Source organism: Taurulus bubalis, assembly GCF_910589615.1.
Source record: "Taurulus bubalis genome assembly, chromosome: 4".
Classification (NCBI taxonomy): Eukaryota; Metazoa; Chordata; class Actinopteri; order Perciformes; family Cottidae; genus Taurulus; species Taurulus bubalis.
This window is the reverse complement of record NC_136592.1, coordinates 5,769,933-5,893,957: the sequence shown is the minus strand read 5'-3', so window position 1 is coordinate 5,893,957 and position 124,025 is coordinate 5,769,933. Positions and strand designations below refer to the sequence as shown.

Sequence of the window (124,025 nt, the reverse complement as noted above, 5' to 3'; positions counted from 1 at the left end):
GTTCGTTAGAGCTGCGCCTCGCCTGGAATCCAGACGAGAGTGGGAGGCGTTGACAATAACCTGCGATCAAGTCGGACAGTTTTCAGCTGCCTTCAAAGTAGACACAGGAAGTCACAGAAAAAAAAGTACTTCCTGTTAGTTCCGAACTTTTGTTTACTTGTAGTTTACAGATCACGTTTGGATTATTATATGTGTTTATAAATATATATATTTATGTAGAAATGACTGTGTAGCTGCATCCTTTGGTATTTTTATGTCTGCCTGTGAAATACATTACTACTGGTTTAGATATGTGTTATGAAAATACGATTTTGTATTGACAACCACACAAGATGTGTTTTTAGATTAAACATGAGACGAATAGTCAATAATCGAGGGTTAAGTATTACAACTACACATAAAATAAGGATTTTCTACAACACGTGGTGTTTGCTGTCAGATCTAAGAGCCAATCAGCTCTCTGATGTGGCGACAGCCAGGCGTTTCCCATCATGCACTGGGCCAAGCAGTCGTTTGAGAGCAACTGCGCGACTGACTCTGAAATCGACAGCCGGCTTGGTCTTGTGAGAGTATCGTTGACCACGTGTGCATGACGTCAGAGCAAGTCGGGACCAAGTCGGACACAAATCTAACCGGCATGCATTGCGCGCCGATCGATTCTGCGCAGAACTGGCTCATCATTAAAGGTGATTGGACGAGGGGGGGTCTGGAAAATGCGTCGGCGTCCCGGCGGCGGTGGCGTAGCCTCCGGCTCCGGGGCTTTGGCTGCGCCGGGCGCGGCGCGTCCTCTCAGGTGTCGGACAGTGAAAGTGAGGCTCCCGCTGCCATGGTGGCACAGTGTCATGAAGTGGAGCTTCTAATGAGGACAAGACACGTCTGGTATGAACGGACTCACTTTACTGGTGAACTGCAGTATTACAACTGTTAAAGCATTGAGAACGCGCTCTACTGGGCCTATCACAGGGCCACTGCGCCTCTTATGCGTCTTTACATACAACAAAAAAAAAAAGGTCAGCCACTGCCTGCCCATTACCCACCGGGAAAACTCCCGGTACTCCCGGTACTCCCTATGGCCAATCCACCACTGCACGCACACACACACACACATGCGCACGCACGCACGCGTCTACCTTCCAGAAGGAGGACCTGTGACGGCGCTAACAGAGTTGCAGACCAACAGAAGTTGAGAGCGGAAGTGAAAGTAAAACGCGTTTCCGGGTTCGATCAGACTGCGGAGGGTTTCGACCTGCGCGCCCGGAGCGACATGACCTCTTTCCAGTTCAACAGCGTGTTGCTGAACATCTCGAACCAGCTGGCCCCGAAGCAGCTGGACGACATGAAGTTCCTGTGCCGAGATCTGGTCGGGAAAAGGGAGCTGGAGACCATCACGTGCGGGACGCAGCTGTTCCAGCGGCTGACGGAGCGAGGCCAGCTGGGCCCCGACAAGACGGAGTGCCTGTCCGGGTTCCTCAGAGTCATCCACCGACAAGACCTCTCGGAGAAGTTGGACAACTTCGAGAGTGGCGCCGGAGTCAGCGACGGCCAGCCGGACGCGGCGGAGAGAGGTAGGCTGGACGTGTGGAGTTACTTCTGGTGCGCCATTACCAGCGCACAATACTGTCCATACGGCAGATACAACTGGACTACCGGGACATGCATTTCATTTGAGAGGCTGTGGGCTGGTCCTACGCGCGCACACAGACACACAAACAGACACACATACAGGCACAGACTCACACATACAGGCACAGACACACGCAGAGACATAGACACACAGACAGACACATACTCACACAGAGACAGACACATAGACACACACACAGACACACACTCACATAGTGACACAGACAGACACACGAGGGGTAGCGCAAGTAATGTGGATTTAATGACAGGGCTTCATGAAAAGAGAGGAGGATGATGATGATGATGTAGAAAATAAAAGAAATAGAAGGCGACGGGGTTTTATACAAGTTTTGGGGCACTATAGTAGTTTCTTATTTGGTATGAATCTTTATCTTGCACCTGGAACACACACACACACACACCTGTCAACATTTGTTTTAGCTTTAAGTTGACCTGCTGCAGTAAACTGGTAAAAGAGTGAACTTGACCTCTAAACTATGCTCACTCTGTGTGGCAGGGCCGTGCGTTATCCAGGGTGCACAAAAACACCGCGTCCACAGACCACCGGATATCTAACGGCAGTTAACTGTCTAGCCTTCATATTATGCACACCGATCGGTGTAAAACATTAGATATTACAGATCAATATAATGGCCGTCGTCGCCTCTCGTTGGCTTAGCATTACAGCGTGCAATTGGTTATAAGTTTAACAGAGGTGGAGGCAGCATCTGGGTTGGTTCAGAGGTGGTACCTCAGCACGCTTTGCTTCCTGGTACTTGACGTCATCTCTCCACCCTCTGTGTAACTGAGCGAGTTGTTTTTCTGTATCCAGGGGTACCTGGCACGGCCCCCATTTTGAGAAGAGCTATGAGCTCATCTTGATTTCACATTCCTGGCCTTCCTACAACATCTTGGCTCTGGGGCTTGGTGCACAAACAGCGGACAGTCCGCGGAGCAAGCCTCCAACCTCGCCGTTGCTGCGTCATTAAGTCCAAATCAACAACCAGTCACATTTAGTTATAACAAAACATTCAAACAAAACCGCTGCACTAAGACACTGCACACATGCCCCACTGACCAATCACAGCGCACGTTAATGGTCACGCCGGCCCTGTGGCCAACCACACGTTTCATAATGCTAGCAGGCCTCTCCATATAGTTGAACCAGCTCCTGATTGCATAGAGAAACAGAGGTGAAATGTGATTGGATGAGCAGTCTTAACAAGCAGCCGCGCCACACAGCAGGCTGGAGGCTAAAGGCTGAGCAACACAGGAAGACAGGAGCTGTACAATGAGAAAATAAGCTAATAGGGAAAAAATATTCTTATACATGTAGTGTATTTGTAAAAAACTATTAAATTATACAATAGCTATAACTTTTAATTATAACAACAAAAAATATATATATATAAAAAAAAAAAGATTATAATAAATTTAAATGTAACTCTGTTTAGGCCAGCAGAGCAGGCCCTGACGGCCCACCACTGCTGCATGGTGATGGTGCTTTTATTACACTTTTAATCATCCAGACCCGCATATAGATTTTTGATGCACTTGGTGGACAAAAACACCCCCAATAAAGTTGCGTGGGGGACTTCCACATGAAAGCATTACATTACATTTCATTTAGCTGACGCTTTTATCCAAAGCGACTTACAATAAGTGCATTCAACCATGCGTACAAACTCAGAACACCAATAATCAAGAAAGTACAATTTCTTCAATAAGTTACACTACAAAGTGCTATTTAAGTGCTACTAAAGTGCTACTACGGCGCTACTTTCTTCATTCAAGGTGTAGTCGAAAAGTATGTGTTTTTAGTTTGCGACTGAAGATGTAGAGACTTCCTGCTGCCCTGATGTCAATGGGGAGCTCATTCCACCATTGAGGAGCCGGGACAGCAAACAGTCGTGACTTTGAGTGTTTGCAGAGGTGTTTTTACTCTTTAGCATGGGTCAAGCTCCCCAAAAAAAAACCTGGAGCCTACGTTTCCCATAATGCAACTTAATTGTTTCACTTTGTTTGAACATGGCTGCGGTCGATAGTGGAGGGGAAATAAGAGGGTAGTTTCTGAACCACTCCTTGACCTCACTGGAAAACCCCATGAGGTAAAGGGGGGATGTGAAGGGGACTTCTTCAGGACGGATGTTTAAAAAAACAACAACATTTATTCATTTATTTTGAATACATAGAAAGTGAATTCATTGATAATCAGTGCTGTACAATTTAAATTAAGCATTCATGTCCAAAAAGGCCTTTATAGGGTGTGTGTTTTTTTAATTTTTTTTTTATTATTTCTGCAAATAGATGTATTTTTTTTTTAGAACTGTTGTTGTTGGACGTGCATCTTTTTATAAAGAAAATGTCGTAGTTTTATTCCAGAATGACGGTGATCTCTCGAAAAGATTTCGCAACGTGCATAAAGCCATAAACCAGTCTTGTTGTGCAGAACAGGCTGAGTCACGTCTGCGTTTAAGAAACAGGGACGACTAACTTGACTACTGCTTTCAACCTTTTGCAAAGGCAGCGCAGTCCGGATCTGCTCCTTTCCATCCTTAACTTTCACAATGAAAGCCAGAGACGCTTAACATTAGTTTTAAATAATTTGAATGTTGTACTCCTCATGTAAATTAACTTTGACCAATACCCCCGTCACACCTCGTCTGTCAGTTGTTTCCCTAAACTTGCAGTCCCACTTTGCTCTGACAGATCTCTTTTTAAAAATCCCGATACCGCTTTACGGTCTTTGTGACCTTGTGATGTATTCTTACAAGTTCACGTATGTTCCGGCTAAGCTCAGCCTGTGGTTACCATTGAGGGAAAACCAGTGACTCTGAACTTGCCGTGTCATGTGCACAGTGTGAGGACCTGGCAGTGCTAATGCCTCCACACGCAACATGGCTGGTATGCTTCCATGTCCTGACCTGTTGTGTGACTGGAACCATCCGGTTCAAGTGGGAACACACGGAGCAACAACAGAATGTGAATCGTCGAATGTACCATGTTAGTAGACTTTGCAAATGTAGTTACATCTTTTGACCAACTTCCATCCCAAGACCCAAGCTATATATATATATATATACATACATATACTTCGGAGGAAGAAAAATGTTCATATTGCGCCACCCCAACAAAATTGTAAAAATGCTTAATTTTTATTGAAATAACTTTTTGTGACTCCTCCATCTGCGCTTTTTCAAATAATAGAAGAAAGAAAATTGCAATCACTTTCAAGTAAACCAGATTGCTCCATCAGGCAAAAACTAATAAAATGTGCAATCACTTTCTTAGAACAATGCAGATAAAGTTCTCTTTTTTGCATGTGCAAAGAATAACTAATATTTGGCACACAAAAAAAGCTTATTGTGGCTGCATTTAACCTGTTTTGCACTGAATATCTTTTCAAGATAATAACAGTAACACAGTTTGATAACTACTGGCGTAAATCCTGGTTTGCCAGTGTGTATTTTGGCTACACAGTTTATCATGGACTTATTATAAGAGCTGGTTGAACTTTAAAAATCCCCACCCAAAAAATCTTTTAAAAATGTTTGCTATTTGCATTTACCCAGCCAAAGTGATCAAATAACTAAAAAGTCAGACATGTCCCTTGTGATGAATCAGTGTTAAACTTTTAAAACTAAAATGTTATATATTGATATTAACATATCACACCCGCCAGACATCCAGAAAATCTATTTTCTGTGGCCATGATATAATAGATATACAGCGGATACATACATTACATTTTAATTGTCACATTAACGAGGTTTTTGAGTTAATTGTTTCCCAAAATGTTAGATTTTTCTTTCTTCTTCTCTAAACCCTCGACGTCTTCTCTCCCTCCTCGTCAGCCAAACTGGAAGTCGCCACCGAGGTGATCGCAGAGAACCTGGGGCGGAGCTGGCGCAAGCTGGGCCGCAAGCTGGGTTTGACCGACGTCAAGCTGGAATCCGTCTCCAAGAAGCACACGGATCTGGAGGAGACGGCCAGGGAGCTGCTGAAGGAGTGGAGGAAGAGCCGGGGAGCCAAGGCCCGAGCGTCGGAGCTGGTGGAGGCCCTGAGGGCCTGCCAGCTCAACCTGACCGCCGACAAAGTGGAGGACAGGCTTCCAACATCCTGATGGCGACGGCACGTTTTACAGATGAGACTGACGTGAACTCTGAATGTGAATGAGAGCTGTGATTAAGCTTCAAAAAATTTTTTTTTTTAATAATCACCTTCTGATCAATAAATCGACATGAACGCAACGTGTTCGTAATTGTAATGCGTCACCAAATGATCATTCAACATGGGGACCTCTGCAGGTGATGGACGTCAGGCTTAGCAGCATAGCTATGAACAGTTTGAGGGGCAGGGGGTCCAAATTAAAGTGTAAAATGAATTGTGTGGAGACGTTTTTTCTTTTCAAATACAAATGGCAGCGTAGTGATCGGTCTAACATGACGTAAAACCATAGACTGGACGTAGTCATGGGGACGTCACCCGTTGGTTTGTGGACCCCCGTTGTGAAGCCTCGAGCTGGGCGATATCTGCGGCGACATCTTGAGTATTTTGCAACCGATTAACAGAAGTTACCGTGTTTGTAATGCAGAGGAGTGATGTAGAGACGCCGTATAAGGCTCTTGTGATTCTCTGCTTTATCGTCTGTTTGACTCTAAATGACCATAATTTATTGTATGCTGTATTAAATAAGACTTGAAACTAGAGATTGAGACATAAACTCATGTTTACAATGTTTACTGAGGGAATAAATCAAGAGAGAAGTAGAGTAATGTTCTCATAGACTTCTATACAACCTGATCTCCTTTTGCACCCGGAGGTGTCGCCCCCTGTTGGTCAGTAGAGATAATGCAGGTTTTAAGACACTTCCGCTTTGGTTTAATTCAGCAGAACTGCAGGTTGCGCCCTGAGGACAATGCAGGGATACCGACTTCAATATAGAAGAGCTTTTCTTGGGTAGGGCAATACCAGCTCTTAAAAGTCCGGTGAGTTTTATTAGCATCACGTCACGTGACGTGCCATATGATGAGTTATTTAACTTCTGTGAAATCCGCTTGTCCACTTCCCGACGGAGAGTCACTTTTGTTAAAGTGATCAAACGAACGAGGCACAGCGTGTTCATTCGCGAGCTTTAGAGGTGCTGGTAGGCGGAGCCAGGTTAGCTCTTTGTGCTAATCAGCTGCTGACCGGCGCTCCATATTTTACAAATGTGCTGCCCGAAAATGAAAATGAATTAGCACATTTTCGACTCAATACAAATCAAATGAAAGTTGCTTTATTTTCTGATCAGAAGACATCAAACTGTTGACAGTGATGTGACATGAGCATAATTTAAATACAAATTTAATTGAAGTGAAGCGTCTTATTAAGTTCTTTCCCATTCCATTATTAAACAGCGTTGGATGCTAAGGAAGTGTGCAGGTTTATTGTTGACCCAAAGCTGCCGTCCGCCCGAATCCCTCATCCGTGTCATCGGCGTACTCCGTGATGTCGTCGGGGAGGCGGGGCAAAGGTCACGTGCAGTTTCTGCGGAATAAAGATGGCGTGTCATTAAGATGGAGCCTGAAGCGGGATTGACAGTTGCTTACTGTGTGAATATTCCAAAGATGTCTCCTTGAACATATAGATTCACATGAAGTCTGCCTCTAAACAATATACTCATATGCCCATATGCACGCTGATAAAATATACACGTGTTTTTTTTTACAACATACTGCAGTTGCCTTTACAAAGTGTGTACTGTTTCATGCAGTATGCATTCAAATCGGCACGTACTACTTTGTCACAACATTGCACATTGAACTTTGACCCTCTTGCTCATATATCTGCTGCACTAAGGATTGTGGGTTAGATGGGGCAGCAACGCTTAGACAGTTTTCTAGCATGCAGTGCAGTATTTATGGCACTACATCGCTTCTTCAAATAATAAGGCCACTCCTTTCTTTATTTACCATAGGGGCATCCAAGACGGCAAAGGCCTCTTCCATTTTTTAGAGACTACAGCGAATTGCAGGGTACACTTGTATACTTACAGCACTTGTACAGACTGTTCAGCCTAGTGATGTCATTCCTGCTCATCTGGGTGGCCTGGCCGAAGGACACGTTGCTGTTGGGAATGGGCACCATGGTGGGCCGGTTGTTCTTGGAGAAGGCGTACCTGCAGAGTCACGGACACCACAGTGCAGAGCGGGTTAGGATTGGGTTTGATGGGAACATCCGGGGATTTCAGTTCTGTGATGTGGTCATGTTTAAAAGCCGATCCACGTTGGTTGTGTTACTCTCCCAAAGAACCTCTTGTTCAGGCCATTCGACTTCCCTAAAGTCAACCATTACGGAGCTTCCAGCTTGTCCTGCTAGTGGTAGCAGTAGCTCATATCGGAGAACATGCTGATTGAAGTGATAATATTGAGAAACATACAAAGAAACACTGGAAAGTCAGGATGTATTCAAAGAGACTGATAGCTCCTACTTCTATACAATTACAGGGGAAATGGAAATGTGTGAGATGAAGTAAAGGAGACAATCGTGACGTCGTCCATACTTCTCATACTGCATGACAGAGCCGTAGTCATAAGGAGTTCCCTGGTTCAGGGTGGCAATCTTGTTGAAGTTGTATGCCATGCCTGCGGAGACGAGAGAAAACTGTTAGTGCAAAATCACAAATCACAAAGACATTCATCGTTATAAAGTGAAGTAAGAATATCTGAATTTCAGTTTCGCAAACATGAGGGTGAAAAGCAGTTTTTCAGAATGCCAAATGTGAACTGTAATAATCAGCTCTTACCAATACTGGTATGCTTTAAACTGCAGTTCTTCTTGTGGCCACTAGATGGTGGCTCTTTAAAAACACAGACTTTCCCGAAACACTTTCAAAATCCACTTTTACGAGTCGGTAAATTATCTGCAAAATAACTTTATCACATTATCTATTGGTCTTTGGTCTAGTTATTTCCCTTTCTCCATTCAAAATCCAGTTAATGTGACTTAAATGGGCTGGGCTCAAGAGGCCGCTTTCCTCGAAGTGTGAGAAACCGGCAATAAGTATGTTCAAAGCCTTTGGGCAATGAAGGCAGGTGCCACAAACTTGATTCAGATTGCCTCGCTGCAATCTAATTGGCCATTTGTCAAACACCGTTGTCGGCATTTGCTCGTTAATCTAAGAGCAAAATGGGCTTTTTGCCCCAAACTATTTAACTCAAACAACGAGACTCTCTGCCTCTAAGGCTACTCTAAAGGCTAAAACAAACAATGCTAGGCTCGACGTGGACAACTGAAGCTGCCGAACCATCGATGATGTTCTCCCACTGCACCCGGATGTGGCTGTCCCTGTCGGAGCGGGTCTGCTCGTGGTTGAAGCCCAGGGCGTGGAGCAGCTCGTGCTGCACGGTGCCGTGGTACAGGCAGCCCTGGCGGCTCAGAGACACCGTCTGAGCGCCGCCCTGGCGACCCACGAAGGAGTAGCAGCTGTCGACGCACAAACAAGACAGAGTATTTTGAGAAATCGCACAGAATATCACCTCGCAAGGTTGTAAAGGGAAGGGCTGGCCTACAGTCTATAGAACAAAAACAGTTGGAGGAAAATGTTGGGGTAAGAACATAAAGGTTGGACCCTTACCCGTCCCTGGACTCGATGCTCAGCCACTCGTTATCTCCGTTCTGGTAGGGTCTGAAACGGATGCAGGACACCGAGGAGAAAGACTCCAGTCCACGAATGATGATGGACTGCTCTCGGGAGGCTGGCAGGGCAAATATGACAGGTTGAGAATATCTGTAGCAGCGGAGCTTTAACTTCACCTGAATGATTTATGTTGTGTCATTGAACGGCACAATGCACTGTGTCACTGACAGCCTCCGGTTTTTCATTATCTTACAGGGCCTTAACGGAGAAATAAAACCTTTTTGGTCCCCAAATTCATAGGGAAGTGGCCCCAAGGTCAAAAAGAATACATTTGAATAAAAGGATGGCTGCTCACAGTAGTGGTTGGCGATGTAGTAGGGGATGTAGACCTTCCCATCGGTCCACTTTCTCCACAGGCAGCCACGGGCGGTGCAGGGGTCGGCGTTCCTGTCAGCATCAGACTTGATGGCGATGTCGCCTTCGATCAGGACGGGCTCGTCCAAGTCGGGGTCTGCAGGACGTGGGGCGTTAGTCGGAAAAATACACAACAGGGGAAACGAGCCATCTGTTGTACCGCACAGATTGGCGCTTTGCAAATTGTCCTTTTTAGTCGTGTGTTCAAGTGTGCTTTCGGTGGAGCAACCCAATGCTTCCCAAACAAAATGTAGCGTCATGTGAAAGCAATATGTCCGACTGTGTGACCTCTACGGCGTGGTTACGGGTCGGGTCGGGAGAAGCTGTACTCACTGCGGTCTCTGTTGGCTCGCTCCAGCAGCTCTCCGACAGAAAGCTCCCTGGACATGTCCTCCTCAATGGCAGCAACATCTGCACAACATGTGGCACATTATCAACTGATTAGTGAGGTCAGAATCACTTTTACTTAAAATGCATTTGCACATATGCAGTATATGTATTGTATTTAATATGTATTGATAAAGAAGAGCTTTAATTTCGTTCTCACCTTCCTGCACTCGTCAACAGCGACATGGAAAAGAAGAAGAATCAGAAGTTATGGAGACAGAATACAGATCAGCTCGTTCCTATCATGCACGGCTCCTGCATGAGTGACATGTTGTAATATTTTGATAATGAAGGTTTTGATTGATGGGACAAGTATTTCTATGAATATTTTAAATTGTGGATGAATACAGGTGAAATTAATCATGTTTATGTATTATTTAAACTCAATTCATTGTTATAAAGAATGTAATAAACAAAACAATGTTATTCACTTTTCCTGTCGATGGCCATGTCAATATCATTATCATCCATATCATTAACATTTCATAACATGGACTTATTTATTATGATTTCTTATTTATATATTGAACACATTGATGCTCCATATCTTTCTGCCTACAGTAGCTGTTTGGATTTTTGGTTTTGTTTGCCTTTATGCGTCTGGATATTTCCACATATGTTTCCACATTTTCTTTGTCGCTTGATACTTGAACTTCAATCAATGTCATCGTCAGACTTTAATCTGTGCAAAGTAAACTAGAGCTTTTCATTTTCAAATAATTAATATAATATTAAAAATAACTAATATCCAAAATTCTCTATTTGTAGAGCAAACAAAACTGCATGTATAAATACATAAGTAATACGAATAAAATGTGATCAAATACAAAAAAGGATAAATGAACTATGAGGAGAACTATGTCTATATGTCTTTGGCTCCAACACTGTCTGTGTTGGTTTCCAATATTTACTTCTTAATTTCACCCTGGTTGTCTCTGGTAGTTGATGCAACATTACATATTTATCATTGCTCTCGATCTATTTCCCTCCTTCTGGATGATTTATTGTTTCCTCGGTGTAGCCTCAACCTGAAAACATTATATTTCAAATTAAACAAAGTGTCGTGACTGGGTTTTTGGGTGCCTCTCTTTCCATTTAAATGACATTCATTTCTGATTGGCCTGTTTGTTTCCTTCATGTCGGTGAATATTTTACCTCGGCCCAGGAGGAGGACACCAGCAGCAGGCTCACGAGAGACCAAGAGAAAACCAACATGGCTGCAACAGACCTACAGCAACCAGAGAGAGTGAAGAAGATGAATTAATAATAATAATGATATATATAATCCATCTGGGTTAATGACCGATACTATCCCTGATGGGGTTCCTACCTGAAAGCCTTAGCAGAGAATGAGTGTGGCTTTCACTCGAGGACGACCCTTTTTATACAGTCCAGGTAGTCCAAGAGCGAATACACAACATGACGTATCAGAGAGTGCAAACACAACGACACCTTTATCGCTGCAAATGGAACATGCTGAGTCTTTGCAAGCCCTGTGAAGCACTGCGGCTGTCCCAGGTGTGTCGATGGGTGGGTGCAGTACTGCCTTTTGTATCTGTGCAGCTGTGGAAATAGTTCTACATATCCAACAGTTCTGTATTAGTCTAATTGAAAAACAACATTTCTGAAGAAGTAGAATACAACAAAAGAAAAGACCAAGCATCTTAAATCTCTTGCAAAAGCAAACACTTATATAATATATAATAAACTCTTGTTTTTCATGCACTGGTCAATTTTAAGATTTGGGGCTATTTTGCTTTTTCTTTCAGACTAGTGGAAAGTGAACACCCACAATACATTTTTAGGTGTTTATTTTATTACTTGCCATATTTGCATCAAAATCTTAGACAATGCTTAATTTGCATATTCATATTTCAGATCAAATTTGTAATACAAAAAAAGAATCTCCTTAATGTAAGTACTCAACCGGGAAGTTTCATGGTGATACCTATTATTAAATATATGTTACCTTCTTCACCTGTGGTGTCTCCCCATAACTGGAGATGACATTAACATATTACTGCATTGTACCGTAAACCAAATACAGCATATTGTATGTAGAGTCCAAAATCAGCCTCCATTGTTGTGCAAAACAAATTGCACAATTATACCTATTCATAGTGTTCAAGCGCAGATTTTTAAGTGATCGAATTGGTTGCAGGTGTTTTCACAGGTGCATTCTGGGTGTAGTTGATTGACAATTAAGTGTGGAATTTAAATGGCACACAGGCTTTTAACTTTGAATGGTGTGTCTGTGGCTCAGCCTGGTCGAACAGACAGACGACACGAGTTATGTGAATAATTGTGCCACAACAACCAGTTTTTGTATCTTGGCAATTGCACAAAAAAAACACGTATGATTGTGAAAAGATGGTCGGGTCCGGCTTACGTCGTCATAGATCCACTTCCTCTCAAACATGTAGGATGGGGTCTCGATCAAGTCAACTTCTTCCACACCCAACCGTGACTGCCGACCCTCCTGGGCCCCTGATTGATTCTCTTCCTACAAAGAAACGCTGCACCGGCTGAATCTAAAACTCCATTGATTCCCTCAACCCCAATCCGAACATCCATCTTAAACAGGTTTGGGAGCAGGAAACTAGTGTGGCAACCTGACAACCGGTGGGACCGTATCCATATCGACTGAGTCCACTCTTCTTCTTTGTGCTTTAGGCACGGTCTATTACAGAGTACATTTGGCAGAAATCTTCCTGGATACCAAACATATTTGGTGCAAACTCACCTGCTCAGGTCCCATCCGACTTTGACAGATTCCTGGCGTCAAATATGAAACACACTTTGGACAGTATTTTGGCACGGGCCTTGACCTCCCACGGCCGTATTTGGAGTCCCAACACCCGCGGCCGCCAACTTTCCATTGATAAAAACGTCCTTTGCAACTCTATTAGTCAGACACCTCATTTCATCTGAGTGGAGACTCGCTCTTCCCCTGGAAACGCGTTATAGAATATCTGAATAAGGCCATCTTCTGTGTGTTACTGTTTATTTGTGCTTTACTAGTCAAATCAGAGTTCATTCAGACATCTTAGATATATATCTTAGTTTATCGTTCACAACACTGGCATACAATCAATCAAAAAGATTCTTCTTACCTGAATCTTAAAAGGGCCCACGAGAAACAGCCAGACGTGAATTAGTGTCCACATACCTTTGGCCATACTTTTCTTTTGGGACACTTTTTTTTTTAGCTTAATTGCTTATTCCATCTGAGAAAGAAATCTGGGCTTCGTCAACAGATGGAGTTTGTCCTAAATGGAGAATGTGTGTGTGTGTGTGTTTTGTGTGTGTGTGTGTGTGTGTGTGTGTGTGTGTGTGTGTGTGTGTGTGTGTGAAATGTAACCACTTTCGCAATTGATTTTCAGACATCTGGTTCCTGCTATCGTCCTGATTCACGCATAACGTCCTCATCGGCATTTTCACTGTATCGCCTTACGTGTTATGTTGGAGAGTCTGAGTTTGTAACATCTGTCACTTTGTCTGAGAGTAAAAACACACACACCCTCCTCTGCTCTTATCAGTGTGGGACATTCAACACACTGGTGTCACTATAACGCCCACAGCAGGAAACTGGAGGCCAGACAGACACATACTGTACGGAGCTAGTGGGGACGGTTCATTGCATCCACAGCTAATGCGGCCGATACATCAACATATATCCCAGATGCATTTGTAACTGCTAAAACACATTTTTCTGAAACACACGATAAAAAGTAAAATATGAAATACCTGACATCTCTTGCAAAAGCAAACGCTTCATTCAACACAATATGTAAACTCTTTTTAAAGCTGGTGTTTTTGCCTCGCAACTTCACACACAAAGAGCACACACTAGTTCTTCCCACACGTCGGCTGCACATTGATGTGCTGACTATAAAAGACTATTATCTAGAGCCTTTGGCCTTTTCATTTGGAGCACGCTGTAAATAAAGCCTATGAACACCAATGCAATGTGTTTATTCTCAGTACACTCATAGCCGTATCAGACACATTGACTGCACAGGATTGTTTGTACTTGCCAAGACACACAAACTGGTGTCTGTGGCACAAATATTTAAAAGGTATTGTTGCTCGACACTAAATTCTAAAACACACTTTTTTTGTGCAAATAATTACACACGATTATCTCCATAAGACACAACATTACAAACTAACAGGGTTCACCAAATCTCTTCATTGCGTCCCCGTTTCTCACGAGGAAGCCATGCGAGGAGAGAGGGAACGAGGGAACATGTTTTGAGAGAAATGAGACGTCCGATTCCTTTCAGCTGTGATCAGCTGTGATCAAATGGGAGGACAATAGACACTGGGATGCACACATATATTTGAACTGTCATGGAGGTTAGCAGACTATATGATCATGAAAAATTAAGCATATTATAAATATACTAGAATGTATTTTCACGTGTCCCTTTAATTTTCTCAAAAAGTCAGTCAAATATCTATCAAATACATGTTTAACTTATATCCATGTCACCTCTCTGGCTTCGTACTTTCTAAATATTGAGTTGACTTTATCATTTCCATTTTACAGAACCCTTTATCTTATTTCAGCGCTCCGTTGCTCTACTGCTTCACTCCAAACATTTGTTTGGTTTGAATTAACTTTGACTGGTTTTATATTCAGACACAAGGAGCTTCTGTTTTATGGAGGATCAGTGATTTGCTTCAATTTGGTGTTCACGCTCTTTCTGTCCACTAGGGGCCGCCAGAGACCCGCTGTACTTGTATGGAAAACAAGATATTGCTATATGAAATCATACTTTCGATGACATTGACACTTTTTGAAGAAAATAAATTAAATGAATACACGGTCATGGGTGTCAGTATCATCTCACTGTGTTTGAGGACCACAAGAAGACTTTTATCCACTTGTGAGGACGGCGTCATTGATCAGGTTCTACAGAGCCTCATCGGCTCTCAGACGGAGACAGAACTTCACTCAAAAGCAGGAGACTGAAACAAAGATTATCGGCTTCATCATTTCTTAATCCTGAACATGTTTTCTCTTTAGAAGTGAACTTTTTCAGGAAGCTACAGAGTATTTTAAAGTCACTAAGAGATGTGAATGAGCCGTGAGTGCCGCTGAAACAAAATAAAACCCACACTTGGAACAAAGAGCTTTGGATTAATAAAAAAGGAACATGTGTTGGATTCTCCGAATTTCATGTGGATGTGCATTGTGAGATATATATGCCAAGCCACGGGTACGTTTTGTTCCTTTGTTTTATTAGTATATGTATCAAGCTTACAAGCATTTAGATATGTGTACATTTGTGACGATGGACACTTGTATTTATCATAAGGACAGCACCAATTAATACCATCAAAGCCTCAATTAAAGCAAATGCACTAAGCACAAGCCACATTTCTGGTTTTCCTTGTAGATGCATCAGTTGCATCACGTTTTCTCATTTCCTCTTGATTTCCTGTTGGAAGAAAAAAAGGATTTGTTCAAACTCTTGAATGAATACATGTGCACACATGCACACAAACACATGGGCACCGAAAGATGCTTGAAGTCCTTAAAGGGACAGTTCATCCCAAAAATCATGTTTTCCTCTTGGCTGTACACTGAAAAAAATGACTTATTGCCTTGATTATATGTGTACATTCTACAATAAAGTCACCTTTTATTTAATGTGTTACTTTGTGTTTGTTAGTAATTATGAATCATCATCAAGTACATGTGATCATTCACACCAAGTAATATTAACTAAACTACTGGATTGACTGTACAACCTGACACAACAAAGTAACATTTACTTGGGGGATACAAGTGAACCTGGCAACTAGGGCTGGGCGGTATGGCCAAACATTCATATCACGGTATTTTGTAAGATTCTGGCGGTTTCACGGTATATCACGGTATTTAAAATAAAATAAAAACATTAATTCATTGATGCCGAAAAGGACCACCGGCCAACTGAAAAGCTGTTGCAAGTGGTGAACAGCTGATTTTACACTGGCACATTTGGTGTTAGGAAGCTAAACAAGGAGGGACTTAGGACCCAGGGAAACTCTGCCGCAGGAAGAGACAGACCGAAAGAGTCTGTCTCTTCCTGCGATGTGAAAGTGGGCGACTCTACCCAGCATGCAGTTTGGCAGTGTAATTTTATAAATGTACAATTATTAGTGTTACAAATTGTTGTGTCGTGATGTTTTACCTGTTAGTTGACCATTAGCTGTGGGTTATTAATTGTTCTTTTAAAGTTAGAAACCATGAATCAGTCTCAATACACGTAATACAACTAGCTCCAACCGGCCGCGCCCACAGCGGTGAGCTGTGAAAAATACATGCTGCTGCCTGCTGGAGAACGACAACTGTTGTTACGGTTATGCGCCGGTATGACGGTAAATGAAATCTTTATACATAAAGATTACTATCAAATGCTGAGTAAATGTTATGTCGCAGGAAGTAATTTTCAAGTAACATTGACTTGACCATTTTGGATGAAAAAACATTGTTATTAGTAAGTAAACTTAACTTAAAAATTGTCTGAGTAAAAATTACTTTCTGGGTGGAAAGTGTTACCGAGCTTTTTTTAAGTAAATGACACTCCAAATTTTGTTCAGTGTAGTGCTGTTTGATCAAACTAGTTGTTTAGTTGTATGTTTCCTAGTTATAGAGAAATCGGCTAAATACTTAAAAAAAACTATCTTCAATTATAGAATAAGCGATAAATAGAAGCTACTAAAAACGTAGAAAAAGAGCAAAACTTCCATCTGAAGACAGACTGTACAGCCAGGCTCATCTGAATGTCGTACTTAAGTTACATCGCGTTGACGAAAGCGCGCACACAGCAGACTTTCATCTCTACAGGAAATGCTTCCGTTGCTTGGGGTTCAGGTCGGGCCTGGAAGCAGTCGAATCTGACATGAATTCAAAGAGACAGCAAACTCTGTAAAAGCTGCTTGGTTTCCTCATGCTACTGCTACCATGCATGTACACATATACAGGTTTTCATCTTCCCCGGGCGTTCAATCCGACTCATGCCGTACCGGTGGGAGCCAGGTAACAAGACAGAGGTTTACTTGGGGAGGTTGCAGGCTGCTTGTTTAAAAAGATACGTACTGCAGCGATAGAGGCGGTTCACCCGAAGGATGTCAGTGGGACTCATCTGGGTGGCCCTGCCGATGGCGACGTTGCCGTTGGGAATGGGAACGATGGTCGGCCTCTGGTTCCTAGAGAAGGCGAACCTGCGGTGCAGAATACATAGCGATGAGGGGTTTGACCTGTCCACCTGGACTGTTTTAATGACTGAGCTGATGTATGGACAGGCTGCGATCTTAAAGCTGCATTAAGAAGCTGGAAGCTGAAAGTTTGACACAAAACCACATTATGAAGTCGTTACGACATGTTAGCAAACAAGAGAAACGTCATCATTAATCTGGAGCCGCGTTTGCGTCCTGATGAATATGACATATGTGGCCGGAAAAAAACATTTTAAAGGACAAGTTCACATTTTTTCAAGTCTGTCTCAAAACAATATTCACATGCTGATAACAACTTTGAAATGAAGACCTTTTAAAATCTTCAGCTGAGAATCAGAGAATGTTTTCACATATGTGAGACGCTACCTTCCATAGTGCATGACAGAGTTGTAGTCGTAGGGAGTGCCAAGGTTCCTTGTTTGGATCTTCCTGAAGTTGCTCTCCATTCCTGCAAAGGATCACACAGCTCAATCAGATGTGTCTCTACTACACGACTGCTACAATGATATGATAAATCAAATTATGATCATCATGCCCATTTTTAAGCTTCAAAATTGAATTTGGAGTTTCTACTTAAACATGTGTACATGCTTAAATGTAAAAAAAAAAAAACATTATTTTTCTCACACTGTCTGTCTGGATGTACTTATATTCACCCTCTGTCTGAAACACTCTGTTTTTGTGCCTGTCTCTTTAAGTCCCCCTCCTTTAAAAACCCAGTCTGTTCTGATTGGTCAGTCGTCTGCATCAGCGTCACTGCAGCCGGGTACTCACTGGGTGGGTCCACCCCACAGAGTTTAAGGTACTTCTACCAGTGACTGTATATTTGTGACATCACAACCTTACAGCTGACGGCTCCTTTCAAAGGCAGCGTCTCTGAATACAGGCTGTGTACATTTGTCCCTTGAATTGAGTGTTTTGATACGTTCACTATATCTATAGGACCTAGACCTGGTTTATGATGAATCTAACTTTCAACAACATGGCACCTGAAACCTTTTTAACTTGAGAGCTTAACATTACTTGAGGTCGGTTGTGTTATTTGTGGAGTCCCCATTGTAGTTGTGTCTATCAATTGCTAAATTCTTTACTAAAGTTCCATCTATATGCGTCATAATGAAAGCCTGTGACCCACCAGGCATAACGTTCTCCAGCAAGATGCGAACATTCTGGTCCCTGTCGGACCGGGTCTGCTCATGGTTGAAGCCCAGGGCGTGCAGCATCTCGTGTTGGATGATTTTCTGGAAAACACAACCGCGGCGACTCAAGGACACAACCTGACCTCGACCCCGACGCCCGATGAACGAGAAACACCTGAAAGAGAGTAAATGAAACCTCCAAACAGTAAATCAGAAGAAGCAGCACCGTTGGGAATAAGTTGCATTGCTTCCCCGGAGTGTAAAGAAGGGTCTTTAAGATCGTATTCATGCATATGTGGTCGTATGTTGTGGTCCGTACCCTGAGCGTGACTGAACGTCCACAAAGTCCTGCTGTTCGGTCAAGGGGGTGAAGCGGATGCAGGTGGAATCAGCAAATGAACGCAGACCTCGGATGATGGTATCCCTCTCTCTTTGGTCTTGACAGAAAAATAAAAACCACAAAAAACATTTATTATCCAGTTTAGTGGGTTTTATTGATATAACTCTTTGAGCCCTAGGGTTGGGGACCCTTTTATATCAGGTCACAAGGTACAAATCAAGAAAAAAGCATGGTATAAATCCCCCCCATAATCAAATTAAACATAAAAATTAGGGCTACAATAATATATAATCCCCATGTACAACCTCTAAACACAACTTAATCAATACATAGGATTAGGGGTTAGGGTGAGGGCTTAAAGGGCTACTCTATCACCTTCATAAAAATACATTTGTTGCACAATTACGTTTTTAGATAATAGCAAAAGTAATTTCCACCATTCTTTCTTGTGTAGGCAACATACTACACACAACTACTACTACTACTACTACTACTACTACTATACTGCCACTAGTACTACAACTAGCTCTACACGTGCTATTACTACAACTGTAACCTTTACTGCTATGACTAAGTCGGCCTACTACTAACATTACATTATTGCTCCTCACGGTGCAAGTTACTGATCCTACTAGCCTACTAGTACTGCTACTACTAAAAATACACAAGTGTGCATCTCCGTAGACGTTGCCATCAGTGGCTTTAGGCCACAGGCAACCTCGTTCTACGCAGGGATCAGCGTTCTGTAGACCTGTTGGCACCGCGATGTCACCGAACATCACCAGAGGGTCATCGAAGTTCTTCCCTGCAAAACGACGTGAGCATGATCGAGAACATGTTGTCATCTTTTTTATTAAGCTGCATTTAATTTTCTTGATTAAACTGCTGTTAATTCTGAGTTTGATACAAGCGCTCCTCTCACACAACACAGTGTCACGGCAGTACGGGAAATAGTCACACAATGTATTGATTGGTGTCGATGGACAAACATTTTCAAATTATTTTTTTTTATGCTCTGCACAACTTTCAAACTAATGTATTGGAAGTATCTTTCGTGGCTACACAATGTTATTTTCTGTCTATTGGGACAACATTACTGAACTAAACAGATGCTAGGTTTAGGCAACAAAACCATTTATTTAGGTTTAAGAATCCGTTACAAACATCCGCAAAATTGTATTTTTGTATTTTGTCTGCAACACCAGCATTATGTACTATTTCTAATGTTTGAAAAAGAAAAATAGTTTCAATATTCAGTCCTATCTTTAAAGTTAGATTGTTGTTATTGGGCATTTTCTTAAATGAAGAAAGAATAAAGCAGTTGCAGTGATGAACATACCAACATTAACATTGGCCTTCTCCAACAGCGTGGAGACGCTGAACTCGTCATCCTCAACGCGGCTTTTGTTTTCTCCTGTTTGTCCCCAGGCCATAACAAATTACATGTTTTATAAGAAGGTCGAATTGATCAATTTTTTTTTTTTTTCTTTGTTTGGGACTTTAACATGAAAAACATGTTTTTAGGGGAGACACAACAGGGAGAAACATTGTTTTTCATGAACTGGTCAGTTTTTAGATTTGGGGTTATTTAGCTTCCCTATTATGTCGCCTTTCAGACAAGATTTTATCCTAAATTCACCAAAAGTTAGCATTAGATAATGTCTCATTTGCATATTTAAACTTTTCAGAAAATGTGTAATACAAAAATGATTGTAGTCGATAAACTTAATCAGTTTCACGGTGATATATATTCCTTTTTTTTATGTGTCTTCAAAATGTATTGAATGTTAAAAAACATTCTTTAAAGGCTGTTTTAACTAAATGAGCCTGAATGTTCCACTTCACTAACATACACCAAACTATACAGGTAAAACTAGTGCTCTATGGCCTGCTTTTAATCTGTTTGTATTTATTTACTTTATTTATCGCTTTTAATGTGTGTTTTTTGGTGCTTTCTTACCTCTTGGAATGTTTTGGCCCCTAATTTTGGTCACTTTGTGTTAATTTTTTTTTTCTACTCTTATACAGTACTTTTTGTCTGTGAAAAGTGCAAAATAAATAAACTTTCCTTTCTTAATTACTATATTATGCAGGTTGTCACAGAGGTGTCCAAAATCCCCTCTGAAAAAACCTGTTGGCTCGAATTAATGAAATGTATGGAAATGAGCACATATTTAATAATATAACGCCTCATTTGCATATTTAAAAATACATTTTTAGAAAACTAGTTAGTTCATTAGTCAGTAGATAAATGACAACCGTCTCTGAGCAGGAACCTAGTGGGAGGAGTCATCGAGATTCAGCTGAAAACAGCTGTTTTATTGTTGAGGAGGGCAGACATTTTTTGTCCAAGGATATATAATCTATTAGAATATTTGTTTTCATTTCCAGTTTGAAAGGGTAGTGTCCTTGGGGATAATGAAAACTGAGTGGAGAATTCAACTCAAATCATGTGCTGATTCTTTAGTGACCCGTTTTACGCTGATCTGGGTACTCAGATCATAAAGCCGTAGAAGTGCTGTTTACACAACCCCTCTGTGTGGTTACAGGCTGTGCAGAGCTGCAAACACCTTTTTTGAGTTGACATGACTTCTCCAAAATGTGGGCACGGTTGCAAAGTGTTTGTGATTTACACACAGTCTTGTAACACCTTACAAAAAACAGGAACAACGACAATGAGAAAAAAAAAGAGTTATTTAAAGATTAAAAGATTTAGAGATTGTTTGAGAACAGCAGATATGAATAGTCCTCAAAAATCAGTGATGGAATGTAATTACATGTACTCAAGTATTCAAAAGGTACTTGTACTTTTCTATTTCATGCTACTTTATACTTCTACTTCACTACATTTTGGAAGCCAGATTTGTACTTTTTACTCCACTACATGTATTTGGCAGCAAAGGGAAATAAATCATCTAATAAATGATGGTGTTCTATAAAGATAATTATAATCAGCCCCACCTTTACCAGCTGCAACATTGTAGTGACGAACACATTAATGCATCAATAATTACAATCCAGGAGATACAATATCTATTATTCTGCAAAGGGCCATTCTGCATAGGGAGTACTTTTACTTTTGGTACGCTGAGTACATTTTGATGCCAATATTTACTTGTAACAGAATATTTTTACACTGTAGTATTGTTACAATATATCTGAGTACCTTTGTAAAAAAATATCATGAGATTATTTTCAGCTTTAATTTGATTGATCCCTCATTTTAATAACTTGACTTAACTTACTTAACTGCTAAGTACATACAAACCAGTAAAAGACATAGAATGAAGAATTGACTTCTCCTTGGCAGCGTAACGGTCCCACAGTTGTGACTTTCTGTAATCCAGCCTGCTGCAACAACTTGTCATCACAGCGAGACGTTTCCAAATAGAGCGTGTGGCTTTGTCTTGTGACACGTCTGTTAATGTCACCAGAAGATGGATTCATAAAGTGTGCAGGAGGCCCAACGTAATAATTACCATTTTCTTGTGTCCGTTTGTGCAGAATGTTTGTCAAGAACCGACCGCTGCTTGACGTTTATATTTACTCAACAATCTGGACAAAATGTCCAGTTCTCCACTTTGAGTTGTGTGTCAGAGTAAAACACAAACTGTCTCAGCAGCTGTCTGGCCAATGATTACATACATAAAGAACACCAAATGCAGCAGAATGTGATCTACTGCAGGACTGCCTCAACTATGCTCCTAAATGCTAACGGCTCCTCCATCCTAACAGCCCCTGCCTGCTAACAGCCCCTCCCTGCTAACATCCCCTCCATGCTAACAGCCCCTGCCTGCTAACAGCCCCTGCCTTCTAACAGCCCCTCCATGCTAACAGCCCCTCCAATAATCAATAATCAAGCAGACACAAAAACGCTGTTCATGTTGAGGAACAGGGACTAATTCTTGTCTTTTCTCCTCGTATGAATATTGCTGATTTGTTTTTTAGGCATATGTTGTGAATATTTAGTCCACCCAGAGTCCTGATGTGTCCAACAGACACATTGCAGGGGATTCGGGGGAGACGTGCTTGATTCCTCCATGGTGAGGGCAGAGCGACCAGGTCATGTTTGTGCGCTGCGGCACATTAAATAGCCTAGAGTTTTTTTTCAGCGTGAGAAATACGATGTGTGGCGGGAGGGCGTGACTTAAGACCGAAATGCGTGACAGTCACGCTCAATGCGTGACACTTGAGAGCCCTGTTGCATATGAACTGGCAACCTGGAGCTGCAGCATGAAGTTAATTTACCTTTCTGACTTCAGGTCCCTATCTCTATAGAGGATATTCCTGAGACTAATGTACTGACATGTTTTATTATCTTATTTTATCTTAAATAAGAAAACTGAACTAGGTTGGAAGTATTATCCATTTAGAAAAGATCAGCATATAATATTACACTTTACAATAATCCCATAATATTTGCAACCTGTCACGGTGTGGAAAATTGTAACGTCAGAGATACCATTGAATTCTGACAAGTGTCCAATTCCCACCCTATAGAGAAGTGTACAGTAGGCGTGACGTCTGTCAGACGCATGTGTTCGAAACCATATGAGACTGATAAGCCTGTGAAGATAGCTGATTCTTTCAAGATAGGTGAGCCCAAATAATCTATAGTATAATGATAAATGCAACATGTGTGCTTTTCCCACCCTGAGTGGTATTGACATGTTTCCGTCAGCCGCAAGTGTCCAAAACCAAATGTGACTGATAAACATGTGGATTTAGCTGATTCTTTTTTGTAACAAGATAATCCATATTTGGGTTTACCGACGTAGCCGAACGTGCATAAAAACCTGGAGTGAAACCTCAGCTGCACAAGTCCATACGTAGGATCCAAGGTGAGTTCAGCTGCAAACGTCTGCAGCTCAATATGCAATACAAAAGTGTGCCCTTTATTTCTGCTGTCTGTTTTATTTGTGGTTGGTTCAAACACTGTGTTTCTCCTCTGAGGCCGGCGCTGATTCCTGTCTGTGTCCTGCAGGTCTGCTAAGGATGGCTCGCATGTCTGTGTTCAGGTTCTCCGCTGTGGCTTTGCTGCTGCTGTCCGCCTGCTGTTGGGCCGACAATGAGGTAGATCTCAGTGAGAGAGGAGCAGTGACACTCCTACATGTTGTTATCACGAATGTTGAACATCCTCAGTCACAGTCACCAACATGAACGGCCTCCTGTCGCTCACATGAAGCCGCTCGTCTTCTCCACATCACAAAGATGTTGTTAGGAGGTTAAATAGAGCATTTATTTCCACCTCAGCAGAGTTTCCCTGTTGTTGAGTAGTGTTTAGTTAATTTCTCTCACATGATGATACAGTTAGGGTCATACGGTGCACTTCATCTACAAAGCTCCAGGCTCTATGATGCTGAACGTGTGTCTCATGATCTCTTTGTACTTCTGACCGTTTTAACGTGTTCCTGTCACTTTAAGAAACTGTGTCATGTTGACTTTGAGCTGTAACTTCAAGTCCTGGTTCTGTTTCTAATGGGTTTGTCTTTCCTCCCCTCATCCCACGCTGATCCTGCAGGCAGGTATGTGATCTATTCTGATGATCAGAGCTGTTGTACCGACATGCTCAGTACTGTGACCGGTGTATTTGTACACAAAGTGAAACTGCGTTGTTGTTCATGTCACTGTGCAGAGGACATTGCAGAGGAGGACTCTGAGCTTTCTGTCTCTGAGCTGCTGGAGAGAGCCAACAGGAATCTGGGTGAGTGAGCTGCTGCGGTCACCGTGTTGCTCCAGACAGCTGCTGCTGGTTCTACTCTCTTCTTCTGGTCGCAGCACTTCAACAGGTGTCTGAGTTGCTGCTGTGATGTGTTTCAGTCCGCTCCGCCGATGACCCCATCCTGATCGGAGGAGACATCGCCATCGGCAGCGAGGACGAGAGAAACGCCGACCCCTGCACCAGCCGAGGATGCAAGTGGGGCAAGTTCACTGACGGGAAGGTCTACATTCCTTATTACCTCACCAACCACTTCTGTAAGTATCACACAGAGGCCTGGGAGGCCCACACACACTGTCTATTTACTGGAGGCTTTCACTTCTAATGCAGCAACTTTGACAAATCAGTCAGATGTTTGGGGCCCGTATGGTCCTCTGTATTTCACGGGAAACAGCTGATTGTTGTGTGCTGTGGTCCTGCCAGCCTCCAGAGAGAAGGCCATCATCACCCGTGGACTGGAGTCCTTCTCTTCCTTCTCCTGCATCCGCTTCAGGCCCACTAGAAGCAGCGACCGCGACTGGCTGAGCATCGAGTCCCAGAACGGGTAAGAAAGGACCAGTCGTGGAGCCGTTTACAGTTGAGAGCTTTCCCTCAGACTTCGGTGTTGTTGAACTCGTCTCTGATCCCGTCCAGCTGCTACTCCTTCGTCGGCCGTCGTGGAGGGAAGCAGGTGGTGTCTCTGGCCCGTAGCGGATGCCTCTACCACGGCACAGTCCAGCACGAGCTGCTCCACGCTCTGGGCTTCAACCACGAGCAGACCCGCTCCGACAGGGACAACCACATCAGAGTCATGCTGCAGAACGTTCAGTCTGGTAATGCAGCTGTTTATATATCTGATATATCAGAGAGGAGAGCCATTTCACAGAAGAGACAATGATTTGTTCCCTCTTATAAATCATGCACATGTTGAATACTTCTGCTCATTAGCTCATGCCGCTCTTTAAGGGAGCTAACGGCTCCTTCACATCTCTTAGTGACTTTCAAACATTCTGTAGCTTCCTGAAAAAGTCCACTTCTAAAGAGAAAACATGTTCGTTCAAACGTCCTCACAAGTGGACAAAAGTCTTCTTGTGCTCCTCAAAGACAGTATGATGATACTGACAACCACGAACGTGTATTCATTTAATTCATTTTCCTAAAAATGTTATAAATGTAATAGAAACAATGACTATATGGCAATGAATAACATTTTAGATGTCATTTTAACATTATTTTTCATCTTCTGTTTTTTCCAGGAATGGAGCACAACTTCAGGAAGATCGCCACCCTCAACCAGGGCACTCCCTACGATTACGGCTCCGTCATGCAGTACCACAAGTGAGAACAAGGGGCTGTACTTGGGCCCTGCTGTGTGTCCTCCTATGTATGTGTGTGTGTGTGTGTGTGTGTGTGTGGTTCCCTCTAACTGCTCCGTGTTCTCCTGCAGGTACGCCTTCTCCAAGAACAACCAGCCCACCATGGTCCCCATCCCCAACTCCAACGTGAACTTCGGCAACGCCAAGGAGATGAGCCGCACCGACATCGCCAGGCTCAACACGCTCTACGGCTGCTGTGAGTGTCCACACGAGCACACTGACAACATCCATGTTCCACACGCTGCCGGTCTGCACTCTGTGTCCATCACTCACTGTTTGACCTGATCCCCCTCTTTGCTGTTCCCCGTTACAGAAGAAGCCCGCTCAGACGTCCTGACAGGACGCAGAGGGAAGATTGTCTCCTGCAGCTCTCTGAACAGCAGCAGCTGCAGACCTGAACTCATCACCTCAACAGTCAATGATGCCACTATAAAGAGACTTTGACTGAAACATGGCTCTCTCTTTGCATTCTTTCTTCACAACCGTGTGTGTTTCCTAAAATGTCATTCATGTATTTATTCAGAAGGTCCTGGTGTGGTGCCAAATGTGATGAGGAAATTCAAATGTCTCAAAGTTGAACTTAGAAGAACTTGAATTGAGGTAACAAGCCTGGATAACCAACCAGCTGCTCATCAAACACTTTTAAAGGCATCGGCCATCAATATAACAGCATCTCAGAAAGAGATTCTTCTCCTCAATGAATTCACTTACTGATGGGACGTCTCTTATGGTCCCAAGCCTCACAATGAATAATGTAATATTTTATGGATAGTTTTATCATGAATCAGTTTCAGATGGTAAACAGTGTCCTTCAAACACATTTTTCATGGAGACATTTCATCATCAAAATGAAGTAAAAAAGGTGATGGGCAGAAGCTATCATCATCATAATCTCCTTCTGAGATGCCATTATATTGATGGCCGATGCCTTTAAAGGGGTTTGAATAGCAGCTGGTTGGTTATCATGCTGTAATTAAACCTCTTCTTAAGAAGCCCACTCTCCATCCAGACGTGTTGGCTAACTACAGGCCTATCTCTACACTTCCCTTTCTCTCTAAGATACTGGAGAAGGTAGTCGCAAATCAGTTGTGTGACTTTCTACATAACTATATTTTATTCGAGGACTTTCTGGTGACATTAGTGACAATTACTAATGACCTTTGTTGCTTCAGATACAATTTGTCTCTGTTCTTGTCTTGTTAGACCTTACTGCTGCATTCGACACCATTGACTATGACATCTTATTACAGAGACTAGACCAGTCGATCGGCATTAAAGGTACAGCACTAAGCTGGTTTAAGTCCTATTTATCAGATCGACCTCAGTTTATATGTAAACGATGAGGCCTCAATTACCACCAGTGTTCGTCATGGAGTTCCACAAGGTTCTGTGCTCGGGCCAATTTTATTCATATGCTTCCTTTAGGCAATATTAACAGAAAACACTCCATAAACTTTCATTGTTATGCCGATGATACTCAGTTATATCTGTCGATCAAGCCAGATGAAACCAACCAGGTCGCTAAACTTCAAGCATGTCCTGATGACAAAACTAAAGTTATTTAGTATAGAACAGTGATTCTTAACCATAGGGCCGCGGCCCAATGGGGGGCCCCACCCTAACCCAATGGGGGGCCCCACCTAGAGGGCCGCCAAAAACTTTCCGTTTTCACCTGTGGGCCGCGAGGTCAGCGGGAACGCATAGGTAATGAATTTAAGACAGCCGAGATATCACTGTTATCCACGAGATGCTCGGTTACAATACAGCTTCCCACCACTTGGTGGCGGTAATGCGCTAGTCAGTTGTTTAACAGGCTCCAATATGCAGAAGAAGAAATTCAGCCAGCCGTTAGCCTGTAGCGAAAGTTATAGAGAAGTATTTAAAACAAAAACATGAAGACGAAAGTGCTGCTGAACACTCCCCCAAACGTCTAAATGTTTGTGCAAGTATAATCCTGACTTCACTACACACACTGAGCCCAGTGTGTGTAGTGAGGGCTAATGCTAGCTAACGCTAGCCTCGCTAGCTAACGCAGCACTGAAGGCTTCACAGCTAAAGCGATATCTAAAGACCAAACATCCAACGCTCGTTGGAAAGCTGGTGAGATTTTTCAAGAGAAAGGACAATATACAGATGCAGAAAAGGTCTGTCGTGTCACTGATTGCCAACTCCAAATGTGCTGTGAAAGCCAGCTGTCACAGATATGAAGAGCAACTTCTGGTTCTGCAAAAATGAAGACTGCTGAAGCATTTCATTCACATCATAAGGCTGTATTTTAATTTGTACTTTATTTAAATGTTATTTACAGTTTATTTAATTTTTGAAAATTATTATTTTGAATTGTGTGCACACTTGTCTGCACACTAATAGTTGCCCAATAATTGTGAACACAGAGATACTAATAAAGTAAAAACCTCACTTGTACTGTCTTAAATATTGAGGTTTATTAACATTTTGGATTAACCAAGAGCACTGTAGTTGTTCAATAATACAATTAATCCTAAAAAAACACACCACATATTATTTATCAAATTTCATTTTTTTTCTCCGTTTTTTTTTAGTTTTTTTAGTTATTTAGTTATAAGCTGATGTTCTGCCTGGATGTTGTAGTAGATCAACTGCTCAGCAGCTCAATCAAGGAAAGAGCAAAGCCTCATAATATTCTGTTAGCAGGCAGGGGCTGTTAGCATGGAGGCGCTGTTAGCATGGAGGGGCTGTTAGCATGGAGGGGCTGTTAGCAGGGAGGGGCTGGTAGCATGGAGGCGCTGTTAGCAGGCAGGGGTTGTTAGCATGAAGGGGCTGTTAGCATGGAGGAGTTGTTAGCATGAAGGGGCTGTTAGCATGGAGGAGTTGTTAGCATGAAGGGGCTGTTAGCATGGAGGAGTTGTTAGCATGAAGGGGCTGTTAGCATGGAGGAGCATAGTTGAGGCAGTCCTGCGGTAAATCACATTCTGCTGAATTTGGTGTTCTTTATGTATGTAATCATTGGCCAGACAGCTGCTGAGACAGTTTGTGTTTTATTCTGACACACAACTCAAAGTAGAGAACTGGACATTTTGTCCAGACGGACACAAGAAAATGGTAATTATTACGTTGGGCCTCCTGCACACTTTATGAATCCATCTTCTGGTGACATTAACAGACGTGTCACAAGACAAAGCCACACGCTCTATTTGGAAACGTCTCGCTGTGATGACAAGTTGTTGCAGCAGGCTGGATTACAGAAAGTCACAACTGTGGGACAGTTACGCTGCCAAGGAGAAGTCAATTCTTCATTCTATGTCTTTTACTGGTTTGTATGTACTTAGCAGTTAAGTAAGTTAAGTCAAGTTATTAAAATGAGGGATCAATCAAATTAAAGCTGAAAATAATCTCATGATATTTTTTGACAAAGGTACTCAGATATATTGTAACAATACTACAGTGTAAAAATATTTTTATATTATATTTTTTATTATATTTTTGAGGCCTATTCATATCTGCTGTTCTCAAACAATCTTTAAATCTTTTAATCTTTAAATAACTCTTTTTTTTTCTCATTGTCGTTGTTCCTGTTGTTTGTAAGGTGTTACAAGACTGTGTGTAAATCACACACACTTTGCAACCGTGCCCACATTTTGGAGAAGTCATGTCAACTCAAAAAAGGTGTTTGCAGCTCTGCACAGCCTCTTACAGCTCTTACACAACCACACAGAGGGGTTGTGTAAACAGCACTTCTACGGCTTTATGATCTGAGTACCCAGATCAGCGTAAAACGGGTCACTAAAGAATCAGCACATGATTTGAGTTGAATTCTCCACTCAGTTTTCGTTATCCCCAAGGACACTACCCTTTCAAACTGGAAATGAAAACAAATATTCTAATAGATTATATATCCTTGGACAAAAAATGTCTGCCCTCCTCAACAATAAAACAGCTGTTTTCAGCTGAATCTCGATGACTCCTCCCACTAGGTTCCTGCTCAGAGACGGTTGTCATTTATCTACTGATTAATTAACTAACTAGTTTTCTAAAAATGTATTTTTAAATATGCAAATGAGGCATTCTATTAATAAATATGTGCTCATTTCCATACATTTCATTAATTCGAGCCAACAGGTTTTTTCAGAGGGGATTTTGGACACCTCTGTGACAACCTGCATAATATAGTAATTAAGAAAGGAAAGTTTATTTATATTGCACTTTTCACAGACAAAAAGTACTGTATAAGAGTAGAAAAAAAAAATTAACACAAAGTGACCAAAATTAGGGGCCAAAACATTCCAAGAGGTAAGAAAGCACCAAAAAACACACATTAAAAGCGATACATAAAGTAAATAAATACAAACAGATTAAAAGCAGGATATAGAGCACTAGTTTTACCTGTATAGTTTGGTGTATGTTAGTGAAGTGGAACATTCAGGCTCATTTAGTTAAAACAGCCTTTAAAGAATGTTTTTTAACATTCAATACATTTTGAAGACACATAAAAAAAAGGAATATATATCACCGTGAAACTGATTAAGTTTATCGACTACAATAATTTTTGTATTACACATTTTCTGAAAAGCTTAAATATGCAAATGAGACATTATCTAATGCTAACTTTTGGTGAATTTAGGATAAAATCTTGTCTGAAAGACGACATAATAGGGAAGCTAAATAACCCCAAATCTAAAAACTGACCAGTTCATGAAAAACAATGTTTCTCCCTGTCGTGTCTCCCCTAAAAACATGTTTTTCATGTTAAAGTCCCAAACAAAGAAAAAAATTGATCAATTCTTCTTATAAAACATGTAATTTGTTATGGCCTGGGGACAAACAGGAGAAAACAAAAGCCGACATCTTAAGGAATAACTGCCACTTCTGGTTGCACTGAATTTGTCAACAAGTCTTTGGTGAGCGGTGCTCCATATTAGGATGGAAGTCAGTTATATTTCCTTCCTATTTAAGTCACGAACACCCCTGTTTCCTCAGGATGTCCCTCTGCTGCTGTCCTACAACCAGCCATGATCCTCCAGGCGGCTGCGCTCAGTGTCCTCTTCTGCTCCGTCCACAGTTTCATCATACAGGTAAGCATCAGCACACACATTATGTCTCCACAGCCACATCAATACATATCATTCATTATGACACAATTTGAAATGAAATGTGATACATTCTGAAATTCTTCTAATTTACAATGTGCATTGAATTTGAAACTGTTTCTTAACAAAGACAATTTGGTAAACTGCCAAAAGCTAAATGTGATTCTGTGTTTAATGTTATACTTTGTAGTTTGTGGATTGCAATACAATTTAATCAAATGCAGGAATTCTCAAATGTTGCTTTCTCTGTCTTGAAAAAGAGATGAACGAGAAATACTAGTTTCCAGCAACATGTGATTTCTATGGTAACTACAATTAACCACTTTGTCTAATCACAGGGTCCTTTTGAAAAGAGTGAGGAGTTCTCTGGTAAGATGTGGCTACTTTTCAGACAGTAACACTTCTGTAAATATATATCGTGGTACATCAAGAACCTCATTCAAATTGTTTCTCTTCCACAGGCAACAGCGTTGAGGATGACGAGTTCAGCGTCTCCACGCTGTTGGAGAAGGCCAATGTTAATGTTGGTATGTTCATCACTGCAACTGCTTTATTCTTTCTTCATTTAAGAAAATGCCCAATAATAACAATCTAACTTTAAAGATAGGACTGAATATTGAAACTATTTTTTTTTTCAAACATTAGAAATAGTACATAATGCTGGTGTTGCAGACAAAATACAAAAATACAATTTTGCGGATGTTTGTAATGGATTCTTAAACCTAAATAAATGGTTTTGTTGCCTAAACCTAACATCTGTTTAGTTCAGTAATGTTGTCCCAATAGACAGAAAATAACATTGTGTAGCCACGAAAGATACTTCCAATACATTAGTTTGAAAGTTGTGCAGAGCATAAAAAGAAATAATTTGAAAATGTTTGTCCATCGACACCAATCAATACATTGTGTGACTATTTCCCGTACTGCCGTGACACTGTGTTGTGTGAGAGGAGCGCTTGTATCAAACTCAGAATTAACAGCAGTTTAATCAAGAAAATTAAATGCAGCTTAATAAAAAAGATGACAACATGTTCTCGATCATGCTCACGTCGTTTTGCAGGGAAGAACTTCGATGACCCTCTGGTGATGTTCGGTGACATCGCGGTGCCAACAGGTCTACAGAACGCTGATCCCTGCGTAGAACGAGGTTGCCTGTGGCCTAAAGCCACTGATGGCAACGTCTACGTACCCTACCGCATCTCCAGGGACTACGGTGAGTGCTGAGGGCAGGGCTTCTGTTTACCAGCCTTCATCACTTTTACCAGAGTCATCGCGGCAACAGCTGGTCCTGGAGACCTCAGAGACAACCACAGAAGTGTTTTTAAGTACTTCAGGACAGTCAGGTGTTTGTATGTCTGTCTGTCTGTCTTTCTGTGGACAGATTCTGTCACTGCAATAGCCTCAAACATCTACAAGATGCAGTCATGAAGGTTTACGGGTGTATTTTTAGTAGTAGCAGTACTAGTAGGCTAGTAGAAGCAGTAACTTGCACCGTGAGGAGCAATAATGTAATGTTAGTAGTAGGCCGACTTAGTCATAGCAGTGAAGGTTACAGTTGTAGTAATAGCACTTGTAGAGCTAGTTGTAGTACTAGTGGCAGTATAGTAGTAGTAATAATAGTAGTGTGTAGTATGTTGCCTACAAGGAAGAAGGGAGAAAATTAGTTTTGCTATTATCAAAAAACGTAATAGTGCAGGTGGTATTGTGAAGTAGAAGATGAAATCAATGAAACACACTAAACTGATGATAAATGCTTTTTGGGGGGTTTGTTTCCTGTCAAGACCAAAGAGAGAGGGATACCATCATCCGAGGTCTGCGTTCATTTGCTGATTCCACCTGCATCCGCTTCACCCCCTTGAACGGACAGCAGGACTTTGTGGACGTTCAGTCACGCTCAGGGTACGGACCACAACATACGACCACATATGCATGAATACGATCTTAAAGACCCTTCTTTACACTCTGGGGAAGCAATGCAACTTATTCCCAACGGTGCTGCTTCTTCTGATTTACTGTTTGGAGGTTTCATTTACTCTCTTTCAGGTGTTTCTCGTTCATCGGGCGTCGAGGTCGAGGTCAGGTTGTGTCCTTGAGTCGCCGCGGTTGTGTTTTCCAGCAAATCATCCAACACGAGATGCTGCACGCCCTGGGCTTCAACCATGAGCAGACCCGGTCCGACAGGGACCAGAATGTTCGCATCTTGCTGGAGAACGTTATACCTGGTGGGTCACAGGCTTTCATTATGACGAATATAGATGGAACTTTATTAAATAATTTAGCAATTGATAGACACAACCACAATGGGGACTCCACAAATAACACAACCGACCTCAAGTAATGTTAAGCTCTCAAGTTAAAAAGGTTTCAGGTGCCATGTTGTTGAAAGTTAGATTCATCATAAACCAGGTCTAGGTCCTATAGATATAGTGAACGTATCAAAACACTCAATTCAAGGGACAAATGTACACAGCCTGTATTCAGAGACGCTGCCTTTGAAAGGAGCCGTCAGCTGTAAGGTTGTGATGTCACAAATATACAGTCACTGGTAGAAGTAACTTAAACTCTGTGGGGTGGACCCACCCAGTGAGTACCCGGCTGCAGTGACGCTGATGCAGACGACTGACCAATCAGAACAGACTGGGTTTTTAAAGGAGGGGGACTTAAAGAGACAGGCACAAAAACAGAGCGTTTCAGACAGAGGGTGAATATAAGTACATCCAGACAGTGTGAGAAAAATAATGTTTTTTTTTTTACATTTAAGCATGTACACATGTTTAAGTAGAAACTCCAAATTCAATTTTGAAGCTTAAAAATGGGCATGATGATCATAATTTGATTTATCATATCATTGTAGCAGTCGTGTAGTAGAGACACATCTGATTGAGCTGTGTGATCCTTTGCAGGAATGGAGAGCAACTTCAGGAAGATCCAAACAAGGAACCTTGGCACTCCCTACGACTACAACTCTGTCATGCACTATGGAAGGTAGCGTCTCACATATGTGAAAACATTCTCTGATTCTCAGCTGAAGATTTTAAAAGGTCTTCATTTCAAAGTTGTTATCAGCATGTGAATATTGTTTTGAGACAGACTTGAAAAAATGTGAACTTGTCCTTTAAAATGTTTTTTCCCGGCCACATATGTCATATTCATCAGGACGCAAACGCGGCTCCAGATTAATGATGACGTTTCTCTTGTTTGCTAACATGTCGTAACGACTTCATAATGTGGTTTTGTGTCAAACTTTCAGCTTCCAGCTTCTTAATGCAGCTTCAAGATCGCAGCCTGTCCATACATCAGCTCAGTCATTAAAACAGTCCAGGTGGACAGGTCAAACCCCTCATCGCTATGTATTCTGCACCGCAGGTTCGCCTTCTCTAGGAACCAGAGGCCGACCATCGTTCCCATTCCCAACGGCAACGTCGCCATCGGCAGGGCCACCCAGATGAGTCCCACTGACATCCTTCGGGTGAACCGCCTCTATCGCTGCAGTACGTATCTTTTTAAACAAGCAGCCTGCAACCTCCCCAAGTAAACCTCTGTCTTGTTACCTGGCTCCCACCGGTACGGCATAAGTCGGATTGAACGCCCGGGGAAGATGAAAACCTGTATATGTGTACATGCATGGTAGCAGTAGCATGAGGAAACCAAGCAGCTTTTACAGAGTTTGCTGTCTCTTTGAATTCATGTCAGATTCGACTGCTTCCAGGCCCGACCTGAACCCCAAGCAACGGAAGCATTTCCTCTAGAGATGAAAGTCTGCTGTGTGCGCGCTTTCGTCAACGCGATGTAAGTATGATATTCAGATGGAAGTTTTGCTCTTTTTCTAAGTTTTTAGTAGCTTTTATTTATCGCTTTTTCTATCTGTGTTTTAGGCGAAGATAGTTTTTAAAATGTATTTAGCCGATATCGCTACAACTAGGGAACATACAACTAAACAACTAGTTTGATCAAACAGCACTACACTGAACATGGCTTTTGTATTTTGGGATGAACTGTCCCTTTAAGGACTTCAAGCATCTTTCGGTGCCCATGTGTTTGTGTGCATGTGTGCACATGTATGTGTATTCATTCAAAAGTTTGAACAAATCCTTGTTTTCTTCCAACAGGAAATCAAGAGGAAATGAGAAAAAGTGATGCCTCTTATTTTTTTCGTCATCTACAAAGAAAACCAGAAATGCATCTTGTGCTTGAATTTGCTTTAATTGAGGCTTTGATGGTATTAATTGGTGCTGTCCTTATGATAAATAAAAGTGTCCATCATCACAAATGTACACATATCTAAAGGCTTGTAAGCTTGATCTATATACTAATAATGAATAATATTTTGCAAAAGAAACAAGTGCAACCCAAGGTTCCTCTAGAACAGGGATTAGCACACTAACAATAAATGTGGAAGGTTTTTCTGACAGATTATTTGTAAAGGAATGTTGCTCTTCTGTCCTTCTGAGTGGCAAACCTCTCAATTACCTTCTTATTGAAGTCAGGCGTGCCCCTGACAAGTTTCTTGTCCATGGAGAGCATTGCCAGAGCATCAAGGCGATCCTGTGTCATGTGTTTCTCAGGAAGGTCTTGATCAATGTTCCCTCTAATTTTTTTCAGCACTAAGCAAATATTTTTGTTTCTGAGCGCACATTTCAGCACTGTGAGCAATTCGCAACCACGCGATCTGCCAAAAATGACCACAAGCTTGTGTTAGCCATAGGGGATTCAAAGAGATGACAGCAAATGCATCAATATGTATACAAGGTTGATATTTATTCAATGTCCTTTATAATGGCTGGACTTTGAGAACATTTTAATGATGGTGTTTTACCAGTCAGTTTAGTTGAACTTAAAGGATCTTTGTTGAACTTCAATAAGGGGAGGTTATCACTGGTTCACTGGTTATGACGGATAATGATACAGAGCTACCAACTCTCACGGTTTCGCCGTGTGACACATGCTTTTGCATGTTTTCACACTCACTCACGCCACACAACCAATTTCTCACGGCAAAAAAAAAAATTGAATGCAATACAAACGGCACTGATTTTACTTTGAAAGCAATTTATTTATGTGTGCGCTGAAGTGAAAGCGTATTGTTATGCAGTTTCTGTACATCAGGAGCCTCGGGCTGCAGTCTCCGCCTCCAGATTGAAAATGAATCGCGCAAAGCCGCCGCGGATCTGACCTGCGGTCTGATCCACTATGGCAGAGCACTTTAAGTCAGGATCACTTCTGGATCTTCACTCTTCTCTCAAAGAGGAGAACGTTCCTCACATGAGGAAAGATGCTCAGAAGATGTTGGTTCTCTTTGGATCTACCTACATGAGAACAAACATTCTAGTGATGAAGTTCAACAGATCAGATCCTCTCTCTCTGACACCTGTCAGCTGTCACATCTCCACCTCATTCAACCAGACTGAACTGGAAACAACTGAACTGGAAAACATCAAAAGCACTGATTGCTTTTGTTTAAAGTTAATACATTGCTGGTCTTTAACATACATATTTAATGTACGGTTTACATTTTTGTTAACTTATTTTCATAGCCTTATTGTAACATGTATTCTTACCAGTAGCAGCTCAAAACAATATAATTTACAGTTTTTTAATAAAGTAATGACATTCATATTGAGTTAATTGAATTAAGTTCAGACTATTGGTTCGGCCCTCCACAACGGTCCAAATTTCTCATGTGGCCCCTTGGGAAAATAAATTGCTCACCCCTGGACTAAGGTATATTAATGACGTGTGGTTCCCAAGCGCTCTTTGGTGATGGTTGATTACGTTACTGTCATCTGTCCATCATCGTATAAAGACCGCCCTGACAATTTGATTGGTCCGAACAATTTTTGATTTTGGATCATTTCTCCCCAACGGAGCAGTGCGAGACCGAACTTCCAGACCTCAAATGTTGTGGGCGGGGCTAAGTTTGGCTGGTACCAGGCTACATCTTTAGCATACCACCCAAAAATCCACTAGAATGCATGAAATAACATCTACTTAAACCAAAATGTCCTGGGGGTGGACCATGGGTGTGGTCTTTGCTTCACAGAATGTACACAGAGGTACAGAGAGCGCATGTCGAGAAACAGGACGCTGATTGGCCAAGAAGACTCGACACGTCACATCAAAGATCTTATTATTGTGGAGATGGCTCACTCCTATCTCAGAAACACTGGCGCGAAAAAGATTTTTAACCCCTGAAAAAAAATTGTTTGTTCGGTCTGAAAAATGTGCGCGGTCTGAAAAATCTATTGCACGGCCACTTCGACTGGCGCACGCACACAGCTTAGAGGGAACACTGGCTCTTGATCCTCTTCAAAGTACAGAAACACCTCTCAGATTCAGCTGTTGTCATGGGTGTGGTGATGAGGATCCTGAGAAGACTGACAGTCTCTGTGAAGGTGCTCTGAAGGTTGTTCTCCATGAAAAACTGGTACATGGGCACAGCACCACTGCAAGCCTTAAACTCGCTGTTCTCATGACGACGTGCTGGGTGAGAACCGCTCCTTGGCTTGCATCAGGATGGTATCACATACCTGTAAAAGATAAATCAACTTAAATTTGCAATAAAGCTATTTTGATGAAAGTGATTTTGATTGAACACAAGCTTATGTCTAAGTCAAGTATTTCAAAAATATAATGTATGTAAAATCTTACAAATAACATTAGATGATGGGAAATTATAACTACAGCATCAAAATGTATCAGACGGTCAGTTACCAGCGTGTCCTCCCTTTTCAGAAAACTGGCGACTATTTTATTGAATAGTTGCCAACTTGCCATCTTCAAAAACAACTAGGCCTCTTCTAGAAATTAACTTGGTGGACACCTGGATAAGCATGTTATGAACTACCCGCATTTTTATAGAAATCTGATCTTTTTCCTTTTAAAATATTTAAACCAATATCATTGTGATGTTTTCTATCATAATCATTCACTTTGAAGACAAGGCCCATTTAGGCTTTTACAGACTGTTGGACGTGAGCAACTCATCTTTCTAACAACAAAAGCTTTATCAGCTAGTAGTTATTGACCAGATTTTTGTAATGCTGTCTGTGAACCTCTGAACACGTCCTTTAATGAAGATAGGGTCGATGTTCCTCTTCTGCAGCTGTTTGAATAGCATGTCCACATTTGGCATGATCTTGTACAGTGAACTACACCAAGGAGTTTATCTCATAGTAAACTATACCAAGGAGTACCATCATACAATATTTATCATTCAATAATTAATTATATTATCATATACTGAATGAATGCAAGCAAAACTACAGAGCAAAATCACACTTTCAGATTGAACCAATCTATGAACTGTCTGAAACAATGGATATCCGGGGCCCCAAATGGGCTGCGCGCGCACACATGCCGGTTCACTAGGGGCTAAGCCCCCCCTCTCCTTGAATCCTAGAAACGCCCCTGGTAGTGGACTAGCGTTAGCCCATTAGCTAACGTTAGCCCGCTAGCCCTGGCCTCTGCCTCCCCCTCGCCGCTGGTTCGTTTCCGGAGAACAATGCCAGGAAAAACGCTGCACTCCAAGCTAAGACCAGAATAACATTATAAATATATTTTTGGTGGCTCAAGGCGAGTGGGGCCATGCAGGCCCCTCTATTGGCCAGCCGCCACTGGTCCTGATTATATGATGCAATGTTTGTTTGCTTATATGACTGGAATAAAAATACAGATCTGTTGGAGATTTACATTTTGATGTTTAGCCATAATTCAACATAGAGTTAACCTTAATGTTGATATGTCCCACTGATGATTACAATGGCACTTCATATCAAATAAGGTTGCCGACCCCCTGCATGGAGAAGCAGAAGTCGCAGGTGATCAGTAGCGTTCACGTTTTCTGTCCTTCTCACATCGGTGGCCTTGATGAACTGGGCCAGGGGAAGCCTTCTTGATAAACAGCGTTCTGTAGTTGATAAGACGTTTTCCTGGCCTTGCTCCAGGTGCAGTATGTCCACTCTCACACACTCGCCTATGGGTACAGGTTACTTTTTAACTCTGGATGTGTGAGTTATCAGCTTCACCTCTGTTATTAGACAACATAAATGTCCATCCTTCATCTGCACTTGCTTATCCTATTTAGGTTGTTTATTTTGGGATGGGAGGTGCTCCTTATGCAATGTGAAGGTCCAAGAACTTAGGATGTCAAATGTTGTACAGATTGTAAAGCCCCTGTGAAGGATTTGTGATATTGGGCGATACAAATCAAATTTAATTGATTTGAATAATTCATGTAACTGTAACAGACATAATACACTGTTTTAGCTACCAAGGTAAATGAACACAGTCCACCTAAATAGAGATGATGACAAGAGCAAATCAAACATTACAGTAAGTTTTTGTCCCATTACATCCGAGTGTTTTTCATAGTATAATGATAAATGCAACATGTGTGCTTTTCCCACCCTGAGTGGTATTGACATGTTTCCGTCAGCCGCAAGTGTCCGAAACCAAATGTGACTGATAAACATGTGGATGTAGCTGATTCTTTTCCTGATGTATCTGACATTTGCAATTACAGTTAGTTATAACATTTCATACAAATCATTCATCTGAAACAAAACTGACAATTAGGAATAGTTGCATATGAACTGGCAACCTGAAACTCCAGCATGAAGTTAATTTACCTTTCTGACTTCAGGTCACTATCTCAATAGAGGATATTCCTGAGACTAATGTACTGACATGTTTTATTATTATCTTAAAAAAGAAAACTGAACTAGGTTGGAAGTATTATCCATTTAGAAAAGATCAGCATATAATATTACACTTTACAATAATCCCATAATATTTGCAACCTGTCACGGTGTGGAAAATTGTAACGACAGAGATACCATTGAATTCTGTGTCCAATTCCCACCCTATAGAGAAGTGTACAGTAGGCGTGACTTCTGTCAAACGCATGTGTTTGAAACCATATGTGACTGATAAGCCTGTGGATTTAGCTGATTCTGTCAAGATAGGTGAGCCCAAATAATCCATATTTGGGCTCACCAACGTAGCCGAACGTGCATAAAAACCTGGAGGGAAACCTCAGCTGCACAAGTCCATTAGGATCCAAGGTGAGTTCAGCTGCAAACGTCTGCAGCTCAATATGCAATACAAAAGTGTGCCCTTTATTTCTGCTGTCTGTTTTATTTGTGGTTGGTTCAAACACTGTGTTTCTCCTCTGAGGCCGGAGCTGATTCCTGTCTGTGTCCTGCAGGTCTGCTAAGGATGGCTCGCATGTCTGTGTTCAGGTTCTCCGCTGTGGCTTTGCTGCTGCTGTCCGCCTGCTGTTGGGCCGACAATGAGGTAGATCTCAGTGAGAGAGGAGCAGTGACACTCCTACATGTTGTTATCACGAATGTTGAACATCCTCAGTCACAGTCACCAACATGAACGGCCTCCTGTCGCTCACATGAAGCCGCTCGTCTTCTCCACATCACAAAGATGTTGTTAGGATGTCAAATAGAGCATTTATTTCCACCTCAGCAGAGTTTCCCTGTTGTTGAGTAGTGTTTAGTTAATTTCTCTCACATGATGATACAGTTAGGGTCATACGGTGCACTTCATCTACAAAGCTCCAGGCTCTATGATGCTGAACGTGTGTCTCATGATCTCTTTGTACTTCTGACCGTTTCAACGTGTTCCTGTCACTTTAAGAAACTATGTCATGTTGACATTGAGCTGTAACTTCAAGTTCTGGTTCTGTTTCTAATGTGTTTGTCTTTCCTCCCCTCATCCCACGCTGATCCTGCAGGCAGGTATGTGATCTATTCTGATGATCAGAGCTGTTGTACCGACATGCTCAGTACTGTGACCGGTGTATTTGTACACAAATTTAAACTGCGTTGTTGTTCATGTCACTGTGCAGAGGACATTGCAGAGGAGGACTCTGAGCTTTCTGTCTCTGAGCTGCTGGAGAGAGCCAACAGGAATCTGGGTGAGTGAGCTGCTGCGGTCACCGTGTTGCTCCAGACAGCTGCTGCTGGTTCTACTCTCTTCTTCTGGTCGCAGCACTTCAACAGGTGTCTGAGTTGCTGCTGTGATGTGTTTCAGTCCGCTCCGCCGATGACCCCATCCTGATCGGAGGAGACATCGCCATCGGCAGCGAAGACGAGAGAAACGCCGACCCCTGCACCAGCCGAGGATGCAAGTGGGGCAAGTTCACTGACGGGAAGGTCTACATTCCTTATTACCTCACCAACCACTTCTGTAAGTGTCACACAGAGGCCTGGGAGGCCCACACACACTGTCTATTTACTGGAGGCTTTCACTTCTAATGCAGCAACTTTGACAAAGCTGTCAGATGTTTGGGGCCCGTATGGTCCTCTGTATTTCACGGGAAACAGCTGATTGTTGTGTGCTGCCAGCCTCCAGAGAGAAGGCCATCATCACCCGTGGACTGGAGTCCTTCTCTTCCTTCTCCTGCATCCGCTTCAGGCCCACTAGAAGCAGCGACCGCGACTGGCTGAGCATCGAGTCCCAGAACGGGTAAGAAAGGACCAGTCGTGGAGCCGTTTACAGTTGAGAGCTTTCCCTCAGACTTCGGTGTTGTTGAACTCGTCTCTGATCCCGTCCAGCTGCTACTCCTTCGTCGGCCGTCGTGGAGGGAAGCAGGTGGTGTCTCTGGCCCGTAGCGGATGCCTCTACCACGGCACCGTCCAGCACGAGCTGCTCCACGCTCTGGGCTTCAACCACGAGCAGACCCGCTCCGACAGGGACAACCACATCAGAGTCATGCTGCAGAACGTTCAGTCTGGTAATGCAGCTGTTTATATATCTGATATATCAGAGAGGAGAGCCATTTCACAGAAGAGACAATGATTTGTTCCCTCTTATAAATCATGCACATGTTGAATACTTCTGCTCATTAGCTCATGCCGCTCTTTAAGGGAGCTAACGGCTCCTTCACATCTCTTTCTGACCTTCAAACACTCTGTAGCTTCCTGAAAAAGTCCACTTCTAAAGAGAAAACATGTTCGTTCAAACGTCCTCACAAGTGGACAAAAGTCTTCTTGTGCCCCTTTAACACAGTGTGATGATACTGACATCCACAAACGTGTATTATTTTCATCTATTTTCCTTTGAAATTAGCCAATGTAATAGAAACTATGACTTAATATGGCAAGAAATTAAATTTGAAATGTAACTTTTCAATGTTAACTAAAAAGTAATTAAGTGTGGCTCAGCTGCAAGGGGTCATAGACCCCTGCAGCAAGCGCACTTCATGTTCTCCTGCGGGTTTAATAATAATATTAATCATAGTCCCACAAAAGCTTTGGCGCGTATCTCCTCCCGCAGCGTTGCCAGCACATGCGTCAAAATACATCAAAACGTGCGGCCTGATCGGGAATCGTGTGCTTTTCTAAGAGATTCGACCGGCCGTTTTCCCGAAAAACGGCGAGAAATGGTCCCAATGACTTGAATGGGGTTTTGGCGTGAAGAGGGCAAAAAAACACTCATCTTTGTGCCCATCGTGACTCGCCATAATTTAACGTAGAGAAATGATTTGAAGTTTAAAACGTTGACAAAAGTCTGGAGTGTATTTGCCTAATTGGGCATTTTTTTATGTAATTATTGTTCAAGTTTAGGAAAATGTGGGAACCATTTCAGAGTTTACAATGGGTGTGTATGGGGCAGGTTAGAGTGGTGATGTCATCGCTAGAGCACGGAGGAGCTTTATACTAACCCCTGTATTTGTATTTGTATTTTGCCATTCACTCCACAATATTTACTTTTGAGGCATAATTTATATATGAAAATGTCGGAAATATTGTGCTTGTGGTACACATGCGTCGTGGAATCCAACAAACTTTTTTGTCAGCAAGCCTGAAAGCGACATGAAGTCCGGCCAACTGCTCCATCAACCTCCATGTTAAATCGGATCACAATGTTCTCTCATGACGGAAACGTGAGCACTTTACAAACTGAAGTTACGCTATCATTTCTAAATCCTTACAAATATTTAAGTAGACGGAAACGTTCTCAGAAGTCTTGTGCTTCTCATGATTACGTTATTTTTGCGATGGGATTCACGGTTGTCTGTCAAATACAATAGTTTGAAAGGTTGTTTTCTCATTAAATCCACAGTCCAGTCTCCCGCTCTGTGACAGTGACACAGCTGCTTCCAGTTAGCCAATCAGGACTGCCACCATGGCAACCAGTGACACAGGCGCGCACACACACACACACGCAGGAGGAACTGTCAGTTGGTCAGCTGACATCCTGACTGTGTGTGTGTCTAAGTGCGCGCGTGTGTGTGTGTGCGCGCGCATGTGTAATTACGGTCACGCGAACATAGTGGAGAGACAGAGAAGTGAATTTGATTGCTAGCATGAAGTTAGCTTTGTGTTAGACAAAGTTAACTGACTGTGTGTCTATGTGCGCGTGAACGGCCGCGCGTGCGCGTGTTAATACGGTCGCGTGCACGTTCGCGTGTGTGTGCGCGTGTGTGTCACTTTGAATCAGGACTAACAGCTCCACTGACGCTGACGTTCACATTATTTAGTCCATAACAATATTCAAGCATATCAGTGCGATCGGCTGCTTGTTTCCTCTCTGCTGAATGTACTATATTAGAGATTTGAGCATGTTTTTGCCTGTTGTTTAACAGATGGTTTGGTAGAAAATCTGCACACACACATGACTTGGAGATATTCAGTCAAAGGCATTGTAACGCCTCCTGTCTGTCCACCTGTCTGTCTTTCTGTCTTCCCTTTCAACATAAAAGCCCCATGGTGTAACTGTATCTTAACATGAAGCCCAAATGAGGATTATTGTATTAAATAGAAAATAAATACACAATTGTACACACTATTTTTTTATGTAATCACGTGATATGTTGCAGCAAAGTGCTGTCCCATTCATATTTACACCATCAAGCCCTCACAGCTAATGTTGGCATATATATATATATATATAATGTACCTCAATAACCTCAATAACACATCTCACTACCGGTAATGTATCTGTTGTGTCTTCTGTTTTTTCCAGGAATGGAGCACAACTTCAGGAAGATCGCCACCCTCAACCAGGGCACTCCCTACGATTACGGCTCCGTCATGCAGTACCACAAGTGAGAACAAGGGGCTGTACTTGGGTCCTGCTGTGTGTCCTCCTATGTGTGTGTGTGTGTGTGGTTCCCTCTAACTGCTCCGTGTTCTCCTGCAGGTACGCCTTCTCCAAGAACAACCAGCCCACCATGGTCCCCATCCCCAACTCCAACGTGAACTTCGGCAACGCCAAGGAGATGAGCCGCACCGACATCGCCAGGCTCAACACGCTCTACGGCTGCTGTGAGTGTCCACACGAGCACACTGACAACATCCATGTTCCACACGCTGCCGGTCTGCACTCTGTGTCCATCACTCACTGTTTGACCTGATCCCCCTCTTTGCTGTTCCCCGTTACAGAAGAAGCCCGCTCAGACGTCCTGACAGGACGCAGAGGGAAGATTGTCTCCTGCAGCTCTCTGAACAGCAGCAGCTGCAGACCTGAACTCATCACCTCAACAGTCAATGATGCCACTATAAAGAGACTTTGACTGAAACATGGCTCTCTCTTTGCATTCTTTCTTCACAACCGTGTGTGTTTCCTCAAATGCTGAATGAGCATATTCACTCAGTCATTCATGTATTTACTCAGAAGGTCCTGGTGTGGTGCCAAGTGTGATGAGGACATTCAAATGTCTTAAAGTTGAACTTAGAGGAACTTGAATTGAGGTAACAAAGTAACCAGCTGCTCATCAAACACTTTTAAAGGCATCTGCAATCAATATTACGGCATTTTAGAAAGAGATTATGATAAAACACACATCTCCTCAATTAATGTACTTCCTGAAGGGACTTCTCCAGTGGTGTATGAAGTACCCAAAAAGCCATACTTGAGTAAAAGTAAAAATACCTAATGGAAAATGACTACAGTAAAAGTGAAAGTCACCTATTAGAATACTACTTGAGTAAAAGTCTTAAAATATCTGATATTTACTGTACTTAAGTTTTGAAAGTAAAAGTACAAGTAAATGCTGTTAATAAAAAATCAGAATTTTAAGGATTATGAAGTTTATTCTTTTAAGTGCTGTGGCCGCCATGACCAAGGACAGGGAGTTGGGTTGGCTGTGATCCATCCAGGAGTTTTCTCTGAAACAGTGAGAGAAAGACATTTTATAAGCATAACAACTGTAGCTAGCCCCACTTGCTACACACACTTGCATGCATCTCCAACTCCGACGCTGTTAAAATCGTAATGCTGCACTCTCGCGGCTTCCGTCAATCCTATGGTGTGGTGGCTAGCTAATGTTAAGTTAGCTTACGTTAGCCAACTAGTGCTGCAATGATTATAGCTAAGATGACTCCAATCAACTAAATCTCACAACTGTCAACACGTCCTCAGCTCACTAACTCGCTAGCGGCCTGTCTACTACACTAATTGTCTCATTTGATTTACGATAGCTAGCAAACATTAGCCTAACATACACCATGTATAGCTAAATTAGAAGATCAGACACCTGTCTCCTCCCCTGCCAAAGATATACTCACGCATTGAGCGTGACTGTCACTCATTTCGGTCTTAAGTCACGCCTTCCCGCCACAGATCGTATTTCTCACACTGAAGAAAAACTCTAGGCTATTTAATGTGCCGCAGCGCGCAAACATGACCTGGTCGCGCTGCCCTCACCATGGAGGAATCAAGCACGTCTCCCCCGAATCCCCTGGAGTTCTGCCGTGAAGTGCCACTCATCAGCCAATCAAAAAAAAGAAATGGGCTACACGAATAGCCAATCAGAAAAACGTATCTGTTGTATCTGGGTAAAATGTAATCCAGCAACCAATGAAAATAAAGCTAATAATAATATGGGGGGGGGGGGGGGGGGGGCTGGTCTGTGGGTATACGGCAGGGGCGGGGCGGGGCACAGCCGGGGGGGGATGTCACTCTTACCTGTCTTAAAAACTTGAGAGCCCTGTATACTCCAATCCTGTGGGAAACACTGCTAGATATCTTAACACGTTTATGCTAATTATGATAACTAAACATTAACGTTGCGGCTCATGGGATTAATCTTAATGTACCTCAGTGTATTTCCTGAGGTTGGAGGGGAGTTTTTAAATGCCAATATTTCAGTAGCTTTGGGTAAGCATAAGAGGCACAATCTTTCACTCCAACATAAGAAAACATTTCTCGTAAATATGGCCACCGATGTTGTCTTCGTCACCACCGTCGTTTGTCGTGGGAGTAGCAGGTGCATCCATTTCTGCTTACATCATGAAATCAGTCATCTCAGAGTCATGTAGTCGCTTGCTAGCTAGCATCCTGGGCATCCTGGGAACTCTGTGTCTGTGTTCCACCACAGTCCCCGATGTTGGTCTCATGATTATTTATTTTTTCTAAAGATAGATTTGATTTTATAGCGAGTAACGAAGGTTTCAGGGGAAATGTATCGGAGTAAAAGTATCAGTTTTCTTTGCAAAATGCAGTGAAGTAAAAGTGAAAGTCAACATATGGTTCCAAGTCTCACAATGAAACATGTAATATTTTATGGATAGTTTTATCAGTTCCAGATGGTAAACAGTGTCCTTTACACACATTTTTCATGGAGACTTTTCATTATCAAATAAAGTTAAAAAGATGCATTTTAAGATGATGGGCAGAAACTATACGTGAAACACAAACACATTACTCAACATATTTTAATTTTGACTGATTATTCTGTCATAATGAAGAATAATATTTGGTCCACTCTGGAGACAGACGTCTCAACTTATCTTTACTGCTTTCTTTAAACCAGTGGTTCTCAAACTGTGGAGTGTGCCGCTCTAGTGGGGCGCGGAGGTATTACAGGTGGGGCGCGAGTTAACAGGTTACACATGTGCGACTCCCGGAGTCTTTGCGTTTTGACAAAAGCCGATCTCCGTGAGGTCGGCTTTTCTGCTGCTGCGTCTCTTAAAACCGAATACAGATCTAAGATCAACATTGAACATGACTTGAGACGACCGTGTCTTGTTTTAGGAGCGTGATGCTGGAAACTCATCAGAGTCAATAGAGTGCTGAAATAAGGAGGAGGTTTCTGACTAATTTAAATAAACATATTCATATACAAATATGTATACAATAATTATATATAAAATTAAAAAAGGATTTTACAGTTATCTGTTAGCACAGATTTAACAATGCATTTTCATACAGTCCTAAACTAATGCAATACATGCTGATGAATATGAATGGACAGTGACAATCCTTTTCGTTTAATTTTATATGTATTTATTCAAAAAAATAAACAAACAAGCTAGGCATGTGATATATTATTAAACTGTAAACAAGCTAAATATAATCGAACCGTTGAAGCTACATTAGTTGAAACTACAGTTTCATTGATATTGCATGATGAAGGGTCAGTTTCTACTGAATTGTTAAGTGTAACAGCAGCAGGAAGGAAGGACCTCCGTTTGTTCTCCTTTCGACACCAAGAGTGAAGCAGCCTCGTACAAAAGAAGTGCTTCAAATCATCTGAATGCTCATATGACATACAATATTCTCTCAGAACATCTATTGTCTTTTCCCAACTCCTCATGAAGTCTCCTTCACATTTTTCTCTGGCCCTGTAATGGTTTATCCACAGAGGTCAAGGAAAAGTGGTTAGGAATAGACATTAGGAGGTCATTTCTGGACTTTTTGACCGCAGCCACAATGCTGCCACGACCAAATTTCCCCATGGGGATGAATAAAGTATATAGTCTCTATCCAATCCTAATTGGTTACAGGTGTGTTTTTCACAAAGTGTATTCTTGGTGCAAGTGATTAAGAATCGAGTGTCGTATTTCAATGGCAGTGTTTGGCAACAACACATACCGGCTTTTGGTTTTGAACGATGTGCTTAAGGAACGGAAAATCACCAAGCATCCAACTTATCCAAGCCAGGGAGGTGAAAAACAGAAGAGGCCGCTTTGAATGAACAAGCAGGACATAAAGAAGAACACTAGATGGCGGTACCGACATAAAAAGGGCGCTACCGACTCCTCTGGCGCAAGACGAAAGAGAAGGACTTCCTTGTAGATCCACAGTCTCTGCAAAAATGGCGGACACGTGTGGCCAAGTATTGCTGGGATCAGGGCTCACCGTCCTCTCCCACCCGCTGATGTACATTAAAGTCCTGATCCAGGTAAGAGGAGACGGGTTCGTGCAGACGACGGGAAGACGTGACTGGTTAAGCAGCTGCTCGGGGTCACGGTTAGCTAGCAGTTGTAACGTAAATAGAGTACGACCCAACTAGCTAGCAGCCTGAAGGAAAACTGCTAAAGTACATTGTAAATAGCATCGATTATCTATAGGTTATTGTGCATGGCTTAAGCCCTTCCGTTAGCTGCCATTGCTTCTTTAATTCGGCATGGACCTCGCGTTAATGCACACCAGCAAACGCCATGACAGCAACAGCAGCTGACGGCTACATTATTGGTCCGTCTCTCGTCCCTATGACCTTCTGTTAACGCAATACTCGGCGGAAGTGAGGTGTGACAGCCGGCTCTTACGGTTCATACCCTATTCATAGTGCTGATTTGTTCATGTTCTGTACACGTCACGTGCCACAACACTCGAGATACATATTCAAAGATGTATACGTTACGTGTACTTCTTCTTCTTCTTCTTCTTCTTCTTCTAACAAGCTAGCGTTATTGCTAGGTCGCTAGTTATCGTTAGCTGTCATCGGCCGGCGGCTGTCTGACCGCTTCTGTGCTGCTGCATATTACAACAAGTTGACAAAGCCGTGAATAGTTTACACACAGCGGCGTTGTTGACCTGTGTAACATTAAGTGAAAGGCTAGAGACATGCTGGTTGTTGTTGTTATAGTTTTGTCTGTTCACTGTCGTCACTCAGCGTAACGAATGGCACGAATGGCTCCTCGGTCATTTACTGACCGGTGTTACGGTTTAATAAGCGACCGTGTTAACTGGCGACTTTTCAGCCGAACGCGTCCGTTGTTGTTGTTACGACAGCCGTTTCGAGAATGCTGCTTTAATTTTGTCATACCGTGGCAAACCCTCTCATATAAGTTACATAATAATATATCATATACAAATTAAATAATGCGGCATTCACGAGGGGCAGCTACGTGTTTTCTTCCTATTTTCTGTCTGTAACTACGACAACAGCGGACGCGTTCGGATGAAAGTCGCCAGTTAACACGGTCACTTATTAAACCGTAACACCGGCGTCCTTTGGCCCACTAGAACAGCTTGTAAGCTCATGTTATCTGTTGCTCACTCCCTAAAGTCCACGTTAATCAGTAAGCCAACCGGATGCAACGTTAGCTGTGAGATAGCTACTCAGATTCTCTATAGAGAACTGAAGACTGAACAAAAAGTTGACTAAAATGTGTCAAAGAAACCAGGAAGTGTGGGAGAGTCCCTGTTTGTGGCGCTGAGGCGTGTGATGTACGGTGCAGCTTGGACTGCTTATCTCTTTTTATTCTTATTGTGTGTTTGTGTGTGTGCTGTTAGGTCGGACACGAGCCGCTCGCTCCCTCCCTGGGCAGGAACCTGTTTGGCAGACAAGTCTACCAGCTGCCTGGACTGTTTGCTTATGGTGAGTCTGCCCATCTGAGCCCTAGCCCATTTATTACAGCAGGACGAGATTGTCTTTCGCTCTCCCTTCCTCCATGGTGTTTAATCTTAAAACCGTGAGGAGAAAAGCAGCCAGAGCCTCGTGTTCCTGTACGCAAAGTTAAATGAACTATTCAGTATTTCTCATCTAAATGCGTTGCTTTTATTTCTTAGCATGTTTCTGTCACCAAAGTCATGAAACCCATCCGCTTTTTGGCCTTCTCAAGATGTTCTCTAGTTATATAAAATGTTTGGTTATGGTCACTTTGAAGTTTGGTTCATTAGTGTTTATCTACAGTTGGTAAACTCAGAAAAGAATATTCATATTTGACCACTCTTTACAACCTTACAGTGACAAACTCTTTGAGATCATTGGTCACTGTTCTCATGTCCAAGTAATATGTTGATTTAAAAATATATATTTATTTTAAATGACATGATTGGGGTTTCTTAAGACATCGACTTGCTTTTTTTTAGGGGGCCTTTTTCTAATTTGTTCTCTTTTTTTCTGCCTTTCAGCCAAACACATCATAAAGATAGACGGGAAAGTGGGTCTCTTCAAAGGGCTCGGTCCGAGGCTCTGCGCCGGCTCCATCGGCACCATTGTGCACAGCCAAGTTGTGCAGGTAGGCCTGATCAAGTGACCATGAAAAGTATGTAATCATACCGTCAGCTTGTTCTTCAGATTAAAGTATGTAGTGATATACTTGTATGGCGACGTAGTGCAATAACTATCACCCTGTAAGCATTGCCTTTTAACGTTAATTTATTTGAATGGAAATGTTACATTTTGTTTAAGTGCTGTTTAATCATCAGCTGTATTAATTCTATATGGCTATATTATTGTGCTTGAGTCTTGCTAAACCATTCATTTTGAGCTGTACAATGAGTTATACATTTTTGATACGGCATTTATTATTAGTTTTTATTTTATTTTTTTTTTAATCTTTTTATTTTGCGATAGCAGTTTAAATTGCCAGAAAACACACCTCAGGACGAAAGCAGTTTAATTCCCCTGCAATGCAACTCTAACCAATGAGGTTTGCTCACGGATATAGTTTTGATTTTATTGTTACCAAAGTTGGATAAATGCAACTCGCCATGTCTTTATTCACAAGGGAAGTTTTATCATATTAACCTCTAGTTTCTTACAGAAATGTCAAGAACACTGCATACCTCAGGTAAGCGCTTTTTTTTTTTTTTTTTCTTTCTTTTCTGATTCATTGTTTGAACTTGAACATGAATATTGTTGTAAAGACGGGTGAAGCTGAGGTTTGGTTCTGTTGTCCAGGTACTGGGAGGTCAGCAGAAGGCTGTGGAGGGCTCCCTTCAGCACGTTGTTAACGAGGTAACTCAAAGTCACCCTCCGTGTTTTTACCAACACTCTAACTGCTCCCACAACTTTAGCTTCTTTCATTGTGGTCTGGTATGATTGGTCATTATATTTAGGCTAAACAACCCCAGACATTGTGTTGTGTTTCATTCATGCAGTGTTTTATTTTGACTGAAAGTTAATTAATAGTAATGACTTTTCAGCGACTAAAGCTCTGAAGGATGACAAAAAAAATTGACTAAAACTACTGTTAAAAAAACATTTTCATCAGAAGACTAAATAAAAAATATCCGGCAAAGTTATTAAAGCACAGTTGTTGACTAAGGCTTCAGAAAGTAACGACCGAAGGCTGTGAAGAAGAACAGTAATTTCAAATTGTTTTCCTTTCTTTTTAAGGATCAAATGAGGCTTATGTGTGGAATAATAATGTATTATTATGTTTCATACATGCACCTCAGTTGCTTGTTTTCTCCTCCACAGACAACCAAAGAGATGATCGCCCGGTCCTGCGCCACCATTGTCACTCATCCCTTTCATGGTACGTCCCGGGTCTTCGGGTGGTTTTAACTGCCATAACTACAGCGTCCCAGAGGCTGTATTATTCTGAAGTGTTTCACTTGTGATACGTTTGTGTGTGTGTGTGTGTGAGAGACACTAGTCTGCATGTCAAGTCTGTTTTCCCTCGACTTGTTTTTCAGTGATTACTTTGCGATGTATGGTCCAGTTTATTGGGAGAGAAACAAAATACAGGTAAAGTTTTCATGTTTTTGACACAAACCTCAATGAGAGGAGCCGGGACAATAGTTTAAAACTTACAATGTACATTTCTTCTGTTGCCAGCGGGGTGTTTGACTCCATAGTCACAGTCTACAAAGAAGAAGGCGTTCTGGGCTTCTTTGCGTAAGTGTGACTGTCTTTCTTTTTCTCTTTGCTACCGTTTGGCCTTGGAGATATCTATCTGAACCCTTTTTTCTCTCGCCCAATGAGGCAGACGCATGCCATTTCCCTGGTTTCCACTAGGGGCATTGCTGCTAAATTGTGTGTTTGATGCAATGCTTCAAAATGCTCTACTGATGCTAATTAATGACATGTCCAAGACATGAGCCTGCAGAGACTGGTTCATTTCCCCACTATAAAATGTAAACAAACTAGCATTTAAAGGGTTAACATTTGTAAAAATCAATACATATCTTCTTTTTTTGACCATTTTTGTCCTCTAAGGATATCAGACTGATTTTAAAGTTGGACTCTAGGGTTAAAGTGCCATCCCTGGTGAACATAATGACTTATCAGACCAAACGTACCTTGTAGACATACTGGATTATATATTCAGCGTTGTCCTTACTTCCCAGCTTAGACATACAGGACTGTTCACTGCCTGAAAATGGGAAGCGCTTCAGTGTCATTCTGAATCCTACCGCGACTTTGTAGTGTTAATTTATTTTACAATGATGTGATCTTTCATCCTGTATGCTCATTGATTGTCCCTCATGCGCTTGATGTTTGATCATCAACGTTGTCGTGTTTTCTTCTTCTTCAGTGGTTTGATTCCTCGCCTGCTCGGTGACGTCCTGTCTCTGTGGATTTGTAACCTGCTGGCTCACCTCCTCAACACGTACGCCATCGACGACTCGGTAAGCCGCTTCTTCTGTCACGCTGCTCGGTGCTGATGAGGGTTCTGTTGAAGGACTCGCTCGCCCTGAAACACTCGTGTTAGGCAGCATGCCTCCAGGGCTGTGGTGGAGGGTGAATGTACAGAACACATCTGTTGACTCCGGTCTGCAGCTTCTAGGATTCATATATTTGAAACTACTGGCATGCACTGTGCTCGCCACAGACTCAAAGTAAGGATGAGGTATTTGAGCAATAAATAAATAGACAAAGGTAGAATTGTTCTGCTTCAAAAAAAGAAGTCTGTAGCCTACAACAGCAAATAGTTGCCAAGTAAACATAAACAAGGTTTTACACATCAGACTTAAGTCTCATTTTAATTTTAAGATGATAATCGCACATCACCAACACGAACAGCTCTTTGTGTTCTACTGCTTTTTGTTTTAACTAGAGCAAGAAGCAGGTATTCTACTTTGAATACAAAGCTGTTTCATGTTTATGGATGGGTTTAACGATGCATTTTTACATAATTTTGGACCATTATAACCACCGTACATGAAGCTTCGACACAACTTTTTATCGTTAAATTATCATTTTAATACTTTAACTTAAAGCCTTCGTCTGAACAGGGAATTCTTCTGGCAGTGTTTTCCTTGTAAAATCATATTCTCAGACTCAAAAGGGCAGATTCAGAAAAACTTATATTTTATATTTATTCACAAATAAAAAGTCAGGCCGAACCGTCTATTTAGTTAAGAAAATGAGCTTGCTAATAATAGCTTAGCCAACCTGAAGCAGCCGATGCTCAGCCCTGATCCAACAGTAGGGGCTGCTGAATTGAGCACTGAATCGATTCATTACAGCACCTCTTCCTCATTCCATGAAATATACATTCACCAATCGCAAGCTCACTGAACCGCTGGCCTCCGTTACAAAGCAGGGAAACCAGCCTCGGAGTCAGCTGAGGGTTCATGATCAGTCCGGGCTCACATCCAGAATTAACGCTGTTTTTATCCGTTCTTCCGTCCAGATGAGTCACACAGGAGAAATCAAGAACTGCTCTCAGGCTGTGACGGGGGTAAGTGTCACAAACATGCCCGTCTACGTCATCGGATGGCCCCAACATTATAGCTCTCATTTTGATCATGACCCCTCTGCTCTTCTCTCTTCTTCCAGTTCTTCGCCAGTATGCTCACATACCCTTTTGTTTTGGTGTCAAACCTCATGGCTGTCAATAACTGCGGGTGAGTCTCTGCAGCTTAATTACCGTTGAGTGTTCTCTCGCATGTTTGCTCGAGCAGATTTACAGTTCCCTCTTGTCCTCGCAGGCTCGCTGGAGGCCTGCCTCCCTATGCATCGGTATGTCCCACCTGGGTGGATTGCTGGATGCATCTAAGCAGAGAGGTAATGCATGGTGCACCAAACACCTGTGTGGCCACTGGTTTACACTTGATACACGGCACATTAAGCACTACAGTGGGACGGGAGTAACGTCACCTGGGACGTGCATTTTAGACCAGAAGATACAAACGGGTTACTCAGAGGTTTATGGGCCAACAGCGAAACATATTCTAGACGGATAAAATAAAGGCCCGCCTAAAGAACGCAGAGGTTCTGCAATAACGCCATGACGAAGGTCTGCTGTTGCGCCAGCTTCATGGAGCTGATGATGCAGGATGACATCACCAAAATGATTTCCTAGGAGTTATCCGTCAGTCCATATGGCCTCATGTTTCTCCTGGTTTGGACCAACTGAGTTGACTTGCATAACATAACGTGATGGCTGAGCAATTATTTTATGAATCTGATCTTCTCAGTTATACACGTGGGGTAATAATGGGGCTTTAAGCGACTTTATTTACCTCCTAATTTCATGGTACAATGCTGAAACCGTGTCCTCTTGGTCACATGCCACCGCTAAAACACATCTCTTCTCTTCTTTCCAGGGCAACATGAGCAGAGGCAACAGTTTATTTTTCCGGAAGCTTCCAGCAGGAAAGATGTACGCCGTAGACCAGCAGAGATTTTTTTAAAAGCCTCGAGAATTGAGCTGAACATAGTTGTGATAATAAAACAGAAATCAACATTGCCTGATCTGGAGGTTGGACAGTCGGCACTTAATATTTCTTCCTTTTTTTTTGTATGCACTTGTTTACTTTGATTTTTTTTTTTTTTTTCCACCTGCCAACATGTGAAATAAAAATGCATTCATTTCCAGCAGGTTTTATTAACGGATTGAAATAATGTAAAAATAAGATGGAGCATTAATCATTTAAAAACCCACAATGTACTAAATCTGATGGGAGGCTGGCTCGTGCTGTCAGACCATTGAGAAACCCCCATGTGTTTCTTTTTTTTTTTTTTTTTTATGTATAGAGTATCGACAATGGCTCCCCTTCATCCAAAGTGATGGGATTTGTTTGTTAAACAGCCCTTCCGTGTGCATGTGGTAATGTCTAATAATTCATATGTTGGTGACCAAGTGGGACCTCTCGTCATGTGGTATTGTCTGTGTTGCGCTAGTGAAAAGGAGGGAAGGGACTGAGGTGATGGCTGTTCAGGAGCATGTTTGGATGGTAGCCGGAGCGGGCCAATGCTGCGTGGCCAATGCTCGAGTGCTTGTATCAACTCGTTCTGACTGACCCAAGTAATAAAAATAAAAAAAATGCTTTTTTTTTTTTTTAACCGTGTCTTTCTTATAAAATGTGTTTGGAGATGGGAGGGGGGAAAAAAGTATCCAACCAATCTGGGCTGGCGGCAATGTTATTCTTGTCAGTTAATCGCATGAAAAGACCAAACAATTTATATATCTATAGCAAGCATGTGTATCAAAGCCTGATCGGTCTTCATCTCCATCGTTTGCTAAAGATCACAATTGATTTGAAATGGCTTGTAATGCCATGTTGCCAAGTGCTAACGACGACTTCCGCTAACAGTTAGCTCAGCTTGCCAACTTCAACATGTGCAAGCAGTAGTAGAGCATAACATACCGGGTGCGATCACACTCCTGTGACCAATCATGCTTTAGACAGAGGTTTGGACCGGCCCAGCTCATTTGCATATAAGGACACAAATACAGGCATAAATGAAGAACTACAGAAATGTAGAAATAGATTTATTTAAGGATGTCCTGTTTAGGTATAACTTATATATCATCCATAACTTGTATTTATTTATTCCTGTATTTATTCATGCATTTACTTATTTATACTTAAGTCATTTTCTGTCCTCCATAAATAACCTCCTTTTCCAAAGTGTGTGGGAAATTCCAGCTGCCACTTCAATGTAAAAACATGGAAAGCCGGCTTTAGTGTCAGGGTTTGATTAGTCTGCGCTGCGCTACTACTTAAGTAGATAAGGGCTCATAAGCTCACAAACTACTCAGTTACATGTGACAATACATAAAAACAATTTTATTTCATCCATTTCTGCCAATAGATCACCCTAAATTCTATACAATGGTCCTTTTTACAACACCTGTTCAATCCACACACGAATAATACAACCTGTGTCCAACCATCTATAACAGTACTGCACAATGGAGAATATTGTGGCTACTTTCAAATGTGAAAACAAAGTTACAGTACAGTTTATTTTTGTAATGCAGTGACAAAAAAAGTAATCATGGTGTTTAGCTGGTCAATGACAAATATTACAGACTGGAGTCTCCAATACTTCCCCTGAGAAGATACTAATCTTCAGATGCAGCTTACCTCCTACAGTAGTACAAATCTCCAAATGTGTGTGATGGACACAAGTTGCAGTGAATGAACCAGCAGTCTGATATTTAATAAAAAAGTAATTGTTTGTGTGCCTGGAAGCAACATGCCAAAAAAAGGGCTTTGTTGAAACGATACTGCGGAAATGTTTAATAACTTTCTGCTGTAGGCTGTACACTCGGAATAAAACGGGGACAGAAACGTCCACCGACAGAGTCCTTGAGGAGGTCGGCTCACGCGTCCTCCCACTCTCGCGCGCTACGAGCTGGCGGCCGAGGCCCCGGCGTCGTCCGCGGGTTTGCTGCCGCTGTGCTTGGTGCTGATGTGGTGAGTCATTTCCTTGCGGTTGCTCACCGCGTGGCCGCACTGCACGCAGGTGTAGCGCCCTTTGGTGTGCTCCCAGAGGATGCGTCTGCTGCAGGCCCCTGATGGAGGGAAAGGACACATGGATGTCTGCGCAGAGGAACTGGTGACGGCTATTTCTAATGCAAAATGATATTGACGTGCGAGTGACACCGGATGTTTGGACAAGGCTTTAAAAAGGCTAATCTGTCACCGGAACTTTCAGCGGCGATGTATGAACTAAGACAAGTGGACCAACGTCGCTCCGCCGCTGAGGAGGCAACAAACAAAAGCCGGATTGTTCAAGGGTGGAATATTTGAGTGAGAGAGCTCATTTGTCACCTTGAAAATAGCAGTTTGACAAAAAATTATCCGAACTCAAGATCCTCTTACTCCCATTGAACTGCATCTCATGTAGAGACTCACAGATTTTTTTTAGGGATGTATCTGGCCGGCTACAGCTGTGTGCTTTAGTGGGAGGACGAGAGGCTCACCTTGACCCTTCTTCCAGACAGCGGTGGACATGGGAGGAGAGCGTGGCGCTGGTCCGGGATTCAGGTGCTGATTCAGGTGCTGCCCCTGGGCATCGGTGGCGTCCATGTTTAGAGATAGAGGCAGATCAAAGGGTTCGCTCTTGATCTGCGTCTGGGATGCTGTCTCTGTGAGGTGCGGCAGAGCCAGGTGGGGAGGGGAGGTCTCCGGGTTGGACAAGAAGGGAGGCCCGAGTAGAGGGGGTGCAGGATCTGTCTCCAGGACCATGGCGAGGAAAGAACCTTCTGTGTTTGGGATTGCAGAGGGAGGCGGCTGGGGGCCGGACACCGGGTCCAGCAGCGGGGGCTTCTGGTCCAGGTCGGTTACCGCAGCAGGGGCCGCCGGTTCCGACGGCTTCGGTCTGCCCCGCGACACTTTGGAACAGGTGTGCAGGTGAGTCAGGAGGCCACGGTAGGATCGCAACTTTGTGCGGCAGCTCTCGCACCTTTTCGGTGAGTGGGAGAGAAGATGGCAACGTTATGAGATTAAAAACATGTTGACTACTGAAAACACAGCTGGGACATATCAAAAAAAAAACTCACAGGAAGAATATGTTGGGTTTGTGATGGTGCCTCATGTGTTCCATCAGTTTCTGCATGTCGGGGAAGGAGCCGCTGCATCCGACGGTGGAGCACAGCAGGACCTTTCCTGCAGGAGGAGGACGGACAGCGTTCACAGCACACCGCTTCTCTCCTAACCCGAACCATACAGAACAACTACGGCCAGGAAAACGTGTATCCACCAACATAGATAGATAGATGTATACTTTATTTATCCCCGAGGGGAAATTCGTTTGTCACAGTAGCAAGCAACTTACATATGAGACCAAAAATAAAATACAAAATATTAGGAATGCAAAAATACTCAATATATACACACAGCAAAACAAAACAGTAAAGAGTAATAATTTAGGAACATAAACAATAAAGACACAAAATATGTGCATTGAGTTAGCTAATGCTCATTATATGTCATTATTTCATTAGGAGAAGAAGAAGAAGAAAAGAGGGAGAAAAACAACAACCTAATTTACACCTGCATGCTGTGTTTTACGGATTCACCTGGAAGGGACTGAGCGGAGATCTCGTGGTCCTTGACATGGCTCTCCAGAGCGGCCGTGTCCGAGTACATCCGCTTGCAGCCGTGCAAAGGACACGCCGTCTTCTTCCCCCCTGAGATGGACAGAAGAGCGAATAACATGACAATGACGGGAGTTCCCGGAGCTGCAGACGCGTGAGAGCATCGCGTCGCAGACAGACGCCGAACTCGCTGCCTGTCAGCCCCGCAACCCGGGGTCTAACGGACGGCGTCTGCTAGCCGTCCGCTAGCTAGTTAGCTAGTTAGCTAGTTAGCTAGCCGTCCGCTAGCCCCGCGGGGCTGACAGGCAGCGAGCTCGGCGTCTGTCTGTTGATGTTTGCGCTAAAGTACCAACCTCCGCTCCCAGTCTCGGGGACCGGCATGCTGGCGGTGGTGCCCGAGGACATCGTAACGGAGCAGCTGATCCCTGCAGCGACGACAATAGAGGAAGATCAGAAATCGACTACAAGAGCCAGAATGCAGTGCGACCCGAACGGCACGTACACGTGTGTACTTCCGTGTATTCATTTGACGTTTGAAACTTACTCATTGTATTTTGTGTTTATTTGCACAAACAATTTAATTTGGATTTTAATTCAGATTAATACAATATTACCTTTTAATTTCTGTTCTGTAAAATCGAAATATTGGTCAGTAAAGATTTGCAAGCACTGTCTCATTTGAATATTGAGCAAGGCAATACAAACACATACAATAACACAAAATTATGATTATTTATATTCTATCAGCTGTTTTTATTCTTCTATCGGACTGGTCGTCCATATTTGTAGGTAAACATTGCAATGTGGAAATTTGTTTTCAGTGTTTTTTATTGATCTCATGAACACATCATGTACATAGTTGCATTGGAAGTTTATACATACATTAGTATACAAAATAAATGTGCATTGGTGAAGAAGTGTCTTGTTATTGCATTGATTACATTATACAATAATCATTTCTCTCATGAGGTGTTTGAGGACCAGTCAGGGTTTTGAAAAGGTGACTGCACAGAAAACATCAAACTTGTGTTTATACCTTGCTGACACATTGATTTAGATGTGCTCACCCTGTTCTTTATGAAACCAGTAGTGCTCAGTCAAAAAGGTGCCTTCATGTTCAAATACAGCACCAAAGAAAACATCTGATTTATTATACAAATCATTACAAAAACAGACGTTTATGTAGCGAAAATACTTTGGAAGAGATATGTATTCATGCACAAATATTTTACACACCATTAACCTTGTTTACATCGTGCATTAAAATACATTTTTAGTGTCCCAAAAAACACTTAAATGTATGAACAGAAGCCAAAGAACACATGTAAATGTACACACACGCACATAATTCCTCAAGTTCAGTTTTTAATAAACTTTTTTGGTTGTCATTCCCATTTCTTTAACTCAGTTATCTAGAAGAATGTTTTCCAACCTTTTGGCTGATGACCCCCTCAAAAAAGAACTCAACAAAGAGCTTTTTCCCTGTTTCATTAAAATAGTTTTCGAGGCCAGAAGAAGTAAAACAATCCCATAATTCACAAGAAAATAAAGAAACATTAGATTAACATATTGTAGGTAATTTCTCGTTAGATGAATGTAATTTACTACTTTGCTTTCTTTTTAATCATCTTTCAAAACCTCAAATGTATCTTGTGACCCCTTTAGAGGAGGGAAATGAAGACAAAGGTGGACACACTCAAAATGTCCATTTGTATTATTTAGAATTTGTTGCCCAACTAAACTCCTTTTTATGTAGTCCCTACAGCAGCTATTCTCAACCAATGGGCTGTGGGTGGCCTCAGAGCACCACCTGGTGGGCCACGGAGGTACTACCAAATGGTTAGATCAGATTTACGCCACTTGTTATTTAAATGTCTGAATGAGGTCGACAATTCACATACATAAATACGTCAAATTAACATGTTTAATTTCAATGACCAGTTACGTTTGACCGTCACCACGACACAAACACGCTTGAGGTGTTTTCCACCGTTAGCTAGCGAACGTTAGCGGCAGTAAAAGCCCTAAATGTGGTGAGGAAACGGCACAATTTAATGGACGTTAACAGCAGACAGTTTGGTTGATATGTCCACACTGGGCTGCCTCTTCCCTCCTAATAACTGCATTGAATTGAAGCCTCATGGAATGAAGTTGTCGTTACCTCTCTCTATGCAAACAAAATGTAACACTCAGGTTATTAAAAAACAATGAACACATTCTTTAAGGCCACAAAGACACAGTGTGCTGAGTCCAAAGTCCTGCCTCCCCACGGAGACAGACAGGAACCACAACAGTTTAAAACCTGACATTAATGTCACAACAAGAAGAAGATGCTGGTACGTTTATAAAAACAAATTCCATGTGCAGCAATCACAGCTGTGTACAGTGTCTTTAATGTCTAGAGCTGCCGCAGCCATTAGTCTCCCTGGTAAGATGGATTTATATAGCACCGCCCGGGAGCAAACGTTACAGAGAACTTCACAATAAGAGATGTATAAAACAGACAAAGCACTTCAAAATAAAGATGAATACAAAAGAGAGAAATGAACAATAGAAACACGAAGCAAAGTTAAGTCTCCATAGATCCTCCAAAGTGAGTATTTTTAATATGAAATTTATGAAAAAAGACATCATGAAATAAATATATGCTTTAATCAGTTTACCCAATTCATGAGCCTATTTTGAAATGTCATTTTAATGTTTATTATTATAGGCATAATATTTATTTCATTAATATATATATATATAAAAGTTATTTTTTATGTCATATTGACATTATCCCCAATGACTCTTTTATCATCTGTCACCTCCCCCAAACCTTTCAGCCAATCACAGGCTCAGCAACTGCTTCTACGTTTAGCCGCTAGCTGCTGTTAGCGAGAGCCAGAACAAAGCTGCATGTCATTCTGAGTGCGCTCACCACCTCGTCTAGCAGGCCCGATAGGGAGCATGTGCAGCCTTGTTGAGCAAAGTAAATACATGTTTACTGTGTGTCTGTGTTTTGTGATAATCAGTGTAGCATTATAATAATTGTTCTGGCTAACAGGCGCTAGCTGCTTCAATCTTCCAGCAGTTGCTGAGCTTGCTTGGTTACGGGATGGTGAGAGAGGTGTGAGAGCAGCGGCAGAAATGAAAGTGTCATGAAGCAGACTTTCTGAAATAAATATTTATAATAAAGACAAGCAAATATAAATATGATTATGTATAGAGTGCTGCAGTAATGAGTCCTTAAAACCTGGAAATTAGTCAGCACTTTTGTGCTTTTAGTCATTGACACAAACAAAAATTGACAATGTTTCTCAAATGTTCCTCCGATCCCCTTCCTCGTCTCTCTGGTCAGTTCCTCCCACACTAGCTCAGACCAGCAGAGTATCCGTTGCCCATCAGGGACACGTGAGAGGGCAACTCTTTGCTACTGTAACATATCAGCCATAACAACTATGTTTTCCGTGTGTTTTGGAGCCTTAGCCCTCCCTACATCACTTAATGCAGCGTTAAGGAGGAGGAACTTTGAGAAACATTAGCAGGAGAAAGCATCAAATTAAAGCTGAATGACTTGTCATAATGTGCTGAAAAGCTCTTAGTGTACAAAGCAACAGTACAGTAAGAGCAGTGCCAGCAGGTGTTTACTGCATACATTAAAACAAACAAAACAAGAAATGTCATTTTCCATTTCCATCAATTATTTTTTACAGGTTTACAACCACCGTTTTCCCGAACCCTAAAATACATTTTCTGCTAACTAAATTCAGAACAACAGTATATTCAGTGTGTGACTATGTAAACACGTCATGCCACGGACGATACAAGGCTGTTTTCATGGGCTCAGTGCTGGGCATTTACAGTTAACGAGTCCTAAGGTGAACTGAAGTCTTGGACTTGTTGTGTTGCCTTTGCAGCGGTCGGACTCGCCGGATGTGGACCGTGTGTTTCAGCCTGCCGTTGGCCACATTGCATCTATTTTGAAGGGCATCGCCGCTGCATCCTGTGCAGACGATTGTAATTGGTATAAAAACGTATAAAACACATACCAGAACGGTAATGTGCGGAGCCAGACCTTTCTTTAGCGCTGTGGAAATAGGTCTGGCTACGCGAAACTATACCTTCACAGTCACTCACATTGTCGATCACATTGCAGAGCACATTTTGGGAGGGCTGGTCTCGGCGTTTGCCTTCTGCCGGATGCACTCTGGATGATTGGGAAAAACGACAAGGAGACATCATGCGCCTACACATTCCAGATTCCAGGAAATAGACAAGCAGTGACAAAAAAGTGATAAATTAGTCATAGAAGCCACAGCTGAGGACCGGGTAAAGTATGTCAGAAAACAAAACCAAAAAAGCCCTCGTGTGGCTCCGTACGGCCGTGACACTTCTACAAGAACACAAACCACGGTGCAGTTCCATGCGCTCACCTGCCAGGTCCGTCCGTGAGATTTCCACCAGCCCCTCGTAGAGGCCTTTGATCGGGTTCTCCCCCGCCATCACGACTCCATGGAGCCAGATCAGCAGCATTCGGTGGCCGTGCTCTTTGAAGCTTTTCATACCTAGAGGGTTCAGTTCAGAATTACAATGCGTACCAATATCTTTATAAAGTCCCAGTTGGGGTGGGTGAAAACTGAATTGAGAGAGTGAGATTTAAGTAAAGCAAGCAAAACCAAAATGAATCCTCATCTAATCATTTTGAATCAAAAAGTGATGCTGCGCCAAGAAAACATCCCATCTTCGAGAAGCCATCTCATGAAGTGTTGGAAACGTGTTGAAATCTACTTGATTGTCAAACCGTCTTCCAGACGTCTGCTCGGCTCACCGGTCCACTGTTGTTCAATAGCTCGTATTTGTGCGCTGCTGAAGTCCCAGTGCTGCGCCAGGATCTTCCACTCGCCGCGGCAGAGGTGCTTGGTGGCCAGGCTCCACAGGACGGACCGGAGGTGCTGCGTCTCTGGCTGGTGGTCCTGCTTGAAGCTGAGAGGTCTCCCCACCCAGGAGTCCTGCTCGCTGCCCATCTGATCCTGAGGTTATTCATGCAAAGTGTGCATGTACATAAGATGAGATAGGATAGAACTTTATTAATCCCGAAGGAGGTTCTTGTGTCAGAGTTTCATCAACAGAAGAAAAGCAATAGAATACAAATATTAACGTATATGAACAATAGAATAACAATTATTAAGAGTAAAATAGGTAATACAAAATAGAATAGCAATAAGAGTAAGGTAAATTAATTAATAAGTTAAAAAAATATTAAAATAGAAAAAGTGCATTACAACAACAAAGAGTGATGCTAAGACCAGAGCCTACGTTTACTGAGGTAATAAATCAAGAGAGAAGTAGCGTCATTTTCTCATAGACTTCTATACAATCTCACAGGAGTCGCCCCCTACTGGTCATTTGTAAGAATGCACGTTTTAGGCACTTTGCATTGGCTTCACTTTTCAGAACCAGAGGTTGCTGCCGGACCTCAACTGAACAGAGAGTTGCAGTCTCTGTACGTTCTGATCGTTTGTTTTATAGTTTAGTCAAAAAAACGAAAATACAGAAATAACATGGTTTCTTTATTTTCTGTTTAAAAGCAAAAACGGGAAAGCACCGCCATTTTTTCATTTCTGTTCGTCTGAATCCAAAAATGAAAATACGAGAGAACCAAACTCAAATGACGAGCTGATTGAATTTTTTGCAAATCCTTCTTTTGTTTTTTCTTTTGAAGAGAGAAGCAAAGCAAGGCAGGCGACCCGGAAGTATGAATCTATCAAAATAAAAGGCAAAAGAAGGATTGTAGGCAAGTTATATAGTTTAATCAAAGTCATTTTTACCCAGGTGACCCGGAAGTTTATAAGTTGCTTAGAACACTGTATAGTTATAGTTATAAACACTGATTCATATTCGCAATGGTCACCTACTGACATTTATTTTGAGAGGAAATTAGTAAATATATGACAAAAGACGAATAAGAAAATATTAAATAAACCAAAAAAACATCTGTTCTTAGAGGAGAAAGTATTTGTGGTTGAGTGTTTTTGTGTCATTCTGTTGAGTCACTGCAGGTTTCAGATGCGATGAGGATAAACTCACTTTCTCCCATTTATAGAAACGGTCGGCTTTGAGGATCATGTCGACCAGGATGACGTGGTTTCCTCTGGCCGCCACCTCCAGACACCTTTTCCCCTGCTGAGTGACATACAGTCAGTAAAACACAGTGTGTATGGGACGGACGTTACTCGGTACAATTGATACAACATTGATACAACAGAAATATAACCTACAGTTCTAAATATCAATATTATAGTATAATTATTTCCATTAATCTATCAATTCTGTGTTTAAATGTTCTATAATTTCATTGTTTTGAGTATAACATGTAAAACAATGATTAGTGACAATTAATAACCCCACTTATGGCACATAAACAGTGGTGGATTGTCACTAAATAAACTTAATTTAAGTAGAATATTGAGCTCCTCAATTGTAAAGCCCTCTGAGGCAAATTTGTATTTGTGATTTTGGGCTATATAAAATAAACTGAAGTGAATTGAACTTGTACTTATCAAGGAACCAACTTCAGACCTGATCATGACTCCCAAATATTCATTCATTTTCCTTTGTGATTAATGGGATTCAATGGGCCATTTGAGTGTCTTTATTTTGGCTATACTGTTTATTATAGGAAATAATAAGTGTTGCCTCCGTGTCAAAATGTATTCCATATTATTAATTAACAAAACAAAAAAAATGTCAAAGCCAAAAATGCCTGATGCATAAAAAGTTAAGGGTTTTACTTTTCCATTGTTTCATATATATATTTTTACTTCTGTAATAAATTGAATACTTCCTCCACTGGTACAAAGAAAGAGAATAACAAGAATTGTGTTTCCATCAATTACAATCAAAAGTAGAGGAAGAACAAAGGCAGCAGATCTTGACACCAGAGGAGCTTTGTTCTGATCTGCGTGCCGTGCGGTACCTTGTCGGTCAGATTGAGGTTAACGCCAGAGATCAGCATCATCTCAGCCAGGCCCTGCCAGCCGTGCTCTGCTGCGATGTGCAAAGCCGTCTGTTGTCTCTGCGAACCACATGACGGAAAAGTGAAGTTATTGCAGCGTAGCCGCTGTGTCGTTTCCTCTGGGAACCGTCGTCCGCTGTGAACTACGCATTCTTATTGCAATGAACGCGGAGACGCGGAGGTCCAGTGCAGCCGGCTGCTTTCATGTTCATCCCTGTGTTCATTACAATACATTTCATTTAGCTGACGCTTTTATTCAAAGCGACTTACAATAAGTGATAAGTGCAGTCAAACACGAGTACAAACTCAGAACAACAAGAATCAGGGGGGAGGGGGGGGGGGGCGAGAAGCTGACAAACTATGATCATTATGGGTTGCATTTCTTCTTTTGTCAATACCCAAGTGTACAAATATATATATAAATATATATATATAAATATATATATATATATATATATATATATAAATATATATATATATATATATATATATATATATATATATATATATATATATATATATATATATATATATATATATATATATATATATACATACATATGCTACCGTTCCAAAGTTTGGGGTCACCCAAACAAATATTCAGTTTCTTCTCAGTTTCCTGCATGGAATAGCCTTCATTTCTAAGAACAAGAACAGACTGGCGAGTTTCACATGAAAGTTCTCTTTTTCTGGCCATTTTGAGAGTATGTATTTTGTAGACTTAATACTTACAATATGCAATACTGCTGTACTATACTGAATATTGTTTTCACGTCATAATATAACACTTATATGCAATAATATGTTTAATGTACCAGCCTTTTTATTTGACCATATTATGTCATACTGTTATACCACTTTACTTTGAGGAGACGTCACTGTTAGTCTAGAACACTGAATAATGTTTCCACCAGTAAACCTGAACATGCACACCTCTCTCTGTGTGACAGCGATTATAACCGCATAACTATACTATACTATACATATATATATATAAGCATAACTATATAGATCTTAACCCTTGAATTGATATAAACAGTAGCCCGGCCACCCTACGGAGGAAACTCATTTCGGCCACTTGTTTTTTTATTAAAATAAAAGTTGGATAAAATCTCCATTGTCCTCTCCTTATATGTAGTCAGGTGTCGGTAGGTAGAACTGCAGCACCGCTGACTCGCCGCTCTCCTGTCTGTCGTCACACGCTGCCACGGACTCTCCGCTGCCAGTAATCTCACTCGCTGTCTCCCAACAACGTTAGCTAACGTGTTAGCAAGCTGACTAGCTTGCCATTAAAAAACTGGTGGGAGGGAAATGAAGCCGCTGTAGACATCTTAACGCTGATTGGCCAAGACTCGACACGTCAAAAATCTTCTATTCACGACCTCAGCTTTTTTTCCGAACTCACTCCAATCTTAGACACGGCGGCCAGTTGGCCCAACCCCCCTCCTAAAAACAAAAACTCTTTGGATCTACACGATTCACATGGATGACATATTTTGACAAGTTTGCCGGTATGAATATAAAGTGCAAATAGGTAAAAAAAAGAACATTTAGACTACATATAAATTAAGAAACGTATAAGTCTGTATTATAGCAGCAGTCATACATATGAGTCTAAAAGAGGACAGGGTGGGAGATTGGGGAGAGAGTTCAGCTTCCTAACAACCTGGTGGATGAAGTGCTACTGAAGGAGCAGCAGCAGTGTTCAGCAGCTGTGGAGGTTCGTACTCACGCTGTCCGGGATGTCCAGGTCGCAGTCGGCATCGATGAGCAGCCGTAAGACCTCGGTGTGGTTGTTGAACACAGCCAAGTGGAGCGCTGTGTTGAGTTGCTGTTTTCAAACACAGAGAAAGATGCAGAAGGTTTCATCGAATGTGCGAAAGATCCTGATAGTAAGAGCGGCTGCACAGAGGAGGCTGTGAGAATCTTATGGTACGCTCTCTGTTAAAATAAGATAATCCTGTTTTAGTCCCGCAGCGGGAACAAGATCAAAACAAGTATCATAAATAAGAAAATAAGCAATAAAAACAGTAAATAATCCACAATCACTTAAATATTATCTATACAGACAGTATAACTATTATTGCACAGTGTATTTACACTGCACAGGTTTGAAGTGTTTTGTGGTCTACTGGGAGCAGAGCTGGTTGTGCAGCCTGACAGCAGCAGGAAGGAAGGCTGTATTGCCTTTTTAAAAGGTTTTCCCCTTGACTCTGAACATGGCTATTTAGTTTCAAAGATCAAACAAATTGTTCTTTTGTGTCGTGTGGGAATTTGAGAAGCAGACCTTAACAATACGATATTTTGGACTAATGCCGTATTCACACCAAAAGAGTTGTGAAAGCCAATCAGCGTTGAGAAGCTCCGCCCGGCATCACCGCCGTCCTGCTGATACTGAATCAAGCTGCTGGTCCGCTGAAGGAGCGCTGGAAGCGGCTTCATTCAGACACTCGTCCTGGAGGAGCTGTGTGCGACTACGGATAATGTTATGAACCCAGACACGGGGGCGTTTGATGTTCCGACGTTCGTGGGACTTCCTCAACAAGTATAAAGCAGAACTAGTGGTTATTTCAATGGTGAATGGCGGAAATGGTTTTCACAGAGTAAAGCCACATGGATAAGCCGCGCCCCCTTTCCGCAGCGAATGGTTACGAAAAAGCGAATTAACCACATGAACTCGAGCGAGCAAACTTAGGCGAAAAAGGCGAAAATTCGCAACTCTACATCACTTGAACCAAGACATGCGTCCCATGGGAGCGGCCGTTACTCACATTGTCTGCAGCGTCTCTGTTGATTCCGGCCTCCAGCAGCAAACTGGTTTCCCGGTCAAAGCCATGCAGAGCCACGTAATGGAGAGCATTCATATTCTTCTGCAGAGAAAAACAAAGATTTAATCTTGGGGGTCTTTCAATGTGTCAAAAGATTAAACAAATAAAATAACAAATTTGTTCTTGTGTTTATTTTAAGTGATTTATGACATTGAATGGACAAACTGTACATTAGTTTGTGCGTTGGCATTGCAGCCGGACTCCAGCAGCAGTTTGACACACTCGTAGTGACCTCCATCAGCTGCCAGGTGCAAAGCTGTGAGACCATCCTGAAAGCACAACAGGTGCATTGATAATAGCACAATGCTTTCATCATGCTTTTACAATATTATTTTATATCTTTTTGTTACACTTAGCTTTGGTTTGAGCCATTGAACTTATATATCAGAGCAACGTGTGGCCAAAGCCTCAACCACATATCAACAACAGATGCTTAAACTAAGTAAATGATGTTCACTACAGTAGAAAAGTACAACGGCCGCCAATTATGCACCACAGCCCTCTAATTAAATAACACAAATTGGGCCTTGAAGTATGCAGCCCAGTCCAGTCCACTCACTACATTTCTCTCGTCGACGTCGACTCCAGTCTCCACCATCTTCTGCAGGACCTCTGTGTTCCCACACTTGGCTGCCAGATGCACGGCCGTGTTCTCTTCCTGTAGTCCAGACATAACAGCACATTACAGCCAGTCACCGGCTCTGAGACGACTTCCTCTCCACCACGGTACATCCACCAAAACATGCCGAGAGGGGCCGTCAACACCGCGCTGGGGTTCTGGTCTGACCCAGAGAGGGGAAGTTTCTTAACGCGCCGGCCTCGTCAGTGCTTAGGTTTCGTGTTGAAATCGCCACATAAACCAATAAGGTTTTGCTTCTGAGAGGTGAGTTTTAATTTACATCACATTTCAGCCTCTAGTGGCCCACAATTAGTATTACAACAACAAACACTAATATAAAATTATCCTGACAAAAAACAACATTATTCACCAGTATTTAAACTATTTAGATCAAACTTGAAAAAGTTGAATTTCTTTCATGTCACATAAAAAAGTGACATTATGGAACAAAGAGTTATCTATTTATTTATTATTTAGCAATTTGGAGCTCCATGTACATCTGTTATAACCACAACAAAATAGCTTAATATAAAGATTACAGAACAAAAACCAAGTCAAATCAAACTGCATGTACACATATATACTGTATGTATATATACTGTATGTATATATATATACTGTATGTATATACAGTATGTCCTGTGTCCCTGCCCAGTGTACACAGGATTTGAGCTCAGAACACGTCCTGCTTTAGTCTGTTTGGTCGTTTGAAGATGGCTTTAACAGCTCACAAATCAAATATTGAAATTCCGTCACACCCAACAGCTTCTTGTGTGTGCTCGTTTACTCGAGAACAATCACTGTGTGTGTGTGTGTGTGTGTGTGTGTCACTACCTTGTCCTTCAAACCATGCGTGCAGCCCATTCCAATCAGAAACTCCACCACTTCAAATTGTCCATGTTCAGCAGCCAGGTGAAGCGCCGTCTTCCCCGACTGGTCACCAGAAAAACATGCAGCAGGTCACACACTCGGGAGGTACACAATTTCCCCAACATCCGTCTGTAAACTAAAAATAGTGCCAAGCAAGGAGTCACCTTGTCAACTCTGTCGAGACGGACGTCTTCCAGGTCCTCCATGATGAACTCCAGTACTCGGATGTGGCCTCGCTGGGCAGCACAGTGCAGCATGCTCAGACCGTCCTAACACACACACACACACACACAACAATGTATTGTGTGTATATATATATATACCTTTATATATATATATATATGTGTTTTGAGTCTGCGGTGATGATGGAGCCGAGGAAACCTTACTTTGTTTTCACAGTTGAGCTTCGCCCCACAGGACACCAGGGTCTGCAGGACCTTTAGGTGACCGAACCAGGACGCGAGAAGCAGAGCGTTCATGCCAAACTGTGGACAATAACAACAACAACAACAACAAAAAGTAGGTTGATGAAGCAGTGAAGCTCTGACAGTATGTAAAGTAGCATTCTCCGTACTGGCCTCGGTCTGTCCGACTGTCTGTGTGGTTCCTAACTGAGATAACTTGACCTGAATGTGTCAGCATCGGCTATTGTATGCTCCTCCCACAGCGTTGTCCTTTGCGGTCAGAATAAAGGGAGACCATCGCTTTGTTACTAAACACATGCTCTGTGTTTTCTCTGGGATGTTTCACCCTTTATAAAGCTGCCGTCTCACAGTTCTCTCCTTCAGCGACGAGGTGGTCGCACATAAATTACTTTCTTTCCCCCGTTTTGTTCAATCGAATATTGATAATAAATCATTTTATCTTTGAGCAAAAACATTAGCGTGATCACAAAGGTCAGTGATGCATTTTGCATTTGATTGATGACTAAAAAAACAAACATTCATCAATGTTTATTTTATTTAAGAAGGGACAATGTGCCAGACATAACCATGCAAGCTTATTTATTGCAGACTGCAACCAACTGAATGCCGCACAATGATTATTAGTTTCAGATGATCATATACGAATGAAAACATGGTTATGAATATTACATTCCACTTCTCAGAATAGATCCCCCTAAATCTGACACCCTGCTCCTTAAAAAACAGTAAATCTACAGGAGCACATACGCAATTAATAACACTTGTGGGCAGATTGTCATTGAAAACCAAAACCAAATCCTCTTTTACATTATTATATTGAGTTACAGCCTTCAAGAGAAATCCTCATAAATTTGGGAAAAATATATGAGAAATATCCTCTATGGTATTTTTAAAGGTTTAACTCAGGAGAGAAACGACCATCGTTTGCTTCTAGAATCAACTTTGTCCGTGATATATTTTTATGTAAAAGATATTAAAAAAGTGTCAGCAAATGTACGATTACTACGGTTCAGATTATTATTACGCTACATCACTGGTCAGTGAGTGCAGCGGGGTCTCCCTGCAGGAAGCGTGTACGTACAGTGTCCCTCTCATCAACGTCGGTGTCGTGGTCCAGCAGGAGACGGAGAGCCTGTTCGTTCCCGGCTCCCGCTGCCCAGTGCAGCGCTTTGCGGTCGATCTGCACAGAGACGGGCGAGCAGAGAGAGAGAGAGAGAGAGAGAGAGAGAGAGAGAGAGAGAGAGAGAGAGAGACGTGACTGGGTGATACTCACGGTGCATGCACGGCTGAATCGGGCTCTCAAACGCTGGCCATTCAAAAAAATGAAGTGGAATTCCACTGATCACCCGAGGCCCATCGGTGGTTAACAGCACCGGATCAATAACGCCTCAGCTGACATCTTGGCTCATCACTCAGTCCCATTAAGCGTCCCAGTGAATGGAACTGGAACTGGCTCATCTAAATGTGCCGTTGGGTTATGCTATGCGCTTTTTCTGCCACGACATGTTATCTCTATATAAAAATAAACACTGCAGTTCACTATAGTGCTCTCCATCCTGCGTTGGTAACACATGGTGGTCAGACACCCTCGTAACAAAAACGTTCATTGGCATGCCTCACTTCCATTTTCTTTGTAAGCGCCTGTATCGCCTTGATTACCGTCATCGGTTTCACCTCTGCTTTTCTTCAGAATCAGAAAAACGCTTTCATTGCGAGGTACGTTACACATACGAGGAATCTGTCTTGGTGATGGGTAAGAAAGCAATCGTGCAACAGTAAAAGACATCATTCAAAAATAGAAAATGTACAATGAAATATGATAAACGAACAAACAAATTGTTGTAATTGAGTACTTTTAAATCGAGTATGTGTGTAACTGTAAGTAATTGTCCTGGGAGTAATCCACCACCACCTTTTGTACGTATACCGTACGTATAGTGTTTTCGTATTTTATATTTTTTTCTCTTGTTATTATAGTGTATTTTTATTTTTAAAACTGACTCAAAGAGCCCTGCTGCACAAAAAAATCCAATGTATCTGGAATGTTGTTCTCGGCACAAATGGCAAAATAAAAACCTTGAACCTTGGATGTAGGCGTCTGAATTATTTTAAGAAAGCCAACGACTGGTGAAGAACCCCTTTCGGCGGGCTTACTTTATTTTTGGCCTTGACGTCCACACCCTTCTTGATCAGCTCCTGCATCCTGTCCAGGTCGTTCCTCTTCGCCGCGTCATGGAACTCCTTTTCTGAGCAAAGCACTGTCAGGGATCACAGACAAGGAGGGTTATGAAGTCTGGTCTACAGGCCGGCAAAAATAAGTTAAAATAAGTTAATTTGCACTTTATTCAATGTCTACGACTCATGTTATTAACGCTGCACATTATTGGCTGTGGTAGTGGACATTATTAGTACAGATGTGTACAGATTAGTACAGATGTGAAAGCCAATGCATGCTGGGAATTCTCAGGCACAGACTCTAGATAATAAGACACATTATCAAGAAATAATAAGAGAGAGAAGGCACTTTTAAGAAGAAAAAGCGGTCCCTCGTGACAATAATTCCCCAAATTCTTGGAGCAGCGCGTCACTTTGGGAAGGTAACGGGAACACGAGTGAGGTGTTTAAAACGTCCTGCTCAAGAAAACGGATGTTCACGTCGTGTAGAGCAGCAGGAGAGCAGAACCCTTCCCGCAAAGCAGCGCGCACTAACGTGCATGGCTCGCGCTCGTCGCCGTGCTGACCGTTGACAGTCGGCTCTACTCACAGATATCATCCTCCGACACCAGGCCGTCCTCCATCTTTGCGGGGTTGTAACTCTTCGCCCTCAGCTCTCTCTCATTGTAGTGCCGTTAGTGTTGCTTTTTCTTCTTCTCCCGGAGATGAAAAGAAGGTTGGACGATATGCTGTACGGTTATATTGCTGTCAAGCCACACCGGAAGACTGTGAAAGTGCAACTTCCGGTGAAGACTTTCAAAATAGAATGAGTTTGTTTTATAGTCCAGTGGTGCTCAACCTTTTTTCAGTGATGTATCCCTGTGAAAAATGTCCTTTGCCAGTTTAAAGCATTGTTTGTTGAACAAAAATATGTAGTACACAGTACTGTCTGATTTAATATGGAAGATATAAAATTCAGTTGATGAACTTACACTTATATTTTATTGAATATTTATTAAATAGCTATTTTCAAAGGATTTTTGAATGGTTGCTAATTTAAAATATATTGTATTTTATCTCATGAGTGCCTTCATGTAACGTTACCCCCATTTGAGAACCACTGTTATAGTCAATGTTGATCCTGTGCTGTCCTAAAGAATAATATTCTGTTTGAATCTTACCATTAAAAGGATGTAAAGCACAAAAAAATCAGCGAACACCAGCAAACATGTTGCGTGGAAAATTACTGTTTGAACAAAACAAACACTTTATTGATTATTCAGATTTCTTGTGAATTTTCTGCCAATTTTCCTGCTAAAGTATTGTTTCAGTGGGCAGACTAAGATCAAGCTGGCAGGCTTCAGCGAGGTTTGAAAACAGATCTTTCTGAAGGGAAACCAATATACGAATAGGCCACAGAGTAAATCAGAATAGATGACACCAAACATAAACAGATAGTTTCCCTTTGTTTATTTGGGCAATAGCAAATTGTATCAAAAGAGTACAATATCTAAGGTTAGAACATATTCTTGCATATTCTAAAAGGCATGACATATTTGAAAAAGTCTTAAAACTACCATCACTTCTTTTTAATAACAAATAATTGGACACAAATAGGGGGAATTCTCATTCATGATTCAAATGAATGTGAACATATACTGTAACAGGGGTTAGTGGGCGCCAAGAGGGCTGCTACAAGCTCTTTGTTCGGTGCTATGTACAATATCAGTATGAAAAATTATTAATAACACAACTGGAATCAGTTTGGATTACCAGTACTTCATTTTTGCTTTAATCACACGGTTAGTCTGATAAATATTAATTTCAGAGAACTCCTGAGCTAGGTTGGTACATCTTTCCTCATCAACAATGAACAGCCAATGCTGTCGTAAAAGCATTAAGTATGTACAATATGAATCCCTCATAAACTGCCAGCATAAACATGGTATCTGAAAATAGGAGAAAAAGCCTATTTAATCCACAAAGAAGAGTACACTATTGTGTAATTGTGTAATTTGGTGTTAACACTTTTTAGTACTTTTTTTGTTGCATGTTCACAATGTATTGACAGTGCTGCTTTGTCATTATATTATTAATTCTCTAATTAACTTTCAAGTTCTTGGCCTCGAAAATGTCAGATATTTCACATTAAAAACAAAAAATGATATGTACACAGTAGAGCGTCAAGCAGAGAAAGTTAAACTAGAAATAATTGCACTTAGGTAATTATGAGCGAACTGTTGCATGTGCAGCATAACCATCAAAAACGAGTCATGCGTCCCAAGTTTCCGTCAATAGTGCGCTGCAAGAATGAGTCCTAATCTCCACATGTTGATCGACGTCTCCGTTTAAAGCTGTCTCTCTGGTATCGAGAGAAAATACTCAAACACCGTTGACGCTGCTTATGACTCTGGTGAGATCTCCGCCCGCAGGAGTGTTTGTCCTCTATGTTGAGCGCCGTTTTTTTACTTTAATATCGAGATGAATTGAAAAACGCCTTCTTTTTTTTGACGATATTTTTCAAAACAACTACAAGAAAATCAATTTCCTCATATTTTTATATCAAAATCCACTCAGATATTCCTCCTGTGAAACAAAAGTTGAGTGTGCTTTCGTAAGCCAGTGCCAACCCTGAATGTCACGGCTGTTGCAGCTTTCATTAGAGCGGACAAACACCCTGTTGGTTCTATTTCTTACACGTTTGTCGTGTTTTTCATGACAAACGTAACGAATCTCACTTTTATTTCAGCCTCATGCAAATCATACAGGGGGCTATGTGCAGAAATCCAAAGCTTGAGAAGGCTTGCTGTGCCTGTTAAAGGTTGCTAAGCTAAGACTGGACCATCACTGTGCAGGAACATTCACCAGCTCTTCCTGTTGCTGGAGTTGTTTACAACTTTCAGTTTATTGACTTCTTTCAGGACATGGTCGGCTTTCTTCAGCTTCTCCATGGCTTTGGCCAGCAGATGCTCCGTCTTGCCCTCCCCGTCCCCTCGCCCCTGCGACTGGGACACTTTGCTCATGAGCTCCCTCGTCTTCTCCATCTCCAGCGCCACTACGGTCTCGATTTTCATGACGTCGGCACCGAGGGCCCCGTCGGCACCGAGGGCCCCGTCTTCACCGGCTACAGCTCTGGTGTGCTGTCCCGCCTCAACGCAGACTGAAGAGTCAGACAGCAGATCTCCAATGGAGGCTGACTTGGCCTTGGCTGAGGGCTTGAGAGGCAGAGTGGGCCCCGAGCGGCGACGGGGGAAACCCCTTGGTCTGACCTGAGGCTTGGGCGGGGTCTTTGTCGGCCTTGAACTCACGGGGATCTGAACGTCGTCCTCGCTGGCGTCAAACACATCCAGACCGGCGTGGCTTCCTCTCAACGCAGCCGTGGACGCCACCAGCGTGTCTTCGCTCCCAGAGCCCTCGCTGTCATCGTCCGAGTGCTGACCGCTGTCTACTGATTTCTCCTCCGTCTTCTTTTTCTTCTCCACGGGCAAGTGACAGAGCAGCGGACTCAGGCTGAGGCTGTCGCTGACCGAGTCGCTCAAAGAGACGAGTACCGAGGGGACTTCGCTCTTGGCTAGTTCCTCTTCTGCTCGAGGAGAACAGGCGGAGGTATCTGAGCCTGTTGGCAGTAACGCAGTAGGGTCCTGTCCCTCATTAATCTGCGTCATACTTGCATTATCGCCTGTGTGTTGTGCGTCGGGCTGAACGGGTTTCTCAGGCTTTTTCTTGTGGAGCAGAAGAGGACTGCTCTTCCCGAGGGTCTTTGTGGGTATTTGCGACTCATTGTCGGATGCTTTGCTTTCGTCACTACTCATAGTCTCCTCTGATTCCTCTTCAGAAACCTGTCCTTCTGCTCCGGGACTCTCAGGTTCATCATCTCCGACACTAGGCGAGACTTCTTTAGATATCGACTGGTCTGCTTCATCTGTTTCCACAGCTGTTTCTGCCTCCTCCTCCTCCTCCTCCTCCTCCTCCTCCTCATCGCCTTCTTCCTTCTCCATATTCTCGTCAGCTGTGCCTCGAACCCCTTGGTCTGGCTCCACGGCAGGATTGGAGGGTTTCTTCTCTTTGGATGGAGGGGTTGGAGGGGTTGGAGGGTGGGAGTTTGGCCTGCACTGTGAGGCCTCTGCAAGGTTGCTCAAGGAGTCGCTGGATCTGGGTTTGTTGGGAGGGGTTGGCGGTGGACCCGTCTTTTTCTTGGCATCGGGACTCTTTTCAGACACCTTCTCAGCTTTGACCTCTTCTGTGGCGTCCTCAACATGTGAAGCACAGGGCTTGGCTTCTTTAGATGGCGGCATTGGCGGCTTAAGGACCTTAAACACAATCAATATTATTTTAGAGACCATTTTATGCAAACTGAACGACAGATATTTCTGCTTTGTATGATATGGGTTATATAGCCCTATACACACCTTTTTCTCTGGGCCATCATCCTTGTCAGGTTCATCCTCAGGTATTGAACAATATTTCGCCTCTTTGGTAGGGGGCATGGGAGGTTTGATGACCTTTTTCTGGGGACTGACCTCTGGCTCAGTCGGAGCCTCCTCCCCAGCAGTCTGTTTCTCTGCAGATTCACTGGCATTGGACGGAGGAGTTGGGGCTTTGATCGCCTCTTTGGGGGCTTCAGTGCCATCGACACTGGCACGATGGGTCCCATTAGGCATTATGGCATTCTCAAGATCGAGATCCAAACGCAGGATGCCATTAGAAGACACATCGGCTACCTGGAGGGCAAAAAAAAGATACCACCCAGATATCAGAGGCATTTAATTCAATTCAAAGCCAATATATCATACATTTTCAAATAAAAGCTGGATGGAAAACATAAGTGCTGGTTGCTAATAAAAAAAAAAGAGGTGAAAATGGCCAGGGGTGTCATGTCATATTCACCAGTCTTCTTTTTTTAACCAGAATAATATTTTCATTCACAAATTTACCTCTACGTCTTTGTTTTTTGTTTTTGTGTTAGGATGCTGTCATTGAAACTCAGAGATCACAGATATTTCATATTGAAATGGAGGTGATTATAACCGCTCAAAAAGTGATTTAATTAGTTATTAACAACACTTTTTCTGTTAAAAAGCAATGGAAATAATGTGTATGTAAGACAACTGGTAAACAAGTGTGGTGTTTGAATTAACAGCAAACAGTATCAAAAGCAAAGTAAAATGAAAGCAGATAAGGACAGAAGGTCTTTTTCCTAAACGGTCGTAACATATACTTAATTTATATTTAGTAATAATACACATTGTATTTTAAATATACTTAATATGCAACAATCACTGTAATCGATATTAGGATTAAAGGAGTCTTGAGCTTAAATTCTACTTAACAAGGGATGTGGTGATATCAACAGGAACAATTTAGTTTCGATGACGCTCTGATCCAGACCTACTTACACACATTCACACCTCCTGAGTGTGTGAACCAACAAGAAACCCAAACATGAGAAGAACAAGAAGCTCAACGCAGAGTTGACATTCAAATCTAGACTTATTCACTGTAGCACCAGCACTAACCACATAGTGCCCACACACACACACACACACACACACACACACACACACACACACAAACCTCTTTCATGTGTATCCTGGTCGGTGGCCGCCGGTTCCGGTTCCCTTTGGGCCTCGTTCGAGTAACATGCTCTAAGTTAATGCTTTCATCAACCATCACCTGTGAAAACATGACGCTTATTGATTTGCATTCCCACTTCATGAGCTCAGCGTGCATCAAAACTCAGCGAGGACGTCATTGACTGACATCAAGAGATGCTCACCTCATCGAAGACTTTGTTCTTTGCTCGATTGATGCCATCAAGCAGCGCTTTAATCCAGGCCTCCTTCTCCTCGGCCGTCTGAGCTTGGAACTTCACATCATGGACCTGTCAGTCACATAAAGCGGAGACATGACCCGTGTCACCTACACACAATTGTCATTCCAAAATAAGGTTGATGATCAAAGGTAAAACTAACGCTGGTTGTGAGACGCACCGCTTGCTGCGCTGCTTTAAGAAAAATATGTTTGGCAGCATTCAGCCAGTTAGAGCCAGGGTTGAGGAGGGTTACCCCGGAGAAAGCAAGTGGCAGCCAAGTAGCTGTTCACAAGCCGGTCCTCTCACTTCATTCACTTCAACGACCCCAATAGACTACAAACTACCCACGAATTCAGGAACTCTGAGTTTAACAAATAGGGTGTTGTTGTAAAATGTGGAATGATTTCAACTCTCAAAACAATCTTTTGTAACGACGTTTCCCTTTTTTCCTTTACTTCCCTATATTCAGAAAATTGTAGTGACAATGCACACCAAAACCAATGGTTTAGTCTTAGCGATAATACGGCTGGGAAGAAAACAAGAAGTAGTATCTCAAAAACTCCACTGGTTGTCTTTCATTTCTTGTATATCGGGGTTATTGGAATCTTATTTTTTTATCATCACATGAGACTTAAATCATTCTACTACAAGCAACACAAAACCCATTACAGGTTGTAGAGCCACAGCCAGACATTGGTGGTGTGTCAAAGAGAGTGAGAGTAAATTCAGCAGTATGGCTCTGTTCACACTGAGTCACGGCTCAGCCGGGTCACTGCGTACGGACTGGGGGGGGAAGTGACACACATGCACAAGAGAGCCATACTGTGTGTTCGTGAAGTAAATGTAAACCTCTCTCTCTCTCTCTCTCTCTCTCTCTCTCTCTCTCTCTCTCTCTCTCTCTCTCAAACACACACACACACACACACACACACAAATGAGCTGTCCACAATGCAGCACCTCGCAGTGAGGGCAACTGTTCAAGTTGTGGAGTTGTAAAAGTTTTCACTCATTACTTGTACGTTACATTTTGTAATGGTGAATTTATTACTATAGGATTCTTTTTTTTTTGTTGCAATTTTATGGACTACAGGAAATAATGAAGAGAGAGATACAAAAAGAAGCTTCCGGGCTGAACTCAACTCATTTTGTGATTTCATGGATAGTTACATAAAGGGTGACTTTGGTATTTTTCAACCTGGACCCTAATTTGCCATGTTTTTGTGTCAAACTGACCAATGTACGTCCACTACACGTGCTTGGTTTTGCCCCCGTCACACTGCTTGTCAGAATATGTGTCTGACAATATTATGGAAAGAGTCTCTTGCTGAAAAACAACGACGGAAAACACGACGACCCTGCTGGAAAAAAAGCCAGTTAGCTTGTTGCGTTGGAGTAACACTACAAAAAAACATAGTTTAGTGCTTTTTAAATGATTAAAAAAAGAACAGTGATAAAGGTGCATTTCTGAATTGAGAACACTTTGCGCAGCTTTGTGATGAATCACTCACTCATTTAGCCTGTAGTAGGAGTAAAGTATCAAATGATTCATGACTGATTACAACATATCTATATAGATTAATTTCCCCTTTTTAGCTGTTGAAATTCTTAATAATAAACCTGGCCTACATTTACTTCATATCATTAGGATGTCTATTTTATGATTCTCTGTTCACCGTGAAGGCATGCAAGATTCATTTCGTGAGTGAAGTATTCCTTTGAACCAGACAGCTGGATCTCTTTTTTTCTAAATCTCTTACCATGGCATTCACACCCGAAGTATCTCCCAGCTCACCTTGTTTCCAGGCTTGGGTGATCGAATCAGTATCAGTCTGTGCTTCTTCTTGAAGGGGCTCTTTAACTCGAGACATTTCTCATAGTTTTCCAGGTCCAGCCTCTCTAAGCAGTTCTGCAGGTTCTGCAACACGAGATGTTCGGCAAATGTGTTATTACCAATGACGGGAAGAAGAGGACTGTTGTGTGACTGGGAGCTGTGATTTAATGGCAGTAGGATAGAGTATGACGTTACATGATTCAGTTCAGAAATATTGGTGCGTTTTGGTGAAAGTGCTGCAAGAGTAGGGAGAAGAAACTTGCAGCAGAGATGGCAGCGTACCTCATTTTCATACACCACAATCTCAGTCTTCTCCACATGGACGAAGCGGTCCTTGTAGCTCGCCAACAGCCTGCCGGGGGCCTTCTTCACCCAGCCAGCCTTACCCAGGAACTTCGGCTCTTTACTCTGGGCTGGGTCCTCTTTTGCACCCTGCAAGTGTTGATTGTAAAAAAAAAAAAGAGAAATGTTATTTCTAAGAGGAAGGAAATCACACTCAGAACAAACGGCACAGTGCGAGCAGCGAGCAGACTCTCCGGCATTATCACTTTCCATTTGTCCTTTCTACTGATGGCATTACACAGAACATCTGTACTAGAAAAGTATGGAATGCAATTTTATTCAATATCAAAGACATAAATATCACCTAGGAACTAAAAAAAAAAGTAGTTTAGTTTGAATAAGTAAATAAAACGTTTTTTTAATGACATTTTATTGAATAATTTAACATTTATTAAGGGTCATTTTCCCCCCAGCTTTTTTTCATTTCCATCTATTGTATTAAAGAGAATGAGAAACGTGGTTATCTCATAGATTTAGACGAATGTGACAGGGCGAGCTAACTGAAGGTCCGACTGGCTGAGCCAAACCTGTTGGAGAGCTTCAGGGCAAACATTTTCTTTTGGGCCCCACATTGACCCCCCAACATGCATTTGGGAATATGCATCACCTGAGCACAGTATGAACTCAAATTGCCTCCTAAAGTTGTTGATTTTGTTCATCCAAATTTCCAGTTCATCAACATTGGATGTTTTACGCCACCGGTGTGTTTGGTGTGTTTTCACTTCATGCTCCAGCAGTGAGTGTGTACGACACAGTCAGTACTCTAAATTACTCACCAGCTTATATTATATCATGACTTCTTCCTGTTTGGACACTCATGTGATTTCCGTATTATTTCCAAATAATATGCTCCTCTGAACTCCCACTCCTTGGTCTAAGACATGGTGGTTTCCATTTAAGTCTAAGAGGAAATGTGTCTGTGTGATCACCCAGTTCTGTACAATGTGGTGTCATTGCAAAACTAGTTTCGCATTAGAGAACACTGAGGCCTGTGAAGAGCAGCAGCTCTCACTTCTTATCAGGCTTTTTCATTTCTGCCCTCACGAAAAGCACGCAGCGCCTCGGACACACCTCGCCTCTTTGGGACGGTGTCCACCTTGTGCGTTGTCCCATCGCTATGGGCCCACGGATGGCAGTGTCTCATCTGTTTACAAAGCAGTCTCAGGTCGTTAAAAAACGAAGAGCACGTCAGCAGCAGATGTGGAGGCGGCACAAAACACACTCACTAGCGCGACTGATAATGAAACTGTGGGCAGATTATAAGGGACCTGAAACACTTTACATTCATAATGAAAGTGGCACAGAGTGCGGCTGTATTCAACCAGTGCACGCTGCACACATGCAAAACAATAGCAGTGTGTTTTGGGTATGAAGTAAGGTGCAAAAAATCATATTTATCTGAATAGAATGTTGATAATATTCCCAGTTCAATTTAGCCACCATTGTAATCTATTGTAGCTGCTGGTGAATCCAAGCAGACTGCACTGTGGCTGCCAACACTCATAAAATATGGACTCGTGTCTCCATACAGACTCGTGGAAGAGCGCCTTGATAACCCAGATGCTCCTCATGCAGGTGTCTGCGAAAATTCACAGCCTTTGTTTCTGTTGGAGGAACTTGCGCCGGATATCTATTCTTTTTTCAGTGGTGGTGGTGGTGGGAAGAGGGGGATTAGGTGGAAGGTCATCAAACTGTTTTTCCACTTTCACTGTAACTGCGAGTGTGTGTGTCTCTGGCTTGGTAAACGGCAGTGCAGCTGCTGAAGAGGAAAGGAACGCCAGGCATGACGCAAAGACTGAGAGCCAGAAGGGCCAAAAAAGTGAAGAAGAAAAAAAAAATACTTTGCAGAACCACTTAAAAATAGAGCAGAGGGTGCGATGAGGAAACGCTTCGCCGCGTAAAGACGACAAAGCGGCCTCGCTGTGCAGTCCAGAGGGGGGCTCAGGGTGGCATGCCTCTGATGCGGGTGAACAAAGCAACAACGGGGCAAGATGGAACACTTCAAACCCTTTGCATCAGAGCAGCAGGAGGGTTTCCATTACTCAGGCCTCAGCTGACTAGTATAGCTCCGCGCTGCGATGCAACACATCGTAGGTTCAGGGTCTCCAGTTTTGGACTAACACAGGAAGTCTGTTCTGATCTGAAACACAGCACCTAACCAAGACTTTGACCTAAAAACAAAACTGCCCACACACACACACGTTTGTGCGATCTATTAGCCGCCCCGACTGCGCTGTGGTCAACACCGACATCTGGCATTGTGCAGATTAAAAATAACACGCAGAAGTTATGAAGTTACAACGCGCTAAAGCTGAGGTATGAGCGTGGGTCTCAAAAGAGGAAGAGAGAGAGCAGGGTTTTTCGTGGAAGAGACACACCTCAGCAGACATGTGTTTCAGATGAAGTTTTAGGTCTGGAAGCATCTGGCACTCATTGGTTTTAACGCTGACCGGCCCAGCATGAAGTCACCACGAGCCTCACTGGAGCTCACACTTTACCCCCGCTAGCCCCTGACAACTCGGGCTTGTGGGGAAGACAGTGGGGCTGGACCAATTCATTGTTATGCTGGGATGGTTAACCCCTTATTAGGCTTAAATGAAACACAACTGGGTGAGGTCACCACTTCTGCCCCGACAAAAGCTGCACAAAGAGACAGGCTGTAAAAACAAAAAAACAAAAAAAAATCAAGTTCTGATTCAGAATTTGTGACTTTGAATTGGTCAGATTAAAAAAAAAGGCGCGACTCCACTGTGAAGATACACTTCCTGCTGCCAGTGTTGTTCCAGCCAAGTGCATTGCAATAAATGACGGGAGTGTTTCCACGTGCAACTGCTGGGTTGATCGTACTGTCCACACCCTACAGTAAGGACGCACTGGTTGCTCAGTGTTTCATTGGGATTCGAGCAAATCGCTGTGCACAAAGGGTGCATTCTAACATGCTTCCTATCAGACCTCTCCTGCTTACTTAGATGTGTAAAGCTGCGACAATACGACCTCTGTTCTACATATCACACCACAGACCACAGGTGGTTCCAAAAGCTCTGATGTGTTCGCTGAAACTACGATAAACGCACCGACTGAAATACAAGTTCTGTTGTTTATGTCACTGTCACATACCGTCAGTATGGAAATCCTCATGAATAACCATTAAAAAAGCACCGAGATGCTTCCTTTCGCTTATGAAGGCGACTGGATGAACTTTCTACTCGTATTTTTTTAACAAAATCCCAAATGGTCCTGAATTTACTCACTTATACTAACCAGACTACAACCCTTGGGCTCATCTTGAACTAAAAAAAAAGGGCAATGTGTTTTACATTATGGGTCCAATCAGTAACATCATCTGCAAGAATGTTTTCACAGATTGATGACTGAGGCAGGAAGGATATCTATTTTTATAATGCAGTCAAGGCCAAGTGTGAACATTTATGCACATGTAGCACGTTATTCTTATCACCATGCAGTCTCACAACATAACCTCTGAACACTAATGGCTTCACAAGAACCTTCATTCTGACGGGACACATGCAAACAATGTGAAAATGATGACGTTAAGAAATCCCTCATATCCGCAAAAACAAATGATAGTTTCCATTAGGGACACAATTAAATATTATTTTGACTATTGATTAATCACTTATTCTTTTTCCCTCTGATAAGCACAGCGGCAGTTCACTCTCAGTTAAACTATTTAATCATATCGTTGTGTTCAAACTTCAAAAGAACTGCTTTATCCTGTTGCTCATTCTGGTAAAAACCATGCGTTTGTTAAGTTCTCCCAACAGAATTCTTGGACAGCTTCCTCAAACAACGGAGCCTAATTTGCCAAATGTAACTGTATTTATAACCATTTTCCAAAAAACGGCCAATTCCTCCACAATGCTCTGACTGCGCTCATCCATCCACACAGAAGCTCCAACATGGTGTAAAGTTTCCAATCGCAGCTGATAGCGAATCTAAAAACGTTTTGTCGTTGCATGACACCCTCACTTTGGGCTCTACGAAGGAGTGATGGGCGTTTCTCCACGACTTCGTCACATTTGAAAGAGGATTTATCAATTTACTAATCAAGAAACAAACTGATGGATTGCTCAATAGTGAAAAGACTAGTCAGTTGCAGCCATTGTGATGGCAGAAGGATCTTTAACATCTGCACAACAGCACAATCTTTAACATCTGCTCTTCGGTGCACATCATTTTGAGCTCCGTGATAATAGATGCTTCTTACTGAAAGGAAGTCGTAGTTGTGCACACAGCTTTCTTATAACACCTTGGCCAGGGAGAAGAAAAATAGTCTTTCTAATCCTAGCACACAATAAACTAAACTAAACCGAGACTGAATGTTTCAATCTGAATTTCATGCCCATCCCAGCTGGGAAAAAGCTAAAACTTTCACCTGACATTGTCTATGTGGAGAGAAGAGCAGGACTTCTACTCCCAGAACACTGAAATCAGTTTTAGATGTAGGACGCAGATGGACAGAAACCTGCCGAGACACGAGTTCATGTCTTATCCTCTAGTTTCAAGTCTTCTTCAATACAGCATGATGTTAATTTAGAAAATGATGCTCCATTTAGAGTCAAACAGACCATAAAGGCCGGGGCTAAAAGGTGATTGACGGGTTGCTGCCGCTACCAGAGCCGTAACTCCTTGTGCAATGAGGAAGAGAAATGTCTCCCAAAGGAACATTTCCCTCATCTTTCCGTCTTTTGAGGACTTGTTTTTGTCAATTTGGCAACACACATATGCATTCACTATTGAGGACTTTCTCTTTTCATAAAGGCACTTTCCCAGAAATTGTCAGCAGCGCCCCAGTGAAACGATGAGCACACACACACACACACACACACACACACACACACACACACACACACACACACATCCATTGTGCAGCAGACGCCTGGATAGCAGGACGATGATGAGAGAGGGTTAATTGTTTTCTGCCTGACACATAATGTGGCGGTCTGTTTCCTCTTTGCTGAATGGGTCGGGCAGACACGTCACACCATGCACTCTGGGTCAGTGGGATGGGGATAAATGAATGACTCATGGAGCTGAGACAAAAAGATCATCATGGAAGGGCCACAGCAGCTTTTTGGAGGGGTGAAAGATAAAGAAGATAAGGAAGAATGTGAAGTAGAGAGGAGGAAAACGGGAAATGACGAATACAAAATCTAAAGAAGCAGAGAAAGAGCCCAACAGCTGTCAGTGGGGAAGCCGGCCAAGTAGTGGGTGTTGTTCGTACTGACAATCTTTCCAGTCATAAACTCCAAGAACGTTCAGTTCAGCTTTAGATATTAGAGTACAAGATCCAAACAACAATGTAGAACAATATAAGCTATATATGTTTTTCACAAGAGGTCTAACATGTTTTTTTTTACACCTTTATGACACGCCGTGGTCCACTTCAGACTGGAGCAGGTCACACGTCTGTATGACCTGCAAACACGGAAACAGGCTTCTTTCAACAAGCCGCTGGCCGTAATCGATTTCAGACGCGTCATTCCTGAACACTGTCTACAAACTACCTGTGTGCACTCTCACAATCTTTGCACCAATCTAATTTCCTCAGCTGGAACCCACATTTCTTCGTTTTTTTTAACCAATTTTGACAAAAGATGTTCGCAAAATTGCATTTTAACGTCAGTGTGAAAGGCCGACTACAGCACGATGCATCGAGCCTCAGACTCCCATCAGCAGTGTTGAATGCTGACACAACTTACATGTTCTTCTGGATCCTTTTCAGGCAGTCTAAGTCTTATTAGACCTCGCGCATCTACACTTTGGGAATCCCCAGCCACACTGGACATCATATTCTCACACCACAAAATGTCCATATATTGATTCGGCGAAGGATTTAAGTAAATGAATAAATATTGTATTCAAATATCACAAATTTTGCCGTATAACGCACTAACGTTTTTCATAATGTCATTCCTTTGTGTGCAAAGTAACTGTGAGTAACTTTTTTTTCTGACGAAGCTATTTCGCTTCTGATTTTAATGTAAATCAAAAGGAGGTCCCACCTTTCAGATTGCTGATGTGTTTACATTACAATGCCATAATGTTCACAATTTATACACAAAAAGTGTTCATGTGATCTGAGGGCTGACAGGTGATCTACTTCAATTCTGACCCGATGCCCTCCACACAACACATGCGAAGTCAAACTTCATGAAAGATGCAACCATCAGTCACACCTCACCACCATGACAGCGACTTCACAGTCTGTTGTTCCTGATGGAAGAGCCTTCAAATCAAATGAACTGGTGCATGTCTTAATGTGTGTTCCTGGTAGAAAGTATCTAAGCATGCGCTCTATTTGCAGCCGAAGATCTTGAAAAGAAAGATTGTGGACTGTGAAGCGTACACAGCTTTGTGTGAGAGTGTTTGATCAACGTTACAACAGCGTGCAGGATAATGTGTGCAACAGGTTCCCTGCATACTGGAGGTACAGAGTACGTCTCTATACTTGACTTCCCTTTTTTAAGTTGGCTTCCTCAAAGTGCACCGAGGCGTGCAGTCGATTAATAGCTGCATTAAAGTAGGTTGTGTCTGAAGCATGGAGGATATGTTTCAGGATCAAATGCATTATTTCTTGTACTCGGATGACACAAATCAAAACAGCAAAAGTCTCGTTACAATCCGTCTTGTGAGGAGAGTTTGACAACGACAAGCCAAGCGTCCTTCATAAATGTGGCACATCGCAACGTACTCTGAAATGATGAAAGCAGGAGAGGTTATTAAGCATATGTTAACACTTTTACTGACATATACGCCTATCATAGCAGATTCGGCAAAGCTACAATCAGCCGTGTGTATTGCATGTGTGAAACAACAGCCTTTAGATGTGCCGCCTTGCATAAATGCCCAAATGCACCGTTATGGAGCGCGTGTAGCCTAACACGAAATGCTCTAATGCAATGCACGTACTCACTAAATGGAGATTTTAACAAAGCCGAATGTACCGACAGACACATATGACTCAGGCGAGGTCCGTTTTTCTGCGTTTAAGTCCCTGTGTTGACTCCCACAGGTTGCGCTGCTTTAAACTGCAACATCCGTACAGGCGGCGTCGCTCGAGCCTCCAATGCGCTCTGATGACCACCAACACGTTGATGAAACAGATTGACAGGTGGGCAGGTGCTCTCGTGCCAAATAATGTGGACTTTAGTTGACAGGCAGCGGACAGTTTGTGTACCTGCTGAGAATATCTGAGCCCAACATCTTTCTCTAATCACTATTACATGTATATAACACGGAAATAGCCACCTAGTCTCGGGCCCTAACTGTGTGTAATGACTCGGTCGCGCCCTTGTGAAGTGACTAGTGTGTACCGTCCCGCAGTCAATGCACACTTCAGCGTTCACTTTCACTACAAAAGTCTCAGCAACTGCAGCCCGACGTTGCAAAGACGTGCATGACGTGCATCCAAAAGGCTGAAGCGGCACACACGGGCGGACTGGAGTGACTACTCACATCTTCCATGATAAAAGGACCAAAATCCGTTATGTGAGCGTTGACTAGCCCTAAAAAAAAAACCTCGACGGTCGGCTTTATCCTCTCCAGAAACTGTGTGCTTCTCCCCCGTCGGTCGGCAGCTGACACATTTCCAACAGCGGGCGTAAAAAGTGAAGAAAACAAGGAACCGTGCAGTCTATGACACCAAGGGTCTCTCTCTTCTTTTTTTTCCTCTTTTGCTTTAGAGGAAGAAAAAAAAAAAAAGTTTGAAAAAAAAAAAAGTTTGGTTTCCGGTTGAAGTCTGTTTTTTTTTTTTTTTTACTCTTCGAATCAAAAAAGTCTGTCGAGGAGGAGCAACGCGATCTGTGCATCCTCCTATAACTCAAACTCCATGCAGCCGAGACTGTTGCTGAGAGTTCAGGTCGGCCGACGCGCGTTGCATGAAGCCGTTTCCATTTCCTATGATCAGATCTGCGAGACGAACACAGGCTGCAGACCGCAGCATCCTCTGAGATTCATAGAAAGCGGTCCTTCTCCCATCAACGAGGTACTCTGGACAGAAACGCGTTTCCATTGTTCACCAAACTTCAGAAAAGGGGGACTTTTTCCAGGATATTTGACTTGATGCTTTAGTACTTTTTGTTTTGGGGACATACTGGATGATGAACTTTACAGTGGCCTCTCACGTTACTACACCCGGCACTTCCTGGTGGGTGTCGCTGTTCCTGGGCCGGTGGGGTTTAAAACTTGCCATGTCGTCTCAGAGACAAACCAAAAGCTTTTGAGAAGAAGAAAACAAAGGAGAGTGAAATGTGATGACACCACTTTCTAGAAAAGGGCACTGATTATGATGATTATCACGAGTTTATTAAGTTGTGGCTTTTATCAGTGATTAGCAATTTACTTATCGGTTATACACCAACACAAAACTGGGTTGTCAGGTTGTGCTTGTCATTTATATGTTTTACACTTAATGAATACATGCTTAATAAGTTGTTTTTGAACAGATTTTGGCTCCAGATCAAAAGAGGTCATGTGGTCCAATCAGTCCAGGGTATTTTTTGCACAACCTGTCAGCTCAAAGTAACATAAGCCGTTGCACAGATCCACCTAAAGCCGTCGGTGAAAACACGTTGGGCAACCGCTTATAAAATAAATATCTTTCAGGTGATTAAATGAACCAAACTGCGGGTCGCAAAAGCATCTTTTCCATCGAGTAAAATAATTCAGTGTCGTTCTTTGGTCTTCTTCCAATGAATTCATACTCTCCAGTTCTGATATAAATGGTGCAATAGCAGCCTCCACGCGAACATATTCCAGAGCCGCCATTGTTGGTCAAAACAAACAGTCGCCATTACTCCAAGGCGTTTTTAATGTTATGTGTGATCCCGGGATTCGTGTGTAATCTCGTGACATGTTGCACCAACGCCAACTGCCAGTAGGACAACGAGGATTCAGTCAGTCGGTCTCCTCGTGTCTGCTTCCCTTTGGTGGTCGGCCGTTGATCCCATCCAAGAGATGACTGCTCAGGCAGCGGCACCGCACGGACCGCCCCACTTAGCAGCAGGTCGAGCTGGTCGGACGAGGATATAGTGAAGGTCAAGTTGCAGCTTGACCTCCAGAACCGATGGTCCATCAGCTAGGGGAGTGGCTGCAGGTAAAAGAGCTCACTGACTAAATCGAACGGCGACAAGGTTTTTTTTTTTTACATTAAAGGAATGCTCCACAAGTAATCATTTGATCTGTGTTAAACAAATAAATAAATAGCAGCTTGTGGAAGTGACGAAGAACTGCAGAGGCAGAGGAGAAGGAGGTGAGAGAGAAAAAGAGGCGGTGCTGTTATTGGCACACATCCGATCTCAGAATCGCAACACCAGTCTGCTGCTGGTGGGAGGTTACTGGGACGAAGTATACTGGTGATTCTGCAGGGAGCCCGACCCAACATCAAGGTACCGACGCATGTTTAGCTCGCTAAACATGTTGCATGTCTTGTATACGGCATGTATTCAATACTGTATGGCCATGTCTTTTGACTTTAAAGATTTCAGTCTGCTCTGTAAAAACATACAGCACAGGGCCGTGGATGATACTGAATGGATATTTAATGGTTATTGTGATAACGAGATAAGTAAATACTGGCGAAAAATGAGGCTCACACCTGAGAGAAGACATTTCCCATTAACGAGAAGAACAGTGCCCTCACAGTCGATGAATCTACAGCTTATTGTCTTCTTCAGAACAAAGTATGCACAATTCCCTGGAGCCCAAGGTGATGTCATCAAATGTTTAGTTTTGTCAGACCAGCAGTCCAAAAAAACCTAAAATAATATTAACTTTGTTTTATTGTAAAGACGAGGAAGAGCAGCACCTTTTCACATTTGAGAAGCTGAAGGTTTACATTTTTTCATTGAAAATGTTGATTGACTATCATTGCAGCTCTGTTATAAAAAATAGAGCAGAGGCCAAAGAGTTCAGCATGCTGAAGTCATGACTGTCCTACCCGCAAAAGGAGAGCATCAGTCGTTTTTGCAAGGCCCCAAAACAACATCTGTTAAACATTCAAGCGACAGCGCCTTCTAGTGGCCGTACGAATTATGATTCTCCTGTCTGGAGCAAAGGAGGAAGTCCTGTGACAGCATTAAAGAGTGGCAAAGGGTGCATCTCAAGGCTGTTAGGCCCAATCCCAATGTCCCCTAAACCCTCAAACCCTGAACCCTCAGGGACTCACTGACGTCAGCTGCTAACTGGTTGAGTGTGAGCGGCTGTGAGGGCTTGATGGTGTAAATATGAATGGACAGCTAAATACCGCTCACTCTTACTCTTCCAAGACTTTGGTAACATGAGCCGCAGAGTACTTTATTTATACTAATATATCTCACAAAATGTACCTTTAAGCAATAATACACAAGCAATCAATTGCTATTTGATCACGACTATGATGCAGCAGCATGACACATCTGTGATCACATACCAATTGATCACACCCTCTTATGTATTATTGCTTTTGTAAAACAGATACTTCATTTAGATTTTCATTTAAATTGTTGAGCCAGCCATCATGTTATGAAAACAGATCACAGCCAGAACGCAAAACTGACCAATGGAAGCAATGCATAAAACATGCTCTACATAAAATATGAGTATATCATGCTCATATACTAACCATTGTGTGACTGCTGCAGCATTCCCTTCTGGGAGCTGTCATCTAACACAATACAAAAAACAACAACATTGATGATTAATATTGTACAGCGATCCCTCACTATAGCTTGTATAAAAACATATTCTTGATAATCCATTTTAAATATTTATGGAAATTTGTATTAATGGATTATAAACGTCCCTGTACATGATCTACATGTACAGGGACGTTTACGGTCAACGGTCATACAGCTGAACCCAAACAGAGAAGATACAGGAACCATCAACACGTCTTTCTGATGCTGAATATTTATTGCAATACATGTAAAATATTGTAAGTGGTTACAGTTGAAGAAGACTGGTCCAACTGCAGCTCTTCATGTTCACTCTGAACAACTGGAGTTACTACTTGAGTTCCACTTGACACACATAGGGGTGTTTCTTATCACACATCTCATCGTTCCAAAGTCCCCAGTCTGGAAAACACAAAACAGGACAGACATGTGGTTCAGTGGGAGTTCAGTGTTAGTGGAAATTAATTGTCTTATTGTCGTGTTGTCTTTGCACAGTGTAAACTTGCTGTGAATGTCTGTACTTACTGCATTATACTAATGCATGCTCCCTGATATGCCTCGTCCTCCACTTAAACCCTCTCTTCATGTTGAGGAAACCCAGGATTCTGAATATATTGTTTTCAAATTGAATTGAATGACTTATACAAATTAATTTATCTAAGAAAAAAAAAAGTTCTCTTGTTTCAAGTACAATAAGGAATGCATTTAATGAAAGCTTAATAAAGTACATCATTTTATGAAAATTATGAAAAGGAATTCAACTGAATTGCTCTGCTGTAAATTCAGTTCACTCTGGTGTGTAGTGAACACGATATTATATTTATCTCATCTCCTAAAAAGGGATTTATCTGTGGCATGGAAACATCTGGCAGCGATGCTTCAGCTTGTTCAATACTTTGTTTCATGTTGTCTGCTTCCAGTGATACATCACAGGGTCACATGAAGAATTATGGGATGTATGATATATAACAAGAGCAATATTATTTAATTCAAATGAATGTGATTCAATGCACATTACTAACTCTACTTCTAGCCTCTGTGCTTTCTCGCCCCAAGTTTCCATGGATCGTGGTTATCTGGATCGTGGTCCATGCCTACTACTCCTTATATGAATAATTTCTGTCATATTCATGTAATGTGCTGTAACTCTGTTACGTTGTTCATTCTGGTCACATGACATATTGCTTCTGTCCATCTGGGGAGAGGGATCCTCCTCTGTTGCTCTCCTAAAGGTTTCTTCCCTTTTTTCCCCTGTGAAAGTTTTTTTTTTGGGGAGTTTTTCGTGATTCGGTGTGAGGTCCTGGGACAGGGATGTCGTATGTGTACAGATTGTAAAGCCCTCTGACGGGGATTTGGGGCTATACAAAATAAACTGAATTGAATTTAAAGGCAGCACCTTCCTTCATACTCATCTGGACTGTTTTCTTGAGCTACTTTAATAATCGTCCTCCAGGGGTCATAGTAGTGTCTTTTCTTGTCTGAGGTTCAGAAGTCTACATTCATCTCTATTAAGTTATAACCTCCTCTCCTCCTGAGTCTTTAGTTTGCTTACTCTCATAGTTAATCTCAACGCAAATCCCCTTCTTGGACTGGCTATTAGCCCAATATTGTTTCTCGATTTTAGACCCATCGGTCCAAACAAATCCGTTCCATCTCTGAAATGAAAAAACACACACAGGGGATTACCTGAGGATGACTACTGTACTAACATTCACACATTTTGATCACACCATAGTTATGATCAGATTAACAATCCACTGGTCAGCTGGTTTATGACGCTCCAGGTTGACTCGTATGTCTTTGCATTGGAGTTGTCTCCTAAATCATGGACTCAAAGTCAAAGTGACCCAGAATAATATTTTTCAATAGTATAATTACTTCTTCATTAGTGTAACAGCACAATCCTGTTACTATTACATTATGTTTTCTTTGCATTTCACAGCATGCAATAAAAAAAAAGATCAAACATAAATATTGTTCTTTTTACTACATTTCAGAGGTATTTTGGGTGGCGAATATTGGTTATCAATGTTGTAAGTTAGTATGTTAGTTATTTTAAAATGGATGAAACAGTATAATAATTATAACAGTGTAGTGAAAGATATAAGTCATGCAAAACAACTATTAATCTGTCAAATCTGAATCTGCAATATAATAAGTATCATTTGTCAGCCAGGTGAATACAGTACTACAACATGTTACTCTGAGGTAGAAGTACACAGGAAGTAGTATACAGATAAGTAGGAGGATCTTTATGCTCAGGGACCTTTTTGTTATTTATTTTTGTTAATTATTTTGGTCGACAATTAGTTAGTATCGTAACATAACTAAATAATTCCACAACACATGACTTCCTCTGTGATTTCATTACAAACACATCAGAGGCACAAACTGAACAGAACATTTAAATTCTTACCCGGTTTAGTTCGATCCAGTATGTAACTTTTCCAGGCAGGACCCTGTACATGGCACATTGCACCTCAAATTTCTCCTGAATGTTATGGATTGATACCAGATGTCCATGTGGGAATTTCCGACAGGCGTACTGAAATCAAAAGATTTATTTTGATATCATTTTCATTTGCCGTTTCACATTTAAATTTCAACGTTTGAATTCAAGCTTTTAATTTGAACATTTAACAATATGCTTGTTTATTATTCAATAAATCAATTTCACTTTTCAAATTGCCAAAATTATAAGAATGTATTTTCCTTTCAATTATTGCTCTGGGTAAATTACCCTCCATAGCTGTACCTGCTTCATCAAAACACTTCTGATTATACTTGAGAGTAAATGGACTTCTCATTTCCATAAGTACAGCTTCCTCACGTCTTTTGGTGAAGCGGTGAGACTGTGTGAACAGGATGAGGTCAAATGTATGGTCTGTAGTCTGGTGTGTGTTTGTTTTTATCACCTCTGCATCTCCAAAAGTTAAAAAATCCTCCTTGTAGAAGGCCTTCACACAGCGGTTTGTACCCATCTGTTCCCAGCTGTTGTATTTCATACAAGTTAAGTTGTTTTATTAGTTTACTGCTGTTGAAATAACTTTGAATTAGAACCAAAACATGAACAGCCAAAAGCACTGATTGTCCATTCTGGTGTGTAAAGGAAGCTGTGCTCATTATTAATCAATGACACACCTTTGATTCATGAGGATATCTCAATAAACTGCAGGTTCTTTTACCAGTTTTCTAATCCACAGATCAGACTAATGTTTGTTTTCTGTTCTCTTAAAACTCCCACAAAGAGACAAAGAGGACTCACCACAAGTGTCTAAAGGTCTGTTTAAATACCTTTCACAGCCATGCCTGTGGGTCTGAATGTTCAAACATTGACCTTCTTAACTCGTCTGTTTAACTTCCACGTCATCCCAGAAGTAGGATCCACCTTTACTGCAACAACATTATAATATGAAGCATCCGTGAACAAACAAGCACTTATTCAATACCAGGTTGAGTATTGGCCAGTTCTTGAATTGCAGCTCTATGAATTTTTTCTAAATGTTGATATGTGGAACGGACAAATTTCTGAACATTAAGCTAATCTGTTCTCATCGGTGGAGCTGATATTACAAAATATCTCGCCCATAGAGAGATGTTTGGGATTCACAAGCTCGACACTATGGTCCCCACAGCCCACCCCCTGCCCCTTGTAGTTCTTATCAGGCACGTGCACAGACATTTTGGGGGGCAGGTGCTCAAACCAAAAAAAGGGGCACCCATCGGCAAAATTATTTATGAAATTAAAAATTATAATAATAAATGAATACATAAAAAAAACACAGTAGGATATTTTCAACTTATATATTTATTTTTGTTAACAAACTGACTCAAATTATCAAATTGAATAAATAAATGAATAACAGGCAAAAACAGACCAAACAAGGCCATATCGTATAACCAAATGCAATCAAAAAATATTCTAACTTCAAACTTATCAAAACTCTGCTCTGGATAAATTAAAGCATGGGAGTCAAACTCATTTTCACCCGGGTCACATCAGCATCATGGTCGCCCTCAAAGGGCCGGTTGTAACTGTAAAGTGGCGGGCCGTGGATTTTCTACCTGCCCACATCCCTGTTCCGGGACCTCACATCAGGCAAAACTCCCTAAATAAATATAGTAAAAACCCTGTCACAGGTAAAAAAAAAAGGAAGAAACCTTCAGGAGAGCAAAAGAGGAGGATCCCTCTCCCCGGATGGACAGAAGCAATAGATGCCATGTGACCAGAATGAACAACGTAACGAAGTTACAGCACACTACATGAATATGAATGACAGGAATTGAATAAACGGCACTCTGCTGAATTAAAAATTCCCTTCAAAATAAAAGCACAGGGTTTGTTTTTTTTTGCCCATGCAAAGGCCCGTGAAAGAACGGGTCCGCAAACGGCATTAAACATGACAAACGTCAGTGAACAGCTGGACAAGGCTTTGAAATCAAGGATTTCGTGAGTTTTTTGTTTGTTTATTTTTTTAGGAAACGTCGGACCAGTTGCGACGTAATGTCAGCGGCGCTAATGTTGTGGTTAATTTATCACCAAACAACGTCATTACCTGTTTGTCTGATGCTGCGGGTCAGAGAAGTCGGGGAGAAATTCTCACAAGAACTCGAATAAATGCCCGTCAAATATCAAAACACATGTGTGCAACCCTGTCTCCTAAAACTTACGTTCCCCCAGAACTAAACGCATTCTCAATTACGTTTGATCAGAAACGTATCTTCCTCCCTGATCATGTTTGTGTTTGACGTATTACAATTGATGTCTGTGCACGTGCCTGGTTCTCATCATTATAGCTCAGTCTTGATGCAAGGGTTCTGTTGCTGTTCTCCAGAGGCCACATTCACAAACTACTGGGGTTTTGTTTGCATCCAATTCCATCAGTTTCCCTCAGGGAAAGTCAGAAAGCTGCCAAACAAATATTATTGTGAAATGTGCATCTCGTGTGTTTGTTTTACTTCAGGGTGAGGAGGAGTCAACAGTCTACCGAAATTAGCTCCGAGCAACAGGATTGGTTTGACTGCAGCTGTCTGACCATCATGTACTTTGTTTCTTGTCAGTGTGTTTTATTTTCATGCTCTTTTGATGATCTTCATGTTTGTTTGTTATTGGGAGGATTGTCCCACAAAAAAAAATGCATTTGTATGCTTGAAATTATGATTAAACTTGGACTTTTTCAGAGTGTTGAGTGTGTGTGTGTGTGTCCTTGTATGAATTGCATTGTGGGTTCAAAGATCTTAATACAATCTAAATCATTCAATTTTAGGGTTAACACTTTTTAGGGTTAACACCTTTTTTTCTGCGGTTGCAGAGGATAAGAAAATGTAGTAGATGTTCTACTACTAAACTAAATAACATTTATTAGTTAAGAGACTTTCTACAAAAAAGCATCAAACATCATTCAGACTAGTTGTGCAAAGATTATATGCAGGTTTTTACAGATGTGAATGGCATATACTGGACTATGAGATCAGGCCAAGGAGCACAGAGCGTATATAAAAAAAAAAGAGTAAAACCTAAGAGTTGATTTTGCATTTGTGTATTATGATTTAATAACCATGAGGTAATATGTAATGTTAATGCTGTGTGTGTGTGCAACCCTGCCTCCTAAAAATTACATTCCCCCAGAACTAAAGCGCATTCTCAATTATCTCAATTACGTTTGATCAGAAACGTATCTCCTCCCTGATTATGTTTGTGTTTGACGTATTACAAATATGCTTATAATCGTGTGTTTGTGATATTGTTTTCTTGCTTTCCCGCTGAATTTAAGCATATTTTAATGGAAAGAAAAAGGATTCCCTCAGTAGCGGCAAGCGAAGAGGGGCGGGGTGAGGCCGGTTACGGCCGGTTGCCTGATATTCTCAGACAAAACTCAATTCTGCTGAAACACACACACACACACACACACACACACACACACACACACACACACACACACACACACACACCGGAGTGTCTGGAGATGGAGATGCCGGCGGGGCCGTGGTCCTGCAGCGACTGCCGGGCGGGGAAGAAACCAAACTGGGCAACTACAGGTACGTCACCGAGCACCGGTCGTAGGACTGCTGTGGGGTTTATGGTACGGTTTCTTTTTTCTACACTCTTCTTCGTCCCCGTCCCGCTCCCCTCGCAGGTGGCGGCCCCCTGAGATCTGCAACCCTCGCCTGGCGCCGTCCAACATTCAGAGCCTCCGCCATGACGTCGGCGACTTCCCCGTCTTCTTCTTTGGATCCCAGGACTACTACTGGATCAACCAGGGCCGCGTCGTCCCGTACGTGGAGAACGACAAGAACTTTGTCACGGGTCAGATCAACATCAACAAAACGTTCAAGAAAGGTAATTTATCCCCCATTTTTGAGACAAAAAGACAAATCGGGTGTGATTCTCATCTTTTTCCCTTTTTTTTGCCCTACAAGTTCATCAAGGTGATGTCATTTTAAGTATCCCCACTTCACACAAATAACCCCAAAATTGTATAAATTCTGTGTTTTTACTTTTGGCGTCTTCTTGTATCAGTCCAACAAACCTGTGGGGAAAGTTCAGGTGCACGTAGCTTGTCGGAAATCCCACAATGCAACTGCAGACCAACAGACCAGCACCCCTGCAGCCGCCACTCTCAGTGTCTCAACCGCATGTTGCAGTGCGAGTGTCACCCACAGGTCTGAGCCCATGCCTGTTATTTAGCTCTCCTCTGAAACTTTAAAACCAGGGAGACAGCTTTCTTTAGTACTTAACTTGCCTTTTTTTTAAATTTGTGTTGCTGTGGTCAGGTACAGCTGTGAGAACCAGTGTTTCTCCAAGCGGCTGTATGCGGAGACGGAGGTGGCGAAGACAGACGTCCGCGGCTGGGGCCTCACGACCAACCAGGCTCTCCGGAAGGTGGGTGTCGAGCTCGGTCCTTTCCATCCAAAAAGGCGTCATCAGATTACAAAACGGACATCTCAGGATATCAGGATCAACTTGGAGTATCTGACAAATGTAAACTAAAGGCCCAAACGACTAGCGTCAATTGATGCAGGCATCCGATTATGAAATGCCCACACCACCGATCTGGTGGTGTTTCTTAAGATGGCTGATTGCTGAGGCTATTTATATTTTTATGTATGCTATATGTTTAATAATGTAGCCTCATCTGATTCCTTTGCTATTTGCAACAAAAGGTGTATTTGAAAACGGGCCCGTCAGGTGCTTTCAGTGCGTTTAGGCCTTAATTGTTCAATATGACCCTCCCGCTCTTTTTTGTTGCAACATGCTATTGGGTCAAGCACTTCATCAATTTCTCGTATTGGAAACACTTAGTCAAGGTTTGCTCATAATCATGACCACTGACAAAAAATGAAAAGTCACAAAAACGCATGTTTTCTAATGGAAGACTTTCTTTTGCTGCGTGACATTTGAAAGCAGAAACGTGCCATTGAAGTGTGACAGTGGGCCCAGAGAAGGAATTAGTTTTGATGAATTCATTGAAAACCTAAAGTAGTCAATCGGGGAAAACGATGCTCATCCAAACCAACCTAAAGGTAATATCTCGGTTGTTCTTTAATCAGATGAGTGACAGTCTGTTGTGACCTTCACATCACTGGATCACTTTCCAGGCATGACGATACACAAAAACATCGCCTGGGTTTTTCCCTGGATGGCTGTATTTTACGAAATGGCAACTAATGATCGGACTGTCGGTTAAACAGACTTTGAAACGCGTCCGGTTCTCGGACGATCCTGAGGCGAGCTGGTGATGTGTTTTTTTTATTTTTTATTATTTACATTTTTTGGAGGAAAGTGGCCTAAACTTAAGAAAATAAGTCTGCGGTGTCCTCGAGACACACTTCTTCATGTCCCACCCGGAGAACATCCTGGAGCCTGGGCTTCATGTAGAGCCGTCGTGGTAGAGCAACAGTCCTGCTATCACGGAGACCTCATTATGTCTGTCTTATATTCTAGTTTGTCGTTATTTGTCACTTTGTTAAGATTTTGTTGCCCCAATAATGAATGTACAGGTTTAGGATGGGGAACACAGTCTTAACAAAGTGACAAATAATGACAAACTAGAATTCAGGACAGACATAAGGAGGTCTCCCAGGAAGCAGGAGACACTCCCGAGCCATATCCCACGCATGGTGTATCGCAGTCGGCGAGTCCATGTTAATTGGAAGGGGAGAGGAGACCCGCCTGGCGGCTGGTGGATTTTTTTTAGGGTGGGGCCAGCCAATCAATTTCAGCAAACATCCTAGTATGATTCAATGCAAAATAGGTATTACGACTTTATAATAAGTCACCGCTTGCCAGATCCCTATGACTGATTAATCACTGTACATGTTTATGTTCATCTACACGTCACTCTTCACATATTACATACATAATTTGCATTTTTGCACTCTCCTATTATTTGTTATTGTTTGTTTATTTACACCTCACACACTTAATATACACATACATACTTGCACTTTTGCACTTCTACTGTTTAAGTTAAATTTCATTCCTAAATTAATACTCTGTTCTTTTTTCTACGACGAGAACACGCGAGATGAGAACGAGAGACGAGCTGTGAACTTTTATTTTTTTAGAATTAATAAAATTATAAAAAATAAAAAAATGTTTTTGTTTTGGTGGCTCAAGGTGGGTGGGGCCAGGCCCCGGCCCTCTATTGGCCGTCCGCCACTGCGTCAACATAATGGCTTGATGTCAACACTATAATAGACAATACAATTTTGGTCCCTGTGATGTTGTTTTGACGTCTATTCACGTCGTTCTTTTCTTTATTAACTAGTCCTTCATGGTCTAGTGGCTAGGATTCGGCACTCTCACCGCCGCGGCCAGAGTTCGATGGCCGGCAAGGGATGCCAGGAATTCAGCTCGCCGCATATTCAAATGTGTGAAACCTTCCTTTCGCAGGGGCCATGCTAATATTCTCTGTATAGTTTCCAATGTATTATATGCGCTGCCTTAGAAAGCACATTGACCCCAAAGCTGCCGCCTACTATTTGATCCCCTTGTTCTCGGAATAAACAGGCAGACAGAATCTGATGGCGCTCTAAACCCATCACGTCCACCTTCGGATCCATCTTGACGATGGATTCCACCAAGAAGGCGAGTGAAGTTTGTCACGATGTCATATTTTCCTACAGCTGCTTTGACACCACGGATGTGTTTGTGTTCTCACTTTCCGCTCTTTCGCTCGGTGACCGAGAAGCTTGCTGGAGCCGCCTCCCACACGGCCGCCTGGGTTACCAACGTAATGAGCAGGTCCTCTTCAGCATCCTCACCTGCTCCGAGGGCATGTCCAGGACGGCGGCCAGATTAATAAGGTGGTACCGACTCAGGAGCAGCTCGTGGGTGTCAGTGGCGACATCCAGTCTCACCACGAGCTGCTCCCAGTCCTGTGATAGAAGAAATATAATGTGAATGAATTATCTTTAACTGTTTGCACCCCACATTCATGAGGCAGCTGCATCTTCGAGGTCGACCCCGGAGATGCCCGCCGTCTCACTCAGGCTAAGCGGTCCCAGCTGGAGGAGGAACACGGGATGGTTGTGCCTGACTGACGCCGAGGTGATCCAGGGGATCTCCAGACAGGAGTGGAGGCTCCACTGTCGTGGAAGGACACGTGGAATCGACCCTCCTCATTCGGGAGCTCCTCGACACTAACAGGCTGACCAAGGGCGGAGTCAGCCTGTTATTACACTTCCATCAGTTGTTGAGATATTTCAGTTCAGTAAAGTGGTGGACCTACTCATCACGGACTTTTGGTTTCACACGGAACATCCACCCCAAATTTGATCAAAACATATTTTTGTTGAACCTTGGAATCCATCTCCTAATTTACTTTCCATTGGCATTGTTTCTATGGCACTGGCACATCATTTCAACACATTGCATGGAGGCTTCCAGGCCTGTGCCACCCAAATATGTGCAAGGCCCATGAATCACAACCTTGCTGGCTACACTGAGGGCTTTTTTTCACTGAAACACAGCTGCCTGCTGCTGCTTGACATGACGCTGGAAATAGCAGTGAGATTGAACAGAACACTAAAGCATGTGGACTGGTAAAAAACACAATGCGCTGAAAGATATTCAAACGTCCATCGTACTCATAAAAGCAGAGTTTGCATGGGGAGAAGTCATAATAAACTGAAGCATCGTGTTTTAATAAAGCTGTGGTCAGAGCCGTAACTGGAAAAGGAGACAGAGGCAGCATGTCTGGCTTTAAAAAGCTCTGTGTGCTTTATTATTTACATTTCAACTGAACTGAATGGATAATAACAAAATATTAAACTCAAAATAAAAAAATCTGAAATGAAGCAAGGGCCAACTCCATTTCTTTTTTTTTAAACTATCTGTGAATACAAACAGAGCATCCTATTGTAGAAAGCACATTCATTTTAATGCCGTTTTGTACATGTCCAATACAATTCATTTTCAGTAAACACTATTTGTACACATTCCACACAACGATGACACTTCAGTCTCTTTTTTGTGACGGATTAAAAATAAGAGCATGAGATATCCAGGGGTGGTCGGCTCCTCATCCGTTCATAAGACAGGTACGGCAGCAGAACTGACGGTAAAGCTTCTTCTCACAGAGACGGTTGGACTTGACCATCTCACAGAACACCTCGTCCGCTGACAGGGACGGATCAGAGAAAAGAAATCATCTTAATGAAATAAAGTGAACTGTGTTTTAATATTTCCTTTTTTGCTTATATTTGATACATTTTCACATTTTCCTTGATACTTAAAAAACTATGATTGATTCCTGCTATCAGAAATCAGCAGACAAAAACAGAAAAGTTTAACAGTAACTGTCGTAATAGAGGATCTGAAACACATGTTTCGTGCAGCTGTAAATGACGTCATCAGAGCAGAGTTGTGGGACAGAAACCAAAGAGAATGCTTTGGCAAACACTTAGATCCTTAGAAGTCCATGAGCACAACTACTTTGTTCGTACCTCAGAGAAAATGAAACTGCCAGCTTTACCACGAGGGAGGTGCAGGACCACTGAGGCTAAGAGCTGATGGTTGAGATTGATGATGCATGGAAAGTTTGAGACCTGGCACGATTACTGGCAAGTCTTTCTCAACTAGTGAGCATCAAACCATGGAGAAACCTGTCTTGCCCCAAAGACCCACACATTCTGTTGTGAAAGTATTGTCACAGACGTTTAGCTGATAATAGTATATTGTCATTTTAGAGTAAAATAGAGTTCATAACACATTTAGTCAAATATAAACATAAAATAATGACCAATTTATTTAAATTATTAGTGAAATGAATTCTGAAAGAATTTTTGCGTATCAGTAAAAGATAGATTTCAAAGCAATTTCAATATTCTCTTTTGCAGTACGGATTAATAATTAACGATGCAGTGTTCAATATGTACTGAAGATCCTCCAAGGAGAAGACATTTTGGCTAACCAGAAAAGTTCGAATTTTATGGAATTATACATCAACGCCCACTGTGACATATAAGTAACAATTTAGCTCTAGGGGTAGTATTTAGGAAATATTTTAGAAACGTGTTCCATGTGGTCCATTTAGTCTGTTTTATATCTCCTATAATTTTATTTTACGGAAAAATGGGTTTGGATTCTACTGCGTTCTTCAAATAGTTAAAGAAAAAACTTTGAACCACTTTTGAAAGTCTTTCATCCATAACCGTATTTTATTTTTGAACATAAAAATGCATACAGTAAAGTTAGTTGTCTCCTGACACAGGAAATAATAAATTAGTATTTATTCGGCACTAATTGAAAGAGAACATGAACAATGTTCTTTAAATACAACTACAATGAAATAGAAAATACATGATTGTTGACAGTGCATACAATAACAAAATCTCCCTTTTCTTCTTTAAAATGTTGTTGTCAAAGCCACTCAGGTGGTTTCAGATGGTCTGCCATATTCAAGGTGGAAATCTGGAAATAAAGTATGAGAAAAGAGCTTCACTTTTGACCCAGTTTTGAGCATCTTTTCATGTTGTATTATAAATGCTTACTAGAATATTACACAGGATAATACTAATACTGTAAACTGCTGTATGCCAAACAACAATGTTTTGACCCTTATGTTTTGCTAATACAGTTTGCATTACTGGAATAAAGTAGTTCAAGTACTTACAAAGTATGTAGTTAGCGTGAAGCCTCAAGTTTATTCCATCAGCTCGGTCACTTCACTCCGCAAGTCCGACGCTACCGTCAAATTGGTAGGAGCAGTCTGAGCTTAATACCTGCTCATGTGTGTTGCACCAGTAGGCCGTCACTCTCATGTTACAAGAACGTACAGACAGAATGTACACCGCTCTCATTACGATGTCCTGGGAGCACCTTGTTTGTCAGCACACAGTCTATTTAGTTCCATATTCATGACATTTCATATGAAACGTTCAATACGTTCCAACCACGTCTTCATCAAGACCAAATTTCTCCAACCAGTGTACGTTCACAGTAACCGATATCATTGGATTTGGATGTTCAAACCAAATATTGCCCAGTTTTCAACTAGAAACCAACGTTGAAATCCCGGTTGGTGCTCACTGGGACTGTTGATCCGTGTAACGGCTTGTACCAGTGGCAAGATTGGATTCATGCTTCTTATATGCACATTATAACCCGAACTGGGATCCACGTGTAAAAACATGGCTCTACGGTTACTTAGAGCCTTGGTTACTTGCACGATAAAGGGTTAAATCAGATGCAACACAGAAGGTTAGTTATCATACTGGTCCAAACATCAAGTTGATCAAATAAATGATAGGCGTAAAAGTGAAAACAGAAATGAACGGTACATTTAGAAGCGGTATGGAGGTGCACAAGGAAGCTGAGGGTTAGAATTTCAAACTCACCATTATTACAGGAGACGTTCACAATACAAGTCCTACCGACCAGACCGTAGCCCTCTTTGCATTTGGTGCACGTTGTTCCGGGGCCGCTGCAGCTCAGACAGTTGTCCTCACACCTTGGGGGACAAAGCCAGATGAAAACCGGTAGATTGGAGTTGAAATCATTAATACCTTGACAAACACTTTCTTCATTGTAGCAGATGTCCACCGAGAATTTATAAGACTGATGTTTTGGTCTATTCAAGATTCAAGATTCAAGATGTTTGTACTGTCATATGCACAGATAATAGGCAGTTATTCTATACAATGAAAAGCTTATTTTGCTGGGTCCTCCTAACACACAGAATTAGAATAAACTTGAGGTAAAACATAAATAAAAATAAGGCACAAAATATAAAAGTATAACAGCATTGCAATCTGAACTAATAAACTTCTTTCAGGAACTGTTCTCACAGTTTATAGGTCCCTTAATGGTTCAACACTAAATTTACAATTTATTTTGTTTTCAATGATTAATATCAAACTATTTGGGATCATTTTTCAACTGAATTAGCACAAATAAGGAAGAATTTAAACAAAGCTGTAAGTAACTAGTATTCATTCTGTGAAGTAAGGTTAAATTAAATAATCAAGTTGGGAGTGTCTTCGCTGTTCCCGTCATAAAACTGCACCCACGCTTCACTACACTTCAAATCTGGATGTTGACGCTGAAGTGTTGTTTCCACCACCCTTTTCGAGAATGCAAAAAAACCAAACAGATGTGCACACTAACTCAGTCACGGACGCACATAGTCCCACACAATGACCCAAGGATGAACGAGTGATGTTCGTAAGACTGAGAATCACCATCACCCACCTGTGACACATCTTATGAGGGACTCCTGCGGCCTCTGCAGAGTAATAGCCAGGAGTACAAGTCTGCACACACCTCCACTCCTGCTGCAGGTAGCCCTCAGCACACTGGATACACTCCACCTTACCGGGCCCTGGGAAAAACAGATATCAAACTTCATGCCACGCAAGATGAAAATATGATCAGGAGCAAACAGCGCTTTTGGAAAGAAGTGATCAAAAGATGTATTCACACCTATATCTGAATCTCTTCAACAGGTTTTCTTTAAATTAGCAATCGCCTTATCACTAGGTTTGTATGCTTGTGTGAATATACTGAAGAAGCTGTATACCTGCCAACACACTACTCACCTGTACAAGTCCTACAAGAGGAATGGCATGGGCTGCAGGTCATCTCTTCCACATGGAAAAAGGTCCCATTGGTGCATTCAGGAACACAAGTCATCCCTGCCAGACTATAAACAGAAAATCAACTCCATTACAACATTTTGTTTTCAACCAAAGTCCAGATATAAATGGCAATCTCACTGTCCTTACATACCGGTAGCCTTCACTGCAGGCAGTGCATCTGTCTGCATACCTCAGGCATCTCCTACAGGTGCCATGACACTTCAGACACTGTCTCTGATCTGGTATAGACAGCGTGCACATGCATCAATATACTGGTGGAAACAACAATAATTAACAGTCACAAAAATAATCCACTTATTGATTTTAAACAAAAGTAAGTCATCAGTGCGTCATCACAAAATTACAACTGTTGCAGCTTGCTGACAATATATAAGCAAGGTACATTCAACAAAAATGTTGATAACCCCTGATCTACATGACTATTACATATCGGATATTTAATAAAAGACCAACTGCATTTGGTCCACAGTGTGGATGAGTTGACTTACTCTCATCAGCAAAGTAACCTGGGGGACAGGGATTGATGCAGCTGGAGTTGAGTGTGTTGAGGTAAAGGCCTTTTCGACAGGAGAGACAGTCGCTAGCTGACTGGCCAACACATCCCTCACAGCCTTTATAGCAGCGTCTACAGCGTCGAGACGCTATGTCTTCATAGTGTCCAAGTGGACAGTGGCTCACACAGCTTCTACCCACAAAGATAAGAAGGTGCAAAGAGAGTTAGTTCATGGCACAATATGGAGTACCGTAAAAGTCGGGTTACAAGCCGCTACTACCTTCGGTCAGTGTCCCCGTTAGCTCCCCGCTGTAGCCAGCTAGCGCTCCGCTAGCTCCCCGACAACCACCGAAGGTAGCGGGACCAGCCCCGGCTCGACACCGGACTCGGGCAGAGGGGACGCGGGCAGTAGCAGCAGCAGCAGCGCTAGCTAGCACTGCTGCTAGCTTGCTACAGCGGGGACACACACCGGAGGTGGAAGCAGCTTGTAACCCGACTTTTACGGTAGCTTGTATTGGTGGATCTGTATCGATGGTTTTAAACTTTATTTATCTACCTACATTTTGCAAAATTCGCGAACATAGTTGTGACAAACGTCTCGAAACGAACCTTTACAGGATATTTGCAACATTCCAAAAACGTCCTATTTTGGTTATAAAAGTCATGCAGTTTGAAGTTCATCATTTTATGGCAACATGGCATCACAAAGGGAACTTTTGGGACCCTTGATGACACAATGGTGTTCACAATGGTCAGAAGCCAGTCTGAAGCCTGATGTTTTTAATACTTTTACATATGCTTACTTCATTATTTGACACTTTGGCCACATTTAATATAAACACCCATCATAGTATATGATGGGTGCTCAGTGGTGAGCAGGGCCGCCCTTCAGTCACAGGATCGGTGGTTTGCTCCGCTAGCCCATGCCAATGTGTCCTTGGGCAAGACACTTATCCCATAGCTGTGCCTACGGTGTATGAGTGTTACTCCGGATGTGCAGGTTGGAAGACTAGAAAAAGCACTATACAAGTTCAGGTCTAAATAAGGAAATGCACGAGAGGTAGGCTTTAAAGTTGTGTTCTATAAAATCTTAACAATCCGCTGAATGAAGCAAAAATGTAGAGCTGAAGGGAACTGCAGAGTTGTGACAATTCTCAAGAGTTTGTCAATATGAGTGACAATTTTCACATTACACACAATCATGTGATCCATTGTTAATAAAACGATATAGTTCAGCTTTAAGGTTTGGGACTTTCTACTTGTCTGGTTTCACTTCCTTCTGTCAACTCTTACCTGCCACCTTTCAAGCTGCCTGAGCTGAAGTGGACACAGTTGAGGCAATGTTCAGTATTTGGTCCGTCGCAGCCCTGGTCTCCACACTCACTGTGGCATGGTCCTTGAGGAGCATCACATTGATTATGATCATCATCATTGTCACCAGTGCAAACAGCTGATAACTCTCTTTTCGAATCAATCTCCATTCATTATACTATCACCATTTCTAGAGGCGTTGAGGAAATATTCTATCGTAATACATTTTAGATTTGATTGCTTTCAGCCCATTCAGTTTGAAATGGAACATGATATTCTGGTATTTCAGTTAAAATGTGTAAGTTAGGAGAAATAATTCACTGCTTTGATTCTCTCACCATTGTACTCATCTTCCTCCTCCAGCTCTGGCTCCTCCAGGATCTCCTCCTGGACTGGGATCTCCAACATCCTTGAACGAGAGTGCTGAGCACTGTGGGGCTGGTCGGGGTTCTGAGATGTGCCGTAAAGGATCAGTGTCCATTCTTTTAGGTTGCCTGTGCCAAGTAACAATAATATTAATAATAATAAAGCTGTTTTTAGGTTGCTTCAGCTTAAATTGTGATGGTTATTTTAAATGTGTGCTGTTGGACCTTACCCAGCACCTCAGGGTTGCGTAGCTTTGATGGTAAGTCAACAATCTCCAGAGTCCATATGCCTTCTGCCCTCTCACCCCAGAAATGAACAGTCATGAACTCCCAGTTCCTGAAGCCCTCATTGGAGCTGTCAAACAACCTTGATACATAACGGTGAGGTGAAATGAAATGTGAGAAAGGTTAAGAAGCTCCCAACCCTGATCAGTTTAACCTTAGACAAAGTATATTGGTATCTATTCACTATAAAATGTAATCTGCATGTTTTGTTTTGGTAGGATCACAACTGTCACAAAGCCAAATTGGGCCAGACTATAAAGTGGGGTGCCTTTGCTCCGCAGAAAGACAAATACGAACAACTGGCAAAGTACTCAAAACTGCTTCTATGGCCGTTCCCACTGCAGTAAGTGTCTCCAGGACCACATTTTGCCACGGTGCCTCATACACACATCAAAACGAGTCACTATCGTGGCTGGTAATCACAGACAGTGCAACTCTTATCTAATCTAAACCTTTTATGAAAATATTAAGTACATATTGAGTACATTTTTTTGAGTTAGTATTTACAGAACATGTATATTTAATATTTGGAACATACGTCTTCCCGGCCTGCATGCATAAAGTACACCACCCTCAGTTTAGCAGAGGTTGCGGAGGGACGATAAACTCCACTTAGGTACATGAAACATATGTTTTAAAACAATGGAACAGCAGCGTGTCTTGCCAACAACAATGTTCCATTCACTCGGGGTCGTCCACAGACCTCACTGTGAGCTGCTTCCAATCGGAAAAGATACAAGTGGAGAATTTGGTAGAACTGACAATTTAATAAACGGCCAATGTGGTATTGATATTGGACCTGCAGAATGCATTGGTGTGTCCAGCGTTGCTCTCACCTCTTGGCCAGCAGCTGTGATCTCGTCCCAGACGGAGAGATGAGGTTGATCTCCATGTCTCCTCGCCGTGGGTGGACGATCAAGACCTTGACCACCACATGCTCTAGGTAATCCACATGCTGGTCAGGTTCTTCTGAACAGCCAGAGGTGGAAATGCTGCTGTTCATACTTTGGCCGGCATGGATGTACCTGGGACAGCCATAAGCATAAGCATTGTGCAATTAAATAAATGTTAGAATATATCTTTCTCTACTGATATAGAACATTGTGCCTGTGACTTCTGCAACAGACTCTATACAAACTAAAGCAATAATACGAAAAGCTTTGAGAGGAAAGCAATAATAGTAAGCTATCCGCATTAAGGCCAGAGATGCAATCCTGAAGCCAATAAACCGGACAATTCACACCGACAAATTATGACGATGAAAATCTGAACCAATGACTTTCTGCCATGAATGCAGACATAGCTCCCACTACAGTTAGAAGGACTGAGTATTTGTAATAATACATATATTACAATAAACTGCACTAATCCATACTTATCATACATATGTGTATACAACTACTAATTGCTATTTGTCTTAAATTATGGGTGTGACATTTATTGCACTGTTTAGATTTCTATAAAGTAATCGCATGTTTTTAAAGTCTTCGACTCTTTGCTGGGCTTGTGAATGAGATATACATGTGGTATTTTTTCAACAATTCGAAAACATCTGTCATCCTTCCTGGAATTTGCATGACTTTACACACACACACACACACACACACACACACACACACACACACACACACAGCCAAAGTCATTTCTCTGACGTATCTTCTACTCAGGGAAATATTTGGGATTGACGAAGTTACACCATGGGAGGAGATAACATTACATTATGTGTGTTTGAAAGACAAATGTATTTACATGTTTTCAACATCTGGCTAGAATGAGTCTCTCCTTGATTTCTTCTTGGATTAATTTAAACGTAGCTTTGCAGAGAGCTATTTGATCCACCCAAGATGCATGAAGGGACTCAGTGTAAATGGGGTGTAGTAGTTGGCCTTGTTTGATTGTTCTCAAGGTATAGCTGAAGCCAGAAACCTCTTTCGTTTCTGCAGAAAGTTAACAGTCAGCTACAATACCGCACCGGCCTAAAGTTGACCTCACCTGGTGCGTCGCACAGGCATCCGACTACAGGTGTGCTGAGGAGGAACAGTCCTCCACTTCGTAGCCTCCAGCACCAAGGCCTCTGCATCCACCAGGCCAAAACCATACAGGTGGCTGACTGTGAGAAAAGACACACACTGATTACAAGACAAAGTCAACGGAGAGAGAGATCAAACTGAGACTTTCTTTGATTATCTAAGGCTTCAGTTTTGTTGAAAGTATTTTCAGTATGAAACAGTAAATGTACTGTCTAAGTATTAGACGTAGAATGCCGTGTGCCTCTGAGTCCCGCAGCGTTGGTCTTCCAGTCATCAGCTTTCAGGTGGACTCGTCTGGATGTCTTCACCAGAAGATGTTGCACATCTCTCCATGTCAGCAAAAGGCTGGAGAAACCAAAGACACTGTTCATCTCATTTGGCCAGACAGAGCGACTCGTGAACTTTATTTGTGTTTGTTTGACGAGCCTTTGATTGTTATGAGTCAGTAAAATGTCTTTAGTTCAACCAGGTTTGGAAGATTGTTCCATTGGTCAACTTTAGCCTTTAAAGTACATTCACACACATAGATATAAAGAGAAAGAGGCGGGACAGCCATAATTGTTAACTGAAGCTAAAAGAATTAGACTGGTTGTATGCTTTTTCTACAAACAAAAATTGTGTGTATATTAAAAGCTTGATATATCATATCATGCTTTATGGAATTACTGTATTTGGCAGCCATGCTTAAAATATTTACATTTTCAGTAGTTCATTGGTTGAATGGTCTTGGAGCTAAAGTGCCACAAACAAGGCAGGGGAGTCTTCGTGAGACGGACTTCAGCTTAGTTTATCCTCGCCGTAGTGAAGCCAGAGCGTGGTGTGTGGGTCAAAAGATAACGTAATCACAGACCGCAAGTGGTCATACACCTCTGAATTTTAATAACTAGCTGCGTGCTTGATCAGAGCTTTTTAGATGTGACTGTCACAAATAGTTCCCTGATAAAAGCACTATTTACATGTTTAACGAAATATACAGATAGTCAATTCTTTATGCTTTAGAAACCAGAGGTTTTACAATTTTACATTTGAGTATTTATTTTGTCAGCTAATTAAAATGTTTACATTATATTCATTTAACCTTCTTTTCCTTATAAAGCATTTATTACTCGACTTCTTTCTTAAAACGACAATAAAATAGTCCATGATTATGAGATATGAGTTTACAGTTAATTACAATTGCTCCTCTGCATTGTGTGCTGGTTGGTTTATGCAATTAAAAAAACACCTATTTGCAGGCTTGTAGCTTGCACGCCATGCGCACAAATAACAAAGATTATAAAAGAGAGAGTGGCTCAACTTAATTGAATTTTGACCCTAGATAGAGTTAACTGGACACACAATCCGTGCTGTAGATGAATTTCATCACACGCATGTGTCGTGGAAAATATAAGGGCGGCATCACTTTCCCTTAAGAGGATTGTGAACATCACAACAACAAAACTTCACACTTACTGTTCATTAATGGCTGTCTACAGATAAAAGGAACAGCTCTAAAAGTTCAGAGACAAATTTGGTAAACATCCTGCCGACAAAAAAAATGGAACAAATTCAGATAAATTATATTTTTGGCTGCGTATCTTTGCAGTTTCTTGATAAAAGCGTCTTGACAGCCGAGGATCTAAACAGACATAAAGAAAGACAGAAGACAGATGGCGAGAGAGGAGGGGAAACAGAGCAACGAGGCAGTAAACAGCAAAACGTGACTGACTTGGCCTCCAGAGCGAGGGCTATGACTCCAGCCACCATGGGGGCCGAGACCGAAGTGCCAGTATGACCATCAGTGCAGAGGTGCCGGAGGTCGGTGGTTACCTTCAAGGGATCACAAACACAGTTTAGTTTCCATTAGGTTGAACGCGGGAAGCAAAACCAAATCTCCAGGTTCTTAAAACATCTTTAAAGAGAGACTTCACATGATTTATAAATGAGAAGTGCAAAGCAGTTGTGCTATTCTGACATGATTGCCAAAACAATGCAGCCGCCTTGTTTGCTAGTGGAGACAGGAGGAGAAACCCTCCTGTCTCCACTAGCAAACAATGCAGCCGCCTTGTTTGCTAGTGGAGACAGGAGGAGAAACCCTCCTGTGTCAGTAGCCCTGGAACTTCTATCCAATAACTCATGCAATGAATTTGTATCCGTCTGTACTTACAAACTTATTAGACAAATTTGACAAGCTGTCAGTTCCCCGATATCAGGTAAAGGGTCTGTATTAATTCACTTACGTAAAACCACAAACCGTAAATTAGCATGACGCAATGTGTGTATGTTTACAGCTCATAATCATAGACTATTTTATTGTTGTGTTAAGAAAGAAGTCAAGTGGCAGGCCGTGGATTTGGTACCTACGGCTGCGGTTTAGTTTAACAGCTGATCGCGGTGCCAATTTATACCCCGGAGTATAAATTGGCCTCGGCCATAATATACCCAGGGGATAATCTAGCCTAGGCCCCTTTATACCCCTTTCGGGTATAGTCCGGACTGGGGGTATACTATTGGCCTGTTACAACGGGAAGAGGCTTAATTGGCCTCAGCTAATTGTGTCTCTCCCCGATATTTAGGGCAGTAGGGACGAAGGCGCAAGGGAAGGCCAGAGCCTGGAAGACCGTCAGAGAGAGAGCCGGAGTCACGGGCAGGTAGGCATTCATTAAAAACATTGAGAACCTCACATACAAAGTGTGCTGCTATCGTTGTGTGAGGGGAGATGCCAACAGGAGTACGTTACACCCTCATATGAAGGCATCAGTGTTCAACTGAGCCATTCAACAGTGGGGTAACCAGTTTGTTTTGAATTGTCATAGAAATTAGACATTTTTTATAAAACAAATAACTGTCTCAGCTACAGTTGATGAAATGTATGCAGTACTCACAATATTCCTCTCGTTAAACTCTCCACTGCTGTATGTTGTGGCAATGATGGAGCTGCAGACCTCCAGGTACCAGGGCTTGTTCCCGTTCTCTGTGGTGCTGGAGATGGAGATTGTGTAGATACTGCTGGTGTAACCGTCACATGAACAGTGATCCCCCTGTCGACCCCCGTTACCTGACGCCCAGACAAAAATGGACCCCAAGCCTTTGCGGCCCTGTGTGACACATAGTGATGTGTTGCTGTGATTTCATTCAAACATCAATCGTACGCACATAAAACTGCTCATAGAAGTTCTGTTTTTTCTTTGCGACTGATCAAACCTTCTTAATGCCTCGCTCCAAAGCCTGCTTAGTGAGCGGCCCAGGGCCATCCACTGTCTTGCCGTCGTCTTTTGGCCCCCAGCTGGCACTGTAGATGTCGATGTAGTCAGGTCGGATTCCCAGGGACTTGGCCTCTACCAAATCAGTCACATCACCATCCAGCATCCGAATCCCTGTGTCCAAGGTAACATCAAACCCAATACACCAAACTCATTTCAAATGGAATGAAAGTAAGGCACCCAGTCGTCCTAGGATTTTGATCATGGGTGTATAAATAAAGAGCTAAAAGCCGCATCTACACAAAATAACAATAATAGTATGCAGCTTAGAGCAAAAGAGTTCAATACAACAACAAAAAACACACATTTTAATATCTTTTTCTGATACTTGCTTGCTTTCCCTTACAAAGCATGGGCTGAACTAAAATATTATACTTTGCATTAGTTATAACTATTGACAGGTATTAATAACTTATAGTTAACACCAACTGGTCCAGCTCACCCGTAAAATGCTATTTACAGGATTAAGAGACCTATGGTCTGATTCTTAGTTAGAGAAACACAATAAATGAATCTTTGTATGATTTGCTTTAGTAAGCATTCAAAAAGACTATGTTATGAAAAAGTTACAGTCCAACTGCAGCCTGCAATACAACAACAATTAAAATTTGACCTGATTAATTTAAGATCAACAGTCACTAGCATTCCATGTTTGTTAACCGTGAATGTTTGTACAAAACAATGAATGTAATAGAATTTAAGATATTTCACGCTGATGATGGTGCTAAATTAAAAGTCAGGGTCATTAGGATCCATCCCATACGAACCATGAATATCTGCACCAAGTTTCTTGGAAATTCATTGAGTAGTTGCTATGATATTTATGTCTGAAACAGTGGTGGTTGGCTGGTTTAAGGGAACTCTACCTCCAATATGAGCATTATAGGCAATCCCAACAGTACAATGGGAGTTATTGGCCACTGCTGCAACTTCACCTGCACACCGAGTTCCATGTCTACATGCAAACAGAGAACAAAAAAGTCAGAAGTTACAGCCTGACACATAGCTGCGGTCTGTTTCAACGACACGTTCAAAGGCAGATTGCTGTAAGCATTAGTAGGAGGCATGTCTGAAACTAAACAACCTGACAGTGACGACTAATAGGAAGGCTTGTTTTATAAACCACACCAAAATGCATGTAATATATAATTAAATTGAGAGATATTTGTGTTGGAGTCATAACACCAACACAGTGTGATTGCAGGCAATCCATTCTCGCTCCCAATGCATCAAATACTGCAGCCCGGCCAGCGCTCCTCTGCATTTGACATTAATGCACAGAGTCGCTGCTGAGCGTCTTATTGTGACCTTGAAACTAACTGTAAACACACCCGCATCCTTACCAAGGCTAGAGGGGTACTTAGAAAGTCATAGTTTAAAGCAGAACACTGACCAAGCTGCAGTATATGAAGCAGTGGGGTGAGGATCTGCTGGCCAATCACCGCGTGAACAAAAAAATGGGTTTCAGATGCAGTTGGATGATCCAACGCGCACTTTGAGGCCCTCAGTACTTGGAACCCATCTGGAACTACTCCTGCTGTAGAGTGGGCACTTGGCCAAATACATTAATAAGGGGCTTAGATGAGAAAAGTGCAGAATAAATGTGAGTTGAATGTGACAAGGGCAAGACATTGCTTGTATTCTTTCTTACATGTTTTCATTGCGGGAGTCATAACGTGGTGTCGGGTCATGGTCATTCCCATTGACGTCATAACTTGCGAGATGGTCCTAGAGAATTGATGGAGGACAACACATTAGCAACACATTGGTGTGACAGTTACGTAAGCTTCAATCTTAGTTCTTGAAGTGATGAATTGGAGCCGAAAATGAAATACTTTAAGACATATTTTCAGTTTGAACTGTATCCATTTTTGGAGATGGTTGAATGGATGGCACATACATAATTCTGAACCAGATCAGGGTGGTTTCTCTCGATGCCGTCATCCAATATGGTGACCACCACATTCTTGCCGGTGTAGCCCCTCTGCCACGCAGCCAGAATGTTCATCTCTGAGTGACAACGGCTGTTCTTATCATTGCAATGCTGAAAAGAAACAAGGTAGACAAGCACTACTTATCTTGTCTTGTCAAAATGGAAATGGCAGGATGAATGATTCAGTGTTCTGTACTTACTATGTACCACATGTTGGACCATTTAGGGTCATTGAAATAAATAAAGCTGGGGTCACTTTGGGCATATCTCTTTACTCTTTGTTTCACTACCTGCTGCTGAGCCCAGTCCACCTAAAGATGGAAATGGAAATGGAAAGAACACTATGAATCAGTTTCAAGTGGAAAACAAGTCACACTGTTTTCTATAGAAGCCCACACCGATACAATTCTATTGAAACATATCTTTCTGTATAATTAAAGTCAAGAACTTAGATTTTTCAAACAAAAAAAGAAAGAAAAGCCTGAATGGCGTCACTGACCACAATGTCAGATCCTGCTTTGGTTAACGTATGTGTTTGTTATGCTCCACATGGCATGTGCCAACAAGCTTTTTTCATGGCAGATTTTTGACTTGTCATCGTAGGAAAAGCACATCAGTTATATGCAAGTTATCCCAGGGTGCAAAGTCACCAAACGATTTCTTGAAACTAGTCGATGTTGGGTTGTAAAATTAATTTGAGCTACTCTGGTGTTAAGTCTTCACAAACCAAAATAGTGTAGAAGAGAAAGATGTTTCTGATCAATAGTTGTGTGCAAAAAGAAGTCTACAGCAAAGAGAAGAGATGAAAATAGCTTGTTGTAACTAATAACCAAACAACAACAAAAAGGTACTTAAACTAGGACAACCTTTAACAATAAGTCATCCCTGCAGCACTATTATGATGAGGTGATCTATACAACCTTAATCTAAAGCAGCTGAAAATGAATAACTGACATCAAGTGGAGAAACCTTAAACCACAACATGTGGTAATGGTAATGTAACGATTATTGGGCAGATAAAATGTTATCCAACCCATTGGATTTGATTGCCAACACTATAAAAAAAATTCTAAAGTCAAGTTAGGAAAGCACAAGTTATAATAAATGTCCAAGTGGTGTAAGCTATCATTAAAAAGGGTCTTATCTATCAAGACTTTCCTATTCTGGCTCTGTGACAGGCAGTAAATGCAACCATAAGTATCAGATGGGATCGGTTTCCAGTACATTTCTCAAAGTTGACATCACACGTTCACATTCATGAGGTCATACCGCAGGTGAATGTCGACATGTAGCGTGCGGCGCTTTGAGTGGTCTAGAAAGGCGCTGTAGAAATGCAAGTCCATTTAACATAACATGTGTTTTGGTTTGTAAAAGTAGCAGTTGTCACACATGGTTTCATTATGTGGTGTTTAAACTGTCTGATTTGGGCATCCCCCGACTTTCTGTGGATATTGATATCAACCTCAAATATATTTTAGTTCCAATTGATTTATGTTTTAATTTTAAAAAAAGATATACTTCTCTATTCACTTTTTGTTTAATTCATTTCTAAATGCTTATCATTATCATAAATGTATTTTATTTTCTAGGGCAAATTAATTTGACTTTTTTTCCATCTCGCAGTTGCAATTATTCTCCTGCTGATGTTTGATTGGATGACGTGTCCACTGAGAGCTCACTGCTGTCTTCATGCTCTAATGACAGCTTTAGTTGTAAATAAAATTCCCCAAACCACCATCACATGTGTGTGTCTTTCACCTTTCAAAATTAGCACTTTTGCAGGAGGGTGAATTTGTTTTGAAGGAAACAACCACATTGCACTTTTTTTTTTCATCCACCTGAAACTGAAACTCATTCCTGGAGAAGTAATTCTGTTTTCTCTTATGAACCCATTTTGATTTTAATGTTAGGTGCAACCAGACAAAAAAAGATGGAATTTTCTTATCATTTAAGTGGATAAAAAAAAGGCAGGTCAATCTTTTGAAATCATGTGAGGTGAAAATGGAAAGAAAATAGAGAAATATGTGAAGCCAGTTATACTCTTAATGTCCAGGATTGGCAGGTCTGTGTGGAAGACTTTAGACAAGAGGAACAATGTGTTCATGTGACCATATCTCCTCTGTTGAACATTTTGATTGAACAAGCTGACGTTTCTCACCTCGGGATCCATATGGATGAAGCTGTGTGGGCCCTTCAAAGAGAACGCAGCTCTGCGAACCACTCTGCTGTGGTGGAAGTGGTAATGGTCCTCCAGACTTCCTATCTGACCAAACACATCCAACAGCAACCTCAAGACAATGACAACAACCACGCTGGAGCGTCAGCTATAAAAAAGATGGCTAAATATTCTATCCATCGGAGCAGATGTTATCCAAATGGCTTTCACGCTGACGTGGGCGGGCTCATTCTACATTCAAAACACATTTGGGCCATCTGTTTATCATTCGGTAAATATGCATGTTCTCTCTTGACTTTACACCAAAAAATGTGAGCAGGGTTCTCAGCACATGTGCTCCGCTGTCTTCACCCTCTCCCTAACTCCTCCAGCCACACGTCTTGAGTTATTCTCCTAGACAGAGTGTAGGCTTATCCAGTACCACTTTCTAATAAGGCAGCCTTTATTAAAGTTAAGAGGATGCGATGCAGCATGCAGTTTTATTAAATGTTAATAACTAAATTACTGAAGGATCACTTATAGGTAACCAGTGCACATCTATTTCTACGAGTGCGGGACACAAATCTAAAGTGAGGAAGAAACTCCTCAAATTCTAATGTTGCAATGTTTAACCATTATAATCATCTGTGTGCACTTTTAATAGACCCATTTTAGTTGAATTCCTCATTTAAAGGGCCAGTGTATAAGATTTGGTGACATCCAGTGGTGAAATTGCAACTAACTGAAACTTCTCCCGTGTGATAGGAGAAGCAAGGTGGCCGATACGAAAACGTGAAAATGTGGACGGCCCTCTCCAGAGCCAGGGTTTGGTTTGTCCGTTCTCGGCTAAAACATGAGGCGCCTCATGGCGGACACCGTGAAGAGGTGCTCCATATGTAGATATATTAAACTCATATAAGGCAACAAAAACACACCATGTACTATGATGTGAAATCCTAATTGTAGGTGGAGCTGCTGTCATTTCTTGTCTGTATATTGTTATCAGTTATAAGCCATTAATTAGAGCAGGCTTGGGGTTCTGTAATTGTGCAAAACCTTCCTGGCAGTTGTTATGGGTTTCACACTTTTAATAAAGTGAAGAGAAATGGTTGTTGTTAAGAAGTTGTTAAGAAAATTGATTTTGGTCCAGGTTTGTTCAGATGCCAAGTGGCACACGTGATTACCTAAAGGGTAAATCACGTGTCTTGTTACAGGAGGATAAACAAGAAGGATTGTTCTCACCCTGGCAACCACAAAGTTAATTGTGTTATGGCGTATTACTGATCTATATAGCATTTAAAAAATGAGTAGTTAACTATGAATAACAATTTATAAAAACGTTATAAAGACTATACACACATTAAAACGTGTTATACATGTGGTCATCTTCGCTGTGTGTTTCAATATCTTAGCAGTCAATCAGTTATCTCAGACAATAAAATGTACAGTTATGAAAGCACATTCCTGATCTACTTTACAGAACTTTCTTTTTTCTGGGTTTAAGTCGCAGGAAATCCATGTGACGTCATCTATGTGGGTGGGAAATTGTGAACTCTCAAATCTTTTCTCACATCCACACAATACTAACAGCCTATTGCTTAAGTGCAACAGCGCTTCAAAGAGTGAACAGGGAACGTCATGCTCCTACGTAAGGCATCCTATAGCAGTAATACAAAAATAAACAGGGATCAACTTACCTGTCCAAAGTTCATATATCCATATTTTGCTGCGATTCTCTCGGCTCGTTGCTGCCCACCTGTGATGCGCACTGCCCAGTGGTTCGTGAAGAAGTGTCCGTGACCCGACGCCACTGATCGACTCGTTTCCACAGATAATACAATGAAAAGCAACAATGCAGTCATTGTGACTTCAAAGTTGGAAAAAGAAAAGTCGCTTTCAGAGATAAGTGTTTTAGTAGCAGCGTCGCGGTTTGGCAAAGTCTGTCGTGAGAAAATAGAAAACCGTCCTGGTGAAACTCGACCAGTTGGAGCTGCGCAGCGTCTGAGCGGCGCGAGGAGTGAGGATTGAATCAGATGCTTGGACCTGCAGAGGTTCAGCTCAGGGATGATGAGGTTTACACAACCACCGCGGATATGAATGAGGAGCCTGGAACACACACCCTGACGTCACGCTGCTTCATGCATGCTTCATTACTGCAGAATCAATCACTTCCTTTAAATCACTTCTTAAAACCCATCTTTATAGAATTGCTTTTAATTGATGTCGTCCTTTTGTGATCTATTATGCAGTTATTTTGTTCCCCTGGTTTTGTTTGTATATTTTATTTATTTGTTTGTTTTTTCTTCCATTTGTTCTTTTTGGTTATTTGTTTGGTTTTGTTGTATTCATTGCCTTTATGGTATGGTCCTTTTTTAAGTTAAGTTATGTCTATTCTTTGCTTCTCTGTAGAGCACTTTGTCAACTTTGTTTTTAAAGGTGCTATATGAATAAAGTTATTATTATTATGTGTATCACCTGTCATGGCATATACACGAAACAGTTTGACGTACGTTTTGAACCAAGATGACACAATAATTCATCCACCCGGCTGGCCCTGGAGACAGGCTTAAGGACTCTTAAAAAAGAAGTCAAAGTTAAAGTGAAAAAATAAAAGCAACAACAACAACAAAAGACCCTTTACTCCTTCTCATTTTATAATATCGTCACCTTCCTAAAATAATGGCCCAAGTCATTTTTTTCAGGTTTTTCAGAAAACACAACAAACTTGACCAAATGTAATAGGGGTGCACAACAGGCATACTGTGATACCGGTCAAATTATGTTATGATTACTAATATTATGTTCGAGGGAATGCTCGCAAAAATGCTAACTACATTGCTAGCTTAAATGCTAGCTTTAAAATGCCATCTTGAAAAGCTTGTAAAATTGCCTAAGTCACATTGTCTTTTGACTTAGGCAAAATAAAATGGCCTAAGTCACACTCTTGACCGGCCGTTATACTACAGGGGTAGAATCACATGATCTGCTCAACTGGAGATGTAGGCCGTTTTACCAGAGGTGGCCAGTATATTGAGATAATTTAGGCAAGATTTTTTTTTTTGTCAAAAAATGACTTAGGCCATTATTTTAGGAAGGGAATGATATGCAAATATTGTTCGTCATAACACCGGAAAAGTCAGGTCTCGGTGTGTGTGTGTGTGTGTGTGTGTGTGTGTGTGTGTGTGTGTGTGTGTGTGTGTGTGTGTGTGTGTGTGTGTGTGTGTGTATATGTTGGACTATGATTGGGACCAGTTGTGATGTCACAATCTCCTGCTGATACAAACACGTGTTAAACTGAGATTTAAAGTGAGCACAGAGTAACTTCCTCCCTTCTTTCAGCAGATGAATGTGAAAACTAATTATCTAGCAACAATAAGAAAAACACATGTTTGATTGGAGAGGGACATGTCCACCACATATGAAAATAAATATTACATGTTCAGACTGTAAATGCACAGAACAACAATCCGGCATGAATTAACCTGAACGTTGAACCTACTGAATTTAAAACAATATCTGTTAAGATCAATTTCCTGTGTATACAAAATAATGTTGTCAACTGCTCAGCTGAAGGCAGACGAGTGAGGACAATGTATTTAATAGTAAACACATTTGTCTGGGGCAGTCCAAAGAATAGGTAAACAGGGACATTTTATTCCATTGGCATAAGATGAAAGCTACTTTTACGTCTGAGCTGTAAACATCCCTGTGTGCCTAAACACACAATAACAAGAACTGCAGCACATTTGTAAATAGCACAATTGATTTTTAGGTAGATACAAATGTTTGATGATTACATTAATCAAGGGAGGAATATACTTTAAAGACTTGTTGACCCACAGTATTGATAATGTGTGCCTTATAGGCGGCACTAAAATGTAATTCAAATGTTATACAAGCTTTGTTAAGTAACTTTCAGATTGTTATTCGTGCAATAGCTAACTCAGTGTCCTCTGCAGGCAGAGAGAAGTCTATTTATGCCTCTACACAGCACATTTTAGCTTTGGTTTGGACTTCTGTGACAAATTAGAAGAGAAGAAACTCTCCCCCTGTTGAGTTTCTTGAAGCTGTTCTGGAGACTACCCTTATAAGACACTTGAATATTGTCATTTACCGTTAATTTGGGGATTTGGTGATGATAACGGCTCAAAGAGGTGTCTGATTTATCGGAGTCGTTCTTCAATCGGAAGATCCCTCTGCTAGTCCATGTGTCCTTGAGCAAGACACTCCTGCAGGCCTGGTTAGTTAGAGCTCAATGTGGATGCAGTGTAATAGCATGTTTCATCCACCAGGTGGAGACATAGACTGCATACTCACGTTGAAGGCTGAGGAAGTCTCTCTAATGCTGGAAGGAATGCAGGTGGCTGAAATTGACATAGAAATTCTGAGAGAATGAAGTAGCTAAAAAAACGGTAAACATACTTTATGGTTATAGCTGTATAACATTAAGTGTATTATGTTTTCTTTTCTTTGGCTGATAGTCATGTGAGTTTTGGTTGTACTGGTATGGATCTCTACAAACACACAGTTTTTGAAGGACTGTTGGACCAATGTGAAAAAAAATACTGTGCATGGATTCTTCACCATGGCTTTATTATCATTTTTTATTTTGTTATCCTTTTTCTAAGTATTTAAATACATCTCACATTATGTCTACTGATATGTGATAGAATGAACAGAAGAAAATGTCCTGAATATGATCACTGGTTTCAGATAGTGGATGGATGGATGAAACTCTTATTTTTACAGAGGCCACGGCAACATGAAAACACTGCTCAGGAAATCCACTGCTGCTGTCTTGAAAATAAGAGAGACAACGCCGAGAGTAGTCCAACAGTTTTACATACATTGGCGGGATGAGAAGAGAGGAGAATAATTGCGAAATATGACGATGTAAGTACCACAGCATTTCCACCTGATATAAAGGAATAAAATTAATGAAATATCTTGATGAATATCATTCTCCCATCACATCACATTGCGACTCATGAAATATCAACCATGAAGTTAAAACCCATGAGACCACAATGGACACTGAGCCTGAACTACCTCAAACGGTACATTGAGGATTTGTGTTCGCACACATATTGTATATGTAGGATTTGGGGATAATGCATAAATGTATTATTTTACTGTAACACAGTGTACAGTGACATCTACATTTAATACAGCTGTGCTGGGATAGAAAAACAATGACAGATGCAACAGTAACATGCAGGCTAGTTGAACTTGTATTGCACACAGATGATACTAATTATTAAAATCTTGTAAAATCTATCTGCCTATTACAATTAACTCTGATTGGTTAGCAGTCGTGGCCTTTGGTTGGTTGTGATTGGTTGAGTTCCAGGTGTAAGGAGTGTGATTGGTTGAGTTCAAGGCGTGAGGAGTGTGATTGGTTGACTTCAAGGCGTGAGGCGTGTGATTGGTTGGAGAGAAAGGCGGGTCTTAACGTTTGCCATGGTAGCGGGGAAACACATCGCCGAGCAAGCATGACGGAGAAGAAGCAAAGTGCAGGTCCGTGCGACTTAATTGACGTTACAGGTGTATGGCCTCCGTCAACTAGTTTCAGTCTTCTTGTTGAGGCAACAATACACGCGCCATGTTGTTTTTTTAGCGTCAGGTGAACGTTGTGTGTTGAGTGGGCGTGTCGGTGACATGACGGTTCCTCTTCTCTCCTGTCATCAGAGGCCATGGAGCCAGACGTCCACAAGAAGATTAAAGCAGCTTTTAAAGCCTTCGACTATGAGTCCAACAACAAAGTGGATGTCAGGTGAGCTCCTGCAGGTTGTTGTTTGTTTGTTTACATAGTGAGGTGGTGCTGTTTCTTCAGGGTTCATACGGTCATGGAAAACCTGGAAAAGTCATGGAGTTATATTTCCAGGCCTGGAAAAGTCCTTGAAAAAAAAAAACCTCAAAAGTTTAGTAAAAGTCAAGGACATGTGTTATATTCATATGTTCATGACGTTCATTTACGCTGAGTTTGAAATAATTCATATGCTTTTAAAAGAAAGACGCTGAAAATATAAGCAGGCATACATCCAGGCATCTATATAAATGTTTATTCCTTTAATCAAACTATTAGGCTCGTTCGAGATGAGCCAGTTCTGCGCAGAATCGATCGGCGCGCAATGCATGCCGGTTAGATTTGTGTCCGACTTGCTCCCGATTTGCTCTGACGTCATGCACACGTGGTCAACGATACTCTCACGAGATCAAGTCGCCGTCGATTTCAGAGTCAGCCACCGCAGTTGCTTTCCAACGACTGCGTGGCCCAATGCATGATGGGAAACGCCTGGCTGTCGCCACATCAGAGAGCTGATTGGCTCTTAGATCTGACAGCAAACACCACGTGTTGTAGAAAATCCTTATTTTATGTGTAGTTGGAATACTTGACTATTAGTCTCATGTTTGATCTAAAAACATTTATTGTGTGGTTGTTAATACAAAATCGTATTTATACAACACACATCAAAACTACTAGTAATGTATTTCACAGGCAGACATCAAAAGACCAAAGGATGCAGCTACACATTTCTACACAAATATATATTTACAAACACATATGAATAAATCCAAACGTGATCTGTAAACTACAAGTAGACAAAAGTTCGGAACTAACAGGAAGTAATTTTTTCTGTGACTTCCTGTGTCTACTTTGAAGGCAGCTGAAAACTGTCCGACTTGATCGCAGGTTATTGAGAACGCCTCCTGCTGCGGCCGCTGCTCTCGTCTGGATTCCAGGCGAGGCGCAGCTCTAACGAACGAGCCTAATGTCTCTCATTCATTTGTGTCATTTAAGATTTACTGTATGCTTTGGAATGCTCATTGTTAGCTTAAATAATACATTTTCTCACTTTTTCATGTTTACACCGAGATTTCACAAAATGTTTGGTCATGGAAATTTGGTTTAAAGTCATGGAAATCCATTGGTCTGAATGTGTATGAACCTGTTCTTTCTCCCGGGTTGATAAACTCACTCACAACTCATAACCCACAGAGTAAATGTGAAGATGGAGTCATCAATGTTACACTATGTCTATTCAACAAAACCTTTTGTTGAACGCCTTAATTGAGTCCGTATCTCCATAGATCAGATCCCGTCTCACGTCTTCATGTGCAACAGTGGGGTCTATGAATAACATGGCGTGTTTCCTCAGGGAGATCGGCACCGTCATCTATTCCCTGGGCTGCTTCCCCACGCAGGCAGACCTGCATGACATCATAGCTGGGGTGAGAACAGTGTTTACTTATATTCTGCTCATTATTTTTGGACGAATAAAAGGGCCATCTAATCATCTGAGGGAATATTTACATACATGGTAGTCATGCATCTGCTATGCCTGGATGTTATTGTATTAAAATGTGCCAACAGGGTTTGACATCAACCGGGGCCACACAAAGTGGACTCTTAATTTGTGAAATACATAATACGTTTTTTTTGGTCATTTATTGAAGTGACA

General features: G+C 41.9%; 11 protein-coding genes across 11 annotated transcripts in view; 5 read left to right on the top strand and 6 right to left on the bottom strand.

Moving 5' to 3' along the window:
- The first annotated feature begins 1,222 nt into the window (after positions 1-1,222).
- Positions 1,223-5,873, top strand: fadd (Fas (tnfrsf6)-associated via death domain). The gene is made up of 2 exons (XM_079217200.1): positions 1,223-1,565; positions 5,478-5,873. Exons 1-2 carry the CDS (start codon positions 1,265-1,267, stop codon positions 5,744-5,746), a joined length of 570 nt encoding a protein of 189 aa, XP_079073326.1. The 5' UTR covers positions 1,223-1,264; the 3' UTR covers positions 5,747-5,873.
- Positions 5,874-6,926: 1,053 nt separating this feature from the next.
- Positions 6,927-11,260, bottom strand: LOC306735123 (hatching enzyme 1.2-like; the record flags this gene model as incomplete). The annotated part of the gene is made up of 8 exons (XM_079216567.1): positions 6,927-7,152; positions 7,659-7,783; positions 8,168-8,249; positions 8,912-9,090; positions 9,242-9,362; positions 9,600-9,755; positions 9,992-10,073; positions 11,201-11,260. Coding segments are annotated over 8 exons (807 nt in total). The 3' UTR covers positions 6,927-7,150.
- A 5,576-nt stretch (positions 11,261-16,836) lies between these two features.
- LOC306735902 (high choriolytic enzyme 1-like) lies at positions 16,837-20,190 on the bottom strand (the record flags this gene model as incomplete). The annotated part of the gene is made up of 7 exons (XM_079217472.1): positions 16,837-16,936; positions 17,139-17,263; positions 17,645-17,726; positions 18,414-18,592; positions 18,737-18,854; positions 19,413-19,562; positions 20,097-20,190. The coding sequence occupies 7 exons, from the start codon at positions 20,188-20,190 to the stop codon at positions 16,881-16,883; spliced, it is 804 nt and encodes a 267-aa protein (XP_079073598.1). The 3' UTR covers positions 16,837-16,880.
- A 3,562-nt stretch (positions 20,191-23,752) lies between these two features.
- LOC306735901 (uncharacterized protein) lies at positions 23,753-35,152 on the top strand (the record flags this gene model as incomplete). Its single annotated transcript, XM_079217471.1, has 17 exons — positions 23,753-23,840; positions 24,405-24,461; positions 24,578-24,733; positions 24,900-25,020; positions 25,110-25,288; positions 25,712-25,793; positions 25,903-26,078; positions 30,788-30,882; positions 31,236-31,266; positions 31,359-31,424; positions 31,958-32,110; positions 32,679-32,796; positions 32,941-33,119; positions 33,801-33,882; positions 34,264-34,388; positions 34,591-34,686; positions 35,007-35,152. 16 exons carry the CDS (start codon positions 23,753-23,755, stop codon positions 34,644-34,646), a joined length of 1,764 nt encoding a protein of 587 aa, XP_079073597.1. The 3' UTR covers positions 34,647-34,686; positions 35,007-35,152.
- A 4,961-nt stretch (positions 35,153-40,113) lies between these two features.
- LOC306735625 (hatching enzyme 1.2-like) lies at positions 40,114-44,394 on the top strand (the record flags this gene model as incomplete). The annotated part of the gene is made up of 8 exons (XM_079217118.1): positions 40,114-40,201; positions 40,766-40,822; positions 40,939-41,094; positions 41,253-41,373; positions 41,463-41,641; positions 43,876-43,957; positions 44,053-44,177; positions 44,295-44,394. Coding segments are annotated over 8 exons (810 nt in total). The 3' UTR covers positions 44,297-44,394.
- Positions 44,395-47,950: 3,556 nt separating this feature from the next.
- Positions 47,951-55,060, top strand: mtch2 (mitochondrial carrier homolog 2; the record flags this gene model as incomplete). The annotated part of the gene is made up of 13 exons (XM_079216416.1): positions 47,951-48,037; positions 49,375-49,459; positions 49,996-50,102; positions 50,631-50,657; positions 50,768-50,824; positions 51,290-51,347; positions 51,508-51,559; positions 51,650-51,709; positions 52,350-52,443; positions 53,451-53,498; positions 53,597-53,664; positions 53,749-53,824; positions 54,367-55,060. The coding sequence occupies 13 exons, from the start codon at positions 47,951-47,953 to the stop codon at positions 54,451-54,453; spliced, it is 906 nt and encodes a 301-aa protein (XP_079072542.1). The 3' UTR covers positions 54,454-55,060.
- A 591-nt stretch (positions 55,061-55,651) lies between these two features.
- Positions 55,652-58,496, bottom strand: znf414 (zinc finger protein 414; the record flags this gene model as incomplete). Its single annotated transcript, XM_079217470.1, has 5 exons — positions 55,652-56,564; positions 56,976-57,457; positions 57,555-57,660; positions 58,074-58,184; positions 58,445-58,496. 5 exons carry the CDS (start codon positions 58,494-58,496, stop codon positions 56,398-56,400), a joined length of 918 nt encoding a protein of 305 aa, XP_079073596.1. The 3' UTR covers positions 55,652-56,397.
- A 3,329-nt stretch (positions 58,497-61,825) lies between these two features.
- Positions 61,826-72,689, bottom strand: ankdd1a (ankyrin repeat and death domain containing 1A). The gene is made up of 16 exons (XM_079216503.1): positions 72,595-72,689; positions 71,985-72,088; positions 70,912-71,010; positions 69,792-69,890; positions 69,570-69,674; positions 69,370-69,468; positions 68,476-68,574; positions 68,087-68,185; positions 67,860-67,958; positions 66,821-66,919; positions 65,050-65,148; positions 64,161-64,256; positions 62,902-63,103; positions 62,507-62,638; positions 62,211-62,280; positions 61,826-62,076 (listed from the first exon to the last, which is right to left on the bottom strand). The coding sequence occupies exons 1-15, from the start codon at positions 72,626-72,628 to the stop codon at positions 62,219-62,221; spliced, it is 1,527 nt and encodes a 508-aa protein (XP_079072629.1). The 5' UTR covers positions 72,629-72,689; the 3' UTR covers positions 61,826-62,076; positions 62,211-62,218.
- A 764-nt stretch (positions 72,690-73,453) lies between these two features.
- On the bottom strand, positions 73,454-89,066 carry plekho2 (pleckstrin homology domain containing, family O member 2; the record flags this gene model as incomplete). Its single annotated transcript, XM_079217469.1, has 7 exons — positions 73,454-76,294; positions 76,394-76,701; positions 77,555-77,657; positions 77,761-77,865; positions 79,589-79,711; positions 79,910-80,059; positions 88,854-89,066. The coding sequence occupies 7 exons, from the start codon at positions 89,064-89,066 to the stop codon at positions 74,846-74,848; spliced, it is 2,451 nt and encodes an 816-aa protein (XP_079073595.1). The 3' UTR covers positions 73,454-74,845.
- Positions 89,067-100,845: 11,779 nt separating this feature from the next.
- On the bottom strand, positions 100,846-118,424 carry pcsk6 (proprotein convertase subtilisin/kexin type 6; the record flags this gene model as incomplete). The annotated part of the gene is made up of 21 exons (XM_079217270.1): positions 100,846-101,269; positions 103,489-103,601; positions 104,342-104,471; positions 104,689-104,792; positions 104,879-104,966; positions 105,237-105,433; positions 106,535-106,637; positions 106,891-107,046; positions 107,148-107,284; positions 108,039-108,227; positions 109,195-109,312; positions 109,474-109,577; positions 110,941-111,041; positions 112,097-112,309; positions 112,416-112,588; positions 113,341-113,429; positions 114,126-114,202; positions 114,375-114,518; positions 114,608-114,718; positions 116,566-116,670; positions 118,260-118,424. The coding sequence occupies 21 exons, from the start codon at positions 118,422-118,424 to the stop codon at positions 101,172-101,174; spliced, it is 2,715 nt and encodes a 904-aa protein (XP_079073396.1). The 3' UTR covers positions 100,846-101,171.
- Positions 118,425-122,035: 3,611 nt separating this feature from the next.
- drc8 (dynein regulatory complex subunit 8) overlaps positions 122,036-124,025 on the top strand; it is a gene marked incomplete at its 3' end in the record, with an annotated part of 3,416 nt that continues 1,426 nt past the window's right edge. The window contains exons 1-3 of the mRNA XM_079217520.1: positions 122,036-122,079; positions 122,251-122,335; positions 123,723-123,795. Of these exons, the coding sequence (XP_079073646.1) occupies positions 122,055-122,079; positions 122,251-122,335; positions 123,723-123,795 (183 nt within the window). The 5' untranslated portion in view covers positions 122,036-122,054. The remainder of the gene's footprint in view (positions 122,080-122,250; positions 122,336-123,722; positions 123,796-124,025) is intronic.

Excerpts from the sequence above, each read along its gene's own strand:
- ankdd1a (XM_079216503.1), bottom strand. The coding sequence starts at position 72,628 with ATGGAGGACGGCCTGGTGTCGGAGGATGATATCT. Across the intron at positions 68,186-68,475 it reads ACGTCGACGAGAGAAATGTA|GATGGTCTCACAGCTTTGCA; the intron begins GTGAGTGGACTG and ends TTGTGCTTTCAG. Across the intron at positions 66,920-67,859 it reads ACAGAGACGCTGCAGACAAT|CAACTCAACACAGCGCTCCA; the intron begins GTGAGTAACGGC and ends GTTTGAAAACAG.
- fadd (XM_079217200.1), top strand. The coding sequence starts at position 1,265 with ATGACCTCTTTCCAGTTCAACAGCGTGTTGCTGAACATCTCGAACCAG. Across the intron at positions 1,566-5,477 it reads GCCGGACGCGGCGGAGAGAG|CCAAACTGGAAGTCGCCACC; the intron begins GTAGGCTGGACG and ends CCTCCTCGTCAG.